The sequence below is a fragment of the Stegostoma tigrinum genome, chromosome 22, assembly GCF_030684315.1.
Source record: "Stegostoma tigrinum isolate sSteTig4 chromosome 22, sSteTig4.hap1, whole genome shotgun sequence".
NCBI lineage: Eukaryota > Metazoa > Chordata > Chondrichthyes > Orectolobiformes > Stegostomatidae > Stegostoma > Stegostoma tigrinum.
The window spans coordinates 11,351,306-11,495,484 of record NC_081375.1 but is presented as its reverse complement, the minus strand read 5'-3'; the positions used below and the strand labels follow the sequence as shown (position 1 = coordinate 11,495,484).

Sequence of the window (144,179 nt, the reverse complement as noted above, 5' to 3'; positions counted from 1 at the left end):
TAAGTGTAAACTATCCAGGACATCATCCAATCACAAAACATCTCTTTTGCTCTCCCTGTACAGCCATCTGGCCCTACTTTAAAAACACTGCATTTGTTTAGACCTTTCTTCAGTTCTGACGGGGCTGGAGGGGTGAGCACAGAAGAATAGCCCTAAAAGTTAACTCACGTTTCTCCCCACAGACGCTGTGTGGTGGGCTGAATACTTTCAGCATTGTTTTGTTTTCATTTCAATCTCAGTTGATTGTAAAGGACTGTTGTGATAAAGTGTCACGAGAAAACATATGCAATTTGAATATCGCGCATTGCTACCTGGACCGAAATCAACTTTAATTAAAATCTTTAAGCCAGGAGGCATGTTAATAGCTGCTCTCAGCTCTAACACCACACCAATTAAATAGTTTGAGGCTAAACTTGATATGAGAGGATGTGCTTTCTTTCCAATTAGGTGCGAAGGAGTAATTATACAGTTATTGTGAAACTACACATTTTGCAGCAATTTAACAAACAGATCCAAATTAGTCACTGGGTTAATTAACTCAGTTACACCCTCGCTCAGTGGAACCGTAGTCTGTGTTTGAGGAAGGAGAGAGAAACATCAATGGGTTAAGCCTGCCAGTTCGGGGCAGCACTAGAACACCTAGATATTATTTTGATAATTCCTGGTGTAAGGGAAGGAAAAAACGCAATGAGGTTCTGAGGGAAGCCAACACATTTCCACAGAACAACAACTTGCATTTATATAACACATTTGGAATGTCGCAGGGCGCACAACAGTATTCAGTCAGGCAATTCCAAAGCTTGGCCATTTTAGAGAGGGAGTTGGGGGGTTTGTTTGCAGGGAGGGCAAGGTAGAGAGATGGGTGAGATGCACAATTTTTGGGGTGGGGCGAGTGATGGTAAGGGGGTGAGGCATGCAAGAGGCCAGAGTTGGAGGAAGGCAGAGCTCCAATAAGATGTGCAAGCCTTGTAAACAGGAAGAGATTGGCAACTCTGTACAGCTGCTGATGGTGGTGCAGGGGTCGGGGGTGGGGGAGAAGGGGGAAGGGAGGCGAGGTCAGGATCATGGGAACTGTGGGTTCACAGGCAGTGGAAATGGAAACCGTAAGGTGTGAGAGATAGGAAGGGGTGAGGCCACCGAGCACTTTAAACACAGCAGGATCATTTTGGTTTTCAGACATGGGAGGACAGAGAGTCCATGTCAGAGCAAATTACTGCAGATGTTGGAATCTGTACTGAAAACGACAAATGCTGAAGATCACAGAGGGCCAGACAACATCCACTAAGAAAGAGCAAGCTAACATTTCAAGTCCAGATGACTCTCCATCAGAGCTGAAGTGTGAAAGGGATAGCATTTATGCTCCCACATTGGCAATTTCCAGTTCCCTGGCCCTAACTGCCTCCTGTGGTCTACGAATGTTCAATCCCTCTATGTTCCATTTAACAAACAGATCCAAATTAGTCACTGGGTTAATTAACTCAGTTACAACCTCGCTCAGTGGGACCGTTGTCTGTGTTTGAGGAAGGAGAGAGAAACATCGATGGGTTAATCCGTCTATGTTCCATCCCCCACCAGGACAGTCTGCAAGCTCTCGGCTTCTTCCTGGACCAGAGGCCTGAACAATCCCCATCCACCACCACCTCTCCTCCACCTGGCTGAACCTGTTCTCTCACTGAACAATTTCTCCTTTCATTCATCTCACTTCTGCCAAGTCAGAGGGGGGCCCATGGGCACCTGCACGGGTCCCAGTTCTGCTGCCTCTTTATGGGCTATGTGGAACCAACTTTGTTTCAGGCCCACACTGCTCCCGCCCTCCCACAACTCTTTCTCCAGTAAATTGATGACTGCTTTGGTACCACTTCAGGCTTTTGCCTGGACCTGGAAACAATTTGTTCACTTTGCCTCCAATTTCCGCCCCTTTATAACTTTCATATCATCCATTTCTGATACTTCCTTTTCCTTCCTTGACCTCTCTGACTCCATTATGGGGAATAAAGTGACCACAGCCATCCATTACAAAGCCACTGACTCCCATAGCTACCTTCACTACAGCTCGACACACTAGCAAGGACTCCATCCCATTCTCCCAGTTCCTTCGCCACCGTTGCATCTGTTTGGGTGATGCCACCTCCCAACACAGCGCTGCTGGCACGGCTTCCTTCTCCCATAACCATGGTTTCCCTGCCCACTGCGGTTGACAGGGCCCTCAACCACACCCAACCTACCACCCGTGCTTCCGCCCGTTCTTCTTCCCATCTCTCGCAAACAGTGCGACCGGGTTCCCATTGTCCTCACTTTTCATCCCACCGGCCTCCGCATTCAAAAGATCATTCTCCACCATTTCAGGTAACTCCAACAGAACACCACCCTAACACATCTTCCCCTCGCTCCCCACTGTCTGCATTTCACAGGGATCCTCCCGGACACCCTAGTCCGTTCTATGGCCACCAAATCCATCCCCGTTCCCCCTTTCCCATACCTTCCCCCGTAACCGCGGAATCTGCCCCCTTCATCTCCTCCCTGCTCACCATCCAAGAGCCTAAAAAGTTTTTCCCAGTGAAGCAGCATTTCACTTGTACCGCCTCCAATCTTGTGTATTGTATTCACTGCACCCAGTGTGGCCTGCTCTGCATTGGAGAAACCAAACACAGACTGGGTGACCGCTTTGCAGAGCACATCCAGTCCATGTAGAAGCAGGACCCTGACCTGCTTGTGGCCAGTCATTTTAACACAGCGTCCTGCTCACATGCTCACCTGTCTGTCCTCAGCACGCCGCAGTGTTCCGGAGAATCCCAGCACAAATGGGAGCAACAAAATCTCACCTTTTGACTAGAGATAGTAGGAACTGCAAATGCTGGAGAATCTGAGATAACAAGGTGTAGAGCTGGATGAACACAGCAGGCCAAGCAGCATCAGAGGAGCAGGAAGGCTGACGTTTCGGGTCTGGGCTCTTCATTTTATGAAGGGTCTTGACCCGAAACATCAGCTTTCCTGCTCAGCCTGCTGTGTTCATGCAGCTCTACACCGTGTTATCTCACCTTCATACTAGGCACTTTACAGATTTCTGAGCTCAATATTGAATTCAACACCTTCAAATTACAAACAAACTCCCATTTCAGCCCTTTCTTTTAGCTTTACTTGTCACATTCTCTTCTCTCATGTCCTCTCTAGCCACCCCAGTGGGACTGTCTCCTTTTCCCAGTCTGGTAGTTGGACACACCATTGTTCTGCCACTCTCATACTCCAATCACTTACTCTGAACTATCAACATCTTTTCTCCACCAGCCCTCTACACCCAGCAGTGTCACAATCCCCACCGACCACCCTCCTTCCAGCACTTCACTTCAGCTCTGAAGAAGAGTCATCTAGACTCGAAACATTAGCTCGTTGTCTCTCTCTCCATGGATGCTGCCTGACCTGCTGTGATCTCCAGCATTTTGTTGTATCCAACTGGGAGTCAATGTAGTTCGGGGGAATGATAGAGGGCAGGGGCTTGGTGCAAGATATGGTGCTGGCTGCAGGATCCTGGGTGCACTGGAGGAGGGAGGTCAGGCTAACCAAGAGGGAATTGGAATAATCGAATCAGAATATGGATGAAAGAATCGAAGGAAAATGTACATCAGAGATAAAGTTACGGAGGTGAAGTATCAATGAGGGTCAGTACAAGATTAGAAGTTTTTACTTTTCAAAGAGCATTACCAATAAGTCCAACAGGGAACTGGGTTGAGATTTCTTCACCCCAGCAGGGATGAGAATATGGAACCCACTACAGCAGGGGATCGTTGATGAATGAAAGGTGGAGTTGCCATAGTCCCACAGGACAGGGGGAGACAACCGTGGTGTGTTTAACCGGAGGGTCTCCATACCTCAGGAAAGGGGGCAAAGTTGAGAAGGTGGGTCCTTCATGGTGATCTCAGTTGATGTGGGAATTGAACCTGTGCCATTGTCTGCATCGCAGACCAGCCATCCAGCCAGCTGACCACAATTGCACTTGAAAGGGAATCAAGGAAGAAAGAAGTGGAAGAATAGACTGATTGGGTGGCAGGAAGTAGGGAGATAGCAAACTTATTGGCTCAGTTTCCTGCATTGTCAGAGTGAAGCTGCATCTTCCCAAATGACCACTGGAGGTCTCTTGCTCATCAGCCAAGTAGCAATTTCCATCTCACTTTGTACCACTGCAGATGCCCTGTAATGCAAGTGTTCACATTCTGCCAGAACATCCCAACATCAATACATAGCACTTTTTCTTTTTGCTAAGTGAAAGCTTTTGCTCTTAGTGATTTTATACATTTTCTTTAAAAAAAGAAATTAGGCATTTCTCATAAACTAATGAGGATCATTTTCTCAGCCAAACTGTCTGCTCAGTGTCTCTTGGTTATTTCCGGTCCACCTACCTCTATCGCAAAAGCAGCTGAACGTGGACGAGGTGATCATTTGCTTTCGATTCTTATTATTTTCCCAGCCACCTGGTGCCCTGAATCCAGCATTTAAAAGTCCTCCATGCTGAGACGCTTCACTGACATGTAGAAAAATATATAGGGTCAAGAAAGAGATAATGGGAACTGCAGACGCTGGAGGATCCGAGATAACAAAGTGTGGGGCTGGATGAACACAGCAGGCCAAGCAGCATCTTAGGGGCACAAAAGCTGGTGCTTCAGGCCTAGACCCTTCATTGGCCTGAAACGTCAGCTTTCCTGCTCCTAAGTTGCTGCTTGGCCTGCTGTGTTCATCCAGCCCCACACTTTGTTATCTAGGGTCAAGAAAACGTCAGATTCCTTGACTGAGGACCCTGTATCAACGGGTGTAGATGTAGGCGGCTTTGAGGAGATCTGAGAACAATTTTGTTTCACCCAGGATACAGTGGGATTTTGGAAGCCACTGCCTAAAAGTGTGACGGAGACAGAAACCCTCTTAAAATTTACAAAAGGTTTAGATATTCACTGTGGTAAAGAAAGCGTATGGCACACGGCTTTATTGGTCGGGGAGTTGAGTACAAGAGTCAGATTGTCAAGTTGCAGCTTTATAAGACTTTAGTTAGACCACACTTAAGAGTATTGCATTCAATTCTGGTCACCACACTACACGAAGAATGCAGAGATAGTAGGAACTGCCGATGCTGGAGTCAGAGATAACACAGTGCAGAGCTGGATGCACGCAGGAGGCCAGGCAGCATCAGAGAAGCAGGTTGTGACCCTTCTTCAGAGAATGAAGGGTCCCGACCCGAAACGTCAGCTTTCCTGCTCATCTGATGCTGCCTGGCCTGCTGTGTTCATCCAGCTCTCTGCCTTGTTTTTGCAGGAAGAATGTAGAAGCTTTGGAGAGGGTGCAGAAGAGGTTTACCAGGACATTGCCTGGATTAGAGAGTATGAACTGTAAGGAGGCTAGAAAAATTTGGGTTGTTTTCTCTGGAGCAGTGGAGGCTGAGGGGAGACTTGATAGAAGTCTATAAAATTACGAAATGCATAGAAAGGGTTGACTGTCAATACTTTTTTCCCCACGGTTGCAATGTCTAATACTAGGAGCATGAATTTAAGATGGGGGCGGGTGAAGAATTCAGAGGAGATGGGAGGGGAAAGTTTTTTTAAACACAGAGTGGTAGCAGTCTGGAATGTGCTGCCATGGGTAGTGGGTGGAGGCAGATGACAGGGGCATTTAAGGGACTTTCAGATAAGCAGAAGAATAAGCGAGGAATGGCGAGATATGGACCAAGGTCTGGCAGAAGGGATTAGTTTAATTTAGCGTCATGTTCAGCACAACTTCGTGGGCTGAAGGGCCCATCCCTGTGCTGTACTGTTCTATACTTATGTTTAAGTGCTGCAACTTTGAAGGCTGCACACTAAGAGCTGGAGAGTGGAATTACGCTCTATGCTACTTATCAGCAGGCATGGGCAGAATGTCATGATTGCCTTCGTTCTGTGCTGCAACTGTCTGTGGTAACTTTTAACACTGCTCCCATTTCTATGCATCCCAGCCTTTGAAATTGTACAAACGCTTTTCTGCATAATTCGGGCCATTCACACAAATAGGAATTGAACAACAGACACTAACACCAAACTCATAAATGAAGTCGAGTTTTATTTACATCACTTGCCCACTTATGCACTGGGAAGTTCATGAAATTGTACAGTTCCTCTCATGAATACAATCTTTCTATCTCTCAAGTGTGATGTGTCCATACTGTAATGGAGTACAGACTCTGATACATACTTTTCCATCAATTAGACAAGTTGCCAATGTCAGTAACAATTCAGGGTCTCACAGGGAGGGTTACTATGCTTAATCCTCTCATGCCCGGGATGCAGCTGGTGAAGGAAAGGCTTGGACAAATCTAATTTGGAAGCTTAGATTCTGACAAAAAGACTTGCACCCTAAGAGTGAGAGTTACCCACTGTTCAGAAAGCTGGATGACTCCTGCGTTTCTAACCAGTCAAGTGCCAACTGCCCATTGGAAAGAGTGATAGATTCATGGTCCCCACAATAATGGATACTCAAATTCCCCAGTGGTATTCAGTATGAGGTCTGCCACTTTGTGACTGAAGAGCATAAAGCACCAGGCTACAGTGGGAGGCAGCGATGACCAGACAATAAAATCTGCTGACCAGCCTACGTTCTCACTCACCCAGCCTGACAATGTTCATCATATACTGTGGAGAAAACAGGAATGTAGAAATACAAAATTTAAAAAATAAAACAAAATTATTCTTAAAGCCCCTCCCCCCTCCCTTACACCCCCTGCCCCCCCTCCCCCCCCCAAACTTTTCATTTTAAAAATAGTTAAAGACTCATTTGAAAGCAACCTCTGGAATACAAACCTAAAATGACTCAAGCTTATAGTCTGTCTGCAGAAAACAATTTTTGATCCCATCACACAGTTCACTGCTTTAAGCATAGCCATTTAACACAGGCTGTGCGTTCCCCACGTTAGTACTGGCTCCATTCAGTGCAAGTCGAACAGAATGCTTCACCAAATCCATTCTCAACCTCTAGCTATGCAAGCGGCATTTTTAAACAAACAAATCTTGGTCACGGAGGTTTCTGCTTCACTCAATAAGCTACTTCCTGCCCCAGTCTCCAGCCCCCACCCCAATCACAATCTTTCTGAACATCATCTGAACAACTGCCAGCCAATGCCAAACAAATGATGGACAAAACTTATAATCGGTGCCCAGTGTGAAGGGTTTCTAACCAATGCCCCCCCCGAGGGCATCTCGTACTCCTCAGGACACCATGAAGTCTGAATTGTGGCCGTAACATGTCAAATGGAGCACAGCTCTTGACAAAAATGGAGAAGAAACAGATGACAAATAAATCAGTTAAAATTAGCACCATCTACAAACTCAAGTTTTTTTTTAAACACATGCCAACTGCATGCATCCTCAGGTCAGTTAAAGGTAACTGACAAGACATCCATTCTCGTGGAAGAAAGTGGGTAGGCTCCAGATTCCTCTCCAAGCCAGAGATCAAAGAAAACAAACTTCAAAAGGAAGCTCCTGAGGATGTTGAAGGAAAGATCAAACCCAACCAATGCAGAACCCTTAAGACTTCTTAGCATCTGACATGCTCCTCTTCTTTAAATCACTCAAGTCCACGGGTGTGAAATCTGAAAAGCAAATATGTAGACTTAGTGCCTAACCAATACTGGCAGCGTGTGTATGGCATAAAGATCACATCTTTAATTCCATTGTGGGCTATAAAAGAAGGCATTGCTTTAAACCAAGACAACTGTAAAGAGATAGCTGCACTTTTAACAATCATGTTTACAGGGGCACAAGAGCTGCATGTCATGTTGTCATTTTACTGGAACAGTGAGAGTAGAACCAGACACCGCAGAACTGATAGATCTGAACGGAGGGAAAAGTGCTTGACAGAGTTCTGATTGACTCCTGACCATGTGACTTGTATGAAGCTAGCGCAGTGAGAACCACTTAGCCTGCAAACAGAAAGCATAAAAACTCTAACCCCCATGTGGAGCTACAAAAAGTTTCCAGTAACAGCCAACTATCTTCCACTCAATTTTTTTCACAATTCCCCTGTTGAGGGATGAATGACAAGCCCTTAAAGACAGCAAAAGGAAAAATTATTTTCCAATGAAAGAAAACACTGCTGTGCGAACAGCCTCAACCCATCAGCGAACAGGTGAAAAGAATTGAAAGGAAGAGAAACTGATTATGTGGTCTAGCCTGGTGCTGTCAAACTGTTTTCCCTGATTTTTTTCCCAGCTTTAATATTCCTATTTTGGTTGTCTTTGTGAGTCCATCTGTATGTGAGAGAGGGGAATTTAAAAGGGTAAAAGTTAAGTTACAGAGAGTTATGTGAGCAATTCAAATCGCCTAACTGCCATTGATTGAAGACAATTTGCTCATAATAAAGTTTTTTTTAAAGTACATAGGAACATACAGGAACACAGAAATGGCCATACTGGCCTGAAAACACCTGATCTTGTTTGATCTCAGACACAAAGGAGACTGGGGCCTGGTTAGTGCATGGATGACAGACTTTCTGGGGATACCAAAAATGGGTCACAATGTAAAGGTGCCGGAGTTGGACTGGGGTGGACAAAGTCAGAAGTCACACAACATAAAGGTTATAGTCCAACAGGTTTATTTGAAATCATAAGTTTTTGGAGTCTCACTCCTTCGTCAGGTGATGTACCACGTGACGAAGGAGCCGCAGTCCATAAACTTGGGATTTCAAAAAAAAAGCCTGTCAGACTATAACCTGGTGTCGTGTGACTTCTGACTTTTATCTTTGAGTCATGAACCTAGGTTCAAGTCCCAGCTTCTGTAGAGATGTACCATAACATAACTCAGCAGAATGATTAAAAATGCATGGGAATATAGGAACAGGAATAGGCCATTCAGCCACTTGAGTCTGTTCTATCATTCAGTGAGACCATGGCTGAGCTGATTCCTAACTCCATATACCTACCTTTGGCCCATATCCCTTAATATCTTTGCTTAATAAAAATCTATCTCAGATTTAAAACTGACAGCTGATCCAGCACCCACTGCTGTTTGTGGAAGAGAGTTCCAAATATCTCCCACCCTTTGAATGTACAAGTGCTTCCTAATAACACTCCTGAACAGTCTGGCTATAATTCTCAGACTATGCTCCCTAGTTCTAGAATCCCCAACATGTGGAAATAGTTTATCTTTACCTACCACGCATGTTCCTGTTATTACCTTGGGAGACTTCAATCAGATCACGCCTTAACCTTCTTAAGTTCTAGAGATAAAGGCCAAATCTGTATAATCTTTACTCAAATTAACCCCTGAAGTCCGGGTATCATTTTTGTAAAACTATGTTGCACTCCCTAAGGCTAAGATATATTTCCCAACAAACCTGAAAACTGCTGAGTGTTTTCATTTAATCTGAGTTTGTCAGTCTGGGGACTTTGGATAGTTTGGTTAATTTTTTTCCACATTTGTCACAGCAATGCAACATAAAACCTAAATAATGGCCCAGATCTACAGGTCAGTATTTGAAAGGGTATGTCCAACATTTAAGCTGCATTTCATTCAGCCTGTTCAACCATTTGTAGCTTCTAATGCTGGGACAAAATTAGGAGACAAGCTGTCAGACCCTTTTTAGAAACCATCTATGGGAATGTGGGCTTCATTGGCTGGGTCAGTGTTCACTGCCCACCCCAGGATACCATTGAGGTGGTCAGCTGATTCCTTGAATCACTGCAGTCCATTGTGTGCAAGTACAGCCACACTGCTCTTGGGGAGGGAGTTCTAGCATTTTGATCCAGCAACACTGAAGGAACAGCAACATACTTCCAAGTTATGGGAAGGCTATTGTCAAGCTGGAGAGGGTTCAAAAGAGATTTACCAGGATGTTGCCAGGTATGGAAGGTTTGAGTTACAAAGAAAGGCTGAATAGGCTGGGACTTTTTTACACTGGAGTGTAGAGGTTGATAGGCAACCTGATAGAAGTTTATGAGATAAGGAGCGATATAGATAGAGTTAACGTTAGTTGTCTTTTCCCTTGGATGTATCTGCAGCCCTCTGTCCTTCTAAAGAGCAGTTGTTGTAGGTTTGGAACGTACTATCTAAGGAACTTTATTATGTTAATGCAGTGTATCCTGTAGATGGCCCGCAATGCTGCTACCTTGCACTGATGATGGAGGGAGTGCGTATTGTGGATGTGGCACCTATCAGGCAGACCACTTTGCCCGGATATTGTCAAGCCTCTCAAGTGTTTTTGGAGTTCTACTCATCCAGGCAACTGGGGAGGACTCCATCACACTACTGTCTTGTGATGATGGACAGGTTTTGGAGTGGGCATGGGGGTGTTGGATTGCGGGGACAGGTGGTGAGTTACTCACTGCAAGATTCCTAACCTCTGACGTGCTTTTGTAGCAGCAGTATTTATATGTTCAGTTTCTGGTCAGGAGTAACCCACAGAACACTGACAGCGAAGGGTTCAGGAATATTAATGGTACTGAATATCAACAGATGATGATTACATTTTCTCTTGTTGGAGATGGTCACTGAATGATACTTGAGTGGTCCAAATGTTACTCGCCACTTTTCAGCCCAAGCCTGGATATTTTCCAAGTCTTGCTGCATTTGGACATGAATCGCTTCAATATCGGAGGTACCGAAAATTACAACCTCAATGAACATCCCCACTTCTGACCTTATGATGGAGGGAAGGTCACTGATGAAGCAGCTGAAAATGATTAGGCTTAGGACACTACCCTGAGGAACGCCAGCAGAGATATCCTGCAGCTGATGGACTTCAAAAAACCACACCCATATGTGGTAGGTGTGACTCCAAATGGCAGAGTGTTTTCTCCCCGATTCCCAATGACTTCAATTTTGCTGGGGCTCCTTGATGTCTCACTTGGTCAAATACAGCCTTGATGCCCAGGGCAGTCACTCTCAACCACCTCCGGAGTTTCACTCTTTTGTCCATGCTAGAATCGCGGCAATAATGAGGTCAGAAGCCAAGTGCCCCTGGCAGATCCCAAACTGAGTGTCACTAAGTTGATTATTGCTCAGCAAGTGTTCCTGGTTAGCAGTGCTGATGACAACTTCCACTGCTTTACTGATGATCAAGACCAATGAGTTGGTAATTGGCCCAGTTGGATTCATTCTGCTTTTTATGTACAGGATATACTCAGGCAACTTTTTTATATAATATCAAGTCGATGCCAGTGTTGTAATTGTGTTCTAACAGTTTGGCTAGGGGAGGGGCAAGTTCTGAAGTACAAGTCTTTAGTACCATTGTCAGGAGGTTGTCAGGGCCCCACAGGCTTCGCAGAATCCAGTGCAATCACTACTGTTTCTTGATATTCTGTAGACTGAATCAAATTGGCTGAAAGCTGGCATTTGTGATGCTGGAGGTCTCTGGAGGATGCCCATTTGGATTATCTACTTGGCACTGCTGGCTGAAGATTACTGGGACTTCTTTAGCCTAGTCTTTTGACTGATATGCTGAACTTTCTACATCACTGAGGATGTGGATAATTGTGCAGTCTTTTCCTCCAGCCAACAGTTTATATGTTCACTATCATCGAACATTGGATGTAGCAGGATTGCAGTGATTGTGGAAGCCCTTAGCTCTGTCTATCACTTGCTGCTTATGCTGTTTGGCATATAAATTGTCACTGCAGTTTTTAGGTATGCCTGGTGTTGTTCCTAGCATGCCATCCTGCACTCTTCATTGAGCCAGGATTGATCCCCTGGCTTGCTGGTAATGGGAGACTGGGGATATGCAGGCCATGAATTGTAGATTGCGTTGGAACCACTGTTCAGCCACCTTTGCTGGGACAGCCCTGTCGTGGAACGGTGGGTGTCATCAGCTGGGACACAGCCACAGCCATACTCATGAAGTAGGGCTTTATAGACCAGATTAGGCTGTTGCTCAAATACTCAGACAGCTTTCCTATTTCTACCCACCCCAATATGTTAGTAAGGAAGACATCGCAGGGTTGACAAGGCATACGATGCCTTTGTCAATTCCGATGCCTACATCAGAGCCAGGTGATCTCTTCAGTTTCATTCTTTCGTGAAATATTTTACGGATTTGCTAGGTAATTTAGAGAACAGTGAAGAGTCAACCAGATAGTTGAGGGGCTAAAGTCATGCTTGGGCTAGACAGGTAAAAATGGCAGATTTCCTTCAATAAGGAGCATTAGTGAAGGAGATGGATTATTACAAGAAATGACAATGGTTCATTGGCCATCCATGGACTTTTAATCACAGATTTTTAAATAAAAACTTGAAATGTTGCCACCTACCATGGTAGAATTCAAACCTGCGTATCCAGAACATTACCTGGGTCCCCAGATCATTACGTGAGCCTTTGGATTATTAGTCCAGTGACAACACCACTACACTACAGCCTGTGGCTATCTTCGGTTTGTTCAACACATTCACATTGGTTCTATGACCCTTTGATCTTTTGCTTATAAATTCTGTGTCTGATGTCACGTCTCCCACTGACACCTAAAGGAGAGAGATTCCAAAAGCTTGTGTTTTCAAATAAACCTGTTGGACTATAATCTGGTGTTGTATGATCTTCAACCTTGTCCACTCCAGCCCAAACGCATTCATCACCCCTCCATTAACCCCCAGCAGTTTTCTTCTCCCTTACTTAACCTCCCAGTGTTTGTTCCCCCTTTCTTACATTCCCAATAACGTTCGCTCCCCAAACTATATCCATGCCCAGCAAAGGACACTGATGAGTTCCCTCACTCAACCTCTCCAGCAGTGTTTATTGCCCTTTGTTCCAAAAGCCCCTGACAATGTTAGTCTCTCCCTGCCTCAATCCGCTCCCCCCAACCCCACCCACCACCCCTCCAAAACATGTCGGCACTTTTGCCATCAGCCAGACAGGAGTCAGGGATTCCAGCAGGTGAGTTCAGGAGAGGATTATGGATGGTGGTGGTGGAAAGAATGAGCGTTGTGTGTTGTGAGGGTTACTGCAGGGGCTAGCAAGCAGGGGTGGTGACAATTGCTGGCACGGGGGCTGAATGTTGCTGCAGGTGCTGGGATGCTTTGACACTCCAGCTCATTTGCTCCTGAACAGGCTTTACCAGCTGCTTGGGGAAGCTTTCGGTAGACATGTACAAAATCCAGCTGTACAAACAGCCTGAGTGTGATCAGCATAAAGCCTGAAATTAGAAGCTTAAACTTCCCATGTAAAGTAACATGAATGTGTGTATGACATGATTTCTTCTGGGTCCTGAGGTGCAACAGCGATGCAAGTTGAGTCAGAGATCTCTCCCCATACTGGAAGAGTTGGGGCTAAGGCTTTTAGTTTCAAATTCAGATCTTTGAATGGTCATGTCTTCTTCATCATCTCTGCAGTCTTGTAGACTGCTCAAAATGCACACTTGAAGCTGGTCAAAGAAAGAATTCAGTTTATCTACTGTTAGATTCATCTTCTCTCTGCCCTATATCTAAACAAGGGGAAAAATGAAATTGGATCTGATTAGAAGATCTACAGCAATACACCAATTGAATGATAAACGCCTACTGTACTACTTTAAAAATTGCCTTGTTTTTATCAAATGGCTGGACTGCAGTAGTCGAAAACCAAGCATTCACTAATTTGGGGAATGAAACTAAAAGCAGTGCAAGTGTGAGGCCACAGTGCTGAATACCATTTGTAAATATAAGGCTTACTGCACAACAAAAACAAGAAGCTTGTTATCATGAGAACGTGGGTTTCGAACAATACTAACAGAATCCAATTGCACATTGTCAGGGCTAAAATTCCACTGCAACGTTTCTACACAGCAGTAAAATTATTTGCAAGTAAAATAGCAAAAGGTGCAGCAACAAGTTGACCCATCGATGGACTAGATAGTTCAAAAAACCTGAAAAATAAGATTCCTTAATCTATGTTTCTTTAAGATACACAGGTGTGATACTTCTAGAAATAAAACAGTAAACTGTTAGAACTATGTGGGTCACCAAACGACTGTATAAATAGCTGGAACTGATTATATAATCTTTCAGATGTGCACTGCTCATCATAATCTGCCCTTACTCTCAGAAGCTAAGTGAGCTGCAGTATAATTCCAGCATAGTATTTATTTCCAAGTTCAATCCACAATTCTTCCTTTTGCCTTTAGAAGACATCTTTAAAGGCTCCAAACCAAATTTTTGAGAAATCCACTGTCTACCCACCAACGTGTGGACATACTGCCAGGTTGAACTAGCGCAAATGCACAGCTCTTTAGCAGAAGAAGAGTTAAGAGTTTACAGCTAGGGCCACTCCACCCTTCAGAGAATTTGTTTTCAGGACTGTCTGAAGCCAAAGATGATTAATTTCATTCATCCGGAGTTTCCAAGTTGGTTACTCAACAATGTCTTTGTCAAGCAAGTGTGGCACAAAACAAAACTCAATTCAATTGTTATTGCTAGATGTTTTATCTTGGATCCAACTCCATTCCATGTAGCTAATACACAAGGATTGATGAATATTGAAGATAGCGATTATGGTTTATAATCAGAGAGTTTTAAGTCACTCAGAAGTAGCAGGAACTGCAGATGCTGGAGTCAGAGACAATACAGTGTGGAGCTGGACGGACATAGCAAGACAATCTACGTTTCAGATTGAGGCCAGTCCCAATCCGAAACATCAGCTCTCCAGCTCCTCTGATGTTGCCCGACTTGCTGTGTTCCTCCAGCTCAACACTGTATTGGATCTGAGAGTTTTACCTGAGCTCAAAGTTTCTCTCAAATAAATTTCAGTCATGTGTATTTAAACAATTATCTGTTAATAGAAGAAACAGCACAGCTTGAAGCCAATAGCAATCTTTCACTACATTGGGCTGCAGTGTTCAACAAGGCTTCACATTGGATGTGCAGCACAGAAATAGGCCATTCAGCCCAACTAACCCATGCTGGTGTTTACGGTCCATTTGAATCTCATCCCATCTTCCACCATTGTAACCTGCTATTCCTTTCTCCCTTGTCTAAACTCCCCTCAAACCAGCTACACTATTTACATCAACCACTTTCTGCGAATGTATGTTCCACATTCTCACCACTTTTTGGTGAAAAAAGTTCCTTTTGAATTCTATTAGATTGCTTGGCAAGAGGAAACATTTTCTCTATATCCACTAACAGAAACTTGGGTAGTTGTGAAGAGCCACAGTAGGTTACCTGTTCTCCAAAAGGATCCAAGACGAGGAGTATGAATTCAGAATCTAGGTACTTACATTGCAGAGTACTCATAATACAGAAACAGGGCATTCTGTCTAATTAATCCCTAAGTGTTTCTGCCCCACAACAGCCTTCTCTCACTTTATTTCATCTTTGTAAGATTGTCTTTTTTTGCCTTGATACTTTGTACGTTTTTCTAGCTTTCCCTCAAAACCTATTTACACAATTCACCTCAGCTGCTCCTTATGGCTCTGGGCGAAGTAATTTGTTCAGAACATCCTACTGAATTTATCAGTGATTGTCTTATATTTACAATCCCTGATTTGAAATTAATTTTCATAATTTTTGGTGCACTGTATTGCAAAGCATTACTGAAACACCTTCTTTTTAACTTATTATGCTCGAAAGGGGAGGCATTAAACATTTTCTGAAAATTGGTTAATCTCAAAATTCCTATGGCAAAAACAAAACTTCCAAATTACATGATCAGATTTACCCTCTGAACTCCCACACCCCTCCTCAACCATCCATTACTCACTGTTCAGATTTGGATTTGGATTCTTCTCTACATACTGGACAGGGCCTCGTTCGTTTCCGGACATCTGGCTCCTCAGTTCCTGTTCCACACACTGCCAAGCTGCAAACCAGAATCAGACATCAGGCTGGAGTAAGACAGAAAACAGCCTTTGGTAAAAACTTTATCCACCCACTCTCCCTCCTCCCTCCCTTCAGCTTGATTTTCCTAGTGTCAAAAAGATGAACAAGAGCTTTTAGGTCAAATTCACAGCAACAAGTTTTCCAAAATAATTTTACAAGCACCAAAAAGTATTGATTTTTTGCCTCTCTGCCCTCGCTATCTAACCATACTAGCTTTGTAGATTTAAACATTACTAACTACAAGAACAGTGATTTTATTTCTAAATAGAGATCTAACCACAGACCAGCTTTTACAACCGTTTTTGTCTCAAATCGGAGTGAAAAATGATTTGTGGCCTTACTTCATCCTATGGTTACAAGCCAAAGATGTCATTAAAAGAATGCCTTAGCTAAAAAGATAGTCAAGATGCAAATTATGAAAACCACGAATGTAGGGTTTTTATTTTAATGGAGCAGTCCAGTTGGATCCTGCAACACCACAATACTGAGTCTACAATTTCAAACAGGAAAGCTGCCCCATTGGCAAAGTTTAACTTTCCGCACTGGGTAATAACTGAAACCCTATGATATGAACTGAGAAGCCGTAACTGCCAGCTGCTACACAAAGTGGAGCATTCCCACTGTTGGGAAGCAGGGGCCCAGCTCCATACTTCAAGTCTATTATTAACTAATCTTTATTCAATAGCAGCATACAAAAAAACTAAGAGAAATGGAGCTGTACGTCTGTCAAGCTAAAATGCATTAACTGTGCCGGCACAAGATGCTCCAAAGCCAAAGATACCTTGTCAAGAAAGCATCAAAACTTACAAGTGATCAACACCCTAAGGACTTTAGACGAGTCCAGGCAATGTAAATACGTAGGGTTCTCTGTAAGATTATACGGCTGTGACAGTGCATTACAAGCTCAGAAGTTATTCAAAGTCCAAGCAGACACCTTGGAACACAACAGCTGATGAATAGTAGATAATTCAAATAAGTGTCACAAAGCATATTTCATTTGAATTCCCGAGATAAAAAAGAGCTCTGTAGGAGAAACTCTTTTTTAAGCATTAATACATCAACACATAACTTGATATGTTTCATGATTTCATATGCAAATTGCCAAATGCTTTGTGTTAAGCTTGGAACAAAAGAAGACATTAGCAGATTAAAGCATAGGTACCAGCTGTTAGCTCTTATTGTCAATTGTTGATGAAACCACAGCATGATTTTAAAGGAAGGATTCTACCAATGCAGAATCTCAGCAATAAATTAATATTAATTCTCTCTATTAAAAATGAAAAGCTTACATTTTACTCAAATGCCAGTAATTTTTTAATCAAAATATCCAAGAACAAAAGCACACTGTACCCCATTGAGAAAATGATGTGTATGTCAGTATTGGTTGGAACCTAAACGCCTCCAATATGACAGGGAACTACTATCATTACCAAGATACCAAAGTGTGGAGCTGGATGAACACAGCAGGCCAAGCAGCATCTTAGGAGCACAAAAGCTGACGTTTCGGGCCGAGACCCTTCACCAGAGAGGGGGATGGGGAGAGGGAACTGGAATAAATAGGGAGAGGGGGGAGACGGACTGAAGATGGAGAGAAAAGAAGATAGGTGGAGAGGAGAGTATAGGTGGGGAGGGGATAGGTCAGTCCAGGGAAGACGGACAGGTCAAGGAGGTGGGATGAGGTAGTCGGTAGGAAATGGAGGTGCGGCTTGAGGTGGGAGGAAGGGATGGGTGAGAGGAAGAACAGGTTAGGGAAGCAGAGACAGGCTGGGCTGGTTTTGGGATGCAGTGGGGGGAGGGGAAGAACTGGGCTGGTTTTGGGATGCAGTGGGGGGAGGGGAGATTTTGAAGCTTGTGAAGTCCGCATTGATACCATTGGGCTGCAGGGTTCCCAAGTGGAATATGTGTTGCTGTTCCTGCAACCTTCGGGTGGCATCATTGTGGGACTGCAGGAGGCCCATGATGGACATGTCGTCTGAGGAATGGGAGGGGGAGTTAAAATGGTTAGCGAATGGGAGGTGCAGTTGTTTATTGCGAACCGAGTGGAGGTGTTCTGCAAAGTGGTCCCCAAGCCTCCGCTTGGTTTCCCCAATGTAGAGGAAGCCACACCGGGTACAATGGATGCAGTATACCACATTGGCTGATGTGCAGGTGAACATCTGCTTAATATGGAAGGTCATCTTGGGGCCTGGGACGGGGGTGAGGGAGGAGGTGTGGGGGCAAGTGTAGCACTTCCTGCGGTTGCAGGGGAAGGTGCCAGGTGTGGTGGGGTTGGAGGGAAGTGTGGGGCGGACAAGGAAGTCACAGGGAGAGTGGTCTGTCATTACCAGATGGCTGAGAACAAATTCTGAAACATATTAAGGTATATATTTTGTCTGATAAAATAAGATCTAATGTTGAACTATTAACTTATACTTATGATACTCAAGTGAACAAGGTTGTCCACTTCATCTAGAGATTTGTGTACTAAAATATTTAGATTAGAAGATAACAAGGAAATCTCCCTCCCAGTCCTTTTAACTTGAATACACAATGACAGAGAGAAGGGAGGCGCAGGCAACTACTACATTCTTAATAATTAGATCCAACCCTCATTTTCCCCTCTTGTGGGATAATGGTAGACACACCCTGCGCTCCTTTTTATCTCCAGTGGGAACTATTGTTCAAAGCTGCTTTTCGAAAATAATGGTTTTATGACTTTGCTGCACCTCAACAAAAAATTTCAATATGCAGTTTAACACCACCTCATGCCAGGACAGGGATACTATTTCTCACACAAGTCACATCAGAAGCCCAAATTTTGTTTTTAAGTAGAAAACTTGCGTATTTACATGGGTTAATAATCTGGGTGCTAGTTGCAATGGTAAGGTTAAACTCAGATTTTGTTGCTCATGGACTTAGAAGGAATTAAAAAGAACATGATCCAGGGCAGGAACCAAATTATACCATACAGTTGGTTCTGCTGCAACACGTGTTTCTTCAACGCAAAGTCACTTTAACGCGGTTGAAGAACTTAGACACAAACTTTCCTTACCAGTATTGACTATAACACAATTCCGACCCCATTAGTTTAAATGGTGCGGCTGTTGTGCTATTTTCTTATGATGGGAGATCCATGAAAACAGAACTATCGCATTATATCAGAACCCCCTGTACATCCAACATCAAAACTGCAACTACACTACAACATGGAGAGTCACTGGCACCCTCTTGGTAGATTAATGTGAAGTTTTGAAACATCTTATGATATTTGACAATTGAGATTAATGCACAGGGTACTTTCCTTTTGAAGCTTAAAGAAACAATTTGTGGTACGAAATATATGCCTTTAACATAATAAAATGGCCCAAAGCAAAACTTAATACTGAGCCTATCATGGCAATTGGCCAAAAGCTGCAGAAAATACAGCGATTGTAAGGAGCATCTTAAAAAGGAGAGAGGGGTAGAAAGGCGAAGAGCTGTAAGGAGGTAAATTCAGAGTTTCAAAGACATTGATTTCAGAATTCAAAAGCACTGCCATCCATGGTGGAGCAGTTAAAATTCAGGGTGTTCAAGAGGCCAAAATTAGGGAGTCAGAGGTCAAACAATGCCAGGTCATAGTCCAACAGGTTTACTGAAATCACTAGCTTTTGCAGCATTGCTCCTTCAAAGAGCGTAGTTGATGAAGGAGTAGCTCTCCGCAGGCTTGTGATTTTAAATAAAGCCACTGGACTATAACTTGGTGTTGCATAACTTTTGACTTTGTCCACCCCAGTCTAACACCAGCACCTCAGAAGCCTAACCAGAAGCCAATGAGGGCAACAAGTACAGGGTGATAGGTTAACAGGGCTTGATGAGAGTTAAGAAATGGACAACAGTTTTGGGTGACCTCAGCTTAATGCAGGGTAGAATGCTGGACACCAGCCAGGACAGCTTTGCAATAGTCAAGTCTAAGGGTAACTAAGGAATGGATAAGGCTTTCAGCAGGTGAGCTGAAGTAGGAACAAGTCTGAAGCAAATACTGTTACAGAGGTGGAAGTAAGCAAGCTTAGTTGTGATGCAAATATGTAGTTAGGTGTCCACTTCAGGATCAACCTTAGGTTTTTTTTTTTGGGGGGGGGGGGTGGTGAGGGGGTGAGGAGGTGAGGGCGGGGGAGATGAGCAATGGAGTAGTGAAGACTGAAGGCAGTGGCTTTGACCTTCCTACTAATCAGAGGGAATTTCTGCTCATCCAATCCAGTGGAAGAATTGGTAGAGATATTGATAAGGTTGAGCTAAGCTGTGATTTTGTGTTATGTTGCCAAGGAGCAGCACGTAGGTGAAAAAGGGTGGGAGGAGCAAGGTAAACAAAATCATAACTTCATGTCAAGATACAGATCATCTCACTAATAATAATATGAATGGTTAGTAATACATTAGTGCCTGATTCAGGAGGTTGAGAGCTCCAGACCAACACCAAGTCTAAAGTGCAAATATCAAAGTTAACACTCCAGAGCCAATACTGAGGGACTGTTATACTTTGGAGGTGCCATCCCACTGCATTATTTTAGGAAAATGTATCCTTCAATCAATAGCACAAACAAACATGATCTTATTATTGTTGTTTGTGGGTACCTATGTGCATATTGGCTGCTGTGTTTCCTACATTACAACGGCAACTACACATCAAAAGTACTTTATTGGTTGTAAAGCACTTTGAGATGTCCTTTTTCTTTACATCAATCTCAATGTACCTTCATGTATAAATCTGACATTTTCTTCATGTGCTGGAGTATAAATCTCCTGTGGGGCAGTGTTAGTCGGAGAGCGAGGTCCATTGTTTCGCTTCCCATTATAAACAATCCTTGGTGCAGGTGAGCTGGAAGAGAGGGGATAGAATTATATTTAGGTAATAATTAAACAGTTAAATTCTCTATTTATTTGAAGTAGATAAATTTCAAGTTGATTAGGAAAGATGGAACTGCATCCTCTAGTAATTCTAAGTACACGACTTAACTTGTACCAAGTCCCGTTCACCTATTAACCATCTCTGCTACCAACATCAAATCCTGGTCAAGACACAAATTGATTTTTGAAATTTGCAAATACTTCTGTCGCCTTGCCCTCCCTATCTCTGTAATATTCTCCAGACAAAATGATCCAAGATGTGGGTGCAGCAACCCCCATTATAACTGCCCCACCATTATGGGTCACGTCATCAGTTCCTTAGGCCCCAAACTCTGGGACTCCCTGCCAACACCTACAATACAAGATAATGAGAGGCATAGATAGAGTCGATAGCCAGAGACTATTTCCCAGGGCAGAAATGGCTAGCACGAGGGGTCATAGTTTTAAGCTGGTTGGTGGAAAGTATAGAGGGGATGTCAGAGGCAGGTTCTTTACGCAGAGAGTTGAGAGAGCATGGAATGCGTTGCCAGCAGCAGTTGTGGAAGCAAGGTCATTGGGGTCATTTAAGAGACTGCTGGACATGCATATGGTCACAGAAATTTGAGGGTGCATCCATGAGGATCAATGGTCGGCACAACATTGTGGGCTGAAGGGCCTGTTCTGTGCTGTACTGTTCTATGTTCTATGTTCTATGTTCTAACACCTCTCTGCTATGCTATTTCATGTGGGTCCTTTAAGACACTCCTCAAAACCTATTTCGTGGACCAAGCTTTTGACCACCTGACCAAATATTTCCATACGTGGCTCAGTGTTATTTCTGTTTGGTAACCCTCCCATGAATTGCCTTGGGGTGTTTTATTTTGTTAAGGGCGCAATCAGAATATAAGTTGTTGTTGCAATCAAAAATGAATCAAAAACCATCTGCTTTTAATTACAGACCTGTTTTGTTTTTAAATAACAGGCATTTGTTCAGTTTCCTTCACTACACATTTGAATTTGGCAGACATACAAGGCATACAAGTAAAGCTGCTGTGCTCTGTACATTTAGAAATTCCTGGTGTAACATCACAAGAAATGGAAAAAGAAAATCTGTGACCAGCTGCAACAATTGAAGCCTTCCGTTACACAAAATGGCCATTTTCAGAACAAAGTCACTTTTCTTTCGAAAATGGCACAGCTAATCTACACACACACACACAGGAGTAACATGGTACTGCATGGAGGAAGTGCTGTCTAATTACATGCAATAAGTCTCTCTCACACACAAGAACAAAAAACAACAGCCAGGATGAAAATGTGTTCTCCTGCTACACCGGTCAAACTCACTGGTCATTAACAAAGTGTGGAGCTGGATGAACACAGCAGGCCAAGCAGCATCTTGGGAGCACAAAAGCTGACGTTTCGGGCCTAGACCCTTTATCAGAAAGTTTATTTAAAAAACAGTACTGCAATTAGTTCCACTATCCAAAGTCTCCAGATCTAAAATAATACAAAAATGTGAGGTCAAAATCTTAGTTTGCAATTCTAAGATGGTGTCATATTTGCATAACCTTTAAACATTTAAGCATTCCAAATCAAATGAGATGGGGGATGGAGACGTAATTTGTAATTAATTAACCTTTTAACACTCTGAATGGCTCATCATGTTACAGTGGTGCATTCTCTCCTCCAGATTTGTTCATTTAAAGTTAGTGCAAATAGTAAATAGGCATCAAAGGCCTATTTCCAAATAAAAAGTGTTCTTTTCTAACTAGAAATTCACAGCAGATATGATCATTAAATGTTCAAAGTGTTCGCCTTTCAACAGCACAATGAAAACAGGCAGCTCCGTATCTTGTTCCCTATCACCATAGCAACATACTACCAGAGTGCACAAAGCAGGATTCCATGGAAAGAGATTGCTGTGAGAGAATTACCGTTCGACTAACATTTTCACTGCTCACTGACTGATTTTACACCACGGACGCTAAAATTTGCTGGTTATATACCGGAAGCATGACATGGAAAGAAACCTAATAAGTCAGTCAAACCAACACACTTGCCTACAACAAAAAACCACAACAAGGTGAAGGGCATTGTTGCAGAATTGCATTAATCTACTTACAATCTTAGCTAGATTTATGAACTCAGAGACTGAGTGTCTGCGTGTGCAGATAATAGTTCAATTGTAAGAAAAGCACAACTTGCTAGCTTAACACTTCTTTTGGCCTTCAAACTGAAACAGTAAGATTTTAATTCAAATAACTACAGATCAAAATTGATTCCTAACAGGAAATGCAAATTTGGAGATGAGCTTGCTGAGGACATGGGCATGTCCTTGTTTATCTACCTTTGTTATGTCGGTTAGGAAACTGTTAATCAACAATGATCAGGAAGAGGCCACATGTTAAGCCCCAGAAATTGGTTTATTTTATGCTAATCTGATCCACACACTTACAGCTGAGCAATAATGCATTTGTTTTGCCAAACAGTGCATTAACTGGGTCAATCACTCTTTAGACTTACGTGTGCCCACATAAAAGTTTACAGTCAGTCATCGACCCAAAAGTACAGCATTTCACACAACGCATTTAGGGCCTGTGTTACAGGGCTGATAACTGTATATTGCTTTAACAAATTACACTAAAGTTTAATTAATAAGCAGCACAGGAACAAACCAAGTGTAAATTAGAATTCAATAAATTACCCTGTTCAAAGTTATAAAATGAAATGGGGGAAAACGATGAGTGCTTAAAGCAGATAGAAGCAAAAAGCTGAAATAATGTCTTAAAATATTTTTCTTCTCAAATCTCTTACAGTAATTAAAAACTGAGGAAATCAGAATACCACAACCCCACCCCCACACAGACGTTAATTTTCAGAGCCAGAGAGGTTGGTTAGCAGTAATAAAAACTTCCCTACTAGTCAAAGGGTGTTTGGACTTGCATGTAACCAAGCCTTTTTTTTTGTAGAGACTTTAGGCAGCATCTACAAGATGTGCACCTTTCAATGCATCTTACTATTGAGTCACCAGTGTAATGCCATTTATCCCCCAGGCCCCCTCCCCTGCTCTTTCCGACAAATTTTCTCCACAAATATTTATTCAATTTCCTTTTGCAAGTCATTACTGAATCTACTCCCACCATCTTTACAAGTAGCACATTCTAGGTCAGAATTCACTGAAATAAAAAACAATTCTCACCTCCCTTATTGTTCTTTGAACAGACCCCTTAAAACCTGTGTTCTCTAGTTATAGACCCTCCAACCACTGGAAACAGTTTCCATCAATATACTCTAACAAAACCCTTTCTAAGGGGTGAACACCTCTACTACAACTCCCAACCTCTCTAGGGTCTCCTGAAGTCTCTCATCCTTGATGATACTTTCAGTAAATCTCTGGGCAGTGGCAATTTTGTAGTCAATGAGGTTTAACAGAGGCTCAATTATTGCTCATTAAAAACATGCTTTGGAGGGCCCTGACATCCTCTTTAGCATGTGCTGTCCAAAATTGAACAGATTCATCAAGCTGAGGCCTAGGTAAAGATGGTAGGGCAGCAACAAAGCCACTGAACTAGTAATCCAGAGACCCAGGCTATTGCTCTGGGCACATGTGCTGAAATCACATCACAGCAGATGGTTGAATTTAAATGCAACTAATAAATCTAGAATACAAGGCAGATGATCCATCTTGCTCACTAATCATCACTGTTGAAGGAAATCTGCCATCTCTACTCTGTCTGCTCTAAATGCACCTGAAAGCCAAATGGCTTACTCAAAATGCTCTCCAAAATAGCCCTAGTATGTCAGAGTTGAAGAGCAATTGAAGTGGGCAGCAAGTACTGACCTTGCCAGTCGTGCCTACATCCCATGATAAAACAAACACAGTTTACCTCCAGGAGATCGTCGGAACTGCCGATGCTGGAGTCTGAGATAACAAGGTGTGGAGCTGGAGGAACACAGCAGGCCAGGCAGCAGAGGAGCAGGAAAGCTGACGTTTCAGACCCAGACCCGAAACGTCAGTTTTCCTGCTCCTCTGGTGCTGCCTGGCCTGCTGATTTCCTCCAGCTCCACAGTTTACACAACTTCTCCTTACAAATAATACAAAGTCAAGGAATGTATTACTGGGAAGAGGCAAATTAAAATTTAGAAATAAATTGGAATGGAACACAACAGGGAGAATAATTAGTAAATGGTATCTTGGCATTCCTCACAGAAAAAAAAACTTCACCCAAAGAATGTCAAATTCACTACAAGAGGGAATGAATTGAACAGTATAGATGCATTTAGGAAAGCCAGGCAAGTATTCAAGGAAAGGGGAACAAAGGGTTTTGATACTATATTTGGGCAAGAAAAGTTGGGATAAGGCTTGAGTGAAGCACAGACACCAGCTTGGACTAGCTGGGCCATACAGTCAGTTTCTATAGCCTACAACCTAAATGATCCAAGGGGGAAATGAGCAGAATATTGCCTAAAATGGAAAAGGGTCATTACAAAGCCAAATAAAAAAAGGTCGCAACGAGAAGGTGGAAAAGAACAAAAAAGTTCCTCAAATAACAGCAAAGTACTGCAGATGCTGGAGATCCGAAATAAAAATAATACAGACCTGTGTATCTGTAGCATCTGGAAAGAGAGGAATACAGTTGTTGAAGTTTCAAGTCCTTCAATTTTTCAGAATGCACAGAAGAACAGTCCTATTAGATTTCAAACATTAACATCGTTTCTCTCTACACAGATGCTGTCAAACCTGCTGAGTTTCTCCAGCACTTTATACACAAGTAGAATTGATAAATCATTTTGACTTGCCAACCACAGATTGCACAAGGAAGAGTGCAGAATAAAACGCAAGCCTGAACTGATTAAACCATCTATACCACATGATCATCAGTTTTCAATCTTTTATTAAATACTAACATGTGTTTGTAGGTCTTTCTGTAGAACTGGAGCTATAATTACATTACTTACCATACACTGTAAAGGGAAAATTAAATCAATACTTCTTGTGTAACTTAACACACTACCCTAAAATGTACCCCACAACACCAGTGCAACACAGCTCAAAATGTCTCAGATCAAGTGGACAAAGTAAGTACATTTCACACATATTATGCTTAGCTGGAATCCTAGTGACAAATAATCCAGACCAATTTTTTTCCTGCACAAACGTTAGCCACGAAGATGTGCTGACAAAATGCAAGCAGTTTCCTCACGGGGTGGGGGACCACGAGAAGAGAAAGTATAACAGAACAGAGCTCAGCAGTCACCGACAGCATTAGTGATACACAAAAGGTGGAGGAACTAATGCATGATGCACTTAAGGAACACATTCCTTTATACTCACCTCTCCAGGCTCCATCCCCGCCCCTTGAACTTGTCGGTCTCCTCTCCACCTACCTTCTCCTCTATCCACCTTCAATCCGCCTCCCCACCCCCCATTTATTTCAGAACCCTCTCCCCATCCCCCTCTTCTGATGAAGGGTCTAGGCCCTAAACGTCAGCTTTTGCGCTCCTAAGATGCTGCTTGGCCTGCTGTGTTCATCTAGCTCCACACTTTGTTATCTTACATTTCTTTATACCCCTGATTTATAAGAGCAACTCCTCTCTCCCCAAGTCCGATTCACTATTAACTATGGGTGTCCTAACACAAGATACTCACTTCTGCCCTTTATCCCTTAAAACTAATATCATTAGCAACATAAATGCAATCTATAATATGACGGACCCCATCACATTACTTGTCATTACAATTGCTAAATTCTCCACCTTTGCAAGAAATTTAACTCAACAAGTCACATAAATACAGTGGCTACACGAGCAGGTGAGAAGCTGGGAGCTCGGCAGCAAGTACCTCACCTCCTGACTTCTCCACCACCATCCAAAAGGCAGAGAAGTGCTGTCCACTTGCACAGCTTCAACCACATTTGCGAAGCTTGACACCATCCAGGATACAGCAGCCCAATTTATTTGCACTACATCCAACCACCTTCATGATGCACATTCCCATATATATACACACACACACACACACACACACACACACACACACACAATCTCAAACACCTAGAAGAACAATGGTCACTGATACGTTGAAACACCATCACCTGAAAGTTTAAGTCACACTGTCAATAGCAGTCATTCAGCTTATTACATGACCAAATCAGGGATTATGCAAATTCCAAATCACTCCTTTTTCTCCAAGATAACAAAAAGTGTGGAGCTGGATGAACACAGCAGGCCAAGCAGCATCTCAGGAGCACAAAAGCTGACGTTTCGGGCCTAGACCCTTCATCAGAGGCTTTACCTTCAGTGCGTGCTGCTTCCTTAAGTGTTCTCAATGTCTTCAATTGCCACATGGTAATGCAAACTGTAATCACCATATGCGTTAAGATCAATTCTGCTCACCCTCCCATTAAATTGAAGACAGATGGTTAAAAATCATCATTGGATCCTGTATTCAAATCTTGGCAGTCAATGAAAGCCATAGAAACAGGTCACCAAGCAATTTCAGGTGGTGCATACTTCAACTAGTGCTGAAGAAAGAATTAATATAAAAGAATCATTGTGAACTGCTGTTCACAATGTGAAACTTGATTAGGATGGTTAAAACTAAAAGCATAATACTTTAAACAGAAACATAGCTTTGTTCAAGGCTTGCAAATGCTGTAAATACAAGAAGTAGAATACAAACATTACTCTGAAAGCTCATCCTCAAGACATTGTTTTTAAATTAAAATTGTAACAGGGAGATTAAACCACAAGCAAGCCTGGGAGCAACTCAGAATCAAAAGCATCCTGCTCATCACCCAACACTGCACAAAAATCAACAACTTGCATTTATATTGCCTTAATGAAGTGAAACATGCCAGAACTTCTCAAAGTGGAAAGCATGTTTCAGGAAAACAACAGTGGATACTAGCACAAGGGAGACCGTCACTAGAGCCTGTACGCTCAAACCAAAAACTGTTGAAGGAGAGGAAAAGAAAGACAAATTGACAGCATGTGAGGAACATGCAGAGGTGAAGAAGGGGGGCAAAAAACGGGGTGACATAAGAGACCAGAGTTATCAGTTCCTGGCCAAATCATTCTGTTGCTAGACGTTGGGGGATGGGGGTGTAGTTGCTACCTCTGCTGTCCCAGACTCACCACCTCAGCCACTCTCTTTCACAGTCCCTTCAATCTCCCAAATTCACCCACGTCCCATTTCCCACCTCAGTTAGCATTGCGCCCCCCCCCACCCCCACACCCAATGGTTCCCCCACTGCACGCTCATCCCAATCCCCACTTTTCTAACTTCCTCCAAAACAGAGTCTGAACAGACAGTCTCTCACTCCTCACCCCAACCTCTTTATTTTCTCTGGTTTCAGTCAACCTTCTCCAAACACCCCCAGTCACTCCCCACTCCATCACAAACTGCCCCATACTCACCCCCATTATACACCATCTCCCAGTCTGTCCCAACATTCCAAACCCCTATTCTTTCTACTCCCCTATGCTCACCCACCCCTCCTAATAACCCGTTTCCCCCACCCCTCTCTCAGCCGGTTTGTATGCACCACCCTCCTCACTAATCCTAGTCTATTCCCCACTGTTTCCTTTCCTCTCAGTTCCGCACCCATCACGGTGCCCCCAGGCTCTCATCAACCTCCATGCTGGTCCATCCCACCCCTCTGTATTCCACACCCCAAAGGGGTTCCTATCCTGGTTGAATCCTTGGAAAGGGGATTCCTGTCCTGATTATCCTCCTTGGGGGGTGGTGGGGGCCATATCTCAGTTCATCACCTTACTCAGAGGAGGTTGCTATACAGGTTTATCCCCGTCCTTGGATTAATGGGGTCTTTTTCCTGACTTATTCTGTGCCCCCCCGACCGGGTCCTGAACAGGGTGAGTCTATCCTGGTTTATCCCAATGGTCAGGGTGGAGGGGTGGTTACTATCTCCAGTTTATCCCTCAAGGAGGGGAGCTTCTATCCTGGTTCATCCCAGGAAAAGGGATCTCTATCCTGGTCTATTCTCCACCAGAAGGGGGTGTCTCTCCCAGTTTATCATCCCCGGGGGTCTCTATCTCAGTTTACCCCCAGCTGGGATGTGGTATGGGTTCACTATCCCCTGGTGAGTGGGTGACAGGAGGTCTTTCTATCCCGGTGTTGAGGGGGGCATCTTTATCCCCCAGTGTAGTCCCCAGTCGCTCTATCCCCGCTGTCGGTGGAGGCGGGGGATCGCTCTATCCCCGCTGTCGGTGGAGGGGGGTCGCTCTATCCCCGCTGTCGGTGGAGGGGGGGGGGGTCGCTCTAACCCACTGTCGGTGGGGGGGGGGGATCTCACTATCCCCAGTGTCGGTGGAGAGGGGTGTCTCTCGATCCCCAGCGTGGGAGGAGGGCGGGAGTCTCTCTATTCCCCAGTGTCGGGGGGGGGGGCCGGATGTCACTCTCTATCCCTGGTGTGGGTTGGGGGGAGGGTCTCTCTCTATCCCCGGTGTCGGTGGGTTGGGGGGGGTCTCTCTATCCCCGGTGTCAGCTGGGGGAGGGGTCTCTCTATCCCCAGTGTCGGCTGGTTTGGTGGGGGGGGGGGGAGAGAGTCTCTCTGTCCCTGGTGTCTGTTGGGGGGGGTCTCTCTCTATCCCTGGTGTTGGCTGGTTGTGGGGTTCTCTCTATCCCTGGTGTCGGTTGGGGGGGGGGGGGGGTCTCTCTACCCCGGTGTCGGTTGGGGGAGGGGTCTCTCTATCCCTGGTGTCAGCTGGTTTTGGGTGGGGTCTCCCTATCCCTGGTGTCAGTTGAGGGGGGGGGGGGGGCTCTCTCTATCCCCAGTGTCAGTTGGTTGGGGGGGGTCTCTCTATCCCCGGTGTCGGCTGGTTGGGGGTGGGTCTCACCATCCCCGGTGTCGGCTGGTTGGGGGTGGGGGGGAGGAGTCTCACTCTATCCCTGGTGTCGGTTGGAGGGGTCTCTCTCTCTCTCTCTCTCTCTATCCCCGGTGTCGGTTGGGGGGGTCTCTCTCTGTCCCTGGTGTCGGTTGGGGGGGTGGGTCTCTCTCTATCCCCGGTGTTGGTTGGGGGGGGGGGGCGGGGTTCTCCATCCCCAGGGTCAGTTGGTTGGGGGGGGGGGGGGGGGGGTCTGTCCATCCCCGGGGTCGGTTGCGGGGGTCTCTCTCTATCCCCGGTGTCGCTTGGATGGGGTCTCTCTCCATCCCCGGTGTCGCCTGGGGAGAGGGGTCTTTCCATCCCTGGTATCGGTTGGGGGGGGGGGGGTCTCTCTATCCCCGGTATCAGTCGGTTGGGGGGGTTCTCTCTATCCCCGGTGTCGGTTGGTTGGGAGGTGTCTCTCTATCCCCGGTATCGGCTGGGGGAGGGGTCTCTCTATCCCTGGTGTCAGCTGGTTTGGGGGGGGGGGGGGGTTTCCCTATCCCCGGTGTCGGTTGAGGGGGAGGGCTCTCTCTATCCCCGGTGTCGGCTGGTTGGGGGGTCTCCGTCTGTCCCCGGTGTTGGCTGGTTGGGAGTGGGTCTCACCATCCCCGGTGTCGGTTGGGGGGGGGGGGTCTCACTCTATCCCTGGTGTCAGTTGGGGGGGTCTCTCTCTCTCTCTATCCCCGGTGTCGGTTGGGAGGGGGGGGTCTCTCTCCATCGCCAGTGTCGGTTGGGGGGGGGTCTCTCTCTATCCCCGGTGTTGGTTGGTAGGGGGGGTTCTCCATCCCCGGGGTCGGTTTGGGGGGGGAGGGGGGTCTGTCCATCCCCGGGGTCGGTTGCGGGGGTCTCTCTCTATCCCCGGTGTCGCCTGGAGAGGGGGGTCTTTCCATCCCTGGTGTCGGTTGGGAGGGGGGGTTCTCTCTCTATCCCCAGTGTCGGTTGGGGGGGTCTCTCCATCCCCCATGTCGGTTGGTTGGGGGGGGGGGGTCTCTCTATCCCCGGTGCCGGTTGGTTGGGAGGGGTCTCTCTATCCCCGGTGTTCGTTGGTTGGGGGGGGGGGTCTCTCTATCCCCGGTGTCGGTCGGTCGGTCGGTCGGTTGGGGGGGGGGGGTCTCTCTATCCCCGGTGTCGGTCGGTTGGGGTGTCTCTCTATCTCCTGTGTCAGTTGGTTGGGGGTTCTTTCTATCCCCGGTGTCGGTTGGGGGTGGAGTCTCTCTATCCCCGGTGTCCGTTGGTTGGGGGGGGGGGGTCTCTCTATCCCTGGTGTCGGCTGGGGGAGGGGTCTCTCTATCCCCGGTGTCCGTCGGGTGGGGGGGTCTCTCTATCCTCGGTGTCGGTTGGTTGGGGAGGGGGTCTCTATCCCCGGTGTCGGTCGGTTGGGGGGGTCTCTCTATCCCCTGTGTCAGTTGGTTGGGGGGGGGGTCTCTATCTCCGGTGTCAGTTGGTTGGGGGGGGGGGTCTTTCTATCCCCGGTGTCGGTTGGGGTGGGGGGTCTCTCTATCCCTGGTGTTCGTTGGTTGGGGGGGGTCTCTCCATCCCCGGTGTCGGTCGGTTGGGGTGTCTCTCTATCTCCTGTGTCAGTTGGTTGGGGGGGGGGGTCTTTCTATCCCCGGTGTCGGTTGGGGGTGGGGGATCTCTATCCCTGGTGTCGGTTGGGGGTGGGGGGTCTCTATCCCTGGTGTCCGTTGGTTGGGGGGGGGGTCTCTCTATCCCTGGTGTCCGTTGGTTGGGGGAGTCTCTCCATCCCCGGTGTCAGTTGGGGGGGGTCTCTCTATCCCCGATGTCGGTTGGGGGTTGGGGGGGGTCTCTCTATCCCCGATGTCGGTTGGGGGTTGGGGGGGGTCTCTCTCTATCCCCGGGGTTGGGGGGGGGTCTCTCTATCCCCGGTGTCGGTTGAGGGTTGGGGGGGGTCTCTCTATCCCCGGTGTCGGTTGAGGGTTGGGGGGGGTCTCTCTATCCCCGATGTCGGTTGGGGGTTGGGGGGGGTCTCTCTATCCCCGGGGTTGGGGGGGGGGTCTCTCTATCCCCGATGTCGGTTGGGGGTTGGGGGGGGTCTCTCTATCCCCGGTGTCGGTTGAGGGTTGGGGGGGGTCTCTCTATCCCCGATGTCGGTTGGGGGTTGGGGGGGGGTCTCTCTATCCCCGATGTCGGTTGAGGGTTGGGGGGGGGTCTCTCTATCCCCGGTGTCGGTTGGGGGGGGTCTCTCTCTATCCCCGGGGTTGGGGGGGGGTTGGGGGGGGTCTCTCTATCCCCGATGTCGGTTGAGGGTTGGGGGGGGTCTCTCTATCCCCGGTGTCGGTTGGGGGGGGTCTCTCTCTATCCCCGGGGTTGGGGGGGGGGTCTCTCTATTCCCGATGTCGGTTGGGGGTTGGGGGGGGGTCTCTCTATCCCCGGTGTCGGTTGAGGGTTGGGGGGGGTCTCTCTATCCCCGGTGTCGGTTGAGGGTTGGGGGGGGGTCTCTCTATCCCCGGTGTCGGTTGAGGGTTGGGGGGGGTCTCTCTATCCCCGGTGTCGGTTGGGGGGGGTCTCTCTCTATCCCCGGGGTTGGGGGGGGGGGTCTCTCTATCCCCGGGGTTGGGGGGGGGGTCTCTCTATTCCCGATGTCCGTTGGTTGGGGGGGAGGGGTCTCTCTGTCCCCGACACCGGGAGGGGGTCTCTCGCCCGGTCCCAGTCCCCCTCCCCCCGCCTCACCTGCTCATTTCTCCCGCTCGCTCCCGGTTCCAGCCTCGCGCCAATTAACCCCGCCCCCCCCCGCGGCTGGCGTCAACACAGGGAGACCCGCCCCCTCCTACAACTTCCGGTTTAACCGTCACCAGGTCCGGGGTGGGGCGTGAAGCTGGGTGGAGGGGAGAGGTACTGGTAGCAGAGTGGGGAAGCTGGGTGGAGGGGAGTGGTGGTAGGGCTGGTGGCGAAGCTGGGCGCGGAGGGGAGAGGTACTGGGGAGATGTGGGGGTAGGGGTGGGGGTGAAGAGGTGGTGGTGGTGGTGGTGAGGGTGAGGGTAGGAGAGTGGGGAAGCTGGTGAAGTCAATATTCAGGCCATTAGGCTGTAAACTCCCAAAGTAAAATATCAGTTGATGTTCCTCCAGTTTGCAGTTGAGGGCATCCTTAATTACAGAGGAGAGGAAACTACAGTCCCTAAAGTAGGAGGATATCTTGGAAGTTGTAGAGTAGAAAGCCTTATCCTGGGAGCAGATGCAAAGGAGGTGGAGGAATTGAGAGTATGGGATAGCATTTTTGCAGGAGGGTGGGTGAGAGGTGTAGTCAAGGTGATTGTGGCAGTCAGTGGGTTTGAAATGGATGTCAGTGGTGAGTTGGCTACGTGAGATTGGGGTGGAGATAGAGAAGCCCAGGAGGGGGAGGGAGGTGTCAGAAATGGTCCAGGTGAATTTGAGGGCGGGGTGGAAGGTGTTGGTGAATTGTTCGAGTTCCTCACAGGAGAGCAAGGTAGCACTGATACAGTCATCAATGTAGCAGAGAAAGAGGCGAGGGATGGTGCCAGTGTAGTTGTGGAAGAGGGACTGTTCCACGAATCCTACAAAGAGGCAGGCATAGCTCAAGCCAAGGGGGAAGGAACAAAGTCGAAAAAGGAGGAGTTGAGCTTGGTGGAGCAGACAGAGACAATGGGTCGAGTGGGGCGGTTGGGTTTCTGGATTTTGGGTGGGAGATAGAACAGGCGGTGTGGGGTTAGGGAACCGTCAGGTTGGAGGCTGTGGGTGGGAGCTGTGCTGAGGTGATGAGGTTGTTGGAGATGATGGCTTGGTGAGCAGAGATGGGGCTGTGATCGAGGGGATGTTAAGAGGATGTGTCAGAGAGTTGGCGTCTGGCCTCAGTGATGTGGAGGTCAGTATGCCAGACTATCGCCACATCCCCCCATTCTTTGTCAGCAGGTTTAATGGTGAGGTTGGGGTTGGAGCAAAGGGAGTGGAGGGCTGTGCATCCTGGGAGGACTTGGTCAGGTAGATGGGATTTTCCTCTTGTGGGACAATCAAGAACTAGGAGTCTTAGTTAAAATTAAGGGGTTTTAAGACAGAGATGAGGAAATATTTTCCTCTAAGGGTTGACAGTCTTTGGAGTTCCCTTCCCCAAAAGGCAGTGGATGCAGATAATTTTTCATCCCTTTTGGTAATCAAGAATCCATCAGGGACATGCAGGAATGTAGAATTAAGGTTAAAAACAGATCAGCTGTGATCTCACTGAATGTTGGAGCACACTCAGAGGGCTGAGTGGTCTAATGTTGTTTGTTCATAAATTCGTTCATTCGTTCCAGATCCCAGCTACACGCTGGGTGAATATATCATTTTTGCAAATCACTTTAATGCCATGCCCTCTCATTCTTGTATCTTTTACAAGCACGTAAAGTTTCTCCCTATCCATCTGATCCAGCCCATTCATGATTTTGAAAACAATATTGCACTTTCGTTTTACTCTTGTCACCAACTCATTGCTGAAATCAAACGCTCCCTGGCGCAAACCTAATCTATTAGAATAACACACCATTGAAAGTCACTGCTCAACTTCACATCAATCCATGATGTCACAGAATTATTACAGTGCAGAATGAGTCCACTCAGCCCATCGTAGCTCAATTATCTAGTGCCAATCTTCCACTGCTTTCCCATATCTCTGCATATCATTAATCTCCAAAAAAATTCCAATGTCTCAATTGAAGCTGCTTCCACCAGATTTCCCTGTCAAGGTCACCACTGATGAGCTGTCCTCAAGTAGAACATGCCATCAATAAGGAATGGCAGATGGTCTCGCGGTTAATCCAGATTCCCAGGTTTGAATCTCATCATGGCAGATGGTGGAATTTGAATTCAATAAAAATCTGGAATTAGTAGTCTAATTATGACTGTGAAATCATTATCGGAGAAACCCACCTAGTTCACTAATACCATTTAGGGAAGGAAATCTGCCATTTTTACATGGTCTAGCCTACATGTGACTCCAGACCCACAGCAATATGGTTAGCTTTTAGCGAGGGATGGGCAATAAATGCTGGCCTAGCCAGTGATGCCCTCATCCTGTTGATGAACTAAAAAAATAGTTACATCGGCTAGTCCAAGCTTAACGTCATCGAGACTGTAGAACACAGCAATGTGGTTATGTTGCAGTGAGAGAATCCAGGATATTGGAGAACAACTTTAGATAATTAGCATGAACACAGTTAAGGCAAATACCTGAGAATAAATGTCCAAACAGAGAGAAGTCTAACATGTGACCACAGTTGGAAAATGAAGTTGCCAAGTATATTAATGGAAATCACTGGAATGAGCACTCAGGTTCTTGAGTGTTCAGATGAATCTTTGCACTGAACAAAAAATAAGATAATGCTATTGCTGATATCAAAGGCAGTCCTAGATGGTGTAGCATGTTTATGAAGATCAACAATTTTGTGCAGCAACAAAGGATTTAGATTTCATATAATTTCAAATAAAAATGCTGTTGTGCACTACTTACAGACAGCATTTGGCAGGAACAGTCTCTGACCTGGCAATGATTGTGAGATGATGAGAGAGGGGAATTTCAATCCTTCCAAAGTGTTACTCATGTAAAAGCCAACCCCTTGCTTTACAGCTGAAAGTACAGTCTTAGAAACTTGACTTTTACATGAATAGGTGGGTCATCTCCCCAGATTCCGTTAGGTCGTTTCAGTGTTTCCCTATTTCTGTTTTATGCAGGTCTTGGTGGAGCGGAGAAACTGCACCATGTTCTTTGCAGCCTTTTCAATATGTCATCGATGACGATAAGCATCTTACGAAGATCTTGCCCGTGCTCCCTCTTCTCACCTTCAGTCAACTGCCAAACCTTAAACAGACCGTTGTTTGCAGCAAACTACCCAGCCTTCAGGACAACATCGACCACAACACCACACAGCCCTGACACGGCGACCTTTGCAAGACACGTCAGATCAGCGCCATCATTAATCATGTGACTCGGCCAATGTTGGCTACCTCATACGCTGCAGGCAAAGATGCCCCGGGGCAGCGTGTGTTGGTGAGACCATGCAGATGCTACAACAACAGATGAATGGACACTGTGCAACAATCACCAAACAGGATTGCAACCCCACCCCACCATTGGGGGAACACTTCAGTGATCAAGGGCATTTGGCCTCGGGTCTTCTGGCAGAGCCACCAAGCGGAAACTGATAAACAAGAAGACTGCCTTGGCCATGATCTTGGGTTCATGTCACACTACAGGTGGTCCCACCACAATGTTCTGTATCTGTAAAACCTTCCTTACTGCTCTGTTTTCACACCATCACCATGACACATTGCCATGATCTCTCTCACTAGTTTCTACAGTTTTGAAATCAGCATGTGATTCCAGTCTTTTAGTTTGTCTCCAGCATCACCTTATTTTTAATTTTTTGTAATTATCTCTGTGTCCCATTTAATTGGATTGTATGTCATTCCTTTACTGGTTATTCAGCTGTTGACACTTTACCCACTGTCTAACACTATTGGAGACCTGCAGAGACTTATCATCTGACACTCCACTTACACCAGTTGTATGATGTTTTGATCTCTCTGCCCTTGATCTGTCTGCCTGTAAACCCTGGGCCGGTGTGCTCTTCCCTATCACTGCACCTGACTAAGGGGCTTTCACTCCAAAAGCTTGCGTGATTCCAAATAAACCTGTTGGACCATAACCTGGTGTCGTGTGACTTCTGACTTTCTTCACTGTTCCTCGTACAAGTGCACCCAAGTCTTTCTGAAACAAAAAAAGTTTGAAGTGATCAGAGATCGTAGGAACTGCAGATGCTGGAGAACAATGCTGAGATAACAAAATGTGGCACTGGATGAACACAGCAGGCCAAGTTTGAAGTGGCTTGCTTTTTAAAAACTATTTCACTTTTCATACTACTGAAATGAATGATCTGATATTTATATACAATATGCACATCTGTATCTGCCACGCATTTAACCTGTTGATATCTCTTTGCAGCCCCTTAGTGCTCTCCTCACAGCTTATATTAACACCTCACTTTATAATGTCAGCAAACTAGGATATGTAACTTTTGCTTTCGCTGTCAAAGTTGCTCCTACAAATTATAAATAGCTGAGAATCAAAACCAGAGCAACAGGTCTGATTGAAGTGTTCAAAATATTAGCCGGAAAAGACAGAGTGGATAAAGATAAACTATTTCCTGACTCTACTTTTAGCTGTAAAGTGAGGGATAGGCTGCCACATCGGTAACATTTTGGAAGGATTGAAATCCCCCTCTCCTATTGTCTCGCTATCACAGAGTTGCCAAGTCAGAGACTGTTTCTGCCAACTCGTATCCCAAAGTAGCAGAAAAAGTATTTTTACTTAAAATTATGTGAAATCTAGGTCGCCTATTGCTGAACAAATTCGTCTATTCCCACAAACTAATTCCACCAGTTGGGGATGCCAGAGCTAGGGAGCGCAGTCTGAGAATTAAGGCCAGACTGTTCAGGAACCACTTCAACACATAAAATGGGTGCTGGATCAGTTGTTAATTATAAATCCAAGACAGAAGCATGTTTGTTAAGTAGAGGTAATAAGGGCTAAGGGCCTAAGGCAGGTAAATGGAGCTGGCCACATATCAGCCATGATCTCACCAAATGGCCTACTCCATTTTAATTTTCACTGTTTAATTCCCTTATCTGACTGACCCAAAGGCAATTGCATCAGATAACAATCTGAACATTGTGCGTTTTAATTTCAGCCCTAGCTCTCTCAACATCCTTGTTCCTTGTTCTTCCCTTGTTGCCATCTACCTGGAACACAATGACCAGTTCCTTGCTGTCCCCCCTCAGGTTGGTGCTGTGGCTAAGGAGTGTGAAAACCGCTGGAGGGAGAAAGGACGCGGGGAAGATCACGGGATGATGTGTTCTTTTTAAATGCAAGCAACGGTTTCATGTTTATTTGTATTGAACCGTATTTGTTGGTAACAGGGGAATCACTAGAGGGCACAATTCACCACAATGATTCTCCAGAACAGTCATTGCTGAATTCAGAGATAGTGGGAACTGCAGATGCTGGACAATCCGAGATAACACAGTGTGGAGCTGGATGAACACAGCAGGCCAAGCAGCATCAGAGGAGCAGGAAAGCTGATGTTTCGGGTCGGGACCCATCGTCAGAAAAAAAATTCTAGCTGAATTCTAACGCAGTGCAGCCCCTGTGTTCGCAGCCATCAGATGTAACACAGAGTAAGTGCACTAAACCTCTTTGAAACTAGAATAAAACTAATGCAGAAGTCAAATGTGGAGACATATGTTTTGTATCACTGTGCAGCCTTTGCTCAAGGTGTAAGCAAGTTTATCCAGGGTGTAGCTATGAAGACGAGCACGCCCAGTGTCCCAGGATAGGCCCTCAGTCTGTACTGGTAGAGCCTCTACCTCCAACATTGGAAAGGGGTGAAATTGTTCATATTCCCACTACCATCCCTCCGTCCTTTATCTGGAGACGATGTGATGAGGCCAGACTGAGCAGATTGCCTTAGCAAGCGTGGCCTACTGTAACAGAAACATGTTAGCGTATATTGAACTGTATCCCACCAAACACGAGGAATGTTGGATCAACTGTGATCATGGCACAGCAGGCTCAAGGGGCCAAATTACCTCCTCCTGTTCCTATGGTCTATGGTCTTCCGGAAGGAGCCGATGGAAGGAGCGGGAAGGGAGAATTGCCAATCTGCTTTAGATGTGGTGGGAATTTAAGACAGGAATTTTGTTCACCTTGGGAAGGAGGTTTTTAAGGCATATCGAGCATTAGGATCATTACCTTACCTCAAGGGCAACTAGGGACAGACTAGAAGTGCCAGCCAGTCAACAACACCCACATCCCAAAATGAATAAAGAAAACACATTTCATGTTTCACTTTTACATTAGTTTTATTGTAGTTTCAAAGAGGTTTAGTGCACCTACTCTGTGATACATTGGATTGCAGTGAACACAAAGATAAATAACAAGCTGCTTACTAAAGCTGTTATGTTAATAAACCAGCAAAGAACCTGAAAGCTGCAAAGGCAGTGGCAGTGGGAGTGGGAGATGCATTTTTTTGGTTCTCCCTTGTCACCCGTCTTTTCCAGTCCCTTCTTCTCACTTTGTTTCCTCTGATGTTTCCTTCCCTTTTTCTTTCACTTTCTCCCCATTTTCCAGGCTCCAATGTAGGGAGAGAGAAGGGGAAAAGGAAGGACACTCTGTACTGAGGTATGACTTGCTCAGCAATTAGTTTACAATCTGGGCCTTATTTTCTCTGCAATCTATGGGACCAGCAGTTCTCTGGCACCATCATGTACGAGCCTACGTTGTGGAGTGTAAGATAATTCCCTAGTTTGCTCTCGACAGAGAGAAACCATTTTGTCCACTGGTAAGCCGCGAAATTTGACAGGAGTCATACAGGAGTGATGTCAGGAAGCATTTCTTCTCACAAAGAGGAGGGCAAATCTGGAATTCTTCCCCCACCAAACAGCTGCAGAAGTTAAGAATTGATTGAAAATATGAAAACAAGTGATAGATTTTGTTAAACAGTTTATGAGAAGTTACAAGAAACAAGGTGGCGAAAATGACTTCACTTATACAAATCAGCCATGGTGGAATCAGTTTGATGGGCTGAATGGCCTATTGCTCTTCTTGTGAATGATTGTACAGGTTCGCATGGCCTATTGCTGTTCCTCAGAATAGTTACGCAGGTTTGATGGGCTGAATGGCCTACCCCTTTTCCTGTGAATGATTGTACAGCTTTGATGGGCTGAATGGCCTACCCCACTTCCTGCGAATGATTGTACAGGTTCGATGGGCTGAATGGCCTACCCCACTTCACGTGAATGATTGTACAGGTACGATGGGCTGAACGGCCTACCCCACTTCCTGTGAATGATTGTACAGGTTCAATGGGTTGAATGGCCTACCCCTCTTCTTGTGAATGAATGTACTGGATTGAATGGCCTATTGCTGTTCCTGAGAATGGTTACACAGGTTTGATGGGCTGAATGGCCTACTCCTCTTCCTGAGAATTATTGTGCAGGTTTGATGGGCTGACCAGGCCTTGTCCTCTTCAGCATGCTTCAGATGAAAGCAACCAACTGGGAACACGAAGCATGTGCAAATATGTGGAAACACCAGGCTGAATGAGATATAATGTGTTGAGAACCTATACGCAATTGTCATGTGTTAAACACAGCGAATTGTTGCTGGTAATTTTATATTGCATGTTATTCCATAATAATACCAAGGAAACAGTTTATCATATGTGCAAAAAGGAATTGGTGAGATAAACAAAAAGTTAATGAAGGGCAGGCGGAAAGTGAATATTGTAACGTCATACAGCCCAGCTAATGATGCACTGTCTGAAGTGCTTTCTTTATCATGCACTGTCTAAGCTTTTGTATTTCAGATGCACTGATGGAAGTGCAGCCTTTCTTCCAGATGCACAGTCTAAATGATGCACTGTCTGAAGTGCTGTCTACATGATGCACAGTCTGAGGTGCTGTCTATATGATGCACTCTCTGAGGTACTGTCTATATCACGCACTGTCTAAGGTACTGTCTATATGATGCACTGTCTGAGGTACTGTCTGTATGATGCACAGCCTGAGGTACTGTCTATATGATGCACTCTCTGAGGTACTGTCTATATGATGCACAGCCTGAGGTACTGTCGATATGATGCACTCTCTGAGGCAGTGTCTATGTGATGCACAGTCTGAGGTGCCGTCTTTATGATGCACTGTCTGAGGTATTACCTATATGATGCACAGTCTGAGGTACTGTCTATATGATGCGCAGTCTGAGCTGCTGTCTTTATGATGCACTGAGTGACGTGCTGCTATATGATGCACAGTCTGAGGTATTGTCTATATGATGCACAGTCTGAGGTACTGTCTGTATGATGGACAGTCTGAGGTGATGTCTGTATAATGCACTGCCTGAGATATTATCTATGTGATTGAAGTCTGAGGTACTGACTATATGTTGCACTGTCTGTGGTGCTGTCTATATGATGCACTGCCTGAGGTACTGTCTTTATGATGCACTGTCTGAGGCGCTGTGTTTATGATGCACAGTCTGAGGTGCTGTCTATATGATGCACCATCTGAGGTACTGTCTATATGAGGCACTGCCTGAGGTACTGTCTTTATGATGCAGAGTCTGTGGTGCTGTCTATATGGTGCACTGTCTGAGGTACTGTCCTTATGATGCACAGTCTGAGGTGCGGTCTATATGATGCACAGTCTGAGGTACTGTCCTTATGATGCACTGTCTGAGGTACTGTCCTTATGATGCACAGTCTGAGGTACTGTCCTTATGATGCAATGTCTGAGGTGCTGTCTTTATGATGCACAATCTGAGGTACTGTCCTTATGATGCACTGTCTGAGGTGCTGTCTTTATGATGCACAGTCTGAGGTGCTGCCTATATGATGCACAGTCTGAGGTGCTGTCTTTATGATGCACAGTCTAAGGTACTGTCTATATGATGCACAGCCTGAGGTACTGTCTATATGATGCACCCTCTGAGGCACTGTCCATATGATGCACAGTCTGAGGTAGTGTCAATATGATGCACTGTCTGAGGTACTGTCTGTATGATGCACAGTCTGAGGTGCAGTCTTTATGATGCACAGTCTGAGGTGCTGTCCATATGACGCACAGTCTGAGGCGCTGTCTGCATGATGCACTGTCTGAGGTACTGTCAATATGATGCACCCTCTGAGGCACAGTCTGAGGTACTGTCTATATTATGCACAGTCTGAGGTACTGTCTATATGATGCACCCTCTGAGGCACTGTCCATATGAGGCACTGTCTGAGGTACTGTCTATATGACGCACAGTCTGAGGTGCTGTCTTTATGATGCACTGAGTGAAGTGCTGTCTATATGATGGACTCTCTGAGGCACTGTCCATATGATGCACTGCCTGAGGTACTGTCTACATGATGCACAATCTGAGGTGATGTCTATATGATGCATAGCCTGAGGTGCTGTCTATATGATGCACTGTCTGAGATATTGTCTATATGATTGACAGTCTGAGGTACTGACTATATGTTGCACTGTCTGTGGTGCTGTCTATATGATGCACTCTCTGAGGCGCTGTCTGTATTATGCACAGTCTTAGGTACTGTCTATATGATGCACAGTCTGAGGTGCTGTCTATATGATGCACAGTCTGAGGTATTGTCTGTATGATGCATTGTCTGAGGTACTGTCTTTATGATGCACAGTCTGAGGTACTGTCTTAATGATGCACAGTCTGAGGTGCTGTCTATTTGATGCAGAGTCTGAGGTACTGTCTTTATGATGCACAGCCTGAGGTACTGTCTATATGATGCACAGCCTGAGGTACTGTCTATATGATGCACTCTCCGAGGCGCTGTCTGTAATATGCACAGCCTGAGGTACTGTCTATATGATGCACTGCCTGAGGTGCTGTCTATATGATGCACTGACTGAGGTACTGTCTTTATGATGCACAGTCTGAGGTACTGCCTATATGATGCACAGTCTGAGGTACTGTCTTAATGATGCACAGTCTCAGGTACTGCCAATACAAGGCACAGTCTGAGGTGCTGTCTATATGATGCACTGTCTGAGGTACTGTCTATATGATCCCCAGTCTGAGATGCTGTCTTTATGATGCACAGTCTGAGGTACTGGCTTTATGATGCACAGTCTAAGGTACTGTCTATATGATGGACCCTCTGAGGCACTGTCCATATGATGCACTGCCTGAGGTACTGTCTTTATGATGCACAGTCTAAGGTACTGTCTATATGATGCACAGCCTGAGGTACTGTCTATATGATGCACTCTCTGAGGCGCTGTCTGTATTATGCACAGTCTTAGGTACTGTCTATATGATGCACAGTCTGAGGTGCTGTCTATATGATGCACAGTCTGAGGTATTGTCTGTATGATGCATTGTCTGAGGTACTGTCTATATGACGCACAGTCTGAGGTGCTGTCTTTATGATGCACTGAGTGAAGTGCTGTCTATATGATGCACCCTCTGAGGCACAGTCTGAGGTACTGTCTATATTATGCACAGTCTGAGGTACTGTCTGTATGATGCACCCTCTGAGGCACTGTCCATATGAGGCACTGTCTGAGGTACTGTCTATATGACGCACAGTCTGAGGTGCTGTCTTTATGATGCACTGAGTGAAGTGCTGTCTATATGATGGACTCTCTGAGGCACTGTCCATATGATGCACTGCCTGAGGTACTGTCTACATGATGCACAATCTGAGGTGATGTCTATATGATGCATAGCCTGAGGTGCTGTCTATATGATGCACTGTCTGAGATATTGTCTATATGATTGACAGTCTGAGGTACTGACTATATGTTGCACTGTCTGTGGTGCTGTCTATATGATGCACTCTCTGAGGCGCTGTCTGTATTATGCACAGTCTTAGGTACTGTCTATATGATGCACAGTCTGAGGTGCTGTCTATATGATGCACAGTCTGAGGTATTGTCTGTATGATGCATTGTCTGAGGTACTGTCTTTATGATGCACAGTCTGAGGTACTGTCTTAATGATGCACAGTCTGAGGTGCTGTCTATTTGATGCAGAGTCTGAGGTACTGTCTTTATGATGCACAGCCTGAGGTACTGTCTATATGATGCACAGCCTGAGGTACTGTCTATATGATGCACTCTCCGAGGCGCTGTCTGTAATATGCACAGCCTGAGGTACTGTCTATATGATGCACTGCCTGAGGTGCTGTCTATATGATGCACTGACTGAGGTACTGTCTTTATGATGCACAGTCTGAGGTACTGCCTATATGATGCACAGTCTGAGGTACTGTCTTAATGATGCACAGTCTCAGGTACTGCCAATACAAGGCACAGTCTGAGGTGCTGTCTATATGATGCACTGTCTGAGGTACTGTCTATATGATCCCCAGTCTGAGATGCTGTCTTTATGATGCACAGTCTGAGGTACTGGCTTTATGATGCACAGTCTAAGGTACTGTCTATATGATGGACCCTCTGAGGCACTGTCCATATGATGCACTGCCTGAGGTACTGTCTTTATGATGCACAGTCTAAGGTACTGTCTATATGATGCACCCTCTGAGGCACTGTCCATATGCTGCACAGTCTGAGGTACTGTCTATATGATGCACAGTCTGAGGTGCTGTCTATATGATGCACAGTCTGAGGTATTGTCTGTATGATGCATTGTCTGAGGTACTGTCTTTATGATGCACAATCTCAAGTACTACCGATATGATGCACAGTCTGAGGTGCTGTCTGTATGATGCACTGTCTGAGGTACTGTCTTTGTGATGCACAGCCTGAGGTACTGGCCATATGATGCACAGTCTGAGGTACTGTCCATATGATGCACTGTCTAAGGTACTGTGTTTGTGGTGCACGGTCTGAGGTGCTGGCTATATGATGCACAGTCTGAGGTACTGTCTTTATGCTGCACAGCCTGAGGTCCTGTCTATATGATGCACTGTCTGAGGCACTGTCTTTATGATGCACAGCCTGAGGTACTGTCGACATGATGCATGTCTGGGGTACTGCCTATATGATGGACAGTCTGAGGTGCTGTCTATATGATGCACAGTCTGAGTTGCTGTCTAAATGATGCACTGTCTGAGGTACTGTCTGTATGATGCACTGTCTGAGGTACTGCCTATATGATGCACAGTCTGAGTTGCTGTCTATATGATGCACAGTCTGAGTTGCTGTCAATATTATGCACAGTCTGAGGTGCTGTCTATATGATACACTGTCTGAGATACTGTTTATATGATGCACTGTCTGAGGTGATGTCTATATGATGAACAGTCTGAGGTAATGTCTTTATGCTGCACTGCCTGAGGTACTGTCTTTATTATGCACAGTCTGAGGTATTGGCTTTATGATGCACAATCTGAGGTGCTGTCTATATGATGCACAGTATGAGTTACTGTCTATATGATGCACTGTCTGAGGTGCTGTCTATATGATGCATTGTCTGAGGTACTGTCTATATGATGCACTGCCTGAGGTACTGTCTTTATGATGCACAGTCTGAGGTACTGGCTTTATGATGCACAGTCTGAGGTCCTGCCTATATGATGCACTGTGTGAGGTTCTGTCTATATGATGCAGAGTCTGCGGTACTGTCTTTACGATGCACAGTCTAAGGTACTGTCTATATGATGCACAGTCCGAGCTACTGTCTATATGATGCACTCTCCGAGGCGCTGTCTGTAATATGCACAGCCTGAGGTACTGTCTATATGATGCACTGCCTGAGGTGCTTTCTATATGATGCACTGACTGAGGTACTGTCTTTATGATGCACAGTCTGAGGTACTGCCTATATGATGCACTGAGTGAAGTGCTGTCTATATGATGGACTCTCTGAGGCACTGTCCATATGATGCACTGCCTGAGGTACTGTCTACATGATGCACAGTCTGAGGTGATGTCTATATGATGCATAGCCTGAGGTGCTGTCTATATGATGCACTGTCTGAGATATTGTCTATATGATTGACAGTCTGAGGTACTGACTATATGTTGCACTGTCTGTGGTGCTGTCTATATGATGCACTCTCTGAGGCGCTGTCTGTATTATGCACAGTCTTAGGTACTGTCTATATGATGCACAGTCTGAGGTGCTGTCTATATGATGCACAGTCTGAGGTATTGTCTGTATGATGCATTGTCTGAGGTACTGTCTTTATGATGCACAGTCTGAGGTACTGTCTTAATGATGCACAGTCTGAGGTGCTGTCTATTTGATGCAGAGTCTGAGGTACTGTCTTTATGATGCACAGCCAGAGGTACTGTCTATATGATGCACAGCCTGAGGTACTGTCTATATGATGCACTCTCCGAGGCGATGTCTGTAATATGCACAGCCTGAGGTACTGTCTATATGATGCACTGCCTGAGGTGCTGTCTATATGATGCACTGACTGAGGTACTGTCTTTATGATGCACAGTCTGAGGTACTGCCTATATGATGCACAGTCTGAGGTACTGTCTTAATGATGCACAGTCTCAGGTACTGCCAATACAAGGCACAGTCTGAGGTGCTGTCTATATGATGCACTGTCTGAGGTACTGTCTATATGATCCCCAGTCTGAGATGCTGTCTTTATGATGCACAGTCTGAGGTACTGGCTTTATGATGCACAGTCTAAGGTACTGTCTATATGATGGACCCTCTGAGGCACTGTCCATATGATGCACTGCCTGAGGTACTGTCTTTATGATGCACAGTCTAAGGTACTGTCTATATGATGCACCCTCTGAGGCACTGTCCATATGCTGCACAGTCTGAGGTACTGTCTATATGATGCACAGTCTGAGGTGCTGTCTATATGATGCACAGTCTGAGGTATTGTCTGTATGATGCATTGTCTGAGGTACTGTCTTTATGATGCACAATCTCAAGTACTACTGATATGATGCACAGTCTGAGGTGCTGTCTATATGATGCACTGTCTGAGGTACTGTCTTTGTGATGCACAGCCTGAGGTACTGGCCATATGATGCACAGTCTGAGGTACTGTCCATATGATGCACTGTCTAAGGTACTGTGTTTGTGGTGCACGGTCTGAGGTGCTGGCTATATGATGCACAGTCTGAGGTACTGTCTTTATGCTGCACAGCCTGAGGTCCTGTCTATATGATGCACTGTCTGTGGTACTGTCTGTACGATGCACAGGCTGAGGTGCTGTCTATATGATGCACAGCCTGAGGTACTGTCGACATGATGCATGTCTGGGGTACTGCCTATATGATGGACAGTCTGAGGTGCTGTCTATATGATGCACAGTCTGAGTTGCTGTCTAAATGATGCACTGTCTGAGGTACTGTCTGTATGATGCACTGTCTGAGGTACTGCCTATATGATGCACAGTCTGAGTTGCTGTCTATATGATGCACAGTCTGAGTTGCTGTCAATATTATGCACAGTCTGAGGTGCTGTCTATATGATACACTGTCTGAGATACTGTTTATATGATGCACTGTCTGAGGTGATGTCTATATGATGAACAGTCTGAGGTAATGTCTTTATGCTGCACTGCCTGAGGTACTGTCTTTATTATGCACAGTCTGAGGTATTGGCTTTATGATGCACAATCTGAGGTGCTGTCTATATGATGCACAGTATGAGTTACTGTCTATATGATGCACTGTCTGAGGTGCTGTCTATATGATGCATTGTCTGAGGTACTGTCTATATGATGCACTGCCTGAGGTACTGTCTTTATGATGCACAGTCTGAGGTACTGGCTTTATGATGCACAGTCTGAGGTCCTGCCTATATGATGCACTGTCTGAGGTTCTGTCTATATGATGCAGAGTCTGCGGTACTGTCTTTACGATGCACAGTCTAAGGTACTGTCTATATGATGCACAGTCCGAGGTACTGTCTATATGATGCACTCTCCGAGGCGCTGTCTGTATGATGCACTGCCTGAGGTGCTGTCTATATGATGCAGTGTCTGAGGTACTGTCTTTATGATGCACAGTCTGAGGTACTGCCTATATGACGCACAGTCTGAGGTATTGTCTTAATGATGCTCAATCTCAGGTACTGCCAATACGAGGCACAGTCTGAGGTGCTGTCTATATGATGCACTGTCTGAGGTGCTGTCTATATGATGCCCAGTCTGAGGTGCTGTCTTTATAATGCACAGTCTGAGGTACAGTCTTTATGATGCACAGTCTAAGGTACTGTCCATATGATGCACTGTCTAAGGTACTGTCTTTGCGGTGCACGGTCTGAGGTGCTGGCTATATGATGCCCTGTCTGAGTTACTGTCTTTATGATGCACAGCCTGAGCTACCGTCGATATGATGCATGTCTGGGGTACTGCCTATATGATGGACAGTCTGAGGTGCTGTCTTTATGATGCACAGTCTGAGTTGCTGTCTATATGATGCACAGTCTGATGTGCTGTCTATATGATGCACAGTCTGAGGTACTGTCTATATGATGCACCCTCTGAGGCACTGTCCATATGCTGCACTGTCTGAGGTACTGCCTATATGATGGACAGTCTGAGGTGCTGTCTTTATGATGCACAGTCTGAATTGCTGTCTATATGATGCACTGTCTGATGTGCTGTCCATATGCTGCACTGTCTGAGGTACTGTCTATATGATGCACAGTCTGAGGTGCTGTCTATATGATGCACAGTCTGAGGTGCTGTCTATATGATGCACTGTCTGAGATACTGTCTATATGATGCACTGTCTGAGGTGTTGTCTATATGATGAACAGCCTGAGGTACTGTCTTTATTCTGCAATGCCTGAGGTACTATCTTTATGATGCACAGTCTGAGGTACTGGCTTTATGATGCACAGTCTGAGGTGCTGTCTATATGATGCACAGTCTGAGGCGCTGTCTACATGATGCACTGTCTGAGGTACTGTCTTTATGATGCACTGCCTGAGGTACTGTCTTTATGATGCACAGTCTGAGGTACTGGCTTTTTGATGCACAGTCTGAGGTGCTGCCTATATGATGCACTCTCCGAGGCGCTGTCTGTATTATTCACAGCCTGAGGTACTGTCTATATGATGCACTGTCTGAGGTACTGTCTTTATGATGCACAGTCTGAGGTACTGTCTATATGATGCAGAGTCTGCGGTACTGTCTTTATGATGCACAGTCTGAGGTACTGGCTTTATGATGCACAGTCTAAGGTACTGTCTATATGATTCACAGTCCGAGGTACTGTCTATATGATGCACTCTCCGTGGCGCAGTATATATGATGCACTGTCTGAGAAACTATCTATATGATGCACCATCTGAGGTACTGTCTCTATGATGCACAGTCTGAGGTACTGTCTTTATGTTGCACAGTCTGAGGTGCTGTCTATATGATGCACTGACTGAGATATTGTCTATATGATTGACAGTCTGAGGTACTGACTATATGTTGCACTGTCTGTGGTGCTGTCTATATGATGCACTCTCTGAGGCGCTGTCTGTATTATGCAGTCTGAGGTACTGTCTAGATGATGCACAGTCTGAGGTACTGTCTATATGATGCACAGTCTGAGGTGCTGTCTATATGATGCTCAGTCTGAGGTATTGTCTGTATGATGCATTGTCTGAGGTACTGTCTTTATGATGCACAGTATGAGGTACTGTCTTAATGATGCACAATCTGAGGTACTGCTGATACGAGGCACAGTCTGAGGTGCTGTCTCTATGATGCATAGTCTGAGGTACTGTCCTTATGATGCACTGTCTGAGGTGCTGTCTTTATGATGCACAGTCTGAGGTGCTGTCTATATAATGCACAGTCTGAGGTACTGTCTTTATGATGCACAGTCTAAGGTACTGTCTATATGATGCACAGTCTGAGGTACTGTCTATATGATGCAGTGCCTGAGGTACTGTCTTTATGATGCACATTCTGAGGTACTGTCTATATTATGCACAGCCTGAGGTACTGTCTATATGATGCACCCTCTGAGGCACTGTTCATATGATGCACAGTCTGAGGTACTGTCTATATGATGCACTGTCTGAGGTACTGTCTATATGATGCACTGTCTGAGGTGATGTCTATATGATGAACAGTCTGAGGTACTGTCTTTATGCTGCAATGCCTGAAGTACTATCTTTATGATGCACAGTCTGAGGTACTGGCTTTATGATGCACAGGCTGAGGTGCTTCCTATATGATGCACAGTCTGAGATACTGTCTATTTGATGCAGAGTCTGAGGTACTGTCTTTATGATGCACAGTCTAAGGTACTGTCTATATGATGCACTCTCCGAGGCGCTGTCTGTAATATGCACAGCCTGAGGTACTGTCTATATGATGCACTGCCTGAGGTGCTTTCTATATGATGCACTGTCTGAGGTACTGTCTTTATGATGCACAGTCTGAGGTACTGCCTATATGATGCACAGTCTGAGGTACTGTCTTAATGATGCACAATCTCAGGTACTGCCAATACAAGGCACAGTCTGAGGTGCTGTCTATATGATGCACTGTCTGAGGTACTGTCCTTATGATGCACTGTCTGAGGTGCTGTCTTTATGATGCACAGTCTGAGGTACTGGCTTTATGATGCACAGTCTAAGGTACTGTCTATATGATGGACCCTCTGAGGCACTGTCCATATGATGCACTGCCTGAGGTACTGTCTTTATGATGCACAGCCTAAGGTACTGTCTATATGATGCACCCTCTGTGGCACTGTCCATATGCTGCACAGTCTGAGGTACTGTCTCTATGATGCACAGTCTGAGGTACTGTCTTTATGATGCACAATCTCAAGTACTGCCGATATGATGCACTGTCTGAGGTACTGTCCTTATGATTCACTGTCTGAGGTGCTGTCTTTATGATGCACTGTCTGAGGTGCTGTCTATATGATGCCCAGTCTGAGGTGCTGTCTTTATGATGCACAGTCTGAGGTACTGTCTTTATGATGCACAGTCTGAGGTACTGTCTACAGTATGCACAGCCTGAGGTACTGTCTATATGATGCACCCTCTGAGGCACTATCCATATGATGCACAGTCTGAGGTACCATCTATGTGATGCAATGTCTGAGGTACTGTCTATATGATGCACCCTCTGAGGCACTGTCCATATGCTGCACTGTCTGAGGTACTGTCTATATGATGCACAGTCTGAGGTGCTGTCTATATGATGCACAGTCTGAGGGACTGTCTATATGATGCACAGTCTGAGGTGCTGTCTATATGATGCACTGTCTGAGATACTGTCTATATGATGCACTGTCTGAGGTGATGTCTATATGATGAACAGTCGGAGGTACTGTCTTTATGCTGCAATGCCTGAGGTACTATCTTTATGATGCACAGTCTTGAGGTACTGGCTTTATGATGCACAGTCTGAGGTGCTGTCTATATGATGCACAGTCTGAGATACTGTCTATGTGATGCACTGTCTGAGGTGCTGTCTACATGATGCACAGTCTGAGGTACTGTCTTTATGATGCACTGCCTGAGGTACTGTCTTTATGATGCACAGTCTGAGGTACTGGCTTTATGATGCACAGTCTGAGGTGCTGCCTATATGATGCACTCTCCGAGGCGCTGTCTGTATTATTCACAGCCTGAGGTACTGTCTATATGATGCACTGTCTGAGGTGCTGTCTGTATGATGCACTGTCTGAGGTACTGTCTTTATGATGCACAGTCTGAGGTACTGCCTATATGATGCACAGTCTGAGGTACTGTCTTAATGATGCACAATCTCAGGTACTGCCAATACGAGGCACATTCTGAGGTGCTGTCTATATGATGCACTGTCTGAGGTACTGTCCTTATGATGCACTGTCTGAGGTGCTGTCTTTATGATGCACTGTCTGAGGTGCTGTCTATATGATGACCAGTCTGAGGTGCTGTCTTTATGATGCACAGTCTGAGGTACTGTCTATATGATGCACAGTCTAAGGTACTGTCTATATGATGCACTGCCTGAGGTGCTGTCTTTATGATGCACAGTCTGAGGTACTGTCTATATTATGCACAGCCTCAGGTACTGTCTATGTGATGCACCCTCTGAGGCACTGTCCATATGATGCACAGTCTGAGGTGCTGTCTATATGATGCAATGTCTGAGGTGCTGCCTATATGAAGCACGGTCTGAGGTAATGTCTGTATGATGCATTGTCTGAGGTACTGTCTTTATGATGCACAGTCTCAGGTACTGCCGATATGATGCACAGTCTGAGGTGCTGTCTATATGATGCACAGTCTGAGGTAATGTCTGTATGATGCATTGTCTGAGGTACTGTCTTTATGATGCACAGTCTCAGGTACTGCCGATATGATGCACTGTCTGAGTTGCTGTCTATATGATGCACTGTCAGAGGTACTGTCTATATGATGCACTGTCTGAAGTGCTGTCGTTTGGATACCAGGTTGGAGGGAGGACCAGCCTGCTCTCAGGTTAATATCCCAATGCTGAATTTCAGAACAGAGGAATTATCCCCAAAGACGTGGACAATATTTATGGCTCAACTAGCATCAAAACAATACATTATCTACCCATTATCATTGCCATTTCTGAATCTTGCAATGTACAATGTGTGCCAAATTTCCTAGCTTAATACAGTGATCTCACTTCATAAATCTGTGCTTCCTACACTAAAATGTCCTGTACTCCATTGCTTGTAAAGATTTTTCTTCATGATCTTCCATCTATTAAAGTGAAGAGAATGTGTTCGAAAGAATTGGGCATTGAGAGATAATAAGTGAGACAGCTACTGGAAGGAAATACAATACATTTTTGGCAGAATCAACCTGCAAAATGTGAGCAATTCTGGGTCTCTTATCTAAGGAAAGATATACTGGATTGGCAGCAGTCCAGAGAAGGTTCACTTGGTTGGTTCTGGGTAGGGGAGGGACTGATTTATGAGGATATAGTGAATAGATTGAGCCTAAGCTTTTTGAAGTTCAGAGGAATGAGAGGTGACCTTATTGAAACTTACAAGATGCCTAGAGGATTTGGCAGAGTAGATGCAGAGAGGTTGTTTCCCCTTGTGGAATAGTCTAGGACCAAAGAGTGGGCCTGTTACACTCAGGTGGCTGGTTTGTGATGCAGAGTGATGCCAACACCTGGGTTCAACTCCCACACCTGCTAAAGTCACCATGAAGGACTCTCCTCAGCCTCTCCCCTCACCTGAGGTGTGGTGACCCTCTGGTTAAACCACCACCTGTCTCTCTCTCTCTCTCTCTCTCTCTATCTCTCTCTCATAACATAGCAGCCCTGTGGTGGTTTTACCTTTTACTGTTTAGAACCAGAAAACATGATCTCAGAATTACGCGTCACACGTTCAAAACAGAGCAGTAATTTCTCCTCTTAGAAGGTAGTGTATGTGTGAACTTCTCTCCCATGGCAGGCCATTGAGGCCGAGTTGTCAAGTCCAGCAAATTTTGTTTGAACTACCAATCTCAATAAATCAGCAAAAATTATGTTCCTGAAATGCTGAAGGTTTACTGCATTGTATCACAATTTCTGCAATGTCCAAGTAGTCAGCTGAGAGTGTGAATAGGAAGGCTTTCTGCAGCAAATAAAGTAGAACAGTGATGTGTATAATCCCTGCATTACACTTCTATTAGTGTGTGCAATTACATCGATTATGTGGACCTCTTGATCAACTGGAATGTTTGATCGACTGGCACATTCCTGGTAGGTGCAAGTTAGTAAAACGTTTGCTGTATATTCAAGGCTGAGATAGATTTCTAATCTTTAGGAAATCGAGTGTTATGGTGAAAAGTCAGGAAAGGAGAGTAGAGGATTACCAGATCAGCCATGATCTCATTGAATGGCAAAGCAGATCTGATGGGCTGGATGGTCTGCCTCTATACCTTCTGATCATATGTTGAATTGCTTGTTGTATTATCTAATGCTCCCGACAATATCAAACTGAGTGCCCTGCGCTGAAACATGTCATTTTACACAAGGGACCAGGCAATTACACAAAATAAACTCCAGCCAAGTTGAGTGGATTGTACAAACAGGGTGCTGAGTCCTGAACCATGGATCCTCCAGTTTGGATAGCTAGGTACATGACTTACTCATCTCCCTCTGCTGATCCTGCCTCCCCAGAATTACACCAACTGCTTACCAGAGGGACTCCCTCATCCTCTGCATCCGTTTTGCAAAGATTTTGTTGTCGGCAGTGACCCAAAGTATTGATGTATCTCAGACTTATTAATAACCCAGAGATTTAAAAAGCAAGATCTGATTTTTTTTGAGCACAAGAGCCACTTGCTACAAAAAAAGACTTACATTATTATTCCTTCTTTCTTACAACATTGAAGTGGTGACCTGTGTTGGATACTCAAATCTCTAGAATGGGAATTGAACCCACAAACTTTTGGCTCAACGACACAGTGACTCACAGCTGAGGCACCATTATCAGTCCCTTCACAGAAATGCTACCTTTACTGAAACAATCTTGACAGAACCTACTGTTGCAATCTCCTCCAGTTCATTTATTTCGATGCAGAAACTGCCCAATATGAATCAAATTCTGATTGACTTGGAAAACTAAGAAATAGACTATTTAGAGTTCATCCCAGCAACTTCTGACTCTCGTAAGACTTGGAAAGTTACTGGCCCTCACACAATTGCTCATTTTGCACTTGTGATATCAAGCAGGCTGCTCAACTAGGAGTAGCATCACAGTGCAGAATACAATTGATGTCCTTTCATCTCCACGATCACCTTTATTCATTTATTCTGGGGATGTAGGCATCTTGGTGAGATGAGCATTTATTGCCCAGCCCTAACTGGCCTCAAATTATCTCAGATGGTGAGCCACTATGCTGAACCGCTGCAGTCCATGTACTGGTAGGATGCAGGATTTTGGCACAGCAACTATAAAAAAGCAGGGGGCGCCCTTCTGAGTCAGGGTGGTGAGTGGCTTGGACTGGAACTTGCAAGGGGTGTTATATCTGCCACCCTTGTCCTTTGAAATGGGAGAGGTCATGGGATTGGAAGGTGTTGTCTGAGGCTCCTCGACATTTTGCTACAGTGCAACTAGTAGGCATGAAACGCTGCTGTTGCTGTACAGTGCTGGTGTAGGGACTGAGTTGGGTTGGTGTTGGGTTACAGAATAAACAGGCAGCTTTGTCCTGGGTTGTGTACGCTTCAAGTTTAGCTGCTCCTGTACTCGTCACACTCCTGACTTGTGCCTTGTAGATCTTTGACAGACTTTAGGGAGTTAGAAAGTGAGTTATTTGCCGCAGAATTCCTAGCCTCTGTGCTGCTCTCATATCTATAGTATTTTTTAAATTCATTTACAGGATGAGAGCGTCACTAGCCAGGCCTGCAGTTATTGCCCATCCCTAATTGCCCTGAGGGCAGTTAAGAGTCAACCACATTGCTGTGGGTCTGGAGACACATGTAGGCCAGACCAGGTAAAGACGGCAGTTACTTTCCCCTGAAAGGTAGGGGAAGAGCCAGGTAATAATCATCGTTAGACTCTTACTTTCAGATTATTACTGAATTCAAACACAGCCATCCATCCTGGCAGGATTCGAACCAAATCCCCGAAACATTACCTGGATCTCCAGATTAAAGTGGTAACCTGCAGGATGTGGATAGTGGGGGAATTCAGTGATGTTTGAATCCTGTCTGCTCTGGACCTCCTGACCCTTGCCAGGGCAGGAGTCTCAATCGATTGAACTGCCGTCAATGTCAAAGACTGATGGGGACCAAAGGAAAACAGACAAGACCCCCATGTTGATGAGTGCAACTGGAAAATATGTCTATAAATATCAAGTAAAGGCAGGATTGGGCTCAGGCTGTGGCTGGTCCCAGCCCCCAAGTGAGGAAGCCCACTAGCTCTCACTGTCCGTTTATAGCTGAAATATGGCCCCTTTGCCAAAGGTTACGGAGAGCTACATACCATTACAGTCCAGGCTTCAGCCAGAACTAACTACATCAGCACAGGAGAGGGAGAGACAGCAACTGCAATTTTCCCATTTATATAATGTGCCTTAGCAAACTGCAGTATTCCTAAACTTCTTCAGCTCCTGTAACTCACTTAATTAGCGGCCACGCTGCAGCCAAGGGATGGAGCTTCATTCAGATTGACCCATCCCCTCACTAAAGGAGCCAGTCGAATTTTTCCTACCCTGAAATTCATTATTTGTCAGCAAAATTATTGAGATTATTCAGTAAGGAGGCAGTGCCTGTGACTAGGGGAATGCTGCTCAGAGCAGCTGAGACACCTGAGAGGTATCCAGTTACAGAAGATGTGGTGACAGGAAGCTGTTCGTTACTGGACTTCAATGATGCAATATTGTCAAAACAAATTTCCAGTTGCCTGGTAGCTGTCCGAAACCGTTTTAACAACGGGAGCAGACAGGATTGTGGTAGCACATGCCGTAGCCATCTCTGCATAGCTCTCCAGGCAGCTGTTTTCCTCTCTAAGTCCCACAGGTTTTTCAGAAATGCTGCAACACTGTGGAGCTCCCCTTTGGAGCGTTTGCACGTCTCTCCTTTCCTTCAGGAAATCTGGCATTTAATCACTTTATCGTTTAACCTTCAACTGCCTCAATCCTTGTCAATGGCTAACCCATAGAAAGGAGAACCATGCTTTTAAGTAGCAACATTCATGACCTCAGAACATCTCAAAGTGCTGTATTGCCTCTTAAGTAATTATTGAAGTGACGTTATTATTGTGATGAGGGAAAAGTTGCACCTAATTTGACTACACAAGCAGCAATATGTGAGTGACCAGCTAACTGGATGATGCCTAGGGCGGCATGATGGCTCTGTGGTTAGCACTGCAGCCTCACAGCGCCAGGGACCCAGGTTCGATTCCACCCTCGGGCGACTGTCTGTGTGGAGTTTGCGCATTCTCCCCATGTCTGCGTGGGTTTCCTACGGGTGCTCCGGTTTCCTCCCACAGTCCAAGAATGTGCAGTCTAGGTGGATCGGCCATGCTAAATTGCCCGTAGTGTTCAGGGATGTGTGGGTTATAGGGGGATGGGGTTGGGTGGGATGCTTCAAGGGGCGGTGTGGCTGAAGGGCCTGTTTCCACACTGTCGGGCATCTAGTCTGATAATTTTGGTTGTGAATAAATAGTGGCATGGCATCGTTTACACTGACCTGTGAGAGTAGGTGGGTCTCCCGCGTAACGTATCACCTGAAAAGACAACATCTGTGACAGTGTAGCACTCCCTCAGTGAATCACAATCCCCCGACTGGCTGATTGCATCCAGCAGTCGGTTTATTTGCTTGTTTGTGATAGGCAGAGTGCAGACTGTGCTTGGCCTGTCACAAAATGCAAACACCATGTTTAATGTTAAACGTGATTCTCGCCTATGCAGCACTTGCTGAACAATCCCAACTGCATTAACGTGCGACACTAACAACCAGATTAGGGAAACGTGTTGAGCTCAGAATGCATGATATTTTTTGCCTGCTAGGAATGGCATGCATTCACAGTCGCAGGCAGGTTAGGAATATGTTAGGAACTTATAGTCCACTGTTGGTTTCCGTAGTAATGCCTCAGCCAATCAGTGTTTGCTTTTATCCAATTAGCAACATTTTTTCTGTATAAATTGTTATGGTGATTTGAAATTTGGCATTCTTGCATTTAACCTGATGAGTGCAAAATGGAAAGCTTCAGGCACACATTTCTCTTCCCAGTGATGATGGTGTCATTAATGTATGAACAGAGCGGGTGGGAAGACCATGGAAAACAGTGCACCATTTCCATAAATCCCGGAATTTCGCGGCAGTGGATTGCTACGCCACCTGGTGGTCACAGCCTCTTAGAGAATTTAACAGGAAGGTCTTTTATTGGCTCAACAACGGCAAGAACTGTGGATGCTGTAAATCAGAAACAAAAACAGAAGGACAATCAGAGTTAACGTCTCGGATCCAGTGACCCCTCTGAGGAACTGAAACTTTATTCTCTCCACAGATGCTGCCAGACCAGCTGAGCTTTTCCAGCGACTTCTGTTTTTATAACTGGGAGATATATTGGCAGCAATCACTAGGATGTTGTAAATGGTGTTGACTGACTATGATTGATGTGACAGATACAATCAGCAACCTCATGACATCTTTGATCGTTTCACGTTTACTGACAAACTTAGGAGTGTTTAAAATTAACTTGTGGACAAAACAGAATGATTTTCCTGTTCAGCACTTTGTCGACTGAATTGTCTCAGGCTGTAAACATCACTAGCATATCAAGTGTAGTCGAGATAGTAGGAACTGCAGATGCTGGAAAATCCGAGATAGCAAGGTGTGGAGCTGGATGAACACAACAGGCCAAGCAGCAGAAGGGTCTAGGACCGAAACGTCAGCTTTTGTGCTCCTGAGATACTGCTTGGCCTGCTGTGTTCATCCAGCCCCACACTTTGTAGTCAAGTGTAGTCGACCTCACTCTTAATCCAAGCAGACATTTATTAGGTATTCTTCACTCCCTGACTGCGAGAAGACCAATGTGAAAATTCTTCATTTCTGTATTAAAGAGAGGAGGTTTACATGGAAACTGGAGTGGGCCATTCGGCCCCTCAAACCTGTTCCACAATTTGGTGAAATCAGGGTTGATCTGTGGCCTGACTCCATGTACCTGCCTTTGGCCCATATCATTTAGTACCTTTGCTTAATAAAATAAAATCTACCTCAGATTTAAAATTGACAGCTGATCCAGCATCCACTGCCATTTGGGGAAGAGCATTTCAGATCTCTCCCACCCTTAGTGTGTACAAGTGCTTCCTAATATCTCTCCTGAATAATCGGACTCTGATTCTCACCTGTTTGTGACATTTTAAAGATCTATGCTGCTACTTACAGAATTCCTACAGTGTGGAAAGGGGCCTTTTAGCCTTATCAATCTGCACCGACCCTCTTAAAAGCACCCCACCCTGGACCACTCCCTACCCTATCCCCATAACCACACATGAACCACGGCCAATCCATCTAACCTGCACATCATCGGACTGTAGGACCCAGCAGAAACCCACACAGACATAAGGAGAAGCTGCAAACTCCACACAGACAGCTGCAACCGATCCTCAGTCTCTGATGCAGTAAGGGAGCAGGTGCTAACCGCTGAGCCACCGTGCCGCCCAATAACTATCTTTGGACATCGACTGTATTTAACTTCATACTAACTAAAAAGTACCCTGATCTATCCTTTTTGGTCCAAAATGGATTACCTCACATTGCTAACATTGAACTCCATCTGCTACAGTTGTACCCACTCACCGTGTCTATCAATGTCCCTTTGTAATTTAACGCTGTGATTACACCGTCTGCAATGCTGCCTAATTCTGTGTCATCAGCAGATTTGAACAGATGACTTTCTACACCATTTATTATTCAAGTCATTAATAAATAATGTGAATAACTGAGGCTCTAACACAGATCCTTGTGGGACATCACTGCTCACATCCTACCAATTTGGGATTCTATTCAAACCTCTACTTTCTGTCACCTAGCACTCAGCCAATTGCCCAGTCATGTCAGTAAATTGCCCTCAGTTCCATGGGCTTCTACCTTAGTTAATGGTTTCTTCTGTGAGGCATTATCAATTATCTATAAGCCCCTATAAACAACACCCATAGACATCCCCTGTTCACTACCTTAGCCACCTCTTCAAAAACGTCAATGAGGTTCGTCAGGTGTGACCTACTTGCTATGAATCTATGCTGACTCTCCCTGATAGACTCCAACAATTTCCCCAGAGTAGATCTTAGGCTAGAGGGGATTTGAGGGGCAAAAAACTTTTCTACCCAGAGATTTGGAATGCATTCCCTGGAAGAGTCACCTCACAACGTTTAGAAAGTACTTAGATGAGCACTTGAAATGTCACAACATTCAAAGCTATGGGCCAAGTGCTGGAAAGAGGAACCAATGTAGATAGTACAGGAAATTTTGTTTTGGCTTGATGAACAGCACCGTCAATAAGTTATGTACATCAAATACTGTGAAGTTTGCTGTATTATTCATATCTTATTATTATGGTTTTTCATTTATTTACCTCAATGTAAATATACTTGTTGTTCAATCAAATGGCCACATGAAGCATCAAGTCAATTCAAATTTGAGTCAAATTCTCCTCAAATAACACAATCTCTGCCATGTCCATGTAGCCAGTTGAGGGTGTAACTGAGAAGGCTGTCTGTTGGTAAGCTTTATTTACACTAAAGTTGCATTATTATATTATGCAATAATATATATAATTATATATGTGATTTATGCTGTAAATAAAGTATAACATTGATGTGCATACCCCCCGCATTATATTACTATTGTAGTGTGTCTTTTTACATTACTTGTGTGGACCTCTTCATCAATCAATACATCACACGTCCCAGAAGTGCCAGTTAATAAAAAGTTGGCAGTATAGCCTCGATGGGCCAAAGGGCCTCTCCTGTATTGTGTGGTCAATTTTCTCTCATTCTAGTCTGATATATTGATCTGCGCAGGATCAGAATTGCACAGAGTCATGAAAAGAGGCGACTTCCCTCGGGGAGACATCGCCCTGTTCTCATCGAACACTTTGCTATCCTGCAGATAATACCCTCAGCAACAGCCTGGAACCTTCCGGGCTGCGTGACTCACAACAGGTGGTGCCTTTACACACAGGAGCTGCCAGGGAGCCTGGGCTGAAGAAGCTAACCACTCCCAACATCAGCTGCTAAGTGACTATTCAGAAGAATCCAATCACTGTTTAATTCCCAGTCTCATCTCTGCCGGCCAAGAGGAAATTACTTCACAGCCCTCCAACTGCTCAACTGATTTGTAATCTTTGAATATGCCCTGTTAGTGCTCCCAATCAGGCTAATTTCTCCGGCATTATTGTCTCATATGAAACTAGAAATTCAAGACCCACTCCCGAGACCTGGGCACATATTCTAGGCTGACTCTCCGACGCAGTACTGAGGTTGGAGGGGGTGCGCTAACTTCCATGAGGCAGATCAAACTGAGCATGTACCTGCCATCACAGATTAAAGTAAAAGATTCCACCACACAAAACTGTAGCTGGTTTCTCCCTGGTGTTCTAATCAATATTTATCCATCAACCAATAGGATTGAAGTAGATTACCTGTGTTTTTACTATGCTGCTGTTTGTAGGAAATTGCTCTGTACAAATTCACTGCCACGTTCTCTACATTAAATCAGTAACTATAGTTAAACAGCACCAAACTCAATAACCACTAAACTGCCCAGAGTCCAGCATTAATCCCAATCCACAGGGGCCAATATCCTGTCACCCCGAGTCACCCTAAATTATCTACACGTCCTTGACACTGGTCCAGCTCCCTCAGATCCAGCTCTCAAAGTGGAGAATATCTGTCATTCCTTTTTTTAAATTGTCAGCCAAGGCTCCCTGATTGGACCAAATTAACAGCCCCCGATCAGGGAACTCATATTCTATGAGGTCCACCAGACTGACCTCATTACTACACCAGTGATCATTGAGCTGTTCATAGACTAGTGCTAATTCCAATGGGCATTAAGAAGACAATCTCATTCAGAAATGATTGAGATTGTTGAGGGTACTCCTTCTGGGTGAGTTCCTTTTAAGCCACTATTTTTATGCTAATGGAAAACTCTGTTTCAAACTACAGAACAAACAAAAACTTGAGAACATTTCTAAAAATTGAAGAATCTATTAAAATCACCAAATGGGAAATATAATCCCTATTTTTGGACCAGCTTATTTAAAAACAAGTCACTGAATCTTCAATAGATAATTAATCACCAGACAGATAGAATATGAGATATCAAGCAGAAGAGGAAAGCGAATAAAAAGAGAAAGGAAGTCAATTTTCACAACTATTAGTAACAAAATGTTTGAATTTTATTCATTAATAAATATACAAAATATGGTCCAGTACATATTTTAACAAAAACTTGCATCTATACAACAAATTTAACACAATACAATATCCCGAAGTGCATAAATTAGAGAAAAATTGTTGACGCCAAGTCAAACATGGATGTGTTAGGAAAGATAACTGGGAAGCTTTGTTAAAGAGGTCATTAACTACCTATCTCTGATAAAATATAGCAAACGTTGCTCATCTCAGTTTTAAAATTTTATACCTAAAAAGTATTGGGCTTTTTCCTAAGTAGCATTAATTACAACAATAGTTAGATGCAAATCAATGGAGATCCTGGATCTGTAGGAAACAAAGGGGAGAAGCAAGGAATCACAGCAAATTAAGACACAAAAGTATGTAAGACTTGTTATTCTTTAGTTCATTATGGTGGCTGTTAGAAGTAGTCAGTGCTAAACATGATCATTGAAAGCCTGAAATTCTGACATTGAGAGAGCTGGCAGCAGAAATGGGAAATTCTTTAAACTCATCAATTCACCCTGTTGAGAGCTTTGTTCAAAACGACTGGAAGCAACGGCATTCATAGAGCCAAAATTCAAAAGGAAATGAGATCAAGCGATTACGCAGATGACTGAGCAAATTCTGCAGATCTCATCCTGCATCTGCAGCTCACAAACTGCTCCTGGCTGACGCTGGCACTCTCTATCCAGAATCACAGACTGAAGATTGCTTCCACTCTTGGTGCTAGTCAGGGTGTGTTGTGTGGAAGTGAAATATGCCCAGATCCAGGGGTGTTCTCAGCCATCCCTAAGCTCAAACAGTGCCCGCAGTTTGACATCTTCAGGGTCAATAAGGTCCTTGGGCAGCTCCCCATCATCATTCGCCACATTCGCTCTTGCTCCCTGGGACAACAGGTACCTACACGGGTCAGAGACAAACGAAATATGTGACTTTTACTCAGAAAGATCGAAGATGTCACTTATATAGTATCTTTCACAGCCGGAAGACATTCAGAGTTTAAATCCCGTGAAGAACTTCTGAAGTCTAGTTACTGCTGTGGTGTCAGAAATATGACAGCCAATTACACACAAGAACCTCCCACAGACAACATGACAATGCTCAGATCATCTTTAAAGAATATAAGAGCAGGAGTAGGCCATTCCAGATCATGGCTGAATAGGAACCTCTAAACCATGTTTCATCCCCATGTTGTTTAATGTCATTAATGAATAGAAATATATCAACTTCTCTCCTGAATTTTCTTCATGGCCAAACATACACACACACACAGCCCAGAGAAAAAGTTTCTCTTTATCTCAATCTTAAATGAACTCCTTTTTATTTTGAAATAGTCTCTCCTGTTTCTAGAACCCCACACCCAGGGGAAATATCCTTTGCTCATTTATTCTGTCTATCCCTTCAGGACTTATGTAATTTTTCTCTGCGATCTTGAGATACTATCTTCGGAATTCTAAGGATACATGCCCGTTCTCCTCAATCTCTCCTCCCAGTAATCAGCTCCCCCTCTCTCCCTATTTATTCCAGTTCCCTCTCCCCATCCCCCTCTCTGATGAAGGGTCTAGGCCCGAAACGTCAGCTTTTGTGCTCCTGAGATGCTGCTTAGCCTGCTGTGTTCATCCAGCCTCACATTTTATTATCTTGGAATTCTCCAGCATCTGCAGTTCCCATTATCTCTGATACTATTCCATGTACGCCCATATGCTTGTCCAATGACGACTTAAATGTACCTAAAGTTGGCAAATCTACTACCGTTGCAGGCAAAGTGTTCCATTCCCTTACTACTCTCTGAGTAAAATTGAACCATGATTTCTTTGCTCCTGTACTCAAATTCTCTTACAATTAAAGCTTGCACATCATTTGCTTTCTGAATGCTAATTTTTATTTCTTTAACCTGTTTTTCTGAAACAACCTGTTCAGAGATGTCAGTACACACCTCTGGAGCAGGTAGGACTTGAACTCATGTCTCTCAGTCCAAGGGTTGCGAACACCACCACTGCACCATGAGAGGGTCCCTCCTTGCCTGCTAATCAGCGTTATTTATGAACAAGGATACCTGGATCCCTTTGGGCATCCACACATTCTAATGTTTAACGAACACTCTACACCTTCGTTCCCCCTGCTAACTCACTTACCCACATTGTATTCCATCTGCCATGTTCCTGCCCACTCACTCAGCCTGTCTAAATCATTTTAAAGCCTCTTTGCATCTTACTTACAAATCATTCCCACCATGGTTTGTATCAGCTGCAAACTTGTAACTATTATAATTGGTCTACAAATTATTGATAAAGATTGTGAATAACTGGGGCTTAAACACTGATTCATTTAAGGGGCAAAAGGGGATGGACAACAAATGCTGAGCTTGTCAATGACGTCCACATCATGTGAATTTATAAAACACAATGGGCTGATCTTTTATTTCCAAAATGTTCCTGCCCAATCCCTGCATACCTCAGTACCCCCTGAGAGCTGAAAACTCTTATGAAATCCTGACCTGAATGTGGCCAATGCCTGAGCTTCCACAGGCTTCTGGACTAGAGATGGCCAAAGATTCGCTACCTTCTGAGCTAACAACTGTATTCTGTCTCAGTTCTAAAGAGAGACTGTGACCCTATGTTCTAGATTCTTCGAGAGATATGAATCATGTTGTGTCATCTATCCCATCAAGCGGCTTCAGCACTTCATATACATTTTAATTCGACATTGTTTAGTTGAGAATCCTCTTCACAGAATGATCTAGTGGTGTAAAGTGTGTGCGTGTGTGAGATTCTTACTTGGCAATTTCCAAGTGCCCATCACTGCAGCTCATGTGCAGCGGAGTCCACCCATTCTCGTCTTTCTGCTGTATGTCAGCCCCATATTTGATCAGCAGTTTCACACATTCCAAATTTCCAGACAGGACCGCTTCGTGTAGCGCTGCCATTCCTAAAATCAAAATGCAAACCTCAACCATGTTATTAAGGAAAGTGTTTCTAAAGCCCACTGTCAGAGCCATTCATTAATTTCACACAAGTAAACCTGACAGCAAATTAATTTCAGAGCACATTGCTATCTCTACAGCTCACATTTCAGTCTGGTGGGAACCAGACCACACCAGGCAGACACTATGTCACAGGCAGGAGGGTTCATCACTCGCACAGCAGTTACAGTCATAGAGTCAGGCTTTTTAAGAGCACTGAAGGAGACCTTTCGGCTATTGTGACCATACTGGTCATCAAGCATCCTTCCATTTTAATCCAATGTTCCAGCGTTTGGCCTTACATGCTATGATGTTTCAAAAGTTCATCTAAATAATTATTATATGTTTTGAGGATTCCTGCCTCTACCACCCTTCCAGGCAGTGAGTTCCAGATATCCACAACCCTCTGAGTGAAAATAATTTTCCTCAAATCCCCTCTAGACTTCCTGCTCCTGACCTTAAAACTGTGCCTTCTGATTGTGGGCCCCTCTACTAAGGGGAAAGGTTTCGCTATTGCCCCTATCTATGCCCCTCAGAAGTCTGGACACCTCAGTCAGTCCCACCACCCGTCAGCCTTCAGTCAGTTTGGGGGCCAGGAAAATCTCGCAACTCTCTGCCTGTAAAGTGGACAGAGAGTGCCAGCATCAGCCAGGAGGGGTTTGTGAGCTGCAGATGCAGGATGAAGTGTGCACAATTTGTTCAGTCAACTGCATAGTTACTTGAGCTCATTTCCTTTTGAATTTTGGCTCTGTGAATATCATTGCTTACGGCATTTGGGGCAGGAGCTCTGTGTATTCTGGAAATCTATGACCAGAAACAGGGTAAACTGCCATTGGGAGAGGTGTGTTACAATGAACATGTGACAGTAATCTTGGTGCAAATCAATAAGTGTGGCAGAGAAAGTGTGAATGAGTAATAATGGTAGAGTAGCAGAGATGACCCCTTTGGGCTCAGTTGGCTGGAATGCAATGCAGACCAACAGTTCAACTCACACACCAGCTGAGGCTACTGTGAGGGACCCTCCTCTCCTTGCCTGAGGTGTAGCGACCTTCAAGTTAAACTGTCACCACTGGTCATCTCTCATTCTCTATCTCTCACTCGGATAAGAGCTTACAAATGCCTTTGAAAACTGCAGGATGAGCCAAAAAGTTTCATGCACATCATCTTCCACAGCCCTGTATATAAAGGTGTATTCATTGGGGCTGATGGACAAATCAGTACATGGTTTCGACTCAAACAGATGCCATGGAATTTTCCTTATATATCTCCCTATTTGCCAGCAATAAGTGGTGCTGCTGGGGGCATAGTACCCATTGGCAATTCCCCAAACCCCCTCTCCCCTGTGTGGGGCAAAGGCAGCCATAGAGTCATAGAGCTGTACAGCATGGAAACAGTCCTTAAAATCCAACTCATCCATGCCAACCAAACATCCTAAATTAAACTAGCATTGGCCTGTGTCCCTCTAAACCCTTCCTATTCATATACCCATCCAGATGCCTTTTAAATGCTGTGTGTAGCAGCCCCCACCACTTCCTCTGGCAGCTCATTCCACACACGCAACCCCCTCTGTGTGAAAAAGTTACCCCTAAGGTCCCTTTTAAATCTTCCCCCCCTCTCACCTTAAACCCGTCTAGTTTTGGATTCCCCCACCCCGGGGAAAAGACCTCGGTTATCCACCCCATCCAGACCCTTCGTGATTATATAAACCTCTATAGGGTCACCCTCGGTCTCCTACACTCCAGGGAAAACAGCCCCAGCCTATTCGGCCTCTCCCTGTAGCTCAGACCCTCCAGCCCTGGCAACATCTTTATCAATCTTTTCTGAGCCCTTTCAAGTTTCACAACATCAGTCACTGAGTTCTGCTGTACTCACCAGTCAGGTATAAGGTGTCCAGTTTCACCTTCCTGGCTCTGATGAAGCGCCCAATTTGTTCTAGGTCACCCTGGCGGATATGGTCCAGGAAGACAATGTCATTGGGGAAGCGGACGGTGCGGGCAGGCGGTTTCAGGCTGCTCGCTGGTACCGCGTACCTGGAAGCTGCCGAATAGTATTTCATAGCAAAGGCTGGCCTCACCACTGAGAGCTTCTTTCTTTAAAGAAAAGGGAATAAGCGAGTGTCTCTTGTTTAAGCAGTGAGCTGTACTACTGCACCGTCAGTGAGGAGCTCGCAGCTTTATACTGCAGCTGGCTCCATTTCTGGGCAGGGAGGGTGGGGGCGTGTCTGCAGACCTCTCCCCACCCTCTCTCACATGTACCTTCGGTGTCCGGGAGCCAGTTGCAACTTGACAATGTTACTGGAGATGACCCACTTTCCTGTTGCAGAGCTGGGAGGGGCAGAAACAGAAGGCGAATGATCGCAGCCTTCCCAAAAAAAATCTAGCTGTTATTTCTGAGCAGCCCGATCCCAGCCTCGCCCTGCCCGCTGGACCTTGTTCGCCATCCTCCTGTTAAACTCCGAGCTCACAAAACGCAAGTTGCAACGTTATCAGCGTTTCACTTGCTACCCTCAAAGGGAGTATTTTGCAACTTTGTTTTGTACAGCCCCGGGGGATGTTTCTGTTTTCTTGTGTGTTGGGGGCTGGGTGCGCTAGGAGAACAGTTTGTCCCTGTTTGTGCAATTCTGTAGAAGGGGATTGAGAGCGATAGGGTTTTCATTCGGTCACGGAGAATGTGCGCGTGACATGGATGGAGTGGGTTCCGGGAGGGGAGGGGATGGATTCCTTAGTGTTCCAGGTGCCATCGTGACAGCAAGATGACCAAGACCCCCCCTCTACAGAGCATACCCTCTGTGACACCCTGATCCACTCTACCATCACTCCCATTTGGTTAGCTGTAATATATTTCCCGGTCAGGAGGGTGGCTTGGAGGGGAACTCGCACGGGCGGTGTATCTGCTGCCCTGGCCCTTCGAGATGGAAATGGTCGTGGGTTTTGGAAGGTGCTGTCTGAGGATCTTTAGTGAGTCTCTTCAATGCATCTTGTAGATAGCCCAATGGTATCAATGTGGACTTCACCAGATTCAAAATCTCCCCTTCCCCCACCGCATCCCAAAACCAGCCCAGTTCGTCCCCTCCCCCCATTGCACCACACAATCAGCCCAGCTCTTCCCCACCTCCCACTGCATCCCAAAACCAGTCCAACCTGTCTCTGCGTCCCTAACCTGTTCTTCCTCTCACCCATCCCTTCCTCCCACCCCAAGCCGCACCTCCATCTCCTACCTACTAACCTCATCCCACCTCCTTGACCTGTCCATCTTCCCTGGACTGACCTATCCCCTCCCCACCTCCCCACCTATACTCTCCTCTCCACCTATCTTCTTTTCTCTCCATCTTCGGTCCGCCTCCCCCTCTCTCCCTATTTATTCCAGAACCCTCACCCCATCCCCCTCTCTGATGAAGGGTCTAGGCCCAAAACGTCAGCCTTTGTGCTCCTGAGATGCTGCTGGGCCTGCTGTGTTCATCCAGCCTCACATTTCGTTATCTTGTAGATATTACACACTGCTGCTACCAAGCATTGGTGGTGGAGGGAGTGGATGCTTGTGGATGTGGTGCCAGTCAAGCAGGGGCTGCTTTGTCCTGGATGGCGTCGAGCTTCTTGAGCGTTGTTGGGGCTGCCCCCATCCAGGCAAGTGGGGAGTATTCCATCACACTCCTGACTTGTGCCTTGTAGATGGTGGAGACAGGTTTTGCAGAATCAGGAGTTACTCACTGCTGGATTTTTGCCAAGCCTCTGACTTACTTTTATTGCCACACTCATTATATGGCTAGTCCAGTTCAGGTTCTGGTCAATGGTAACACTCAGAATGTTAGTAATGGGTGCTTAGCAATGATAATGTCATTGAATGTCAAAGGGTGGGTGGTTAGATTCTCTCTTGTGGGAAATGATCTTTGCCTGGCATTTGTGTGGTGCAAATGTTACTTGCCACTTGTCAGCCCAAGCCTGGATATTGTCCAAACCCTGTTTCATTTGAACATGGATTACTTCAGTATCTGAGGAATCCTGAATGGGGCTGAACATTGTGCAATTATTAGTGACCATCTCCACTTCTGACCTTATGATGGAGGGAAGGTCACTGATGAAGCAGTTGAAGGTGGTTGGGCCAAGGACACTACCCTGGGGAACTCTTGCAGAGATGTCCTGGAGCTGAGATGACAGACCTCCAACAACCACGACCGTCTTCCTATGCGTCAGGTATATATCAAACCACTGGAGAGATTTCACATGTCTCCTGACTTAACCCCCAACCCCCAAATTCCCACTGATTCCAATTTTGCTCAGGCTCCTTGATGCCACACTTGGTCAAATGCAGCTTTGATATCAAGGGCTGTCACTGTTACCTCGCCTCTGGAATTCAGCTCTGTTGTCCATGTTTGAACCAAGGCTGTAATGAGTTCAGGAGCTGAGTGGCCCTGGCGGAACCCAAACTGGGCGTCACTGAGCAGGTGCTGCTTGATAGCACTGATGACACCTTACATCACTTTACTGATGATTGAGAGTGGACTGCACAACTGTAGAGCTTGGATCTGAACCATTGTTGGTGGAACCACTTACCTCTATCTCTTGCTGAGGGTGCTATGTGGCACAAAAGTAGCCCTCTGTTGTAGCTTCACCAAGTTGCCACCTTATTTTTAGGTGTACCTAATGCTCTGCCTGGAATGCCTTCCTACAACCATCATTGACACAGAGTTTATCTCTTGATTTGATGGTAATGCTAGAGTGGGGGGTCGGCCAGACCATGAGATTACAAATTGTGTTGGGTACAGGACCCTGTTGGCACTGATGGCTCATTGTACTTCATGGACGCCCAATTTTGACTCGCCAGGTCTGTTCAAAGCCTATCCTGTTTAGCACTGTGACAGCCTCCTACAAGACAATGAGGGTGCTTTCTTAATGTGAAGGCAGGACTTCAGCTCCACAAGGACTGTGCAACAGACAAGGAGAGATGCATCTGTTGCACCAGAATTGTGAGGATGAGATCTAGTATGTTTTTGCCTCATCCTCACCACCTGCTGCAGACCCAGTCTAGCAGCTATGGTGTTTAGGAATGACCAGCCCACTCAGTAGAGCTGTTGCTGAGCCACTCGCTGACAGATATTGAAGCGGTCAGCCCAGAGTACATTCTGTGGTCTTGCCACTGATTGGTCTTCAATTTAATGGAAGACTGCTTCTTCAGCTGAAGAGGTAGCATTTGGTAATCAGCAGGAAGCTTCCTTGCCTGTGTTTGACCCGATACAATAAGACAACTCCGTATATCACTGTGCCACAAATTCAGCCAGGCCTGTCCCACCAACAAGATTGGACATGCACAGGGATGGTATTACCTGGGTCATTGTCTGTAAGATTCCACATGATTATGTCAGGCTGTTTCTTGATGAGTCCGTGCAACAGTCCTCCCAATTTTAGCACTGGTCCCTAGATGTGAGAAAGGACGACTTTGCAGAGTGGTCAGGGCTGTGTTTGCTGTTGTTGTTTCAGGGACTTATGTAAAGGCCAGGCAGTCTACGCAGTTTCATTCACTTTTTATAAAAGTACTGAAATTGTTGTACTCAACTGGCTCGGTCATTTCAGAGACAACCACATTGCTGAGGTCTGGAGTCACCTGTTGGCCTGACAGTTGTCCTTTCCTAAAGATGCTAGTGAATACAATAGGGTTTGGTGGTCGCCATTAGAGTTTTTAATTCCAAATTGAAATTCCACCAACTGCTATCCTGGAATTCAAACCAACAGCCCTGGAGCTGTCACTGGACTCGAAACACTAACTCTGTTTTTCTCCCTCCACAGAAGCTGCCAGACTCACTTAGTTTCTCCAGCAATTTGAGTTTTTGCCCAGTGCAGTACCGATGATTTGGATTACTGGTCCAGTGGCAAACACTACTACCCTTTGTCTCCTGATGCTTCTGTGATCTACAGGATTCCTACGTTAAACCAGTAACAATAATAACTGCACTGCGTGCAACATGATTTTGAATCTTGAGGTCATAAAAGGTCGCAATATTACTGCAAGCCTGGGCTGTTGTTGTGCATTGGCAGTGTCCCTGACTTTGAGCCAGGAGGCCCAAGTACAAGCTCTGTCAACTCCAGAGGTATGTCATAATGCATCTATCTCAACATGTGGATTAAAATTGATGAATGCAAGTCTTTCCGTATTCTCATACCAAATCCATCTGTTTTTAAGCTTGTTAGAGTCAACAACTGAATCACATGTAGAAAGGAAGGCCTGCAGTCCCAGGCTGTTATCACTGGACCACAACTGCACCGGTCTGTAAATTAACCCATGTTTTAAGATTTACTAAGGGCTTGGGAGCAGACAGATCTGATTGTGGCCCTAACTCTATTTTTTGTTCTACAAACTCCATTGTCTATCAAATTTATTCAAGATTAACTGAATGACCTCCACTCCATTTTGCAGAAGGGAATTCCACCTACTAATAACGCAAAGAGGGAGAGAAACAAAAAAACATCACCTAATCTCTGTTTAAGAATAAATGGTGCCCCTCTTAAGACAATATCCCCTGGTTTTATTCCCTGCCACAAGATCCCCTCAGAATCTTACATGTTTTTAATAAAATCACTTTTTTTGAAACGCTGACAGGTATATGTCCAACCTATTAAAACACTCCAACTGGACAGCTGATTAGAAATATTATGGCTGGATTTCTACAAGGACAGGGTTTGAGTGGTAACGATACAGAAACTAATTTGACTCGAGACCAGTGCAAGATTGCATATCAGACAAAAATAGCAATCACATAAAGGTTAGCCACGTTCCGTGACCTCCAACGTTTCTAGCTGCTCTCTCTCGCCAGTAGACAGTAGGAGTGTTGCTCTCATGGTTCAATAGATAGTCTGTAGGGAGCACTCTCACCAAGTCAGCACATTGTGCCTTCGTAGACCACTCCAGAAACTGGGAATCAACGTTCAAGCTCACACTGACTTGTTGAAGTTTTTCCCGTTTCAGATGAGATCCGAGATCCCTGGAATCCGCTACTTGTTCTCTCAGTCAGATAGAGAAGAATCCACAGACTTCTTTCAGAATCCAACCCCTCCCCCCTGCCCACCCCCTATATAACTCCAAGCTAACATCACGAGAACCATTAATCACAACCTATTTTAAGATGTGGAGAAACTCAGGAGGTCAGACAGTATCGCACTTTGACTTAAACATGATGTACTTTCAGAAGAAATTGAAGAAAATTCTTGAATAATGCAGTAAATGGGAAATGTTTTTGGATTTCTCCACAGAGAGCTAGTATTGGTTCAATTGGCTGAAATGCCTCCCTCTATGCTGTAAATGACTGGAATGGATCATTGTCCCAATTGTCATCTCTCCTGTTTGATTTACTATTTTGTTTTTATATTTCTTTTATTCATAGCTAAATTCCTCCTCTGCTCTGAAACAAGTTTACACCTGGAACATTAATTTATCATTACAGATAGTGCTTGACCCATCGTGGATTCGAGATATATGTTCATTCAGCACAGATCACTGGCTCCAGCTCATCCCTTATGAATTTGCATGTTTCCCCCATTTACCATTACAAACATCTTTGAATATCACAAAGTGTTTTCCAAATAAAAATCAACGCTCCTTCCGTTTCACATAATCGCAGCTTCAACATACAGCGGTGCATGAATTTTCAATCGTTCAAATCAAATACAAGGGTTTAATTCACTTCCAGCTCATCTTCCGAGTCCTGATAACTTTGTGCATCTGCAACATGAACCCCTTTCCCTTCCAATGAATGGCCTGCTCCAGCCCTCTGCCAATCAATTATTTTATTGCCAGGTATCAATACCTGACGGGTATAATACTCACCTGATAAAAACCTAAAGAACTGCAGATGCTGTTCTGAGGAAGGGTCACCAGACTTGAAACGTTAACTCTGATTCTTTATTTCCTCAGAGATGCTGCCAGACCTGCTGAGCTTTTCCAGCAACTTCTGTTTTAGTTCATAATGCTCACCTGCCTATTAAAAAGGAAATCTGCCTGCTTATGGGATTATGCTGTACACATCGACTGTGCATGTTGCACAAGTCCACTTCAAAACAATCCATTGGCTCTTTTGTTAACACATTATTTGTGCATTACATCTCCCTGAGCATCAGTGCAAGTTTAAGATTGTCACTTGCAGGGAAGATTGCATTTGTGGGGAACAGTAAAGACATGTTTCACAGACACTTTAAAGGAGGCACTAAATATTTGAAAAAGGAATAAGATGTTGATGGGATTAGATAAAGGATGGAGATCAGCATGGAGCTTTAACACCGTGGATTGATTGGCCTGCTTTCGCGCTGTTAATTCAGGCCTGCATTAGCAACTTGCTAGACACTAATGGCCAAGGTTAAATTTAGATGGTTCAGTCCTGTCTGCAGCTCAAGAACTCATGATGTGAAATGCACATGATTAAATTGCAGAGGGTGAATTTTTACATCATTACATTACAAGGAACTACACATCACATTACTGGAAATACGCAAGTACAGAGCTCACTCATAAAGGCCAGGATGTGATCTAACAGGAGCACCATTCTGTCCTATATTCACCTGGATTGAGATCTGTCATGTCAATATATCTTTAACAATAACACCATAGCCAAAAATGTTTTAAACTTACAAAAATTCATTTGGATAATCCTTATTATTCTGTGTGACAAAACATCTTTAAGAAGGAACAGATTTAGGAAGGGGAGATTCAGAGACAATTTTTTTTTAAAATGCGGTTTTATTGGATACAACTTTAATTTTGGAAAGCACTGTCTGAAATGAAGTAATCATTGGATAACTAGAAGAAAAAAACTTGCCAACTATTAGAAAGAACAGATGTTGCAAACAGCTTAAAGAATCTGTGGGTATTGTAATAAAGTGTAAAATGAAGGAATGTGGGACATACGTGACCTGCTCTGAATTTTGCTGGCAGCGAACCTTTGTGTGTGATTTGTGAGAGAGGGTCCAGGTTGTTTCCCACAAAAAGCAGAAGATATTAACACTAATATTTTCTCCTTGTCCGCAAATGTTCCAAAACAGCTTATAAAACAGTAATTACCTCTCCTAGAATTCAAGGAAATCAGCTCCAACACTGAAAATACCTTAAAAAAGAAGTAGCTGTTACAGCCACCATTTTTCCTGTCCTCCATCTTAGATTATCCAAAATCCGTACTGCCTGCATTTTTGGTCTCTCCACTATTAGAAAGGATGTTGTTAAATTTGAAAGGGTTCAGAAAAGATTGACAAAGATGTTGCCAGGGTTGGAGGGTTTGAGCTACAGGGAGAGGCTGAAATCGGCTGAGGCTATTTTCCCTGGAGCATTGGAGACTGAGGGGTGACCTTATCGAGGTTTATAAAATCATGAGGCGCATGGATAGAGTTCATAGACAAGGTCTTTTCCCCAGGATGTGAGTCCAAAAAACTAGACGGGCATAGGTTTAAGGTGAGAGGGGAAGGATTTAAAAGGGACCTAAGGGGCAATGTTTTCACACTGAGGGTGATGCGTGTATGGAATGAGCTGCCACAGGAAATGGTGGAGGCTGGTACAATTACAACATTTAAATAGTATCTGAATGGGTATAGTATCATAGAAACCCAACTGTGCGGAAATAAGCCATTCAGCCCATCCAGTCCACACCGCTCCTCTGAAGATCATCCCACCCAGACCCATCCCCTCCCATTTCCCAGAAATTTCCCATGGCTAATCCATCTAGAGTGCACATCCCTGGACACTTTAGCATGGCCAATCCACCTAACCAATACATCTTTGGACTGTGGGAGGAAACCCATACAGAGACAGGGAGAATGTGCAAAGACAGTCACTCAAGGGTGGAACTGTACCCAGGTACCGGATGCTGTGAGGCAGCGATGCTCACCACTGAGCCATGGTGCCACTCTAGGAAAGGTTTAGAGGCATATGGGCCAAATGCTGGTGAATGGGACGAGATTTATTTAGGATATCCAGTCAACATGGATGAGTTGGACTGAAGGGTCTGTTTCCATACTGTACATGTCAATGACTCCAAATGTTAGCGGTAGTGCAGGGGGCAGCATTTATTGCCTGTCTCTAGTTGCTCTTAAGATGGCAGCAGTGAGCTGCATTCTTGAACCTCCGCAGTCTGAGTGCTGGAAGTTGACCTATAATGGGGAGCAATTCCAGGATTTTGATCCAGCAGCACCGAAGGAACAGCGATATACTTTCCAAGTCAGGACGGTGAGTGACTTGGAAGGAAACTTTCAAGTGGTGGTGTTCCCAAGTATCTGCTTCCTTTTTCCTTGTTGAAGGAAGGAATAGGTTTGGAAGATGCGGTCTGTCTCTCTGTCTCTCTCTCTAAGGATTCCTGGTGAACTTCTACGGTGCATTTTGTAAGTAGTCCACAGCTGCTACTGAGCATTGGCGGAGGGAGTAAATGGTTGCGAATTTGGTACCAACCTGGTGTGCTGCTGTTTCCTGGATGGAGTCACGCTTTGAGTGTTGGTGGCCCCATTCAGGCACGTGGAGAGTATTCCATCACACTCCTCACTTGTGATACTCAGCGAGTTGGTGCTGCAGGATTCCAAGCCTCTGACCTGCTCTTGTAGCCACAGTACTGATGGTAACTCCCAAGATGTTGACAGTGAATGTCTTGTTGATGGTAACACCACTAAAATATCAAGAGGTTGGCAATTAGATTGTCTTAGCCAGTTTTGTATGGCCTGAATGGTACTTGGCAGCTGTTAATACAAACCTGGATACTGTCCAGCTTTTGTTTCATTTGAACACAGACCGCTTCGGTATCTGAGGAGTCACAAATGGTGCAGGACATTGCACAATGAGAGAGCATCCTCACTTCTGATCTTATGATGGAGAAGCTATTGACAAAGCAGCTGTAGATGGTCAGTCTCTCACGTCCCAGACAAGTGCCAAGAATTTCAGATTTTTTAAATGGTTACAGTTCTATTTAATTTCAAGGTAGTTTGCAAGCTGGAGGTCAAAAATCTGAATCAGCATGTTTACCTGGATTCAAGGTCCATGTGATCGACCTTGTTCCAGGATGGGCTTTGAGAGAAGGGAAATACAAAGCCATTTTATGGATTGTAAAATATATTCCTGAGTTCACCAGCAGGTCAGTTTGTCAGGAGCTGATAAGAAGCATTTTGGGGAATTCACTGCACAGGAACATGTACAGGCTCACAAACCAATCAAATGCTCATCAATATGGTCTTTTCAAAGATAACCCTAGAACATTAACCTAGCTTGTGCTCAAGGTAACAGATCACCATCACCCTCACCGACAACTAGGGTCAAATAATGAACGTAGGTCCAGCCAGCAACAAGGTCAGAAATACAAAGATGGGCCAGACGAGTGGGGCTGACGAGCTGGTGTAGGGGACAGGGTTTTCAGTTCTTGGAAAACTGGAATCTCTTCTGGGGTTGAGGTGACCTTGAACTGGAGGGGGTCCAACATCCTCACAGGGACATTTGCTAGTGTTACCCGGGAGGGTTTAGTTTGGCGGGGGATCTGAATAAGAGAGGCCATCGAAAAGTCAGGGGTAAACACATTGGCCAATGAGAGCATTCAGGATAGCCGGAGGGCAGTAAAGGAAGGGAAAAGACTTCTGGTTGAGAGTGCATTTATTTCAACACGTGAAGTATGACTAGTCAGGCAGATGAGCTCAGAACATGGATTGGGTCAGGGGAGTGGGATAGTATAGCCTAAACGGAAACATGACTGACCGAAGGGAAGGACCAGCAGCTCAGTGTTCCAAGATACAGAAGTTACGGAAGTACAAGTTAGCGAGAACGGGGAGTTGCCCTTTTGATAAGGGAGGACAAGAGTGCTTAGAGAGAATATTCTTAAGGGGGCATCAAATGAGGCCATACGGTTAGAACTCAAAAGGATGGTCACTCTGTTGGGACTGTATTATAGACCCTCAATTAGGCAGCAGGTACTGGAGGAACAGATGTGTAGAGATAGCAGATACCTGTAGGAATAAAAGCAAGATTGGTTAGGGATTTTAAATTTCCTCTGTATTGTCTGGGCCACCCAGAGTGGAATTTGTTAAACTTGTCCAAGAACGTTTCCTCACAGTAAAGGGCCCAACACCGGACCACTGGAATCGAGGTCAGACACGTGACAGAAGCAGCAGTCAGACAGCACTTTGGGTCCAGTGACTGTAACTCTCCATTTTAATATAGTTACAGAAAAAGATAGTGCAGGCCAAAGGTTTTGGTACTAAACTGGAGCAGGGCCATTTTTGGGACCACTAGCGAGGATCCAACAGAGGTCAATTGGGTGAGTCTGTTTGAAGAAAGAGGAACGACTGGCAAATGGGAGGCTCTTAAATGGGTGATAGTGTCCAGGGACAGTATGTCCCTGTTAGGAGTGAAGAAAGAGCTGGCAGGTTTGGGGATCCCTGGCTGACAAGAGATATGGAGGACCTGGTCAGGAAATTGGCAGCTTACATTGGGTTTAAGCTATCAGGCTCAAGTGAATCCCTAAATTGTTAGAAAAAGGTGTAGGAGCACACTTAAATGGGAAATCAGAACAAAACGAGGGTGAGATAGATCTGGAAGATAAGGCTAAAGATAAAGCTTCTTGGGGTTAAGAGTAGAACGGTGGCTAGGGAGAGAATAGGCCCCCTTAAAGATCAGTATGGCCATCTACATGGAACCACAGGCAATAAATTTCTCCTCAGTGTTTATTGAGGAGTGAATCATGGATGCTAAGGAAATGAAGGGAAACAAGTGGGGATATCTTGGACTGCATTGATTACCAGAAGGATGGTGTGTGCAGCTTTAGATCACATTAAACGGAATAAATCCCCTAGAGCTGATTAAGTCCATGCCTGGGACATTGTGAGAAGCATGGGATGAAACTGCAGATTTTCGCTTCATCTTTAGCCACTGGTAAAAGTCAAGGGTGACTAATGTCGTTCCATTTTTTAAAAGGTGGCAAAGACAAGCCAGGGAACAACAGGCCAGTTATCCTTACGTCAGTGGTAGGCAACTTACTAGAGAGGATATTGAGGGACAGGTTCAACCAACATTTGGATGGTCAAGGCCTGATTAGGGACAGTCAGTGTGGATATGTGCACAGCAAGACATGTCTGAAATCTTAGCTTTTCTGAAGAGGTAACCAAGAGGATAAATGGCCCTTAAGGCCTTCGACAAGGTTCCACAGTAGGCTGGCACAAGGATCAGGGAGTGTGAGCTAATTGGGTTCAAGACTGCCCCAACGGTAGCAAGCACAGGGAGACGGTTGATGGTTGCTTCTCAGACTGGAGACATACCACAGAGGTCAGTGCTGGGACCTTTGTTATTTTATATAAACGATCTGGATGTGAATGTACAAAACACAATTAGTAGGTTTACAGATGATACAAAATTAGGAGGCATCTTTGCATGAAGGTGGTTATCAAAAATTAGGAGGATCTTGATCATACGGGGAAAGTGAACCGAGGGACTGGCAAATGCTATTCAATACACACAAGTGAGGTGTTGTACTTTGGAAAGTTAAACCAAGTTAGGACTGATACAGTAAATGGTGAGGTCCTGAGGAGCATTGTGGAACAGAAAGGACTCAATACATAGTTCATTGAAAATGTCAAGTGGACAGTGATGGTGGTAGCATTTAACATGCTGGAGTTCTGCTGAGGCATGTTGTTACGGTTGAAGTAATTGAGGTTGCACTTGGGAGTATTGTGTACAGTTTGGGCAGTTATAGGCAAGGCAGTTAAACTGGAAAATGACTAAAGATGATTTGAGGATATTGCCAGGACTAAGCCTGAGTTATAGGGAGAGATAGGGCAGCATAATACTTTATTCGTTGGAAGATTGGGGGTGTAGAAAAGTTCAGGAGAGGCATAGATAGGATGAATGCAGTCTTTCACCCCAGGATGTGGAATTGAAAACTACAGGGAATAGGTTTAAGGTGAGGGTGCAAAGATTTAGAGAGAACCCTGGGGCAGCTTCAGAGTGGTGCATATAGGAATAGGCTGCCAGGAAAAATGGTCAAGGCAGGTACAACATTTAAATAGGTACATGGATGGGAAAGGGTTACAGGGATATGGACCAATGTGTGCAACTGAACTAGCTGAATGGGCACAACAGTTAGCATGGACCAGTTTGGGCTGAAGGGCCTGTTTCAATGCTGCATTACTTGGTGACTAATTAGTAGCAAACCTCTGATTCACTCGGTGAAGGGGCTGAACCAGATAAAGTAGGCACGTTGAAGAGTAGCTTACTTGAAAATGCCAAGGGGGAAAAACAGAAAAGATTTAGCACCCCCATCAGATCTAACATTTAAATTGGTGACTGGACATGTCACTTCTCGTTTGGTCCAGTGGCTGCTTTTGAGGAAAACAAAAATGTCTCCTGCTCAAGATTTTAATTAGTCATACATGAGAAATTTCACACCAGTTCATTTGAGAGAGTTTCCTTTCCTTAAAAAAGGAACTCAGACTCAGGATGTCCATATGCAAAATAGACAGAGTAGTGATTAAGTTCTGCATGCTAGCACAGCCAGAGGTGTTGAATGTTCATTATGGATTGGCCAAGTGAAATTCAAAACAGGTGCAGAATAAACAGATGTTGATGTCCTGTCACCATCTATCCCCACTTCTTCACATGGTGCGATACCACCAGGTTTCCACAATGCCCTGAAGTAGCATCTTAAACTATCACATCCTCATCCACTATTCAAACTCAACAACCCAGGTCAATACTGAAGTACAGCTAACAAAAAAAGTGTACCCTATTGCTGTTCCAAACAGGTCAGGATTTAGATTTTGTTTAGGGGAATTTATTCCCACTTAACTGTCATTCTCGTTGAAAGCTCAGTCAACTCAAATGGAGCAAAGAATCCTTGATTAGGGTGAATTAGCTCCTTCAAATGGAAGCTGAACAGCTAGATTAGTTAGAAGCAATAATTTTTATCATTAACTTCCAAAACAACTGTGCAAGCTGTTAGCCAAGTACAGTGGATCTTGGTGCATAGATAAGAGCCTGGTTTGAATTATGATGCAGTTGAATAGATCTACCAACTACAAGGTGTAGTTGAACAGTACAGGGCACAGCAGCCTAGATGGGAAAACCAGTCAAGCTTTAAAGTGGAGAGAGATAATGGGAACTGCAGATGCTGGAGAATCCTAGCTAACAAAGTGTGATGCTGGATGAACACAGCAGGCCAAGCAGCATCTCAGGAGCACAAAAGCTGACGTTTCGGGCCTAGACCCATCAGAGGGGGATGGGGAGAGGGTTCTGGAATAGGGGGAGGGAGGGATTTAAGCTTGTGAAGTCCACATTGACACCATTGGGCTGCAGGGTTCCCAAGCAGAATATCAGACAATAATGGGCAGGTTAAATCTACTTCCACTCCTGTCAGTTTTTGTACAGAATTGGGTGTTGGCACCATACAGTCTGGATCACATTTTATGATGGAGGTTATTATGCTGAAAAACATACCTAAAGCTCATGGATTTATGAGTCTTAATTTCCAGTACATTAAGCTTTTAAAAGATCATTCATTTTCAACTTGATTATTTCAAGTCAGACTTGCTGAGAGTTGCAGTATAATGGAGTGTATCTCGTTCCTTGAGATACCATTCAACTGGAAAGTGGCTGATCAGTAATCTTGAAGCTCAACAAGCCATAATACAATTGAGCAAGATTTTTAAAAAACAGCTGGACAGAATGCAAACAGGAGTCAAAGAATGGAGAAAAGGAATTTAATTCTTTTAAATTTCATCCTGGCCATCAAATCTTTTGCTTCTGGTTAAACAGCTTGGAATGCTCAAAAGAGAATCGCACAATTCACATATGAAGCTTGTCACCCACCCTTCAACTGTTGCATGGTATTCCACCCCACCCCACCCCTTTAGCAAAAAAGTGTTAATCACCTTGGATCCAGATTCAAACTTCAAAAAGGCTTACATTAAAGGAGAGGAGTCCTTGAAATGCAGAACTAGAAGCCACATCCTTTTAACAATACTGCAGTTGATGGATTTTAAAATGGCTTGTATGTTTCTTCCCCAACACCACCCCCCCACCCCCGCCATCCCACCCCAATTCAGTGGCCTGTAGTTCAGCACTCATCTCCTAGGCAACTCAGACACAAAGTGAGAGACAACCTTCCATCACCAGTCAAATGCAATGTTAATACAAACAAGTTTAAAAACCCCTGTACAAAAGTACATTACATGAATCAGTAACAAGAAAAAAAAAAGTCCCAAGTGTAGATATCAGTTTGTGGCTTGAAAAAAATTAAGGATGAAGATCCCTAATAAATTAAATGATAGCAACTGCACTGTGTGCATTGACAACTGTTTGTATATTCCCTGGTTTATCAACTCAGAACTTGATGTTAAATATTCCATGTTTACTGTTTGAGTTGTACAAAATAGTAGTGTTTTTGGCTGCAATTATTTTTATAATTCATCTTTAAGATGATCAGCTTCTTCATCTTCTGATTCTAACTCCTCTTCCTCATCCTCAATATCTTCAAGGTCCTGTGTGAATAGACAGGTGCAGGTGTTAAGTGGCACTGATTTCTAGAACATGTTGCTCACAGTATTCACTAATCTGTCCCACCCCACCAACCCTCATTCCACTTCCAAGTAGTGAGTCCTGACCTGCCAAATGTGTACAGTTTTGCCAACTGTTTACTGGCATTATACAATGAGAAAGGCATGTAGAGATATCACATGCTTAAAATAGGATGAATAACTTAATCACTCTGGAGCACAAACAAGCAGTAACAGCCTCTAATGGATTGATGAGATGGGCATACACTTCTGGCAAAATCTCCCCTTTTCCTTCACCCCTACTCTCCCATGAGCTCAATAATGGTGGCCAGGAGAGACTGAGGAGGGAAAGAAAGAATGAACACAAACCTAGACGGGACAAAGAGAGCCCATAACTTATTCTGTGACCTATCCAAAACAATTACACATGCAGGTTTTTTGTGTGGGTGGGTGGGTGGGGGTGGGTTGGGGGTGGGGGGGCGCGAGGCGAGAATTGAATTATTTCAGTCCCTGAAAAGCAGGCCGGTTACTTGTAGATGCAGAAGACGACAGAAGTATGTTCTCATCACTACATCCATTGTTCTTGCCAAATTTTGACAAGACAGTAAAATGCCCACTGCCCTGACTGAAGGGGGAAATCTCACTTTCAGAATATATCAGGACCACCAGGTGCCAACTGCACTCTACCTGCACAAAACTTGAGATTTGGGGTCACTTCCATCCTAATGTTACAGCTTTCAAGACAAAACGTCAGAATCGTACAGCATGGAAACAGACCCTTCTGTCCAACCAGTCCATGCCAAACAATCCCAAACTAAACTAGTCCTTGCTCCTGGCCCACATCCTTCCAAACCTTCCCTATTCATGTACTTATCTAATGTTGTTTAAGTGTTGGAAATGTACACACATCCACCACTTTCTCAGTTTGTTCATCATGCAAACCACCCTCAAGTTTGCCCCTCATTTCTTTAAATCTTTCCTGTCTCAAAAATGTGCCCCCTAGTTGAGGGGGGAGAGGGAACAGTTTTGGGGGGGGGGGGGGGGGGGAAGAGAGAAAGCCATTAATTCTGTCTATACCCTTCACGAGTTCATACACCTCAACTTTCCAGTCAAAAAGTAGTCCCAACTTATCCAGCCTCTTTATAACTCAAACCTTCCATACTCAGCAACATCCTGGTAAATCTCTTCTCAACTCTTTTCTCCACCCCCCCCCACAACCTCCCAAACAGGAATATCCTCCCTCTAACTGGGAAACAGAACAGGACACTATTCCAGAAGCCTCATCAACACCCTGTACAACCTCAGCATGACTTCCCAACTCAAAAGGAGTGAGCAATGAAGGCAAGCATGCCCCACACCCTTTTAACCACCCTGCAGATGTTATCTAAAGACGCCAGCAGGGACTTGAAAGCAGCACACTTGACCAGCATAAACAAATGTACAGTTGTCAAAGGCATACAGCTATTTAAACTTTTTAAAAAACTGTCAACATTAGAGTAGAGTAAAAAAACCAACACTAACACACTTGTTCTTCAACTTGAAGCAGGTTTGACAAGTTTAGCTATTCTAGGAAGATAAAATTGTCAAAAGACAAAAGGAATGTGGATTGCACTCATCTAATTGATGCTAAAAATATACTGGATGCTTTTAAAATAGTAATATGTATATTTAAACTTGTTATTTTCTCCCTCCTAAATCCCTCCAGCTTCCTCCCATTTCAGCTCCGGACCTGCCATTAAATTTCTTTGAATTCTTTGCATAATGTGAAGCAGAGTATTACAAATGCTTCCTAGATTAGCATTTCCCAGTGCAATAAAACCTTGGTGATGGACATAAACGTACCACTCCAAAAACAACTAGCATGATTTGGTCATCAGCAGTGTCACATTGCAGCCAGTCATTAGTGAAGCTCATTACATACCACACTAGAATTGGCTGGCAGATTCTCAGATACCAATATCTCAGGGACAAACACCACAAGTTCAACGTTACTACCTTCTAGAAGTCAGAACCCGTAGCTCAGTGTATAGCCTGACTGGCCACAATGACCTTCACTAACCCTATTTTGTACTCACCTCATCAACAGTGCCTCCATCCTTGCCTCCACTTTCTATGAATTTGGCAAAAGATTCAAGTGTCCTCTCACCATTGAAATCTATAATCTGTAAACAGAAAAATTAAACTTGAAATGACAGGGAGAAATGGCAAAATGTAAATATTCAATTAATAGACATTTCATGGTTTGAAGTTTGACCTGGTAAGTGGAGAAGCAGGTATTTTCAGCACTGAGAAACAGCAGTGCCACATTTAAAAAAGGATTGAATTAAACTTTTATTGCAAGTCAATGTTTTTGATCAGGTATTTGAGATCTGTGACCAATACTCACTGTTCGCTCAGAGCTGGCAGGGAAGAATTTGAGCGTGGGGAAACTGTGGATCTTCACAGACTCAATTTCATTGGCAGTGGCATCCATCTTCGCAATAACTACTTTATCATTATCTTTGTACTTTTCTCCCAGAGACTCCCAGATAGGAGCTAGCTGCTTGCAGTGGCCACACCATGGAGCATCTACAGTGAGAATATTTTATTCAGGTAAATTACCCCAGATTTGTGTAATATTGCAAGTCCTGGCACATACCCCAGCTCATGGGTCTGTGTGGAATCTGTTTCCCCTCAGGCTATAGCTCCTTAAAGTCAGAGAATCTCATCCAGCACCCACAGTATTTCTAAATTTCCCTGTATCAATTCTGGATTGGTTTTAGTTATCCTTTGTTCAGTTTCAATACCTCATTTCCAGTCTTTGGTCCCCAGCTGGAAAATATCATTCATCTGATTAGCATGCAAATCAAGGTGAACACATTCTACAATTCAGTAAAGACAAGATGTGCATTGAATACACTGGATCTCCATTCTGGAGAAGGAACAATAGCATGGCTGCTAGATTAGGGAAGTAGAATTAATTTCAATGAAGTTTATGGTAGCTAGATTTAAAGGCCTCTAGGTATACATGCACTGGTCACAATTTAAATGTGGAAGCGTTATCTTGAAAATTAAACTCTCAGATCTTAAAGGCATACTGACAGAAGGACAAGGGGAATTGCATTGAAGCAGTTGTCACACTTACAGAATTCAATAAAAACATCTTTTGTTTCATCAAAGGCAACTTCCTCAAAGTTTTTGCCAACAAGGACCTTGACAGCTTCTTTGTCCCAGTCTTCAGGTACATCTTGGCTCATAAGATGAGGCTATAGGGGTGAAAGAAAAAGAACAAACACCTTGAAAGCTTTTAGCTCCAGAACAGTTACTGCAATGCTGGATTTCAAACATTTGGTCACAGTGATCACATTTAGATTGTTTGAAAAATGTAAATTCTGGTAGCAAAGCACTGCCAACTGGATGAAATATGACATCAGGAGGACACAGACCCCATCATAATTACAAAATTCCATGCAAGAGTATAGAATTAAGTTATCAGATTAAGAATAAAGAAAGGCCTCCATATCCAGAGAGAAAAGTAAAGGTTCGCATACAGCATTTTGGTATTTGCTTCTATCCTAATGTGAGTAATTTGCATTGGCTCAGTCCACTATTACCGACATTTCCAATTTGATATGGCTGTTCCTTCCATTATAGATCCAACACATTAAGGCTACAATTTACAGCCCACATAAGTCCTCAGCATCTACATATTTACCCAGTATTTCATTGTGCTCAAAGTTAACTCCTCCCTGCATACACTGGTCTCACCCTTGCATCCCTTCACAAATCACCCACTTGTTATATCACACTGGCTAGGTACAGAAAGGGATTACTATCCACAAGTGTAACTTATTGCAGCTTAAAAATGGAATACCACATTAGCCTGGATTAGAGATGATACTTGGGAAAGTTAGAAGTCTGCCAACATCTAGAACACACAACCCAGTGCAAAGTTAGTAATGTCATGATAAACTGGGAAACTAATTGACAAAAAGCAGATCCCTAAGATACCAACTCCCCAAATGGCATCCTTCAGGTTTAACCAATTTACATGTTAACATGCAAACAGATCATCCAGCCAAGAGGCCTACACTGCCTCAGAAGAGTTTCCACACACACCTCAAACCATCAGCATACCCTTCGATTCCTTTCTCCCTGGTGCGTAGATGCACCTAAACAAATCTGCACTCCCACCTGACCACATTCCACTTTTTTTGATAAAGAAAACCACAGTTCATAAAACAGGCTTTTAAAGATAGTCAGCACCCAATGATTTGGAAGATGTCTCACCTTCAATTTCCCTTCCAAAAACTGGTTGCAGAACATTTTGACATTGTCTACAGTGATGTCCTCACTCTCTGGCTTGTATTTGGTCATTTCTTCCTCAAGGGTGATGAGGCGAATGGCTGGGCATTCCTCTTTCTTCAAACCAAAGAACTCCAGGACTCTTTGGTTGTCCTCAACTTCACTATCAATGTAGATGAAGAGGATCTGGTGGGAGAGTTTTGAAGGGGCAAGTTCATTTGACAGGTCGAAGGAGCTGCTTCAAACATGGGAGGGAAAGATCCTTAAAACCTAGTTACTGAAGTGAGTCATTTCTCCAAGCCCAGAAATAGAAACATTAGTTCATATCAAATTTGATTTCAGTATATTGGGGTTGGGTTTAAGACCTGGGCACTCAAGCAGCTTCAACAGCCCATGGCTAGTAACACAGGAAACAAGAAAAGCATGACTTCATTACTGACTGGTGATTAGCAAAGTCCACTACAAAGCATATGCACTCAAAAGGATACAATTGCATCTTACTGATGAATAGCATCCCAATATCTAGTTCATGGCCAATGCACATTAGCTTTAATCCTAATTTAATTCATATTCAAGTAGAAAATGGGATAAATGCAAATTGAAGCATCTACTGCACTTGAAAAGTCTGGGATCATGCTGCTGTGAAGCTGGATGTAACAAACCCACCTAGTTTCTGATCCTAAATTAGAAACATGCTGTCTATACTGTTTGCAGTAATGCAAGTCCAGATGAATCATTTGTTGAGTTAGAACTAAGTTATTTAGAAGTATTCAGGCGAGTCTTAAAGGCTGCAGAGCCTATTCATAGAATTCAATCAAAGCAAAAAAACTGTAAAAACAGGGTAATGTAAACTAAAAAGTCAGACAAAAGGCAGACAGTTCAGGCTCAGAACAGAAATGCCACAGTGCTGTGGAACAAGTTGGGGCTCAAAAGAAAAGCAGTGATTGGATACAGTGCACAGGCTGGGAAAGAGGAGATCCTATTTTCTGTTTGTAGTCAAGACAGACCAGAGCTAACAGAAATTCAGTGGCAGCTCAGTGAAGCTAACTGTTTGATCAAAGTATACCACGATTTCACTCAAACATCCAACTTAACTTTCAGGCGATGCTGTTGATGGCCCCTCAGTGGAAACAGATTCGCCCATAACAAACCCCTTTAGCCATAAATACTGTTCCAAATTCCACGGAACAAGCCAGCTATCAGAGCAACCGCTTTGGATGCTCTGTGGCAAATCTGCTCAATACAGAAAAGCCCTTTGTCCAAAATGGAAGATTGCATAAGTAAATCATTAATCGCCCACTTGAATTTCAGTTCAATCAAATGAGACTACAGCCAAAATTCCATTTGTTTGTAAAGAATGCATTTGCATCTATGCAGCACACTACTCTAAATCACCTCTTACCAACCCAAAATGGATGACTTCAACTTCAGATATGATTAAGTGGAAAGGAACTGTAATTAGACCTGATGGTGATGCCAGTGTTGGACTGGGGTGGACAAAGTCAGAGGTCACATGACCAGGTTAAGGTCCATGAGGCTAATCTGTTGGATTACCACCTGGTGTCGTGATTTTGATCCAAATAGGCCAGAAGAGGTCATTTAAGAGATTTACACAAGTTTCCCCATTTTCATTAACAAAATTCAGGTATTTAAGCTACAGGTTAAACACATACCATAAAACTTAATGTCTGATCAAGAAAATTTACATGTCAAAGTGTCACTTACTTTGCCCTTGAAACTTTCTGCTGCATTCTTAAAGTTGCTCAAATTTTCCTCAAAGCTCGAGGAGCTCTTGGGGATGAACAACAGCATATGGGTCTTGATGTCACCACCGAAGATCTTTGGTGCAGACTGCAAGAAGAGATCATTCATGAATGAACTTTCACCCAGTTTGTTGCAAAACAGATTTTTACTAGAATGTTCACTCAACATTAGCACTTCACAAATGGTACTTCAACTCCAAAACTGTACATTGGTACAAATTGGATGATGCTGCAATTCTCCTCTATGGACTGACATCTTCCCAAGGAAGAAGCGTTGTAACAAATATTGCAGATCAGTGCAGACAGCCACCTCAAAAACACATCAGCAGCTTGCTGCCATGAGGGTTTGTCGATCGTTCTGGACTTAAGTTGTCTCATTCCAGGCACTATGCATGCTCTCAACATATTGCAAGAAAAATTTATTAACAGGCCTTTAAGTGCCATTGCTAATCCAAAGTATTTTTTTGGGGGCAAGGATTGGGACTGGGGAGCACCCACTTCCTGAAAATAACCAAAATGTTTCTGTACCTGCTCAGTGAATTCAATAACTAGAGGCAGCTGGTTGCTCTTAATAAATTCAATTATATTCTCCTTTGTAACTTCACCATCATATGTATTACGACCTTCGTCAAACTGAAAGAGAAGTAACAGTCAGATTTAAAAAGTTCAATACCCATTTAAACATTTTACATACCCAAAACAACAGCAGCCACTTAATTACATAATGCCCAACCATACAACATTGTTTGTCTTTGTTTAAGCATAGATGTAAAGCATCACAGGGTGAAGGGAAGTTGACCAGCTTAATACATGGAAGGAATTGATTGTCTTAAGGACAGGTTAGTCAGACTGTTTGTTTTCACTGAGGTTTACGGAGGGCAAGCTGTGACATGACTAAACCGTACAAGATCTTGAATAGTCCTGACTAAGTGCATGTGGAAATAACGTATCTTGCTGGTCAGTCCAAAACTAGGGCTTGACTTTTCAGGACCGATGACAAAAAAAAATTATGAAACTTGAACTCTGCCCGAGAAAGCAGTGGAGAAACCGTCAGTATTTGACAGACACAGGAGATAGGTTCTTGTTAAGCAGGAGCAAATTGAAGATTATTGGGGGTAGATGGTACTATGGAATTCAAAGCAAGCAAGTCAGCCTCAATCTTCATGAATGGCAGAGCAGGCTCAAGAGGCTAAAAGGTTTACTTCTGTTTCATTAACATATTATGGAGGGACCTGGTCAAAAACCTGTTGCTTGAACAGAAATTTCAGTTAAGTAGCTCAGCCTTGAGAATTATCCCTCTGGATTGCACCGTAGAGCAATTTTCTGTCAGCACAGAATTTGTGCACCAAATCCCTGCCATGTTGAGGTTCAGTACAAGCTACACAATATAAACTTAACTACTAAGGAACTGCCAAAGGATACCAGCGTTACTCTACTTCATTACCTACACCCATAAAGCATCAAGGGGATGAAACTGTTCTGCATGAAGAGTTTAGATAAAACACTCTAAACAAGGGTACCTTCTAAAAAATCAGGATGAAGAAATTCACATATTCATTTATATGAACAAAAAAATGACAGCCAGAATTTTTGCAGATAACATCAGGAAAAGGGAACAAATAGAACAGTCATAAATCCAACAGGGAATTTAGGAAAAGCTTCTTTACCTAGAAACTGGTCTAAATGTGGAGTGTGCCACCCAGGGAGCACAAGACAAGACATGCAAAAGGATGCATTTGAGAAGCTCAAAACACATAGTATGCAGAAAGTAATAAAAGATATTGAAGACTTAGTTGATGGACAGGTGGTTTTTGTTTTTTTTAAACAAAAAAGAGCACAGACAGCAATGACAAGATTAGATAAACAGCCTGATTCTGCATTGCTAATACTTCGTAATTTGCCTTCTGTTCAAAGATTCACCCATTCCTTTACACAGATCCCAGTTCTGTTTTGAGTCAGGGAGTAAAAAAAACAGCAAAGCTGTTGCCAACTCAGCTGCAATTAGAAACAGTGACTACATCACAATTCCAGTTCCATTAAGAGCAGCAATCTATATATATACACACACACACACACACACACACCCCCCACTGGATCCTCAAATTTAGAAGGGAAATTATGGACATGACCATCTTGCCCTATGCATTAAGTCATAGTTGAAGGGTATCTGCCAAAGTGTGAAATTACACACATGATCAGGTTTAGCAGTAACGAGCACTAATGAGGCTGTGCCATCTCAAAACTAAAAATAAAAAAAGCCTCGACAACCCTTTACAATTTAATTACATAACCAAGACTTTTGGAATTTTTCTTCAAACACCTTACTTCCCCCACCAAAGGCCAAAGGACAACAATCCACACTGGCCAATCTGGAATTCCTACAATTTGTGGACTACACCCTCAATAGCAGCACCGTGGAACTCATGACCAATGCAGAGTTGTTCCAGCATTCTTCTGTCTACATGCATCACTTCTCATTGCAGTCTCATGCTCCAAACCCAATACCCCATGGTCTGCAGCTGCTGAAACAGGCTGAAAAAAAAGCAACTAAAAAGGGGAACATTTTGCAAAACTTGTGTACACAGCACGACCATTTAAGTTGTCTCACCCATTAAATACTAGGGCAGAGCTAGAATTTCACTTATTTTTCCATACACCATTAAAATGCAGAGTTAGGTATCGGCACTAACAAGGAACAGCACAATATCATGAAGTATTTCTAGTTAGGATGGGCTTAAAACAAATGAAAATATTGCTGCTTGTCGACAGTGACAAAATATAAAAGAAATAATTCCAATTAGCAACAAGAAAATAAGTGCATTTGCTTTCATTTCCCTTTTAAAAATCGGGCTCTACTCTAGATCATCCTTTGATTCAGCATCCAGTTTGCAGTCCATGTTCTAAATTTGTACATCTTGTAGTATAAACTGGTGATAGGTGGATCAAACTAGTTCAAACCCATGGGATCATATTCTTTAGTTGGCTATGCTCATCTCTCCTTCCCCATGAAACTTAAAACCATAACTAGAAATGGTCACAGAACTGAAAGCACTGCCAAATCTCAAAGGCCACATGTCAGGACAGGAAATTCGAAAAAGGCATGTCCCAGCTCATGCAGAGGGCTGTCAAGACCCACAATCAAGGCATAATGGCAAAAGAATGAAATGACATTAAATTCCAATCAGTTCCCAGCACCTGCTATAGCAGAGAGAGAGAATACTGTGACTGTGCTTACTGAAAATGGCTCAAATGTCAAGATTGATGACAGAGGAATAGGGAGCTTGCTTTCTCATCACTAAAATGTGAAAATGTTAAAAATGCCCAGCCCTCAATGCAACAAAATCAGTGGGAAAATAACCTATTCCTGGGACAACAGCCAAAAGTTTCACTTTATTTACTTGCTGCTCAAAAGTAGTTTAGTTTAATTTTTAAAAAAGTGAACACTAGCTGATAAACAACAGGACACAGATCACTAATGAAATGCCAACCCGTGGACAGGTTTATTTTAAGTTTAAAGGTTTTGGAGTAGATTTGTAGCTCAGGTTGTGGGTGTTGAGAGTGGTTGGCTCACCAAGCTGTTTTATTTCGCAGACATTTCGTCACCATGCTTGATAACATCCTCAGTGCAGCCTCCAACGAAGCATTGGTGTGTTTTCCCGCCTAGTTTTTAAAAACTCTGGGGTACATCGAGATTGATTGCCTCACTTCTAGGTTTCCTTTGTAATGGGGTCAAGGTCGACGCGTTTGTTAATGGCATGCTTCATGGAGTGCCATACTTCCAGGAATTTCTCGTGCTTGTTTGCCTAGCCTGTTCCAGTCAAAGTGGTGGTTCTCCTTGTCCATACGGATTGAGATGAGTGAGTACTGGTCGTGTCTTTTTGTAGCCAGTTGGTGTTCATGTACTCGTTAGTTTCCTCCCTGTTTGTCCGACGTAGTGTTTCTTGCAGTCTCTGCAGGGGTTCTTGTAGATGACATTGGTCCTATCTATGGTGGGGAGTGGGTCCTTGGTTCGGGTGAGCACTTGTCGTAGGGTTGACGTGGGCTTGTGTGCCACTCTGTCTAGTGGGGGTCGTCTTGTGAGTTCATGATGTAGGGTAGTGAGTGTGTAGTCTTTCTGCTGTTTGTGTAGGCATCTTCAGACTCAATTCTTTGGATATCCGTTATCCTTGAAAACCTGGAAGAGGCACTTTGCTACCTTAGATAGAGCCAACATGGCTTTGTGCATGGGAAATCGTGTCTTATTAAGTTGATTGAGTTTGTTGAAGTAGTAGTGAAGAGGATTGATGAGGGCAGAGTTTTGAACGTCGAACATAGAACAGTACAGCACTGCACAAAATCTGCACCACCTGCTTTGGACATAATCTATATGGATCTTAGTAAGGCATTTGACAAGCTTCCTTTTGCCAGGCTGGAAAACAAGGTTAGATCACATGGAATACAGACACAATTAGCCATTTGGATACAGGACTAGTAGGAGACAGAGGGTGATGGTGGAGAGTTGCTTTTCAGACTGGAGGCCTGTGACCAGCAGTGTGCCTCAAGGATTGGTGCTGGATCCACTGTTTTTTGTCATTTATATAAATAATTTGGATGTAAATGTAGGAGATATGACTGGTAAGTTTGCAGATGACACTAAGATTGGAGGTGTAGTCGAAGTGAAGAAGATTACCTCAGAGTACAGGAGGAGCGTGATAAGATGGGCCAAAGGGCCGAGGAGTGGCAAATGGAGTTTAATTTAGGTAAATGAGGTTTTGGAATTTGGAAAGGCACATCAGGGTAGGACATATACACTAGTAAGGTCCTGGGTAGTGTTGCTGAACAAAGGGACCTTACAGTGCAGGTTCATAGTTCCTTGAAACAGGAGTTGAAGGTAGATAGGATAGTGATGGTGGTGTTAGGTACGCTTGCCTTTATTAGTCAGTGCATTGAGTATAGGAGTTGGGAGATCATGTTGTGGCTGTACAGGTCATTGGTTGGGCCCCTTTTGGAATACTGTGTGCAGTTCTGGTCTCCCTGCTATAGGAAGCGTGTTGTGAAACTTGAAAGGTTTCAGAAAAGATTGACAAGAATGTTGCCAGGAGTGAAGGGTTTGAGCTACAGGGAGAGGCTGAATAGGCTGGGACTATTTTCCCCAGAGTGACAGAGGCTGAGGGGTGGCCTTATGGAGGTTCATAAAATCCTGATGGGCATGGATACAGTAAATAGACAAGGCCTTTTTCCCAGGGTAGGGGAGTCCAAAACTAGAGGGTACAGGTTTAAGGTGAGAGGCTAAAGATTTAAAAGGGACCTGAGGGGTAACTTTTTCATGTCGAGGGTGGTGCTGTTTGGAATGAACTGCCGGAGGAAATAGTGGGGGCTGGTACAGTTACAACATTTAAAAAGGCGTCTGGATGTATGTGTGAATAGGTTGATTGATTGATTGTCATGTGCATTGAAACACAGTGAAAAGCTTTGTTTATAAGCAGTACAGGCAGATCACAACAAGCAAAGGATGTACAGATCAAAAAAATTTAGAGGCATAAAGGTTACATTGCAGGTTACATTATTTGAAGTTAGAGGGACCATTCAACAGTCTGATAATGGCCAGAAAGAAGCTGTTCCTGAAAATGCTTGCGTGAGTGTTCAGGTTTCTGTATCTCCTGTCTGATAGAAGAGGTTGTAGGAGATCATTGCTGGGGAAAGGCAGCCAACATCATCAACGACCCATCACACCCCAGCAGTAAGCCATGCAAATAGAGACCATGGATGGAAGGTGGGCTTCTGTGATGGTCTGGGCTGTGTACACTACCTTCTGTAGTTTCTCTCAGTCCTGGGCACAGCAGTTGCCATACCAGGCTGGCATGCACCCAGACAGCGTGCTTTCAGTGGTGCATCTGGAGAAGTTGATGAGGGATGTTACAGACATGCCAAGAGGCATTGTTCTGCCTTCTTCACTATCGTATCTACATGGGAAGTCCAGGACAGGTCATTGGATATTGTCACTTTGAGGAATCAACCTCAGTTGCGTTGATGTACATTGAGGCATGGTCTCCTCCTTTCTTTCTGAAGTCAATGCTCAGTTCTTTAGTTTTGCTGACATTGAGAGACAGATTATTTTCATTTCACCACATCACCAAGCCCTCTATCTCCCTTCTGTAGCTTGACTTGTTAAATATCTGTCCCACTGCAGTGATGTCATCAGCAAACTTGTAGATGACATTTGTTCAGAATTTGGCAATGCAATCATGGGTGTACAGGGATTAGAGTAGGGGGATGAGGACTCATCCTTGGTTGGGCGGGGGGTGGTCCCCAGTGTTGAGTGTTATTGTGGAGGAGGTGCAGTTACCTTTCCTCACTGATTGCGGTTTGTGGGTCAGGAAGTTGAGGATCCAGTTGCAAAGGGTGTAGCCGAGACCAAGGTCACAGTATTGAGATCAGTCTGGAGGGGATAATGGTGTTGAAGGCAGAGCTGTAGTTGATGAGCAGGGAGTCTGACGTAGGTGTCCTGTCGTCCAGATGTTCCAGTGAAGAGTTCAGATATGGAACTGGAAGGATTTGAGACTTTGATGTTGTGGCGTTTCAGAGACATGGATAGAGCAGGGACAGGAATGGTTGTTGCAGCTTCCGGGATTTAGATGTTTCAGTAAGAACAGAGAAGATGGTAAAAGTGGGGGGAGGTGTGGCATTGTTGGTCAAGGACAGTATTACAGTTGCAGAAAGGATGTTTGGGGACTTGTCAACTGAGGTAGTATGGGCTAAGGTTAGAAACAGGAAAGGAGAGGTCACCCTGTTGGGAGTTTTCTATAGGCCTCCGAATACTCCCAGATATGTAGAGGAAAGGATAGCAAAGATGATACTCAATAGGAGTAAGACAGAGGGTAGTTGTCATGGGGGACTTCCACTTTCCAAATATTGACTGGAAACACTATAGTTCAAGCACTATAGAGGACTTCCTGACACAGTATGTAAATAGGCCAACAAAGGGTGAAGCCACTTTAGATTTGGTACTGGGTAATAAACCTGGCCAGGTGTTAGATTTGGAAGTAGGTGAGCACTTTGGTGATAGCAATCAGAATTCTGTTATGTTTACTTTAGTGATGGAAAGGGATAGGTGTATACCACTGGGCAAGAGTTATAGCTGGGGGAAAGGCAATTACGATGAGATTAGGCAAGATTTAGGGAGCATAGGATGGGGAAGGAAACTGCAGGGGATGGGCACATTAGAAATGTGGAGCTTATTCAAGGAAAAGTTCCTGTGTGTCCTAGATAAGTATGTACCTGTCAGGCAGGGAGGAAGCTATAGAGCGCGGGAGCCATAGTTTATGAAGGAAGTGGAATCTCTCGTCAAGAGGAAGGCGGCAGCTTATGTTAGGATGAGATATGAAGGCTCAGTTAGGACGCTTGACGGCTATGAAGTAGCAAGGAAAGACCTAAAGAGAGAGCTCAGAAGAGCCAGGAGGAGACATGAGAAGTTGTTGGCAGATAGGATCAGGGTAAACCCTAAGGCTTTCAATAGGTATCTAAGGAATAAAAGAATGACGAGTGTAAGATTAGGGCCAATCAAGGATAGTAGTGGTAAGTTGTGTGCAGAGTCAGGGGAGATAGGGGAAGCACTAAATGAATATTTTTCCCACAGTATTCACTCTAGAAAATGACAATGTTGTCGAGGAGAATACTGAGATACAGGCTACTAGACTAGGTGGAATTGACGGTCACAAGGAAGACATATTAGAAATGCTACAGAGGGTGAAGATAGTAAAGTCCCCTGGGCCAGATGGGATTTATCTTGGGATCCTCTGAGAAGCCAGGGAGGAGATTGCCGAGCCTTTGGCATTGATCTTTAACTTGTCATTGTCTACAGGAATAGTGCCAGATGACGGGAGGATCGCAAATGTGATTCCCCTGTTCAAGAAGGGGAGTAGAGACAACCCTGGTAATTGTAGACCAGTGAGCCTTACCTCAGTTGTTGGTAAAGTGTTGGAAAAAGTTATGAGAGATAGGATGTATAATCATCTAGAAAAGAATAAGTTGATTAGGGATAGTGAGCACGGTTTTGTGAAGGGAAGGTCATGCCTCACAAACCTTATTGAGTTCTTTGAGAAGGTGACCAAACAGGTAGATGAGAGTAAACCGGTTGATGTGGTGTATATGGATTTCAGCAAGGCGTTCGATAAGATTCCCCAAAGTAGGTTATTGAACAAATTGCGGAGGAATGGAATTGTGGGAGATATAGCAGTTTGGATCGGAAATTGGCTTGCTGAAAGAAGACAGAGGGTGGTAGTTGATGGGAAATGTTCATCTTGGAGACCAGTTACTAGTGGTGTACCGCAAGGGTTGGTGTTGGGTCCACTGTTGTCATTTTTATAAATGACCTGGATGAGGGCGTAGAAGGATCGGTTAGTAAATTTGCAGACGACACTAAGGTCGGTGGAGTTGTGGATAGTGACGAAGGATGCTGTAGGTTGCAGAGAGACATAGATAAGCTGCAGAGCTGGGCTGAGGGGTGGCAAATGGAGTTTAATGCGGACAAGTGTGAGGTGATGCACTTTGGTAGGAGTAACCGGAAGGCAAAGTACTGGGCTAATGGTAAGATTCTTGGTAGTGTAGATGAGCAGAGAGATCTCAGCGTCCACGTACACAGATCCTTGAAAGTTGCCACCCAGGTTGACAGGGCTGTTAAGAAGGCATACAGTGTGTTAGCTTTTATTAACAGAGGGATCGAGTTCCGGAACCAAGAGGTTATGCTACAGCTGTACAAAACTCTGGTGCGGCTGCAATTGGAGTATTGCGTACAGTTCTGGTCACCGCGTTATAAGGAGGATGTGGAAGCTTTGGAAAGGGCGCAGAGGAGATTTACTAGGATGCTGCCTGGTATGGAGGGAAGGTCTTACGAGGAAAAGCTGAGGGACTTGAGGCTGTTTTCATTAGAGAGAAGGTGGTTGAGAGGTGACTTAATTGAGACATATAAAATAATCAGAGGGTTAGATAGGGTGGATAGGGAGAGCCTTTTTCCTCAGATGGTGATGGCGAACACAAGGGGGCAAAGCTTTAAATTGAGGGGGTGAAAGATATAGGACAGATGTCAGAGGTAGTTTCTTTACTCAGAGTAGTAAGGGAATGGAACGCTTTGCCTGCAACGGCAGTAGATTCGCCAACTTTAGGTACATTTAAGTCATCATTGGACAAGCATATGGACGTACATGGAATAGTGTAGGTTAGATGGGCTTGAGATCGGTATGACAGGTCGGCACAACATCGAGGGCCGAAGGGCCTGTACTATGCTGTGATGTTCTACGTTCTATGTATTCTTATGACTGCTGGTCACCAGAATACCTCTTCCAGGTTTTCAAGGAAACGGATATCTAAAGAAGAGTCAGAAGATGCCTACACAAACAGCAGAAAGACTACACACTCACTACCCTACATCATGAACTCACAAGACGACCCCCACTGGACAGAGTGGCACACAAGCCCACGTCAACCCTACGACAAGTGCTCACCCGAACCAAGGACCCACTCCCCACCATAGATAGGACCAATGTCATCTACAAGAACCCCTGCAGAGACTGCAAGAAACACTATGCTGGACAAACAGGAAGGAAACTAACAAGAGTACATGAACACCAACTGGCTACAAAAAGACACGACCCATACTCACTCATCCACATGGACGAGGAGAACCACGACTTCTACTGGGACAAAGATCCTAGGGCAGGCTCGGCAGAGACAAGCACAAGAATTCCTGGAAATATGACACTCCAAAAAGCATGCATTAACAAACACATTGATCTCAACCCTATATACATTCCACTACAAAGGAAACCCAAAAGTGAGGCAACCCATCTCAATGGACTCCAGAGTTTAAAACCAGGTGGGGAAAACATATTGAAGCTTCAGAGGCTGCACTGAGGATGTTACCAAGCACAGTAACAAAATGTCTGCGGAACAACAAACCAGCTCGGTGAGCCAACCAACCTCAACCTTCAAGTTTCTATAGGAATACTACAAAACAAACCTGATCCTTTCCTTAAAAAGGAACCATTTCAGCATCATGGGATTAAGGTAAAAATTGGGAACTCCAGCTACTTTCCTTATTCCTTCCTGAACCAGAAGGCAATTGAAGCACTATCACCTGGCCAAAACAAGGCAGCAAACAAAACTTGCTGATCTTTGGGCACAAAAACCATATACTGAGCAAAGCCTCAGCTCATTACAGACAGGGATTTTAGCGAGCAAACAGTAGGTAGGAAAGTCTACACCCAAAGTTCAAACCATAAAAGCCAGCTTTAATTCAACCTGATTTTCATATAGAACTGAAGAAACAGTTCTTGCAAAAAGCATGTCTTTATTGTTTAGTCCTGAAAAATGAGAAGGCTCTTTTAAAACAGGGACTTACCAAGAGAGCTACATAATTTCACAGCAAGGAACTTTTGTGGCTATAGCTTTCTGCAATGTGTAGATGATCATGAGCAGAGGAGTTGTTTAAGTGAAACTGATTCATTCTCAGCTAGATTGGAACTGGAAACAGGTTACAGAAAAGCACAGCCATAAGTTGATTATTTCTCAAGATACCTGCCCCCTGCAAGAAAACATCTAAAGCTTGAAGAAAAGCAGTTAGCTTTCCTGTAGTAGTTGCTACAAGTGGAAACCTTTAAATTGATAAATCAGAACAGTCCAAGTTTCTCTGTGCAACTTACAAGCCACCAGAAGCTCCCAGAGAAAGCAACTCAACACCAAGAGCTTTACTACTCAATGTACATCATTGTTTGATTTGGGAAGATCACAAAAACTGACTTACCAGATTTTCTCTACCTCCGTGAGGAATCTATTTTGCCTATTTGTTGCCTGAGAGTGGGAGACCACAATTTTAGTTAGCTGTATTGTCAATGGTTTGCGCTCACTTGCAGCTATAGTCTCAACTTCTTTTAAATAAAAAACCTGCACTGCACTATCAACCTCAAAGCCAGGTAAACTGGGTTGTATTTATACCTTAAAACTAACATTAAGTACAACTCCAAGATCAGCAGGGCTCAATTTTTGGTGTGCTACCCCAGTGGGTTTTGAAAACTTTATACTGCAATGATTTCCAAATGATTAAAATTAAAATTTGAAAATCATGGATTTAACCAGAGTTAAAACAAAGATCATTTCATAGGCACCCCAAGAGAGGCTTGGGTGGACCAAAGCTGGTGAACACTAGTTCAATCCTACCACCTGGTGGCTCCCTGGAAACTGCAGCTATAAGGATCTTACATTTAACTTTAGCTTGAAACCAAAGTAGGCTGAGCATGGTCCCCACTAACAGGGCAGAGAACCAATTCAGACAATTGTTCTTCAGTCTGCACAATACAGGATTGTTGGGATTCAATAAGGTGACTCAAGTTAGCTATTTCTATTAGATTTCTCAATACCAAACAAGAGATTGGCTGCACCACTTATTGCCCACAGATGAGAATTTAGTCATGGGGTGAAGAAAATTTCACTATTTTCACAATTGAGGCAGCATGGTGGCTCAGTGGTTAACACTGCTGCCTCACAGCACCAGGGTCCTGGGTTCAATTCCACCCTCGGACGACTGGAGTTTGCACATTCTCCCCATGTCTGTGTGGGTTTCCGCCAGCATTCTCCCCCCAAGTCCAAAGATGTGCAGGCTGGGTGGATTGGCCACACTAAATTGCCTCACGTTCAAGGATGAGTGGATTTTGTGGGATGCTCTGAGGGTCAGAGTGTACTTGTTGGGCTGAGGGGCCTGAGTTGTTTCTATTGTATTTGTTTTCAGGAGAAGCTAACCCTCACCCCCCCCAATCAACCCAAAAGCTCCTAGAAATCTATACTCATGACAGTCAAAAATGCCATTCATAAAGAGAGGGGGAACACAAGAAGGAAGAAACTAAAATTTAACTTTCACCTGTGACCAGAAACTGAATTCAGGGAATCCTTAGAAGCTGGTCTATACAGTGACTTGGGAAGGACTGTTATCAGGTCACTAGCTCCAGTAAATCAGTTTAAAAATCTCAATGTGTCTTCCATGTGAACCCAGACAAATGGGACCTTCTGACAGGAAAGCAAGGACAGCTGCACATCCAATTCTAAAGTAATCCAGTAGAGTTTATCCCACACCTCAGGGTGGTTTGTAATTGGTTCTTGGTTTTTAAAGCATTATCTTCCCCAAACTGAGCTCTTTAGCAGCTAGATGGTGACTGCCCTGAGAACACCAAACACCTGATGTCCTGTTTATTCAGCTCACTTCAACTCACAGCAAGTGGTGTAAGCAGACCTCACCTTGGGAATAAGAATCATCCCCAGCTATCTGAGCTGTTTGTTCTGCCACAGAAAATGCTGGGTATTGAACATTAAATTCTTGTGCATTTGAAACCAATCCTGCCTTAGATCTAGAGAGAGTAGGAAGTCTTATCTAGGAATTCAGATCTCCTGTTTCACCTCAAAGAGTTTCACAGCTAATTTTTAAAAATTAGCTGTATGACAATTTTATACAGATAAAATATTGCTACAGGCAGCCTGTGAATTCTTTAAAAACATGGAGCGCTATTTAAGTCATCAATTCAAATGCTTTCCCTTTACATTCAAATACTGCCACCCACTGGCAACAGGTTCTAGGCTCAAGGTCAGTCAAACCCACAAAATACCATCAACAGCTACACTTAATGGTTGCTGGAGATCACAACTATGCCATGGGTAATTAATGCGGCTCTAAATTTTAAACACAAAATACTTACTAATTCAGGCATTTAGCAAATATGTTAGCAGTTCTAAGTGGACAAAATAGGTAACTAGCTTGCAATTCAAGAGTATGCCAGCCAGGACAAGAAAAGTGACTGTTGCCCTACAACCTGTAGACATTAACACAAGAATCACAGCAGTAAATGAAATGGTGCTGCTTATTTACTGCACACAGTTAATTGCTCATGCGAGTCATGGACTGGAATCTGAATTTAGCGCAGTCAGGATTTTTTTCAAAACATCAGCGCCTATGCCTGGAAGGGACAGGACAGCTATAAGAACACTTCCAGTGAAAGAATCAAAATCACTAGCCCTTTAGAATAAAAGGAACAAGGCAGACTGTTCAGCCCTTCAGTGTCTCTACCACTCAATTAACTGGCTCAGATTTTGAGCTCATTTACCAATGTTCCATTTCACTTAAGTCCCTTGCTGACAGACCCAATCAGCCTTGAAATTTTCCAAACCAACTCTGCTTCAGCAAGGTTTGAGACATGAAATTCCAAATTTCCATTACACATTAAGTACTTCCTAGCATCATCCCTGGATGTTTTATGTTCAAATCCTCAGCTTTCTTGCAGACCGCCCCACTTAGTGCTACTGATAATGAAGCTTAAAAATAATTTAACTGTAATGTTGCACTTTTCAGTCTTCAAACTCACAATAAAAAAGCTCCTACAAGAGCAGCCCAACACCAAAATGACAAACCTACGTCTCAGGCTTTAGGTGTCCAAAGGTACAATGTTATCACCAGCTTTCTAGCCTCTTATTACCACCAGGTCAACTGAGTAGGAAGTACAGAGATAACAAAGTGTGGGGCTGGATGAACACAACAGGCCAAGCAGCATCTGAGGAGCACAAAAGCTGATGTTTCAAACCTAAACCCTTCAGAGAAGGGGGATGGGGAGAGGGTTCTGAAATAAATAGGGAGAGTATGACTGGTCTCCAACTGGAGTGTATTTGCTTCCAAACAATTGCAACAATTAAGGTCAACAAAAATCTGCTACAAAATAGATGTATTTGATCAAATACCTTCTTAAAAAGGACAACACCATCCTTCTTCACATCATACTTTTTGAAAAGGTCTCCTTCTGAAGTGATTCCAAATGGCACCTCATCAAAGGTCTCCGCAGCCTGCAGGAATGTTTTGGCATCGCCACCTTCCATATTCTGGAAAGGGAAATAGTTTCATTCAGACATTCCCATTCCACTCAAGAGCCACACAAGTTTGAACTTGCTCAATAAAAATGAATGACAGGGTTTTCTCAATGTAGTAAACCCATTGAGTTTTCATTAACTAGTGATTCCATTACAGGAAGATCAAATGAAAATCAAAATTTCATCTATTTCAGATGACATGAATTATGTCACAGACTAGTAACATGTTGTAATTGCAGAGTATTTGCACTAAATCAAGAGACTCAAAGATGCAAAGCATTTTAAAGTGATTTTTTTTAAAAAAGACATGTTTCTTAAAAAGTTTCATTAAGAGTGGCAAAAATAATGACTGTCATTGCTAATTGAGAAACACAAACAAAATGATGTCAAGAAAGCAAAAAGAAATTCTAGTTCAATAAGAACAGCTTTTTGAAATCAGCGTCTCAAAAGGCTGGAGCTGTTCAGCACACATGCACTGAGGCAGCCAAAGTGGTGACATACTCAAGGGCCAGGGTACAGATTTAAGCTAGGGGCCCAAATAAGCTACTGTGCAACAAAAGAAAATGGCAAGCAGCAATGACATAAGCAATGAAAAACTGTATCAGTCCCATTCAAGGGCAGAATATACTAAGAAACTAAGTATTCAATCATTTCAAACTCAAACCATCACTGCAGGGCAAGAGTTCTCTAGTGTGATGAAAGGACATTTCCTCTCAGGGAAAAAGAACTAAGGGGACACTGTTTAAGGAGGAATTTCTCCTCCACTCTTATCCCCAGACTGTAGTGAGTGAGTTACTGAATAGTCTGGTTGATTTAGATTTTTGATTGAGAGTCAGGAATTGCAGAGAACAAGATACAAAAAAAAGTGAAATTACCACAAAAGATCAGCCATGCTACCAGATGACAGATCAGGCACAGTGAGCCAAATGGCTTCTCCTGCTACTTTTTAGTGATCTTAAATCACAAAGGGGAAAGTGAAAGACAGATCACAGCAGATTGAATTCATGTTAGTGTTTTAAAGCAGCACTCAATCAGCTGGGCTTTATGACCCTTTCTGAATGTTCAGACATTAGAGCTGACCTACAGGAATTGAGAAGGGTTGACATCAAGCTTGTGTTGTATACAAAGTTAACCAGCTTGCATTTCTCTAGCATGTGTCATGACCAAATCTGACATGTAGTGGTTCAGAGGGGAGGAAAGGGAGGGGTTGTTGTAGTAAAGGATATCTAAAGCTAGAGAGAGACTGGGACTGAATGGCACTAGGTGATAAAGGGCAGCAAGAAATTAGCTGGTTAACGTAGGGAAGCCTGTGCAAACTGGACAGTTGAAGTTACAGATCCAAGACTTTGCTGGAAGATGGTGATACATTTTAACATGGAGGACTGATGTAGAGCTGTTTCAATAAACAGCAAGTAAAGACTGCAGGTAACAAAAGCATGGATTGCATACAGTCATTTATGTTAAGAATGCAGGGGAAGAAATATCTAGAAAGAGCAGATTACGCGGGCTGATCAGCAGGAATGAGTGGGTTAGTATTCCCTAAACTCAATCATTAACTAGTCTTCAGTTATAATCTGTGTTAGGGCCAGTAAAGCATAAATCCTGACAAGAGTCTGTCAAACAGGAACTTCAGTCTCAGGTCAGGAAGAGACAGGGACGAGCATTAGACTCACTGTACACTGAAGCAGAATCCACATTTCTAGAGGGCGGATAGACAAGGTTGAGAGCTTTTTTTTTTATATAAAAAAGGAAGAAATTTGATCATAGCATGGAAGATTCACTTACTGCACCAGCATTTATTAGCCATGGTAGTGAGCTGATTTCTTGAACCACCTATTTGGTGCAGGCCCCATTAGGGAGTTCCAGCATTTTGACACAGCATTATATTGCCAACTGAATAAAGGCGATAGGCTTAACTAAAAATATAACAGTCTCACTTCCTGGATGACACCTGACCTACTGGATATTTGCAGAATTCAGGTTTATTTCTGCAACTGCAGAAGTAATTTAAAGTACAGCAAAACTTTTGCCTTTTATCTTTATATATGTATTATTCTGGCAACAAATCAACTCAACCCTCTAATGCTGCACAGTGCACACGTAGAGGGAAGGGGGGGCAAATAAACTCCAGCTCAGCCTCTACTTCCTACAAATTTAAGGCATCTGTTGTTTGCAATTTTATTACAATTCCATAAAGTGGCCATACACAAGTAGTAACATGTTAAAATTTCAGGTCTATGTACACATTGGCCATCAAGGCTGCACAGACAGTTAATGGGGAAAGAAGTCACAATGAACTTGGTTTTCAATCTATTTTTGTGTAAGTAAAACATTGCTCAAGGATGAAAGGAAGGACTGGGCATGTCTCCCTGGTTCTTTCATTAGACATCACCTGCAGCCAATGACTAGTAAGGAAGCATCTGATGCCAATAAACAATGATCACTCCTTCAAGTGACCAATATAGCATTTGGCCCTTACTCTCATGATACTGCCCTCGAGGCAGTAAATCCACAATATAGTCTGCCAGTGATACAAAAACTTAAGAAATAGTCAGTACCTTGAAAAACCCAATGACAACCACTTCTGATGACTCCACGAGTTTCTCAGCAGCATCTGCTTCTGTAATGGTGTCTGCTGCAGGTCCCATGCGCTTCTTCAGCCAGTTCATGATATCTTCATGCTGTCGGCCAGCTAACAAAACCAAAGATCAAAATTTTAAAAGGGAATACCTGTTACTGAGCAGCTAGCTCGAGGTAATGAGGGCAGTTGCAATTTGGTTTGTTGGCTGATATTTTGGCCATTGTTGTTGGTTTGTTGGCCATTGTACAGGATAGTGCTCTATTACAATTTAAACCCTGCAATAGCGTCTTTTTCTGTTAAAATTGAGAACAAGCTGAAGCAGACCCAAGGAAAGAAAGAGAGCTCTACAAAATAGCCTAGTTAACAGCCTATCCCAAAAACTGACAGAACATGTTTATTGCTCTAGAGATGAATTGCCGAAATTTCAAATGTTTTTAAACAGAGGGCACTAAGACAAGTTAAACCAGACTCCAGCTTAAAAAGAAACCGAACCATTACAAGCACCCAGATTTTCAGCACTGAAGTACTGGCTTCAGTAGATCCAAGTTCCAGAAGCCAGCATCCAAAACCTTGACTACTGCAGCACCATCCATACTTTGAACTTAATATTAAATATTACACTGTTCTTGTTATGTTAATTTTCATGGTCACATATGGGAAAGAAATTGTCAAAAAACTTCAGTCTCAATATCTAAGAAATCTGTGATCAGTAAGTCACAGTTTGAATCCCCATAACATGGTAGTGAATGGACAAGAGATGCTGCAGAAGTAGGAGGAAGATAGAGCTTTTTGTTAAGTAGCATGTAGGGAAACACTTGGTAGCTCAGGAAGGAAGTCACAAGATTTACTGACTAGGAAAATCTCCAGGAAGAGAAAGCCATGTCCAAAGATGCTGGTCATGTGATCCAAGTCAGTTTCAGACGACTGAACATCAACTAAGGTCTAACTGGAATTAACAGATGAGAAACAAGCAAGATAAGGAGCTAGCAACAGATCAAGGAAGAGTCAAAGTGCAGTTAGCAATAGTGGAACAAAAACCAGTTCTGGTCGATAGCTGCAAAAGTCAAATAAAGCTCCTTCCAAATTCATCTTAAAAATTGAATGATTTTCTACTTTGAAGGATCTTAAGCATTTGATGCTCCAGTTGACTCATTTTATCACTGGGATCTGGATCAAAACTGCTAAGTCATGACAAACTTAAATGCAAAATGCAGTTAAGATAAAATACTTTACCCAATAAATTTCCAACCTTAACTTCCTTTGCTACACCTGAGGGTTGCAAGTTTAACAAATGCAGAATTAAATATTCAGATTAATGAGTATTCTATCCCACATGAAATAATATTGACATCAAGTGCCAAAAACTAGGATTTCACTTCCAGTGAGTGACAGTAAACCTGGGTTAAACAGAATTTTCAGTCTCAAGTGAAACGAAGTGTATAATTTACACAAGATGCAAGACAGAAAGATGAATGAAACCACATGAAATAAATTAAACCTGCTCATGCTAACAGAATGCTGAACAAAGACATTTCTGCAGTAGTGCAAAGGACAGGCTGAATAATTACAGACCAGTCAGCCTGACCTGGATGACAGCAAAATACTGGTGCCAGTAATTATTAGAGTTAACTTCCTAAAAAGGCACAGATAACCAACATGGCTTTAAGAGAAGGTCAATCTTACTAACAACTGAATGTTTTACAGAAGTAACAAGGATAGTGGAGAAGATCCTGTTTACGATTTTAGTACAGGGAAGGAAGCAAGTTGGATCCAAATTTGATTCAGCGCTCAGAAACGAAGGGTAACACTCCCTATCGGTTTCCAGTAGTGTTGCACAAAGCTCAATGCTGGGTGCCTTTTGTGGTATATGCTGAGAAATTGAATTTGAATGCAGTGGCACAACTGAAATTTGCAGAGAAGAGTTAGCCAAGTAGCTGATATGAAAAGGATGACTGACTACAGCACAATATCCATGGTTTGGATGTATGATTAGAAAAATGGTAAATGGAATTCAACCAGATGTGAAAAATACATTTGAAGGCAAACAAGGGAATATACAATAAATGGAGGATCAAGGGGTAGGACAAATCCACAACTGAAACTGGCAGAAGTTTTCATAAAGGGTGTCTACCTTCATTAGACAAGAAATACAGGAGACACACCAGTGGCCTATAGGGGAGTCACAATAAAGTTGTCATGTCTTGTCAGTGAAGACATGAGAAAAGTTTGGGTAGGCTTGAGTTACTTTCCTGAGGAGGCAGTAAAAGGCGACTTAGTTGAGATGCACAAAATTAGGAGGGGCCTAGCTTGAGCAGACAGGGAAAGCCTGTTTCCCATAGCATGGGGGATTAATGACCGGGGATGCTGATGCCACGAATTCACTATTCAGTGAAGATTGAGGCTGGAAACCTTAAACTCCTAAAAACCTAGATGTGCACCTGAAATGCTGGAACCTGACAGTAAGTTGAATGGCCACTTTCTGGACTGTAATTTTAAAGTGGTTCTGGATGGAAGCTCAAACAAAAAGCAGTGACTAAGGCAGTAACAAAAACAAATGAATTAGTTTTGGAGTAAATTTAGTGCAATGTTTTAGGTGTGATCAGTTCTATACCATCCAACTGCCATCAAATTGAAAAACAGACCTCATCTACAGACAATGCAGCCCAATGCTGGCAAGGTAGCCACTATTAACAAAAAGGAGATAGCTCAAGTTCAGAGGTGGGAAATTGAGTGGTTGTACAGTCAAGTCCAAGTTATTTATACATTAATCAGACCATATATTACAAATATTTAAATAGTCATTACCTGAGTAGTCCTTAGGGCTGCTCTTATCACCATTTTTAAAAAACTTAATGGTTGGGTATCCCCGTACTGAAAACATCTGTGCAAGGTCAGACTCCTCAGTGGCATCCACTTTTGCAAGTCTGATCTCAGAGCCTTCTTCTTTCAGTTTTGCAGCTGCTTTGGCATATTCAGGAGCAAGAGCCTTGCAGTGTCCACACCAGGGAGCATCTGTAGGGAAAGCAATCATTTCAGGCTCCAACAATTTAAAATGTACAAAAAACAGCCTGTATTCAGAACAATGCTGAAATGTCTTTTTTTTCCCGGGATGTGTGTACAGTGTATTCCCCATCCCAGGATTTCCAATACAAAGTTTAAGACATAGGAAGAATACATTTTTATCCCACTCGCTCTGAAGAGGGAAACTCAGAATTTTAAATTAGCCTTTTCCACATTCAAAGGGTGGTGGGATAAATATTGCAACATGTTAACAGCATGACCAATTTATTGGATGTATATTTAGATATTGCAATGAGCTCACAGAAGGAAAGACAAAATTCACTTACATTAAGTGAACTAACTGCATTGAATATGAATAGGCAATGGCCATTCAACAAGATCAGACTGACCTACCCAGGCCTCAACTCCTTAATTCATACTAGCTCACATTAGCCAAAATTTTTCATATTTTCATATTACAATAAACCTCCACAGAGTTAGTTAAGAAACTTAATTCAGCCCCAGCTTGGGGGATGCAATCAGATTACTAGCATAGTGTGCTATAAGAGTGGGACAAGTGGGCAAACATACCACGATATAGGGAGATGGAGCTTCAGCCCCTCAAATGATCAATAAATTCTTTGGTTCCACACAATGCTCCCTTGCAGTATCAATTGCTACAAGGCATATCTTATTTTCTTATGCAGGGAACTTCAGTATTTATTTAGATAAAGTTGAGATATGTATCTATGTAGCAGCTGGTCACACTGAAACCACACAATTCAAACAAAACTGTAGTAGTGAAAGCATAGCAACACCTTCTGTGCAGCAAAATCACATTAGCACATTTAACACATTCTTCCTGTATCTGTACTGGGAAACTCAACAACACTAAATTCAGCTCAAACTAGCCACCAAGAGACACCCTCAATTCCCACTACACATGGACAGCAAGGGACAAATCTGACTGGCACAACACTTCCATAATCACACGCCAAACAAATGCCAGGGAAATGCCTGCAGGCCTGGTATTTTAACCAGAACTCCAAACGCATTGAGAAACAGAACCAGAAGTAGTAATGCCACCCACTCAAGCAAACTGAGATACTAACTAACAAGCGGTACAGAACACCAATGCTTCAGAGGCGCACTGAATGTTACCCAGCAGGGTGATGAAACGTTTGCAACCAACAAAGTGCAGTAGGAAATAAATGTTGAGTTTCAGACAGAAAACACAGTAACTAGATATTTACTACCAGTTATTCACATCCTAGTCATCACATCCCCCAACAACACCGAGCATCATTTTAAGTATCAGCAAATTAAATTAACTCTAGATTGAGTACTCACTGGGCAGATAGTCTTCAGACCATTCCAATGTCACACTGTAAAATCAGTCATTAGGAGACTGAAATTAATGCAACAGTACACCAGTTAATGCATTATCTAGAACAGGGAACAAAAATCCTTTGCTCAGCAACAGTACATAAGCAATTGTGTCAGTTCGCTAACACTGGTTTGCAAAAGGTTGATTGCACCAGGAGTCACTCAAGTCAATGGACTGGTTATAATGCTATTGGTGATACCTTCACCTTACTGCAAGTAGCCAGCAACATTTAAAATGCGATGTTAAAATTATTCCGCAATAACACAACCATTCCTTAGAAAGGATGTTATCAGACCAAGTCCTCAAAGCAGGAGGGAAGAACGGAGAACAAACTACAATGTGGACATCAAATGCATCCTTGCTTCACCTGCACTTTCCATCAGGCTGCCATATGATGCTGAAAAATGATAAATCACCATAGTCTGAGGATCACAGGGCTTCCGAGACACACAACTGGTAGTGTATAAACCAGAGGGTCACTACAACTCTGGGCAAGGTGGAAGGGTTGAGTTGGAAAGAGCCCATCATGATAACGTGAGCCTGTGCAGGAACTGAACCCATGCTGCTGGCAAACAAGCCATCTAGCTAACCAACACCCTTGACACTGAATAGCAGGCAGTCTGACAGATTAAGCAGCCTGATCATTACGCAGTCGAAGTTAAGCCAAATCAGTGCAGACCTAGGACAAGTTTTATTTTAAGTCAACAACATCCTATTACATCTCATTGTGTATTCAGCAAGTAATTATGCCAACTCAACCATGCAACCTTAAAACTCAGCAGCTATTCATAGTTAATATTTCACAGGAGATAAGCTTTAGTGAGCAACATTCCCCAGTGAAGATGCAAAGCACAGGTTGGGATACAAGATAGCAAAAAATTACACTTCTGGCTCTAAGCACACAAAAAGCTGCTGTGGCCATTTTATGTCAACATGGAATATCAATTAAGATGACCAGTAAAAACACTGGCTTTTAAACAACACACCAAGCTTAGTTCAGGGGTTTTTTTTTCTTCCAAGGAAGTTATATTGTTCTTCATGGTAGGTGTTACCACCCATAATTGTCAGAGCTAATGAAATCAGCCACTATGTACAAACTTCAAAGAACACCTTAAGTCAGGTTCATGGATACAAGTAGTCTGCATTTTACCTCAAAAGCAGCTCCAAAATGCAAAGCAGCATTGAACTTGCATAACACTAGTCTAACGTCACACACAACAAGGCATACCATGCTTGTGTTTACTCAAACAAAACATGTGTCTGTCTGGCAACCCAAAAAATAAACAGAAGACTGTGTTTATTCACCACCTCTATTTCTAAGCTCAGACAGAAAAAAGCCAAAAATATTGAAAAGTCAAACCCAAATTTCTCATTTATTTTTAACACAATCCATTGAAAAGGTGATAATGGGAACTGCAGATGCTGGAGAATCCAAGATAACAGTGTGGAGCTAGATGAACACAGCAGGCCAAGCAGCATCTCAGGAGCACAAAAGCTGACGTTTCAAGCCTAGACCCATCAGAGGGGGGGATGGGGAGAGGGAACTGGAATAAATAGGGAGAGGGGGGGGCAGATTGAAAATGGAGAGAAAACAAGATAGGTAGAGAGGAGAGTATAGGTGAGGAGGTAGGGAGGGGATAGGTCAGCCCAGGGAAGATGGACAGGTCAAGGAGAACAGCAAATCATATTCCGCTTGGGAACCCTGCAGCCCAGTGGTATCGATGTGGACTTCACAAGCTTCAAAATCTCCCCTTCCCCCCACTGCATCCCAAAACCAGCCCAGCTCATCCCCTCCCCCCACTACATCCCAAAACTAGCCCAGCCTGTCTCTGCTTCCCTAACCTGTTCTTCCTCTCACCCATCCCTTCCTCCCACCTCAAGCCACACCTCCATTTCCTACCTACCACCTCATCCTGCCTCCTTGACCTGTCCATCTTCACTGGACTGACCTATCCCCTCCCTACCTCCTCACCTATACTCTCCTCTCTACCTATCTTCTTTTCTCTCCATCTTCGGTCCGCCTCCCCCTCTCTCCCTATTTATTCCAGTTCCCTCTCTGAAGGAGGGTCTAGGCCCGAAACGTCAGCTTTTGTGCTCCCGAGATGCTGCTTGGCCTGCTGTGTTCATCCAGCTCCACACTTTGTTACCATTGAAAAGGTGGCCAAGTTTCACCCCATATCTGACTCGAGCGTAGCTACCACATGTATAGGAAACATTCCTGGATGACAGTCCAAAACTACACTTTTTGAATATCCAATCAGTAAATATAGCATAGCCCTTTAAAAATCTACTGTCTGCACAAGTGTCACTTTAGAACAATTTCACTTCAAAACTGAAAAATAATCACTTGAATCCTAATTCTAGCATGTGCCATGTTATAGATCAATAAGGACTGATAATCTACTAGACAAGTTCCAATTGCATGTACAGTAGATTATTCAATAGGCAAAATTTGGACTGGACAATGAAATGCCTCTGTGGGAGAGGGACATCATATTCCCTCATGACCCATACCAACAGCACCCAGATTTTAGCCAGCACAGACTTTAAACTCAATTCTTGACTGACAAGATCACTTAACTTCATAAGTTTGAAAACACTACAGGAAACATCCACTCTGAATACTTAAAAGCAGCAAATTGAATTGAACAATTAGTAATGAGGTAGGATTGCAGTCAAAAATAATTAGCTTAACATAACCAACAAGATTAATCCCCATATCAGTGCTGAGGCAAAACCTCAGTAAAAAAACCTTAAAACTAAGCAAGTTACAAGTGCCCCACTGACCAATTGGGATAAGTGCAGATCAGGCCATGACGTGGAAAGAACTTTGGTTCACTTGTGGGATCTGGTGTTGCTACTTGGGTCAGCATTTATTGCTTGTCCCTAGTTACCCTCTAGGTGATGAGAAGCTGCCTTCTTGAGCCAATGAAGTGCACTGACGGTAGACCATAATGTCATTAGGGAGTCCCTGCGGATCTCCTGAAACAGATACCTTACATCCAACACCAACCCCACCCCAAACCTCACCAACAACTTCCTACGTGTCAAACAGGACTCCAACCAGTAGAGATTTGCTCCCACCTACCCCCCCATGCTCACTGACTCGTTTTGTTAGGGGTCTTCATGCCACATTGTCAGATGCAGCCTTGATGTCAAGTGCTGTCACTATGGATAAACTTTTTGCCCATGTTGGAACCAAGGCTATTACAAACGTCAGGAGCTCTTAGATATGGTGGAAGCCAGATCGGGCACAAGTGAGCAAGTGCTGTTGGATAGAAATGTTAACAATGAAAGAGGGGAGACTGCTGGGGCAATCAGTTGGGTTGCCCTGCTGTATATACTGGACATACCTGGACAATTTTTCACTGACACACTGATGCCTGTTACAACTGTATTAAAACAGTTTGGCTCAGGGGTGCAGCTATTTCTCTGGAGCACAGAACACAAATTTTCAGTCCTATTGTCAGAACATTATAATAGCCCATAGTCTTTGCCATTTCCACTGCCTCCAATCATATCTTGATATTGCATGGAGTGAAGCAAATTGATTGAAACTGACACCTGATGCTGGGGAGCACTGGAGAAAATCAAGAGGGATCAACTATTTGGCACTTCTGGACAAAGGTTACTGTAAATGCTTCAGCCTTATCTTGCACACTGGATGCACAGGGCTCCATCACTGAAGATGGGGCTATTTGTGGAGCCACTTACTGCAGTGAACTGTTTAGTTGCCCATGACCCTTCATGATTAGATGAGACAGGACTGCAGAGCTTAGATCGGATCTGGTCTGGGATTACTTAAGTTCTGTCCATCACTTACTGTTTGGCACACAGCTCTGGGTGATACCTAGTGCTGCACTGGCATGACCTCTGCATTCATTAGATGGAACTTAAACATTTTCAAACAAAAGCAGGAAGATTTCAATTGGATATTTTTCTTCACTCATGAAATGTGGGCACCAGTGGCCGGACCAGCATTTATTGCCCATCCCTAACTGCCCACAAGTCAGTTAAGAATTAACCACATAACTGTGGGTCCAGTCATATGTAGGCCAGACCAGGTGACAATGGCAGATTTCCTTCCCTCAAGGACATTACTGAACCACAGGTTCTGAATCAGCAATGGTTTCATGGTCATTAGATTCCAAATTCCAGACTATTATTAAATTCAAGTGTCACCATCACCATGGTAGGGTTTGAGCCCAAGTCCCCAGGACATTACCTGGGTCACTGGAATGAACTGCCTAGTGATAATAGCACTCAGCCATCACCCACCCAGTGATATGATGAGTGAGGGATCTGAAAGTGCTGTTCTCTATTTCATAGGATAGAGGCATAGAACATAGAACAATACAGCATAGAACAGGCCCCTTCTTGATGTTGTGCTGACCTGTGAACTAATCCAAGCCCATCCCCTACACTATCCCATCATCCATCTGCTTATCCAAGGACTGTTTAAATGCCCCTAATGTGGCTGAGTTAACTACACTGGCAGGCAGGGCATTACCACTGAGTAAAGAACCTGCCTCTGACATCTGTCTTAAATCTAAAACCCCTCAATTTGTAGCTATGCCCCCTTATACAAGCTGAAGTCTTCATCCTCAAAAAGACACTCACTGTCCACCCTATCTAATCCTCTGATCATCGTGTATGTCTCTATTAAATCCCCTCTTAGCCACCTTCTCTCCAATGAGAACAGACCCAAGTCCTTCAGCCTTTCTTCATAAGGTCTTCACTCCAGACCAGGCAACATCCTGGTAAATTTCCCCTGCACCTTTTCCAATGCTTCCACATCCTTCCTGAAATGGGGCAACCAGAACTGCACACAATATTCCAAGTGAGGCCGCATTAGTGTCACTGGAAACGGCAGCATTTGTCATCCTTCAACTGGGTGACCAGTTAGCCCATTTTAGAGGAAAATCAGAAAACCCCACTGGTATGGGTCTGGAGTCACATGTAGGCCAAACTGGGCAAGGACAAAGAATTTTCTAAAAAAGTAAGTGAACCACGTTTTATGGTCACTATTACCAAAACTAGTTTTTGTTCCAGGTTTTAAATGACTTTAAATTCCAATCGTTAACTCATCACAATAATGCAGTAGTGGCTGCCCCAAGTTTTAATGCACCCCTCAGAACCGAGTTATGGACATCTGTTGCATTGGAAGCAAAAATATTTTAGACAGCTTGAGTCGACAGCCCTTGAGCATCAATGGAAGAGCATAGCATCATTCTTGGGAACAGCTCAGAGGGTCCTGCATTACAAAGCTGCTCAGGATAAAGCCATCCAAAACACTGACTCTTCAGCCATCAGCAAAAGATGCGAATGATATTGCTTGGCACCCAAGTCACCTGAGGCAGCAATTGGTGGAGACACCAAATGAGAGGGCTTGCATTCCAAGGAGTGTTCCTTCTCACAGAACAGTATCTTGCACATTTTGAAAAATTCTGCCAGAAGTTTATTTAACTATTGACCTAACAACACAAACTGGAGGTAAGGAACCTGAAACTCCAATCCCTTTCACTTACCATTGGAAGGCAGTTTAAAAGTCAGAACCAGAGTTGTTCTGACTCCAACATGCACTAGCGCCTTACAAGGGATCGGAGAGTTTACACAAAAATGTCACTTTCAGGGCAGTATTTCTAAGTTCCATTAATATATTCCATAAGGCCAGAAAGCAGAGGTGCAAAATGTGGCTCCCAACTAACCAGAAATTAATTTCTTTATAATAGCAAAGTCCATTGCAAAGTTACACTATCACTAGCAAATAATCTCAGAACCAGAAAGCATCATGATCCAAGAAAACTACAGGTAAGTAGAATTATATCAGAGTCAGTGCATAAATTATGACACTTCACAACAATTCAGCACTGATTTCAGGCAAACAATTTTCCCCACCCTAGTTTCTGTATGCTCAGATCAGATTACATTGAACCTGCAGAGTTTACAGTTCACATTGCTCCTCCCATCCAATCAGAATCTTCAGAACTTCTCCCCCTCAATACTTCTTTTCTCCCCACAACTATCAGCTCAGCCATTCCAAGCCATACATTTTAATCCTGTCCTGAGGGAAGAAGTTTCTTTAATTTCCTAATGCACTTATTTAGTGATTATTACATTATGACACTCAGCTTTGATCTCCTTACACAAGCAGAATATCTTTATCTCTATTACCCCATTACACGCTCAAAGACCTCACTCCAGTCATGGGCTTCTTTTCCAGAGCCCCAGTAGGTCAAATCCTCTGCTGGTACCATTTACAACATCTCCAGCCCCTACTTTTCATTTGCAATCTTAGTTTCAAATCAGGACCATGCACAAGAAGTGCTTCAATAGACAGGATTTAATTCAATTTCTTACAATATGATGAGACCAGTCAGTATGTAAAAGTGAGCATGGTTCACAATTATATTAGCACATTCCAAACAAGTCTAAATTAGAAACTTTGAAGCCAGAGGCTGTGGCAAGTCTAGGCTTTCTATATAAAACCCTTACTTCTCCCTGTAATTTAAGGATTTTGCTAAACAAGTCAGGATGCACCCTAGTAAATTTTCACATCATCAAGTATTTAACTAATTAAGTGAGAACAGAATTAGAACATAGAACATAGAACAGTACAGCACAGAACAGGCCCTTCAGCCCACAATGTTGTGCCGACCATTGATCCTCATGTATGCACCCTCAAATTTCTGTGACCATATGCACGTCCAGCAGTCTCTTAAATGACCCCAAAGACCTTGCTTCCACAAACTGCTGCTGGCAACGCATTCCATGCTCTCACAACTCTGTGTAAAGAACCTGCCTCTGACATCCCCTCTATACTTTCTACCAACCAGCTTATGATCCCTCGTGCTAGCCATATCTGCCCTGGGAAATAGTCTCTGGCTATCAACTCTATCTATGCCTCTCATTATCTTGTATACCTCAATTAGGTCCCCTCTCCTCCTCCTTTTCTCCAATGAAAAGAGACCGAGCTCAGTCAACCTCTCTTCATAAGATAAGCCCTCCAGTCTATCATGAAATTAGACAAACACAAGAAAGAAAACATACAGACTTATATTAATGGTTGGAGTCTAATAAATCCAGTGACTTAAGCTCCTTTAACTTTTTAAAAAATACTTCTGCAAAAATTTTACTTTTGGTGCCTGCCATATTTGACTTTTACTTCCTGGTGACAAGAGGACTTGCAAATCCTGATTCCAGACTTCAAGTGATTTGGTGCAATGAAGTAAAATAATTGTCAGTTTCTGATTTACTGTAAGCAGCTGCTGCCTAAAGCATCTTTGACAAACATTTACAGCAGACATTTTGCATTTGGTAATCATGCACAAGTTAAAATGTGTAAACAAAAATAAGTGTTAAGACATCTTTAACAAGTGGGGAGGCAATGGGCAAGTAGTATTATCTCTGGACTGTTAATCCAGACACCCAGATAACGCACTGGGACCCAAGTTCAAATCCCACCACAGAAGATGGTGGAATTTGAAACCAATAAATATCAGGAATTAAGAGTGTGATGATAATCATGAATCCACTGTCAATTGTTGGGAAAAGCTCATCTGGTTCACTAATGCCCTTTAGGGAATGGAACTGCCATCCTTACCTGGTCTGGGCTACATGTGAATCCAGACCCGCAGCAATGTCATTGACTCTTAACTGCCCTCTAGGAAATTAGGGGATGTGTAGTAAAAGCTGCCTAGACAGCAACGCCTTCATCCCGTGAATGAATAAAAATGATGCAGTGCAACTATGCACAGTGAAGGTAGTTATCCAAGATTAAAAAGAAATCTTGACCAACGGGGTCAATGGACTGAGGAGTGGCAGATGGAATTTGATTTAGATAAATGCATTTTGGTAAAAGAAATAAGGGTAGGTCTTATACATTTAAAGTAGAGCCTTGGGTAGTATCGTAGGGCAGAGACCCAGGGGCTCAGGTACGATTCTTTGGCATTTGCATCAGATATAGATAAGTTGCAATGGGCCTTGATGCATTTAGCACACACCTTCATTGTTCAGGCCTCTGAGTACAGAAGTTGGGATGTGATGTGGAGGTTGTACAGGATATTGTGGAATACTCTGTCCAGTTCTGGTCACCCTGTTCTCGGGAGGATATTATTAAGCTGGAGAGGGTTCAGAACAGATTTACAAGAGTTTCCCAGAATGGAGGATTTGAGTTAAGCGGAGAAGATAAAAAGGCTGGGAACAGAGCATAGGAGATTGAGAGGTTCAGTAAATCATGAAGGGTATAGACAAGGTGAATGACTCACCTTTCCCTTGGGTCATTCAAGACTTGGAGGAGATATATTTTTAAGGTGAAAGGAGAAACATTTAAAAGGTACAAGGGGCAATGCTTTTTATAAAGCATTGCTTTCTCTGGAAGTTACATTCCAATAAGTACACAAGGAGAAATGCTGAGAGGGATATGGGCCAAATAGGCAGGTGGGACTGTGGTCAGGGACTAGTTGGACAAAAAGGTCTGTTTCTGTGCTCTATGACTTGTACAACTGCTGCTCTCTATGAATGTGGCAGACCTACTGAGTTTCTCCAGTTTTTTTAAACACTGACCGCATCTGCAGCATTTCACGTTGGTAACAGATTTCAGGCATATCCTAAAGACAACCCTGGTCTTTGCCTCAGAGGGGCTGTATGAAGTGATCGTTCCACATCTCATGCCCTTCAATGTCAAAGTTCATTGAATCAAAATAAGGTCACTCAGTAACTGGAAAGCCACTAAATGCCGACAATACTTTATACTAATAGGCGACCATCCCAAGTAGGGCTTTCGCATTTGTTTGCGGATTATGCATCATGCCAGAGGTCTTTTTTTAAAAAAGCAATTCCAAAAAAGGCGCTACAGCCTAACTTTAAAACGTCCAGCTAGAAATACTGCCAATAGAACACTCCCTCTGCAATTCGCAGTGGGGGTCTGGAGACGAGTCATTCTCCCACTGATTCTCGTACACGTCAACATTCCCGAGTTGCAGAAAACCCGCCTCCTTCACTTTTGATTTTGCGGGTCGCTAGTGGCCGACAGGACTGTCAGTTAGTCTCAGTCTTGCCGTCCCTCCTGCTCTAAGTACGTGTAGTTTAAACACGTACAACCTCACCCACAAAAGCAAAAGAAAAAAGCCCTGCCTCCTCCAAGAAAGAAAGTGTCCCGACTTCACCGAGTTTGAACCGTGAACTTTCCCCCCCCCCCCCCCCCCCCACTCTCCACTCGGGAGTTCAATACTTTCTGCCTCTTAATCTACATTGGCATTATCGGGAGGGTTTCGGTTTCTAAGCGCAGCTTTTCAAACAAAACCATTACCTTGTGTGCAGCGCAGGAGGAAGCAAAAAAACAAAACAGCAACATCGCTCGCCTTTTAAACGAAGTGAAACACAGACACTGCCAGAAATACAGGGCCACACAAATCAAAAGGGGCTGCAAAACCAAGAGCTGGGAGAGCACAACTGCTCAGTTATATTAGAATATCACGGACCAGTGGAAACTTAACTTGAGCGTGTAGCCAGCTTTGGAAAATGTGGGGGGGGGGGGGGGGGGGGAAAGAGGAGGAGGAGGAGGAGAAGTAATCCAACTCACAATGGTACATGAGACGAAATTATCCAAATGCAGGCGGGGGGGGGGGGGGGTGTCAGGGTAAGGGGCAAGTGGAAGCCCATGTCCTCACCCTCACTTTCTAGGCTGGAAGGAAACGAGCACCCAACCCCAGAGCTTGGATTGATTACAAATGAAGGCAGCAAAGCTGCGGAGCTGGATGAACACAGCAGGCCAAGCAGCATCTTTAAACCGCTGTCACACGTCAAACACACTACTGTTGGCTGTACTCTTTTCTGTTTTAAAAAAAGATATGGCTTATTAACGGCCACGGGAGGGAACACACAGGTGAGTGCATTAGGTAGGAGGCCAGTTAGACAACGAGAGGTGTGCTGCCAGTTAAAGTTTGTTAGTTACGGGTGACTTATTGCCAACTGCAGACAACGAGACAAAAGCCCGAATTAAGGGGAGGACGGGGGGGGTTTAAACGGAGGAAGCAGCCGCTGGTTACAGGTGCGCGCCGCTCCGCGCAGATCCCGCTCACTTACAGAACTCCACCAGGAGATGCTGGTACTTCTGAAGCGCCTCCTCGAAGTTGTCCTTGCTCAGCACCAAGACCTCGTCTTCCTCGGGAATGTCGGCGGCCAAGGCCAGGGCGGCCAGGGACAGCAGGCGGACAGGCCACATGGCGGCTCCCCGGGGGGGAGAGAGAGACGGCGCGGTGCCGGAGGAGAAGGTGTGTGAGGTGGTGCTCGAGGGCCGGTTGTCTCGGGAAAGGAGGGAAGACTGAAGGCGAGAGGTTGGGAGAGAAGGCGGCGGCGGGAGGGTGGTGATGGAGGTGGTGGTGGGGGGGGCCGGCCCGGCGGAGGGAACGTGGCGACCGAGAGGGAGCGCCGCGACTGCGCACGCGCCTTAAATGCCCGCTGCGGCGGCTCGTGGAGACGGCTGATTGGCCGAGCCAGGCACCCGGATGTGGAACCGCCGCTCGCGCCGCAACTTCCAGATCAACGGCCGGGCACCGGCGCCAGGATGAAAGATGGCGGCGCCCGCGCCTGGCACAGACGCTGCTCTCCACCCCTCCCCGCAGCCTCAAGCACCTCCTCAACACAGGCAGAGACTTGCACACTCCTCCCACCTTCAAGAGAGAGACCTCCCCGCAAAGTGTGATAACTGTCCAAACTACTTCTCCACATCACCATCTAACCCCCCCACCAACTCCCAATAAAGAGAATGCGAGACCCCCAGCACCCAAGTGCCCCATAAAGACACAGACAAACCTCACCCCCCCACACACCAAACTCCCCATAAAGCTACACCTGTCAATACCAAATCCCCAAAGATTACCCCACCGCAAAGATAGAGAGCCCCACGCTGACACCACCAAACACAGAGAACCATACCCAAAGCCAAAAGCCCCAACTCAAAGCCAATCCTCCAAAGACAGAGATTACCCCCACCCACAGGGAGAGAGACTCTCACGTCTATCCCCCTTACAAGATAGCGATCCACCCCGAGAGGGCACCCCCGCTACTCCCAAATACTGTACACACCATACCCACAGAAAGAGACCCCTTCCACATCAAACTCACCCTTGACCGCGTCTCCCGTATTTCCCGCAACACATCCCTCGCACCCCGCCCCCGCCACAACCGCCCAAAGAGGATCCCCCTCGTTCTCACACACCACCCCACCAACCTCCGGATACAACGCATCATCCTCCGACACTTCTGCCATCTACAATCCGACCCCACCACCCATTTTTCCATCCCCAACCCTGTCTGCCTTCCGGAGAGACCACTCTCTGCGTGACTCCCTTGTTTGCTCCACACTCCCCTCCAACCGCACCACACCCGGCACCTTCCCCTGCAACCGCAGGAAATGCTACACTTGCCCCCACACCTCCTCCCTCACCCCTATCCCAGGCCCCAAGATGACTTTCCACATTAAGCAGAGGATCACCTGCACATCTGCCAATGTGGTATACTGTATCCACTGTATCCGGTGTGGCTTCCTCTACATTGGGGAAACCAAGCGGAGGCTTGGGGACCGCTTTGCAGAACACCTCCGCTCGGTTCACAATAAACAACTGCACCTCCCAGTCGCAAGCCATTTTAACTCCCCCTCCCATTCTTTAGATGACATGTCCATCATGGGCCTCCTGCAGTGCCACAATGATGCCACCCGAAGGCTGCAGGAACAGCAACTCATATTCCGCTTGGGAACCCTGCAGCCCAATGGTATCAATGTGGACTTCACCAGCTTCAAAATCACCCCTTCCCCCACCGCATCCCAAAACCAGCCCGGTTCGTCCCCTCCCTCCACTGCACCACACAACCAGCCCAGCTCTTCCCCTCCACCCACTGCATCCCAAAACCAGTCCAACCTGTCTCTGCCTCCCTAACCTGTTCTTCCTCTCACCGATCCCTTCCTCCCACCCCAAGCAGCACCTCCATTTCCTTCCTACTACCTCATCCCACCTCCTTGACCTGTCCGTCTTCCCTGGACTGACCTATCCCCTCCCTACCTCCCCACCTATACTCTCCTCTTCACCTATCTTCTTTTCTCTCCATCTTCGGTCCGCCTCCCCCTCTCTCCCTATTTATTCCAGAACCCTCACCCCATCCCCCTCTCTGATGAAGGGTCTAGGCCCGAAACGTCAGCTTTTGTGCTCCTGAGATGATGCTGGGCCTGCTGTGTTCATCCAGCCTCACATTTTATTATCATCAATACACATTCCCTCTGATGAAGGGTCTAGGCCTGAACCATCAGCTTTTGTGCTCCTGAGATGCTGCTCGGCCTGCTGTGTTCATCCAGCTTCACACTTTGTTATCTATCTCTGTCAATACACATTCTTCTATTTTTACTTTAAACAACTTGTTCAGACATATTGTGACACAGCTGGGACTTGAACCCAGGCATCCTGACTCAGTGGTTGGGACACTACGGCGGTGGCACAAGAGCCCTGAACCGTACTGTTCTACACCAGGCCTGTTACCATAACCCCTTGTCGCTATGATGTTTGTATACTGTAATATTGCTGGGAATCACCCAGTTCTTTGAGAGACATTTATCTGTCATATATTGCTGTGCTGGCTGTCATCTATGATGTCAGCCCTTGTACCTTCTCACATCCTTTAGAGGAAGTCTTACGTACAGACAAATCTTGACAGCTGCTGGGATTCCTCAGTATCAACCATTGTTACACATTTCTTATTTAGATTTATGGAAAATTAACGAACATGTGTGTATTAAAAAGACAAAGATGAAATGAAAAAGAAATTGAAAAGTGGAAGTGAAACTAAACATTGAGTCTGTTTCTCATCCGAAAGAGAAAGACCAGCTGATGCTCTGGCTTTGACCTTTCAACGGGAATAGGAGTGAGTTGGGAAAAACCCTTTATAGGTCTCACCAAAACAAGAAAAAGTGAGAGCAGCATGAAGAATCTGAGGGCACACAGAGACAATTACTGAAAGTAGTAATAACAAATGGAAACTAATTCTGTCACATTTATTTCAAATTAAACACATTCACAAATATTTAATGTGCTTACAGCGTAAGTCACTGGTGACAAGGACACTTCTGTTCCCCCACAATAACATTTCTGATGTATATGGCATGTACAGAGGTACACATGCACACATACAAATGCATAATATAGGCGTAGGCACAAAACATTTCTACCATTTGCAGTGTTGTACTTGCAGCCCAAACAATGCTGATAAGAGATATTACTTTGTTGCCGGCGAATTGTTTGAGGTTAAGTCTGACTCAACAGGCAACCTTGGAGCTATATTTGTTCTCAGACTGAGTTTCCAACGAGTTAAACCCCTCACCCTGCCAAAAGTTACTTGCCACATCAGCCACAGTCTGATGTCCAGTTGATCAGGACTTTCTGCATTTGAACGTGGACTCCTTCAGTATCTGAGTCACAGCTGGTTCTGAACATTGTGCAATCATCCGTAAACATTCCCACTTCTGACCTTATGTTGGAGGGAAGGCCATTGATGAAGCAGCTGAATATGGATGGGCCTAGGACACTACCCTGAGGAACTCCTGCAGAGAAATTCTTGAATCTTTTTACTAATTCACTTGTGCGGCATGGGCATTGCTGGCTGGCTGGCATTTATTGCCCGTCCCTAGCTGCCCTTGAACCAAGTGGCTTGCTTGGCAGTTCCACAGGAGTGGAAAGGCAACTGCGATATTGTATGTCTGGAGTCACATGTATGCCCGATCAGGTGAGGGTGGCAGATTTCCTTCTCGGAAGAACACTAGTGAGCTAAATGGGTTCTTCCAACAATCAGCAATGGCTCCACGATCACCAATAGATACTTAATTCCAGACATTTTCTTTGAATTTAAATTCCACCATCTGCCATGGCAGAATTCAAACCCAGGTTCCCAGAACATTAGATAATACAGTGTGGAGCTGGAGGAACACAGTAGGCCCGGCAGCATCAGAGGACACAGTGTGGAGCTGGAGGAACACAGTGGGCCCGGCAGCATCAGAGGACACAGTGTGGAGCTGGAGGAACACAGTGGGCCCAGCAGCATTAGAGGACACAGTGTGGAGCTGGAGGAACACAGTGGGCCCGGCAGCATCAGAGGACACAGTGTGGAGCTGGAGGAACACAGTAGGCCCGGCAGCATCAGAGGACACAGTGTGGAGCTGGAGGAACACAGTGGGCCCGGCAGCATCAGAGGACACAGTGTGGAGCTGGAGGAACACAGTAGACCCGGCAGCATCAGAGGACACAGTGTGTAGCTGGAGGAACACAGTGGGCCCGGCAGCATTAGAGGGCACAGTGTGGAGCTGGAGGAACACAGTGGGCCCGGCAGCATCAGAGGACACAGCGTGGAGCTGGAGGAACACAGTAGGCCCGGCAGCATCAGAGGGCACAGTGTGGAGCTGGAGGAACGCAGTAGGCCTGGCAACATCAGAGGACACAGTGTGGAGCTGGAGGAACACAGCAGACTGTGCAGAAACTCCCCAGAACATTAGCTGAGTTTCTGAGTTGATAATTTAATGATAATGCCACTAGACCCTTGCTGGCCCCCCAACCCCCCCAATGATTGATGAGATCATTGATCTCTAACAACCACAACCATTTTCTTTTGTACTGGATATGATTCCAATCAGTGAGGGTTTTCCCATGATTATTCCTAACTCTAGTTTTGTTGGACCTCCTTGATGCTGCACTCAGTCAAATGTTGCCTAAATGTCAAGGCAGTCACTTTCTCCTCACCTCTGGAATTCATTGGTATTTTCTGGCTTTAGACTAAGGCTGTAATGAGGACGGGAGTCATAGACTCGCAGAAACAGACCCTTCGGTCCAACCAGTCCATGCTGACCATAATCCCAAACTAAACTGTCCCCCCCTGCCTGCACTTGGCCCACATCCCTCAAAACTTCCCTATTCATGTACTAATCCAAATGTCTTTTAAATGTTGTAACTGTACCTGCATACATCCCTTCCTCTGGCAGTTCATTTCACACACGTATCACTCTCTGTATGTAAAAGATGCCCCTCCTGTCTTTTTTAAAACTTTCTCCTCTCTCTTTAAAAATATGCCCTAAATCTCCCACCCTAGGGAAAAGACCCTTGCTATTCACTTTATCCACACCTCTCATGATTTTATACATCTCTGTAAGGTCACCCTTCAACCTACCATGCTCGAGTGGAAGACGTCCCAGACTACCCAGCCTCGGCTTATAACTCAATCTCTCCATTCCCAGCAACATCCCAGTACATCAGTTCTGAACCCTCTCCAGCCTAATTACATCCTTCCTGTAACTAGGCATCAAATGTCTCTGGAACCAAAACTGAATGCCAGTGAGGAGCTTGTTGCTGAGTATCACTTGTTAAGATTATCGCCAACAATCTCCATGACTTTTGCGATGACGAGAATAGACACTCGGGCAAAAATTATCCAGATTATGCTTGAGCTGCATTTTGTGGGCAGAGAATACCTGAGCAATTTTCCATGTTGTTTCAGAGATAGCAGGAGCTGCAGATGCTGGAGAATCTGAGATTATAAGGTGTAGAGCTGGATGAGCACAGTAGCATCAGAGGAGCAGGAAAGCTGACGTTTTGGGCCTAGATCCTTCTAGGCCCTGCTGTTTTGCTGTTTGGCTATCACCCCCAACCTCACTTACGTTGCTTCATTCCCTGTCCGATAATCCTTACTTTTTTTTAACATGCCTGTCCTGATTTTCAAATACCTCCACGTCCAACGCATCCAAAGATAAGCTGGAGGAGTGAGAAAGGCTAATTGGTCACTCTCGGAGTGTGAAAGAATCTCTGAGTTCAATTCTCATCCTGAAGGCCTTGCTGTTTCACTCAATATCTCTTTGCATATGATTAAACCAGCAGCAAGCGTAACCCGCTTCTCCAGAGCAAAATGCAAACCAAACAATGTGAGAGAGGGGAAAACTGCAGCTCCGCAATAATGATTCATTCAGTTGGGATACGTCAGCCATTCTGAAGCGTCTTTGATTTCATTCATAACTTGGTTCCACTTGGGGATCAGTAGTGATGTAAACAATCTGAGATTGCCATGATGTGTATGGCTCGAGCTGCTTAATCTATTCACTGATGGGCCACAAACCCCATTGATCCATTTCATTTCAGTGACACTCTCACAGAGTTGATTTGATTTATTGTAGTCACACGTACCTAAGTACAGTGAAAAGTTTTGATTTGCAAGCAGTACAGGCAAACAAGGACAAACAGATCAGAGGATGCTTCGACACAGTAAGGCATTTCTCCAAACTTAGAACTTAGGTTTAAAAGGTGGAACAGTTCTAAGAAATGTGAGACTTGCTGTAGAGAGCTCGCAATGGGTTGCCTGGTGTTGGCGTCATCTTGAAAGTTCTCGCGCCCAGTGCTGGACGTCCTTGATGTTGGGTCACCCTCTAGGCTGCCAGCTCTGGCCATGTGGACAGCAATACGGGGAGAGAGGGGAGGCTGTGGGGAGCATGGGGATGGCAGGGGGTTGGTTTGCCAGATGGCCTCATTGTGCGGTGTGTAAGAGCGAGAGGCCACTTCCAAGCATTTTAACCGGATGGAAAGTCGATGAGACTGAGTCGTCACCAGGTCAGAGGAAAGTATTGGAAAGAAGAAAGAAAGTTCAAGCATTTATGTAGCGCCTTTCGTCAGCTCAGAACATCAGAAAACAATTTGAAGGCACTTCACCAGTTTGTAGCCTCAGCACCCCAACCCCCTTCCCTTCTCTGATAACAAAGTGTGAAGCTGGATGAACACAGCAGGCCAAGCAGCATCTCAGGAGCACAAAAACTGACGTTTCGGGCCTAGAATCTTCATCAGAAGGGTCATGAAGGGTCTAGGCCTGAAACGTCAGCATTTGTGCTCCTAAGATGCTGCTTGGCCTGCTGTATTCATCCAGCTCCACACTTTGTTCTCTCGGATTCGCCAGCATCTGCAGTTCCCGTTATCTCTGACACAATTTTAACACCTTCCCTTCCCTGGCAGGCAGGAGGATCTGACCAGTGAGCCCAACTTGCTGCTTCTGTCATAAGGACATTGTCTTCAAACCTTATCAAGCCCGTCCTTTAATCTTAGCTAAGATCATCTTAGCAATAAGATCTATTGAAATGCCTTTTGCTGTACACTGTGTCCTAAGAAGGGGAAACCTTCTATCTTGATATTCAATCTCACTCTGCCTTTGAAATCCTTCAAAGGATTGTGTTTCTAATGATTGTCACGCTTGGAAAATAAGTAAGAGAAAGATTCTCAGGTGCAGCTGCAGCGATGCACTGATCTATTTGCAAACCCATGATTTTCCCTTAGCCACACTGGCCTGAGTTACACTCAGAAGTTTTGATCCTGCTGTCTGCCCTCCTGGAAATTTCGCCTTTGAAGTCAGTGAAATACTTCTTTTGAGGTCAATTTTCCTCTAAAATATCCCCAACATAATTAGTTCTTAAAACTTGGCATTTATGCAGCAGTATTCACAAACTTGGGGTGTCTGAGAGAGTTTACGGCTAAGGAAGTATTTTCAATGCTGTTCTGGTTAGCAGGCCATATCAAAGTCACATTGAAATGAATGACATTGTGATTCATCTTCCTGAACTTGGTGGGGGGTGTTGTTCAATATTTGTAAGGACGTCAAGAGATGTCTCTCGCTCTTTTTCAAAACAATATAACAGGATCTCTGACGATCACCCCAGATAGGGCATCAGTTTAACATTGTGCCCGAAAGTTGACATCTCTGACAGTGCAACACTCCCCCAGTGCTGTGCCATGGGGTCAGCCAAGATTATAGGCTTCATATCAGAGCAGGAACGGAACCCACAGCCCACACTGAATCAGAGCTGAACCACAGCTGACAGACAACATCTGTGAAAATATACACTTCAATCATCTTTATTAGTCAGATATAAATATTTCCAGTACAGTTTCTGGCAGGGGGAAAAATAATGTTTATTAATTAATAATTATTTCCTTCTATGGTCACTCAGTTGTGACCAATGCTCTGAAAATGTCACCGTATTTATGATCTGAAAGACGCGTCATATCAGACTTAAAAACGTTAACTCGGTTTCTCACTCCACAGGTGCTGCCACACCCTACTAAATTTCTCCGGGACTTTCTGATTTACACCCATTCATATCTCATCCGCAGGGAATTATCTGTTGGCTGATACGTATCTGCTAAGAGATTTTCATCAGCAGAATGATGAATTCATCATAAAATGTGAAAAGTCATTATCCCCATTTCAACTCACTACAGCCCAAAATTACACACATACACTCAGAAAGATACACAGGCACACACACTCATGAGCACATACACATGTGTACATATAGATGTGCGCGCGCGCACACACACACTCACACACACACACACATATACACTCAGGTACACGCAGACTCATAGACACACATGCATACGCTCAGACACAGATGCACGTACACATGGACACGCATGCATAAATGCACGTACACACATGCATACTTACACGTCCACATAAACTTGCACGCACACTGACACACATACACATGCTTACACTGACACAGACGCTGACACACACATCAACACATACACACTGACAGATGCACACTGACACACACTGTTCACGCACACTGACACACACAGACAGACACTGACACGCAGAGACACACACTGACACACACACATACATACACACACACTGACACACACAGACACACAGGCACACGCAAACTGACATACACACTGTCACAGACACACACAAACACACTGACACACACACATACACACTGAAACACACACACATGCACAGGCACACAAACACACTGACACACACACATACACACTGAAACACACACACATGCACAGGCACACAAACACACTGACACACAAGTGCGTGTGCACACAAGGACACTCACACACTGAAACAAATTACACACACAGACACACACACTGACACACACACACACACACACACACACACACACACACACACACAGCCCCATAGACAGTAACACACACATACAAACTGACACACACACACACACACGCACAGAGTTCACACACATACCCACTCACACACACACACACAGACACACACTCATACATACACAATATACACTGACACACACACACACACACACACACACACAGCCCTATACACAGTGACACACATGTACAGACTGACACACACACATATACACACAATATACACTGACACACACACTGTTCACACACAGACACGCCGGCACATGTACACACACAGAGACACACTGACACAGATACATACACATACATATATACCGACAAACATACACACACAAACACACGCATGCTGACACACACATACACACAAACTGACACACACACACACACACACACACACACAGTAACACACAATCACTCACATAGTGACACACACAGTGACACACCCTGATGCACACAGTCACACTTGCACACAGACATACACACACACAATGACATACAGACACACACACACACACACACGCACAGACACACACACACACACACAGACACACACACACACGCACATACGCACACACAGACACACACACACACACACACACACACACACACACACACACACACACACACACACACACACACACACATCTTCATGATATGTCCAATTACTTTGAGAAGGAGAGCTTCAGGAGGAGATGGCTCTGCCGCTGTGACACTGTTTGTTTGGAGTTCTCTACCCGAGAGAGAAAAGGACAGTCATTGTTTATATTTTAGACAAAGTTGAATCATGGTCACACATGGAATCAAAGCATTTCGAACATTTCAGATCCTGACAGGATGAATGTGGAGAAGATGTTCTGTTTTTCAGGAGAATGCAGAACTAGGGCTCACTGCTTTAAGAGTCAACTATGACTGAAACAGAGTCCCTCAATATTTTTATTGCAGAAGCAGACAGATACTTTCTGGGAATCTTTCTGAGTTCAGAAGAAGGGTCACCGGACTCAAAATGTTTGTTCTGTTTTCTCTCCACAGATGCTGCCATGCTCGCTGACCATCTTCAGCAATTTCTGATTCTGATTTCCAGCTTCTGAACTTTCTTGGGTTGTTTTTGAGCCGATAGATTCTTTTTAAGCAAAAGGGGGTGAAATGTTAACAGGACCAATTGGGAATCTAGATTTGTGTTTACGTTCAGATCAGCCATGATCTTATTAAATGCTGGAACACAGGCCAAGTGGCCTACTCCTGCTCATAATATGGATGAGTATAGAATCCATTCAGTGTGGATGCAGGCCACTCAGCCCATCAAGTCCACGCCAACCCTCTGAAGAGTGTCCCACCCAGACCTAGGGACCCCAACCCTGTAACCTTGCATTTCCCAGGGCTAACCCACCTAACCTGCACATCCCAGGACACTATGGGACAATTTGGCATGGCCAATCCACCCTAATCTGCACATCTGTGGACTGTGGGAGCAGACCAGAGCACCCGGAGGAAACCCAGGCAGACAACGTGCAAACTCCACACAGAGAGCCACCCGAGGGTGGGATCGAACCCGGGTCATGGGGCTGTGAGGCACCAGTGCTAACCACCGAGCCACTGTGCCATGTTCTCTCCATCTGAGTGCAAGGTGCCCTTGGTAAATTCAGCAGGTCCTCGATCAAAAGAATTGGGTTAATGTAAAATAACTAAATAATTTTTTAATAAAAATGGGAAACCATCACACCATCACAATGATGAGCTGCCCATGGCCTATACTGACAGCTGTAGGTTTGCACAAGAAACACCGTGAAGCAATCAAACAGTCCCTCAGGGACATGTTCAGCTTGAGGTAGATCACTAAGTCACTGTTTCTTCCAGTCCTATTTTTAACAGTAATATTTTTATCCACAAGTTACATTTAAAATATTAGAACATAGAGCATAGAACGTTACAGCACAGTACAGGCCCTTCGGCCCTCGATGTTGTGCCGACCTGTCATACCAATCTCAAGCCCATCTAACCTACACTATTCCATGTACGTCCATATGCTTGTCCAATGACAACTTAAATGTACCTGAAGTTGGCGAATCTACTACCGTTGCAGGCAAAGCGTTCCATATTATTTAGTTGTTCTGTAACTTTGAGGTGTAATGAGTATAATCACTGCCACAGAGCAAAATATCATAAACACAAAACAGCAAACATTAATATTATTGATATTTAAATACCAGAATATATCAACAACTTCACATCCTCACACACTTCCAAATTCCACACAGCTCCCTTTCCCACACACATCCAAATCCCACATACGTCCATATCCCACACAGCTCCCTATACCACACACGTCCAAATCCCACACATGTCCAAATCCCACACACGTCCAAATCCCACACAGTTCCATATATCACACACCTCCATATCCCACACAGCTCCATATCCCACACACATCCATATCCCGCACAGCTCCTGATCCCACACACCTCCATATCTCACCAGCTCCATATCCCACACAGCTCCATATCCCACACACGTCCAAATCCCACACAGCTCCCTATCCCACACACATCCATATCCCACACAGCTCCATATCCCACACACGTCCATATCCCACACAGCTCCATATCCTACACACCTCCATATCCCACACAGCTGCATATCCCACACAGCTCCATATCCTACACACCTCCATATCCCATACAGCTCCATATCCCACACGTCCATATCCCACACAGCTCCATATCCTACACACCTCCATATCCCACACAGCTCCATATCCCACACACGTCCAAATCCCACACAGCTCCATATCCCACACAGCTCCATATCCCACACACATCCATATCCCACACAGCTCCATATCCCACACACGTCCATATCCCACACAGCTCCATATCCCACACACGTCCATATCCCACACACATCCATATCCCACACAGCTGCATATCCCACACACATCCATATCCCACACAGCTCCATATCCCACACACGTCCATATCCCACACACGTCATATCTCTCGCAACTTAGGTAAAGTAAGTGGGTAAAAAGTTGGCAAATTAAGTATAATGTGGGACAATACAAAGTTATTCATTTTGGAAAGGAGCACAAAAAAGACGCATTATTTAAATGGGGAGAACTGCAGAAAGCTGCCACACAATGAGGCTGGGGTGGGCTACTTCTGCATAAAACACAGCAAGCTACACACAGGTGCAGCAGATAATCACAAAGGCTCATGGAGGGTTGGCCCTCATTTCAAGGGGGTTAAAGTATAAAGCTACAAGATGTGGACAATGTCCAGGCTTGGGCTATCAAGCAGCAAATAACATTCACTCTGCACAAATACCAGGCAATGACCCTTTACATAACAGAGAATCTAACCACTGCTCCTTGACATTCAACACCATTTGTGTTACGATCACTGAGTCCCCACTATCAACATCCTGGGGATTACTATTGACCACAGAAACACTGTGGCTGCAAGACCAGGTCAGAGGCTGGGAATAATGCATTGACTAACTCACCATAGACTGTCCACCATCTACCAGGCACAAGTCAGGAGTGTGATGGAATACTCCCCACTTGCCTGGATGGAGACAGCCCCAACAACGTTCAAGAAGGTCCACACCATCCAGGACAAAACAGCCCCCGCGTGATTGGTACTACATCCACAAACGTCCACTCCCTCCACCACTAACGCTCAGTAGCAGCAGTGTGTAATATCTACAAGCTGCACTGCAGAAATTCACCAAAAATCCTCAATCAGCCCCTTGCAAACACACAACCACTTCAATCTAGAAGGACAAGGGCAGCAGATACATGGGAACATCCCTATCTGGAAGTTCTCTCCAAGGCATTCACCCTCCTGACTTGGAAATATATTGCCATTCCTTCACTGTCTCTGGGTCAAAATCCTGGAATTCCCTCCCTAAGGGCATTGTGAGACAACCTAAGGTTCATGGACTGCAGCAGTTAAAGAAGGCAGCTCACCACCACCTTCTCAAAGGGGCAACTAGGGGTGGGCAAGAAATGCTGGCCCAGCCAGGGATGCCCATAGCCCATGAGTGAATAAAAATAAATGAGTAGGAAAGTCTTACTGTAGCTGTGCAATGTACTGGTGAGACAACATCTGGAGTACTATCAGCAGTTTATTTAAGAAAACATACCGTTTGATTGGGGGGAGTTCAGAGTAGGTTCACCAGGATGATCCCTGGTGTGGAGAGATTGTCTTATAAGCAAAGGTTAAATCGGTTGTGAGTTTACTGTCTGGAATTTCGGAGAATGAAAGATGGTCTCAGTGAAACTTGTAGGATTGGTAAGGGCCTTGACAGTGTAAATGCTGCGAGGATGTTTCCGCTCATGGGAGAGTCTAAGACCAGAGGGCTCAGAATAAAGGGGCACCAATTTCAGACTGAGATGAGGAGAAATTTCTTTTCTCAGAGTTATGAGTCTTTGGAACTCCTTGGCACAGAGAGCTGTGGGACAGAGTCCACATATATATTTAAAGCTGAGATTGATTTTTAATTGTTGGGGAAACTTTGATTTGATTTATTTTAGTTAAATGTAACTAACTACAGTGAAGAACTTATTTTTGTGAGCAGAACAGGCAGTTCATAGCAAGCAAGGGCATTTAGACAGAGTGAGTAATACAGGTTACACTGCGCAGGAGCTCCCATGATGAAGATCAATGTTATTTGAAGTTAGAGAGCCCATTCATCAGCCTACTGAAGGCAGGGAAGGAGCTGTTCCTGAAACTGCTGGTGCGTGTGTTCAAGCTTCTGTATCTTCTGGCTGATGGAACAGGCTGTAGGAGACCGTCACCGGGACGCGATGTGTCTTTGATGATGTCGGCAGCCTTTCTACGGCAGGGAGCCGTGTAAATGGAGTCTGTGGATGAGAGGTTAGCTTCCATGATAGTCTGGGCTGTGCGCACCCTCTTCTGCAGTTTCTTACAGCCCCGGGCAGAGCAGTTGCCGTACCAGGCTGCTATGCACCCGGACAGTTTGTTTTCCATGGGGCATGTGTTGAAGTTGGTGAGGGGCCTCATGGACGCGGCAAATTTCCTGAGCTGCCTGGGAAAGAACAGACATTGTTGTGCCTTCTCGACTGTCACAGTGGGAGGCCCAGGACCGGTTGTTGAGTGTCATCACTCCGAGGAACTTGATGCTCTCAACCCTCTCAACCTCAGCTCCATTGATGTCGATGGGGGCATGTCCTCCTCCTTTCTTCCTGAAGTCGGTGATCAGTTTGTTCGTTTTGCCGACATTGAGAGGAAGGTTGTTCTCATTGTTGCACATCACCAAGCCCTCTCTCTCCTTCCTGTATTCTGACTTGTTGTTGTCAGATATCCATCCAACCACAGCAGTGCCATCAGCAAACTTGTAGATGGCATTCATTCGGAACTTGGCTACACAGCCGTGCGAGTACAGCCGGGGGCTGAGAATGTATCCTGCGGAACACCAATGTTGGGGGTTATCTGGAGGAGGTGCAGATGTTGATCGTCACTGATCACGGCCTGTGGGTCAGGAAGCCGAGGATCCAGTTGCAGAGGGTGGAGCCGAGACCCAGGGCCAAGGAGTTTGGAGATCAGTTTGAAGGGGATGGTGGTGTTGAAGGTGAAGCTGGAATGAAAGAGTGGGAGTCTGACGCAGGTATCCTTGTTATCCAGGTGTTCCAGGGATGAGTGCAGGTTTAGGGAAATGGCATCCACTGTGGATCTGTCTTGCAGGTAGGCAAATTGTAGGGAATCAAGGCAGGCTGGGAGGCTAGAGTTGATTTAGGCCATGACTAGCCTCTTGAAGCACTTCATGATTGTGTAGGTCAGAGCTACTGGGCTCCAATCAACCCTAATCAGGGGTTAGGGGAACGGGCAGGAAAGTGGATATGAGGAATGTCAGATCAGCCATGATCCTATTGAATGGCAGAGAGCTCAATGGGCTGAACTGCCTACCCCTGTTTCTAGTTCTTACGGCCTTAATTCCATATCCACACTGCTCTTACCCCTTCCACAGCTGGATTTTCTTTTCCCAAGCTCAAGTTACATCAAGTTTTTGGAAGCTTTTTAGTAGTGATGCCCAATGGATTTTCTCACTGCATCTTACCAAACTCGCTTCATTATCCGCATACCTCATCCCTCCCTCATTCCTCTCGTCCAATTCCAGATCCATCTTACCATGAAACATTCTAGAACAACCCATCACTCAGCAGATATCCACCAAGAGACCATCATCCCTTGTGTCTGTGCCATCTTTAAAAGGTTGCTATGGACCTGGATGAGCACTGATTTTCCAAAGCTACCTGTTGTGTCAAGCACTCTTCCAGAAGATGTTGAACAAGGGAAAGGTGGCACTGCGGGGACCTAGGGACCCTGGTCAACCTGGTATAAAGGAGAGCAGTCCTGTTCCCAAAGGACCAGCACAGGAGGCCAAGCCAGGCTGACATTACTGCCTGGGTCAGTCCATCTCCAGGGTACAGAGGAGCAGCCAGCAGGGCCACAAGGTCAATGACCTTCTCTGGTCTGCCAGGGTTGGTGCCACACTAGTCTCTCTAATAGTGTGCCCAGGTCCCGCCACGGCTCACGCTCCACCACTCTCACTATTGCATGTAGCACAGAGTCATAGAGTTGTACAGCACAGCCTTCTCTCACTCGCCGAAAGCCACCCAGCCCCCACACCACTAACCCCACCCACCCTCTATACTGCTCACTCGGTCCTTTGGAGCATCGCATCCCAAACCTGCACTACACCTGGCCATCCCACACACTGTTACCTCATTCATTACTGTCCCCCATCCTCTTTCCCCTGTTATTACAGGAGAAGATAGCCCAGAACAGAGAGTCTGTGCAATGTTATGGGAGGGACAACCAAACATCTCACCCCCTTAACGAGACAGGAATCCTAGACCTCGATTCAGCCCATTCAGTCTGTATCAGATCAATCTTAGTGCTGGTCCCACTCTCCTTCACACTCAGTTGTGATTTTGTTTCAAGTGTGCATCTGAATTCCTTTTGATGGAGGGGGAATGGCTTCTGGGAGGTCTCAGAATGTGGCGAATGAATGAACAGGCTCCATTGTTGGAGCACAGAAGGTAGCTCAGGAAACGCATACTGAACCTCTGCCAATCTCGTAGAAATGCAGAAGATAGGGGCAGGAGTACACCATTCCAACCCTCGATGCTGCTGGAATCACGGCTGATCATGAAGCTCAATACCGTAATCCCACCCTCGCTCCAAATACCCTGATCATCTGAGAAACAAGAACTATATCTATCACCTTCTTCAAAACACATAATGTTTTGGCCTTAACCTCTATCTGTGGAAGTGAATTCCACAGGCTCACCACTCTCTGGGTGAAGAGATTTCTTCTAAGCTTAGCCCTAACATGTTTACTCCTTATCCTTAAACTATGACCCCTGATTTTGGACTGTCCCACCACTGGGAAGATATTCCCTGCTTCCGATGTCTCTGGCCCTGTCTCATTCAGTGCTTAATCAGAGACACATAGGGAACTTGAAATAATTCACTCATTCTTTTTCCACTAAAATCTAGCTTATTGATTAGGTTTTTAAAAGTGCAGCACACAGTCAAACAGAAACTTGAGATTACAAAAAGTGCAATGGAGTTCAATTTCTCTTGGCACTATATATGGGACCCTGTAAATGTGGTGAGGAACTGCAATTTCAGATGATATTTACAATGTACATCTCGTGTCAAACATCCAGTGTCAGGTGTGTTCACTGGCCCCAGCCCCTCAGTGTCCAGTAAAAAGGAGAGGTTTAGAGGCTGTACACAGCTACTCCTACTGGGGTCTGCCGTCATTGTAAGTCATACTCTTCCATCTTGTAACATACACTACTGCCCACCTGTAGCCATTCTGTGCCACCTAACTATGTGTCCTGGCGAAGATGCAACACATGCCCATTTACCTCCTCCCTTCCCAATATCCAAGGGCCCAAACATATCTTCCAGGTGAAACAACACTTCACCTGCACTTCCCAGAATGTAGCCTACTGCATTCGCTGCTCACAACGTGGTCTCCTCTATATATGGGAAACAAAGCATAGACTGGGTGACTACTTCACAGAATATCTATGTTCTGCTCACAAAAAAGTCCCTGATTATCTTGGAATTCTCCAGCATCTGCAGTTCCCATTATCTCTGATACTATTTTAACCTCACTGCGAAGCCTCTTCCAGGGATGCCTAACCTGAAGAAGTTACCCTCCTCCCTCTGGACCAACCTCAGGGAATCTCTCTCCCATTGCAACTCTCTTGTACTCCACCTATCTTCTTTACTCTCCATCTTCGGTCCGCCTCCCCCTCTCTCCCTATTTATTCCAGTTCCCTCTCCCCATCCCCCTCTCTGATGAAGGGTCCAGGCCCAAAACGTCAGCTTTTGTGCTCCTGAGATGCTGCTTGGCCTGCTGTGTTCATCCAGCCTCACATTTTATTATCTTGGAATTCTCCAGCATCTGCAGTTCCCATTATCCCTGAGCTACCTGTTGCCTGCCACTTTATTGCACCACCCTGTTCCCTGGCCAACATCTCTGTCTCTGGCTTGCTGCAGTGTTCCAGTGAAGCCCAACACAAGCTGGAAGAACAACAGAGATAATGGGAACTGCAGATGCTGGAGAATCCGAGATAACAAAGTGTGGAGCTGGATGAACACAACAGGCCAAGCATCATCTTAGCAGCACAAAAGCTGACGTTTCGGGCCTAGACCCTCAGGCCCGAAACATCAGCTTTTGTGCTCCTAAGATGCTGCTTGGCCTGGAAGAACAAAACCTCATTTTCCATTTAGGGATCCTGCAGCCCTCCAGACTCAATATCGAATTCAATAATTTTAGGGCCTAAACTCGCCCATGTTCCAGGCCCCAACCCCACACTCCAGGCCTTGTTACCACAGCCTGCCATTACACACCCTCTGTTATTAGTCACTAACAGTCTCCATTAACAACTACTCACCCTCCCAGCCTGATCATTATCAACTATTTATCTGTCCAACGGCTCTTCTCTCTCTTTTGGTTCCATCCTATTGTTTACTCCCTACCCCATCCCCTTCCCCATTTTTTCTGCATATAAACTGACGTTTTCCCATCGGTCCTGAGGAAGGGTCACTGGCCCTGAAACGTTAACTCTGTTTTTGCCTTAACAGATGTTGCCAGACCTGCTGAGCTTTCCCAGCAACTCCTGTTTTGTACACCTTGGTCAACCCCGCTTCCAATCACCCCTCAATTTACCCTCCAGAAGAGATTGGCTCTGATCAAACAGACAAAAGTCTGACATTATCTTTTATGTCAGCTTTTCACTCTTGTGATTTCAAGCACCTCCCCATTTGCATTGTGGTTGCTCTCTGGAATTTTTAAGCATCTTTATTTGCTTCCTGCACTGAGAGAATTAGCCTTTACCCAGTATACCTCTCCAGCTTTATGGTGTCTATCAACACATGATCTTTTCTTTTAATTTCAAAAATATACTTTATTCAGAAAAATCGTTATATGTGTACAAGGGCGCTAGAGCAGTTTGATTGAGTACACAGTCTTTACATATGGAGAATAAACTAACCCGTACAATCCTGTTCTTTATTTCAACAATATACTTTATGTATAAAATACCTCGGAGTTTGACTTTCACCGACAAACAAATCTAAGACGTTTCTAACTTGTACAAGACTATATTTACATACATTTGAGACACCAGTAGGGTCCAATAACTGAGTGGACAAGTTTTGTAGAAAGACCTCAGATGGTGGTCTTTCCCCACTGCACCTTGGTGACAGCTGGCCCAAGCGTTAGCATGTCCCTCAGCGCGTCGTCCTTGGAATGTCTGCAACACTCAGTCAAAAGGTCAAATCCTTGCTCTTCTGACAGTCTGCTCAGGGAACAACCCAACGGGATCCATTCTGCCCCTTTCCCGCAGAGCCTTGAACAGGGTACATGCAGACCAACCCCCAAAGGATTTGTCGTCAAAGGTGTTTCTCTTTGCAAATTTCTCCACGTAAGCTGATATGGAACAGTTTGCCTGCTTGGAGCATTCCATGGCAGCGAGGCCAGACCCATCCCTTGCAACACTGGGGCCAGGTAGAACCCCAGTACAGAGTGACACTTGGTGTTTGCAGAATGAAGCTCTGCACACAGCCTGATGCAGCTGTACACAAAGGTGCCCATGGGGACAAGTAGAACAGACTGGACTTCTTTGCATTTCAAAAATATACTTTATTCATAAAAATATTTTTATATGCGTAGTCACTAAAGCAGTTCCATTCTGAACCATAGCCATTTGAGGAAACAAAGATTGGAAACAGCAAATGCTGGAGATCACTGAGGGTCAGACAGCATCCATGGAGTGAGAGCAAGTTAATATTCTGCATCTAGATGACTCTTCAGTTAGCTTCCTGTCTCCCCATGGATGTTGTCTGACCCGTTGTGATCTCCGACATTTGTTGTTTTCTATACAGAGCCCTGCATCTGCAGTAATTTGCTCAAACAAAGATCAGAGTTTGACCATATTCACATACATTTGAGACACCAGGATGGTGTGATAACTGAACAGAACTCCATTTCACTTCATCAGAAAGACAAACAGACCGTAGCCCTTCTTGTACTAGTTTCAAACAATTCACAATAATCAGCAGTGTAAAATGCCCCAGCTCCTGCAGCTTCTCGCAATGTTGAGTTGGAGTGTCTACAGCGTACTAACTCCATGGCAGAATATTAGCAGCCAGGAAAGAATTGTTTAAACATTAACGCAATATTTGAGCATCAATTCAAACGACTCCTGAAACCAGTAGCAGTGTATTTTTGGCCCTTCTGTTGAAAGAATATGAAGCTGATATTACAGCCTGTAAATTGATACAATGCCAGCACCAATCAACAATGAGTAACAGGTTCACAGTTCACTGAGGTTACAGCGTCCTTGTAAAACATTCCTCAGGTGCACCAAGAAGGGACATAAATTTCTCTTGCAAGACTTCTTTAACATGCAGTTTAAAAGCTGACTGTATCATATTGGTGCGAACGTACCACATGGATCATAGAGTGATACAACACAAAACAGACCCTTTGGTCCAACCAGTCTATGCTGACCATGTCCCCAAACTAGACTAGTCCCTACTGCCCATATCCCTGCAAACCTTTCCTATTCATATACTTATCTAAATGTCTCTTAAACGTTGTAATTGTACCCACATCCACCACTTCCTCAGAAAGTTCATTCTCCAAGCGAACCATCCTCTGTATAAAAAAATTTGCCTCTTGAGCCCTTATTAAGTATCTCTCCCCTCACCTTATAATTGTGGCTCTCCCCGCCCAGTCTTGAAATCTCCCAATTTAGAGAAAAGCCAACTACCATTAACTCTATCTATACCTCTCATTGTTTCATAAGCTTTTACAAGATCACCTCTCAACCTTCCACGATCCAGTGAAAAAAAGTCCCAGCCTATCCAGCTGTTCTGTATAACTCAAACCTTGCATTCCCAGCAACATCCTGGTAAATCTCTTCTGAACGCTCTCCAGCTTAATATCCTCCCTACAACTGGGCGACCAGAGCTGAACACAGTACTCCAGGAGAGGCCTCACCAATGTCCTGTACAACCTCAACATAACATCCCAACTCCTGTACTCAAAGGTCTAAGCAACAAAGCGAAGCGTGCTAAATGCCTTTTAAACAATCCTATCTAATTTGACACAAACGTCAAAAGATTATTTACCTGTGCTCCTAGGTCCCTCTGCTCTGCAGCCCTACCCAACGCCCTCTCATTAATTGTATAAGCTCTATCCTTGTTTGTTGTACCAAAATAATTTACCTCTCATTCATTCAGATTGAACTCCATCTACCATTTCACAGCCCACTGACCCATTTGATCGAGATCCCTTTGTAATCTTACAAAACCTTCTTCACTGAATTTTGGTGGCATACACGAAATGGTGAACAATTCCCTCCATATTCTCATCCAAATCATTTCTATAAATGGCAAAGGAGAGAACCATACTCTGTGGAACACCGTAGGCCCCAGGCCTCCAGTCCAAATAACAACCCTCTACCATTACTCTCTCTCCTGCTGTTAAGCCAATTATGTATCCAGTTGGCAAACTCACCCTGAATCCCATGTACCTCACTTTTCTAATTAGTTTGCCGTGCAGAACCTTGTTTAAGGCTTCACTAAAGTCCAAGTAATAGCGTTCAGTGCTATGCCCTCATCAATCTTTTTGGTAATTTCCACAATCAAGTTTATGAGACACAATTTTCCTTACACATGGGAGTAAGTGTGCCAGAGGGGAGTCAGTGTGCCACATGGGAGTGAGTGTTAGAAATGAGTCAGTGCTCCAGAGAGGAGTGAGTGTGCCACAGGGGACTGAATGTCCCACATGGGATTCAGTGTACGACGTGGGTGTCAGTGTCCCAACAGGAGTGACTGTGCAACACAGGAGTGAGTGTCCCACACAGGAGTGAGTGTTACACACAGGAGTGAGTGTCCCACACGGGAGTGAGTGTCCCACACGGGAGTGAGTGTCCCACACAGGAGTGACTGTCCCACACGGGAGTGAGTGTCCCACACAGGAGCGAGTGTCCCACACAGGAGTGAGTGTCCCACACAGGAGCGAGTGTCCCACACGGGAGTGAGTGTCCCACATAGGAGTGTCCCACACGGGAGTGAGTGTCCCACACAGGAGTGACTGTGCCACACAGGAGTGAGTGTCCCACACGGGAGTGAGTGTCCCACACAGGAGTGAGTGTCCCACACAGGAGTGAGTGTCCCACACAGGAGTGACTGTCCCACACGGGAGTGAGTGTCCCACACAGGAGTGAGTGTCCCACACGGGAGTGAGTGTCCCACACAGGAGTGACTGTCCCACACGGGAGTGAGTGTCCCACACAGGTGTGAGTGTCCCACATGGGAGTGAGTGTGCCACACAGGAGTGAGTGTCCCACACGGGAGTGAGTGTCCCACATGGGAGTGAGTGTTCCACACAGGAGTGAGTGTCCCACACAGGAGTGAGTGTCCCACACAGGAGTGAGTGTCCCACGTGGGAGTGAGTGTCCCACACAGGAGTGAGTGTCCCACATGGGAGTGAGTGTTCCACACAGGAGTGAGTGTCCCACACAGGAGTGAGTGTCCCACATGGGAGTGAGTGTCCCACACGGGAGTGAGTGTGCCCCACAGGAGTGAGTGTCCCACACAGGAGTGAGTGTGCCACACCGGAGTGAGTGTCCCACACAGGAGTGAGTGTGCCACACAGGAGTGAGTGTCCCACACAGGAGTGACTGTGCCACACAGGAGTGAGTGTCCCACATGGGAGTGAGTGTGCCACACAGGAGTGAGTGTCCCATACCGGAGTGAGTGCCCCACACAGGAGTGACTGTGCAACACAGGAGTGAGTGTCCCACACAGGAGTGAGTGTTACACACAGGAGTGAGTGTCCCACACGGGAGTGAGTGTCCCACACGGGAGTGAGTGTCCCACACAGGAGTGACTGTCCCACACGGGAGTGAGTGTCCCACACAGGAGCGAGTGTCCCACACAGGAGTGAGTGTCCCACACAGGAGCGAGTGTCCCACACGGGAGTGAGTGTCCCACATAGGAGTGTCCCACACGGGAGTGAGTGTCCCACACAGGAGTGACTGTGCCACACAGGAGTGAGTGTCCCACACGGGAGTGAGTGTCCCACACAGGAGTGAGTGTCCCACACAGGAGTGACTGTCCCACACGGGAGTAAGTGTCCCACACAGGAGTGAGTGTTCCACACGGGAGTGAGTGTGCCACACGGGAGTGAGTGTCCCACACAGGAGTGAATGTGCCACACAGGAGTGAGTGTCCCACACAGGAGTGAGTGTCCCACATGGGAGTGAGTGTCCCACACAGGAGTGAATGTGCCACACAGGAGTGAGTGTCGCACACGGGAGTGAGTGTGACACACAGGAGTGAGTGTCCCACACAGGAGTGAGTGTGCCACACAGGAGTGAATGTGCCACACAGGAGAGAGTGTCCCACACAGGAGTGAGTGTCCCACATGGGAGTGAGTGTCCCACACAGGAGTGAGTGTGACACACAGGAGTGAGTGTCCCACACAGGAGTGACTGTCCCACACGGGAGTGAGTGTCCCACACAGGAGTGAGTGTGCCACACAGGAGTGAGTGTCCCACACAGGAGTGACTGTCCCACACGGGAGTGAGTGTCCCACACAGGTGTGAGTGTCCCACATGGGAGTGAGTGTGCCACACAGGAGTGAGTGTCCCACACGGGAGTGAGTGTCCCACATGGGAGTGAGTGTTCCACACAGGAGTGAGTGTCCCACACAGGAGTGAGTGTCCCACACAGGAGTGAGTGTCCCACGTGGGAGTGAGTGTCCCACACAGGAGTGAGTGTCCCACATGGGAGTGAGTGTTCCACACAGGAGTGAGTGTCCCACACAGGAGTGAGTGTCCCACATGGGAGTGAGTGTCCCACACGGGAGTGAGTGTGCCCCACAGGAGTGAGTGTCCCACACAGGAGTGAGTGTGCCACACCGGAGTGAGTGTCCCACACAGGAGTGAGTGTGCCACACAGGAGTGAGTGTCCCACACAGGAGTGACTGTGCCACACAGGAGTGAGTGTCCCACATGGGAGTGAGTGTGCCACACAGGAGTGAGTGTCCCATACCGGAGTGAGTGCCCCACACAGGAGTGACTGTGCAACACAGGAGTGAGTGTCCCACACAGGAGTGAGTGTTACACACAGGAGTGAGTGTCCCACACGGGAGTGAGTGTCCCACACGGGAGTGAGTGTCCCACACAGGAGTGACTGTCCCACACGGGAGTGAGTGTCCCACACAGGAGCGAGTGTCCCACACAGGAGTGAGTGTCCCACACAGGAGCGAGTGTCCCACACGGGAGTGAGTGTCCCACATAGGAGTGTCCCACACGGGAGTGAGTGTCCCACACAGGAGTGACTGTGCCACACAGGAGTGAGTGTCCCACACGGGAGTGAGTGTCCCACACAGGAGTGAGTGTCCCACACAGGAGTGACTGTCCCACACGGGAGTAAGTGTCCCACACAGGAGTGAGTGTTCCACACGGGAGTGAGTGTGCCACACGGGAGTGAGTGTCCCACACAGGAGTGAATGTGCCACACAGGAGTGAGTGTCCCACACAGGAGTGAGTGTCCCACATGGGAGTGAGTGTCCCACACAGGAGTGAATGTGCCACACAGGAGTGAGTGTCGCACACGGGAGTGAGTGTGACACACAGGAGTGAGTGTCCCACACAGGAGTGAGTGTGCCACACAGGAGTGAATGTGCCACACAGGAGAGAGTGTCCCACACAGGAGTGAGTGTCCCACATGGGAGTGAGTGTCCCACACAGGAGTGAGTGTGACACACAGGAGTGAGTGTCCCACACAGGAGTGACTGTCCCACACGGGAGTGAGTGTCCCACACAGGAGTGAGTGTGCCACACAGGAGTGAGTGTCCCACACAGGAGTGACTGTTCCACACGGGAGTGAGTGTCCCACACAGGTGTGAGTGTCCCACATGGGAGTGAGTGTGCCACACAGGAGTGAGTGTCCCACACGGGAGTGAGTGTCCCACATGGGAGTGAGTGTCCCACACAGGAGTGAGTGTCCCACACAGGAGTGAGTGTCCCACGTGGGAGTGAGTGTCCCACACAGGAGTGAGTGTCCCACATGGGAGTGAGTGTTCCACACAGGAGTGAGTGTCCCACACAGGAGTGAGTGTCCCACATGGGAGTGAGTGTCCCACACGGGAGTGAGTGTGCCCCACAGGAGTGAGTGTCCCACACAGGAGTGAGTGTGCCACACCGGAGTGAGTGTCCCACACAGGAGTGAGTGTCCCACACGGGAGTGAGTGTCCCACACAGGAGTGACTGTCCCACACGGGAGTGAGTGTCCCACACAGGAGCGAGTGTCCCACACAGGAGTGAGTGTCCCACACAGGAGCGAGTGTCCCACACGGGAGTGAGTGTCCCACATAGGAGTGTCCCACACGGGAGTGAGTGTCCCACACAGGAGTGACTGTGCCACACAGGAGTGAGTGTCCCACACGGGAGTGAGTGTCCCACACAGGAGTGAGTGTCCCACACAGGAGTGACTGTCCCACACGGGAGTAAGTGTCCCACACAGGAGTGAGTGTTCCACACGGGAGTGAGTGTGCCACACGGGAGTGAGTGTCCCACACAGGAGTGAATGTGCCACACAGGAGTGAGTGTCCCACACAGGAGTGAGTGTCCCACATGGGAGTGAGTGTCCCACACAGGAGTGAATGTGCCACACAGGAGTGAGTGTCGCACACGGGAGTGAGTGTGACACACAGGAGTGAGTGTCCCACACAGGAGTGAGTGTGCCACACAGGAGTGAATGTGCCACACAGGAGAGAGTGTCCCACACAGGAGTGAGTGTCCCACATGGGAGTGAGTGTCCCACACAGGAGTGAGTGTGACACACAGGAGTGAGTGTCCCACACAGGAGTGACTGTCCCACACGGGAGTGAGTGTCCCACACAGGAGTGAGTGTGCCACACAGGAGTGAGTGTCCCACACAGGAGTGACTGTTCCACACGGGAGTGAGTGTCCCACACAGGTGTGAGTGTCCCACATGGGAGTGAGTGTGCCACACAGGAGTGAGTGTCCCACACGGGAGTGAGTGTCCCACATGGGAGTGAGTGTCCCACACAGGAGTGAGTGTCCCACACAGGAGTGAGTGTCCCACGTGGGAGTGAGTGTCCCACACAGGAGTGAGTGTCCCACATGGGAGTGAGTGTTCCACACAGGAGTGAGTGTCCCACACAGGAGTGAGTGTCCCACATGGGAGTGAGTGTCCCACACGGGAGTGAGTGTGCCCCACAGGAGTGAGTGTCCCACACAGGAGTGAGTGTGCCACACCGGAGTGAGTGTCCCACACAGGAGTGAGTGTGCCACACAGGAGTGAGTGTCCCACACAGGAGTGACTGTGCCACACAGGAGTGAGTGTCCCACATGGGAGTGAGTGTGCCACACAGGAGTGAGTGTCCCATACCGGAGTGAGTGCCCCACACAGGAGTGAGTGTGCCACACAGGAGTGAGTGTCCCACACGGGAGTGAGTGTCCCACACAGGAGTGAGTGTGACACACAGGAGTGACTGTGCCACACAGGAGTGAGTGTTCCACACGGGAGTGAGTGTGACACACAGGAGTGAGTGTCCCACACAGGAGTGAGTGTCCCACATGTGAGCAAGCGTACCACACAAGAGTGATGTCCAACATGGGAGCGAGCATACCACATGGGAGTGCGTGTCCCACATGGGAGTGAGTGTCCCACACAGGAGTGCGTGTCCCACACAGGAGTGAACGTGCCACATGGGAGTGAGCATGCTGCGCAGGAGGGTGTAATCCCAGCTGATGGGGCAATGAGAGAACAGTGGTGAGACAGCACGTACTCTACAAACTGCTAGCTATGTTGTTGGACGGTTGACTGAGTGGTTGAAACATTTTTTATCTCTATCAGACCGGTTATTTGCAGAAGTGAAAAAAATAAAAGGAAGTGTCTGGGTGAAGAATGAGAGCAGGGAATGTTATTTTTAAATAATTTTAATTTACTTTAATACACACTGATCCAAAAGCAGACTGCCCTTACGAAATTTCGTTTCTCTCTCTCTCTCTCTCTCTCGGCCGCTCCCTTTATATCACTGGGGATAGTAATTCCACACAGATAATGGCACTCAGTACTGGAGGAGATGCTCAGTGGAATTATTTTCACTAAGTTGTTAATCCAGAGACCTGGGTAATGTTCTGTGGAGCTGGGTTAAAGTCCTGGTGGAATCTGGATTCAATAAAAGTCTGGAATTAAGAGTTTAATAATGATTGTGAAGCCATTGTCGATTGTTGTAGAAACCCATCTAAATCATTGGTGTGAAATAATTCCATTAAGGCTGGTATCCTGTCACCAAATGCCCCATTTATACACACGCGCAGTGTGTGGACACCAACTCAACTAGCACAGAGCCAGCTCTTAGAGTAGGCAGGGCCCTGGGCTCTCCTGTCAGCCAGGTGTCCCTCATTGGACCAGGTTAACAGCCCCAATCAGGGGACTCACATT

The 144,179-nt window shown here is 45.0% G+C and overlaps 3 protein-coding genes and 1 non-coding gene across 6 annotated transcripts; 1 reads left to right on the top strand and 3 right to left on the bottom strand.

Annotated features, from left to right (window-relative positions):
• Positions 1-6,755: 6,755 nt before the first annotated feature.
• Positions 6,756-32,285, bottom strand: mcrip1 (MAPK regulated corepressor interacting protein 1). Of its 3 annotated transcripts, none has more exons than XM_048554750.2 (4): positions 32,211-32,285; positions 20,495-20,619; positions 15,667-15,765; positions 6,756-7,600 (listed from the first exon to the last, which is right to left on the bottom strand). In XM_048554750.2, exons 1-4 carry the CDS (start codon positions 32,216-32,218, stop codon positions 7,536-7,538), a joined length of 297 nt encoding a protein of 98 aa, XP_048410707.1. In that variant the 5' UTR covers positions 32,219-32,285; the 3' UTR covers positions 6,756-7,535. The 3 variants fall into 3 exon arrangements, with proteins under 3 accessions (XP_048410707.1, XP_048410705.1, XP_048410706.1); XM_048554748.2 differs by lacking the exon at positions 32,211-32,285 and adding an exon at positions 26,478-26,736; XM_048554749.2 differs by lacking the exon at positions 32,211-32,285 and adding an exon at positions 25,231-25,277.
• Positions 24,020-24,154, top strand: LOC125463893 (U4 spliceosomal RNA). The gene has a single exon (XR_007249931.1). It is a non-coding gene; the product is annotated as a U4 spliceosomal RNA (small nuclear RNA).
• A 28,561-nt stretch (positions 32,286-60,846) lies between the features above and the next one.
• LOC125463733 (protein phosphatase 1 regulatory subunit 27-like) lies at positions 60,847-66,198 on the bottom strand. Its single transcript, XM_048555358.2, has 3 exons — positions 65,645-66,198; positions 63,588-63,738; positions 60,847-61,710 (listed from the first exon to the last, which is right to left on the bottom strand). Exons 1-3 carry the CDS (start codon positions 65,826-65,828, stop codon positions 61,590-61,592), a joined length of 456 nt encoding a protein of 151 aa, XP_048411315.1. The 5' UTR covers positions 65,829-66,198; the 3' UTR covers positions 60,847-61,589.
• A 13,252-nt stretch (positions 66,199-79,450) lies between these two features.
• p4hb (prolyl 4-hydroxylase, beta polypeptide) lies at positions 79,451-117,592 on the bottom strand. Its single transcript, XM_048555384.2, has 11 exons — positions 117,236-117,592; positions 105,568-105,774; positions 102,740-102,873; positions 100,056-100,193; positions 86,835-86,939; positions 86,269-86,394; positions 84,529-84,729; positions 83,384-83,504; positions 82,646-82,827; positions 82,335-82,421; positions 79,451-80,244 (listed from the first exon to the last, which is right to left on the bottom strand). The coding sequence occupies exons 1-11, from the start codon at positions 117,372-117,374 to the stop codon at positions 80,164-80,166; spliced, it is 1,521 nt and encodes a 506-aa protein (XP_048411341.1). The 5' UTR covers positions 117,375-117,592; the 3' UTR covers positions 79,451-80,163.
• Between the last annotated feature and the right edge of the window lie 26,587 nt (positions 117,593-144,179).

Coding starts and splice junctions, on each gene's coding strand:
- LOC125463733 (XM_048555358.2), bottom strand. CDS start 65,828: ATGAAATACTATTCGGCAGCTTCCAGGTACGCGGTACCAGCGAGCAGC. Junction 63,739..65,644: donor GGACACCTTATACCTGACTG/GTGAGTACAGCA, acceptor TTTTGATTTTAG/GAATGGCAGCGCTACACGAA. Junction 61,711..63,587: donor GGGCACTTGGAAATTGCCAA/GTAAGAATCTCA, acceptor TGACCCGTGTAG/GTACCTGTTGTCCCAGGGAG.
- mcrip1 (XM_048554748.2), bottom strand. CDS start 26,545: ATGTGGTTGAAGCTGTGCAAGTGGACAGCACTTCTCTGCCTTTTGGAT. Junction 15,766..20,494: donor TGTCAGATTTATACATGAAG/GTACATTGAGAT, acceptor TCTGGTTTGCAG/CTTGGCAGTGTGTGGAACAG. Junction 7,601..15,666: donor TCCAAATCCAAATCTGAACA/GTGAGTAATGGA, acceptor TTTGCTTTTCAG/ATTTCACACCCGTGGACTTG.
- p4hb (XM_048555384.2), bottom strand. CDS start 117,374: ATGTGGCCTGTCCGCCTGCTGTCCCTGGCCGCCCTGGCCTTGGCCGCC. Junction 100,194..102,739: donor TTGTCATTGGGTTTTTCAAG/GTACTGACTATT, acceptor TTCCCTTTCCAG/AATATGGAAGGTGGCGATGC. Junction 86,395..86,834: donor TTATTGAATTCACTGAGCAG/GTACAGAAACAT, acceptor CTCTTCTTGCAG/TCTGCACCAAAGATCTTCGG.